We start from the raw sequence: 131,876 nt of genomic DNA, 5'->3' as shown, positions 1-131,876 counted from the left end.
TATGTTCCTACTCTGCCCCGTCCTTTCAGTGTTTTAAATTTCAGCAGATTCATACTTACTCGTGTCGACTCTCCCTGAGCCTTAGTGAACTGACCTGTGTGTGTGTGTGTGCAGGGGGGTGACGGGGCGCCGGCTGCTGCACCCCAGACCCTGGGAACAGACAGCAGGTGGACTCATCAGAAGTTAGGATGTGGGTCGCTCCATTTGTCTGTGCAGTTGGTCCCGCTATGAAATGTCCAGCCCCAAGACCACCGGCGGTATTTGACACGCATTCTGGCACTTCCTGAGACAGGTGGCTGGGGGGCAGCTCGTCCGCTCCGGCCTGGCCGTGCGCCCTGTGTGCCCTGAGGTGTCCTGGCATCTCAAGAACTTCCTGCCGTAACCCTGCATGCCCCGCCACAGCGGGCCGCTGCTTGCTGCTTGGAAGGACGGAACGCTGCCGTGCTTACCTTTTCTGTTGGATCCCGATGCAGCATTTATTCCGGGAAAACCCAAGTGGCTCATCTGTAAGCCTGCCCTTTGTATGTTGCAGGATGTGAGAGTCTTCAGTGAGGACGGGACGAGCAGAGTGGTGGAGATTGCTGCAGACACGACGGCCAGGGACCTGTGTCAGCTCCTGGTTTACAGAAGTCACTGTGTGGACGACAATAGCTGGACGCTCGTGGAGCACCACCCGCACCTGGGGCTAGGTAGGGAGCGCCCTGGGGGGCCCGATGCGCAGCCCACGGAGCCCCTGCCCCGACAGCGAGACGTCTGCGTGCCGTCCCCTCTCTGCTGCACACCTGTTTCTCCTGCCTCCCTCCCAGCGTGCCCGCCGCCAGCTGCTTCCAGAAGTTTGCTCGGGAGGGCGGCAGCGCCGTTCCCCAGGGTACACACACAGCAGAAAGGTTCTCCCTGTGATTTGGTTGGAGAACCGGCCGTGGCAGGTGCTCGGGGCCTGGTGCACAGCCACGGTCTGGAGAGGGCAGCCTGGCGGGGCTTGTGGGGTCAGGTGGGGAGCACCGTCCTGGGATCACCGCGCAAACAGCAGTTCATCCGCGTCACGGGAGTGGGGTGCTGCGCTGACGGCCTGCAGAAGTTGGAGCGTTCTGGTGTATCTCTGGGCTGGTTCACGGTGTTCTCACTGAGCGCGCACGCGTGTGTGTGTTGTGTGTAGAGGGCAAGAGGATATTTTGAAATAGGTGCCGTTTACAGAACTTACAGAGATATGGGGGTTTTGTGGGGTTTCTTGCTCAGGTGGTCTATCTCAGGTCAAGAAGCTTTTCAGACTTCTGTTGAAATTCTTAGCGGATAACATGTGGTGCTTACAAAATCACAGGCACGCACTTAAAACCAGAATTTTCTCCAAATCCACAACTGTATGTCTTCCACGTGCTGAAGGAGAAAAACTATCACAGAGTTCTTCCTGTGGTTCTGAACTTTTCTCCTGAACCTTTCTGGAAGATTAAGAGATCAAGTTTAAACTTCCAGGTCTGGAATATTCATGTAACAAAATAGTGTTCTTTCCAATGATGTTATACAGTCCAAGCCTAAACATTGCTATGTAACTTTGAGTCGGCGTTGTTTTGTTTTAAGATTTTATTTGTTTTTTTGTTAGAGAGTGAGCGTGCACAAGGTGGCTCCCCACTGAGCAGGGAGCCCGATGCGGGGCTCGATCCCAGGACCCTGGGATCATGACCTGAGCCGAAGGCAGACGCTTAACCTACTGAACCACCCAGGCGCCCCTGAGTTGGTGTTGTTTTAAGTTACTGTAGCAGCAGGTGACCCCGTTGGCAAGCTCCAGTTTGGGACACCCACGAATGGATCCTACACTGATCTGATGGGGCCACCAGCAGCATCCGCTGATGCACACATAACTTGGAAATTAAACAATAGTTGCAACCCCACAGCGTGTATGGACACATACACATGCCAAGCATGCATTTATACACATATATACATACATGCATACGTGCACACACAAAACGGACTTCAAAGACACAGCTCTGGACTTGGACCCAATATGAATATTCTGGAAGCCTGTTCAAAAGTCTGAATACTCTTAATTTGAAAGGAATTATAGAAAGGCCTTCTGCAGATACCATAATATAGGAATATGTTTGTCCACACCAAAAGCGCGTATAAAATGGGGACAGATACACTCAGAAAAATTGAACATACAAAGACTGTAGGATGAGTCACATATTTTTTGTGGTAGCTGTTGATTTCTCGAACTTCATGCCAGAGATAAAGAATTTCTATACAGCAAAACTTCAGAAATCATCACCCACATGAAAAAGAATTTATTCTGAGAAACTCGTGGAAGAAATACACGTGCACACTCAGTATTCTTTTTTTTAATTTAATTTAATTTTATTATGTTAGTCGCCATACAGTACATCATTAGTTTTTTGATGTAGTGTTCCACGATTCCTCCATGCAGAGGGCACACACAGTATTTTTAGGGATACGGTAGTTTTCTCTTTTATTCCATATTTTTCTTATTCACGGATGGACTTAACATACTCTAAAGGGGATAATTTTTTTTCTAAGATTCTATTTATTTGAGAGAGTGTCAGCCTTGAATCCCTGCAATCAGGCGTGAGTGCGCTTGCCTGGGGCAGAATTCTTTAAGGGATGATGTTCTGGGGGCGCTTCTGGGTTCTGGCACGCAGTCAGGTGACCCCCCACTCTCGGGCAGAGCCGTCCAGCCCCACGTCCCCAGTTACAGACAGGACCCTCTGGAAAGTCGCTTTCTCTGTTGTGCGTTGGGGAGGCTCTGGGGACCTGCACATACACGAGGCCTGCGGTTCGGGCGCCAGGCAGACAGCACCTCAGATCTGGAAGGCTGATACTAGGCAGACAGTCGCCCCCGATAACTGAGGCATAAGTGAGCTAATTCCAATGGCACTCTGAGCCTGCGTATAGCCTTAGAATTGAGGATTTCAAGGCACAATGACTACCCTGATCTTCGCAGGTAAAATATTAGAGCCTTAGCGATGTTAAACTTTTCCCAGCCAGGAGTGACGATTGAGAAAAGGTGGTTTTGTTTGCACTAGCAGAAGACCACACATGGGTGCGTGTGGTTGCAGCCTTCGGCAGCCCCCGTGGGCGGGGGGCATCATACTCGGGGGGGGAGCAGGGGCAGAGGTGCCGGCTGGTGCTTGGCGGGCAGTGTCTGTGGCTGGTGGGAATGTTCCCGCCCCGTCTGAACCATGCTGCTCTCATAGCCCGGTTAGTGCCTTTCTTCAGCCCCAGCGTCAGCTCCTGAAGTCACTTAGCCACTCGAGGCCCTTTGACAAGTTGGGGCAGAGCCCTTAGTGATGGACGATCTTAGGGCAGCTGGTCCGTGCCTTGTGACTCCCAGCTCTGGCTGTGGATGTGATCTCTTCTTATGTTAGTGAGACCCACACGTCGTGCCCGTGATGGGGTGCGGGTCTTGGCCTCGGTCTTTTGTGTCGAGCTCTCAGCCTTTCGAACACTGTCCCTGACCGAGTCCACTCAGCGGCCACCAGGGCCAGCCGTGGGGGCCAGGCGGCTCGGAATGGGACGCGCACGGTCCTGCTGTCCGCCCCGAGCACGTGAGCGGCGAGGCTCCGGAGGGCTCCCTTCCGCCGGGAGGCCTGCACCTGGGGGGTACGTCGGGATAGCTGACAGCCAGCCTGCAGCTGTGTCAAGTGAACAAATAATTTTTTTTTAAAGATTTTATTTATTTATTTGAGAGAGAGAGTGAGAGAGAGAGAGAGAGCACAAGAGGGAGGAGCAGGAGAGGGAGAAGCAGACTCCCTGCTGAGCAGGTAGCCCGATGCGAGACTCGATCCCCGGACTCCAGGATCATGACCTGAGCCGAAGGCAGTCGCTCAACCAACGGAGCCACCCAGGCGCCCCCACAAATAATTTTTTTAAAGGGATTTTGTAAAACTGTTAACTGGGGCATGCAGACGGCATCCTGGTGCCCCCATGGCATTGACAGTGTGACTGCAGGTGAGCTGCATCCCCGGGAGGGCGGGGGCGCCCCCACCCAGGCCCTGGGTGACCACAGGCACCAGGCCAGATGAACAGGGGAGCCCGGTCAACGTGGAGAACGGTGACGGGAGGACAGCTCCCGGGAAGTCCGGGGATTTGGGGATTCTCTTGTTGCGAGAATTAGGTTGCAGCCCTCCAGGAAGAAGCCTGAGCTCTCTGGGCCGTTGACAGCATTGTGTGTGTACCTGGCCAGGTGAGAGAGGCGCAGCAGTCACCCTCTGGAGGACCTGGCCGCAGCAGGGACGCTGCCATCCAGATGTGCCTACAGGTGTCAAAGGACAAACAGCCACCGTGCTCAGCCCTCGGTGCTCAGAAGGGCCTTCGAGGGCTGACCTTTCCCATCTCTGTCTCCCTGTCGTGCCAGCCGAAAGGCACCGGAATGCTGCTTGTTGGGCGTGCGCAGACGTCGGGGTTGTTTTCCGTGGTATCTCCCCCTCGACTTTGTTCGCAGTCCCCAGTCCCGCAGAGCCCCGAGCCGCTGTTACAAGCGTGCTGATGGCCGGCTGTGCTCCCTGCGGTGGCTGGACTGAGCGGGTGAGGCCCCAGGTGCGGGGCCGCAAGGCGGGACGCTGACGCGAGCCGGGGCGGGCAGCTCAGGCTTCTGCCAAGGACTCGCATGTCCGCGCCACATTTTAAGGCAAATATCTGCCCTTTTGAGTTGTGTGATCTGTAACCTTTTTGCATGTGGAGTAGGGTGGTGGCGTAGACACTGAATTTGGTGTCAAAACATGGAAAAAATACGAATCCCCTTTGAGGAGTGTCCGACTCTTCCGTTTGTACAAAAAAATCCTTCGGGATTTTTGATGAAGTGTTGCTTTCCATTGTGATTATAGGAAGCTGATGGATGGCAACGGGGTTGTTTAATAGACGCACCCATGGTCGTTTGAAAATACCTGTTTTTGGAATCATAGGGCAAGTGAGAACTGGAGAAAAAGACTTTGAGCTGAAGTTGGCGGAGTGGCTTTTTCACAGCTGGGAAAAGTGGTGCGTGGACATCCAGTGGCAGACGGGGGTCTCTGGGAAGGGGGTCACACACAGTCTTCCTGAGCCCCCTGCTGGCCCAGGCTCCGGGCCCCCTGCGGGCTGGAGAAGGGGAGGCACCTGTGGGTACCTGAGCCCCCACGGGTGGTGCCAGAGTGCAGGAACACACCCCTTTCAGGGCGCATGGGTTCCCCGCTCCCCTCTGCCCGGCCGCCTGGGCCCAGTCTGTGCGCATCTGTCCCGGGATCTTGCCTTGGTGGGAGGGACGTGGGGAGGCTGGAGGACAGAGGTCTGTGCACGTGTGTGCGCATGCCCCTCAGAGCTGCTCCCTCCCCACGGGTCCCCCGCGGCTTCCTCATGACGCTGTGCAGAGGGAACGCTCTGCTTTGGAACGCGGCATCGGCTCGTGCTCACTTAGGTCGCTATAACCCCGCTGGTCTATTTTTCCTTATTTTATCTGGTGAAAAATTTCAGGTTTGTGAACCAACCATCAGCCGGTTTGGGGTGCTTGGCTTTTGTCCCTATACCTACAGAAATGGTTTTTTCTGACTAAACTTCAGAACAGAAGTCACTGATTCAGTTTTGCACCAGAAAATCCATTTTAAATGAATGCCAACCTGAGCCAGTCCCCTTTTCTGAAAGTAAAGGCAGGGGTCGCGATCTCGCGCTCAAGCCGAGCGTGGCTCCTCCCTCCGTCGTGGGGACACGCAGGGCAGGGTCGTGGGTCCCTTGTTGCCGGCAGATTCCCTCGTAGCCAGAAGCAGGCGAGCCTGTTCGTGGCTCTCGGCCGGCACCAGGCGTGGCCCTGGACCTCCTCTTAGCTCGCAGCACGTGAAGAGGAACGGGTCGTCAGTGGGGGAAGCCACCTTGCAGGTTCTACCTGTGTCTTCTCACACGTACGTTTTTTCTTCTGCAGAAAGGTACCTGGAAGATCATGAGCTGGTGGTCCAGGTGGAGAGTACCATGGCAAGCGAAAGCAAGTTTTTATTTAGGAAGAATTACGCAAAATACGAGTTTTTCAAAAATCCTACGGTGAGAGTTTTTACCTCTTTCGGCTCGGGGTCTGGGACTCTTGCAGTCTTGGGGTTGATACTTGGGATCAGTAGCAGCAGAGGATAACATAACTGAGGTGGACGTAGAGGGCGGCAGAAGGGTTTGAGAATCCGGGGTTGCTGTCTCTTGGAGCTGTCCTTGCTCAGACCCAGTCTCTGATGCTTAATTAAATGCCTTTGTGTAGTGGCCAGAGGTAACGGGGGTGGTTTTCCACGGTAGCAGAGGGAAAGGGGGTTAGCCTCTGAGTCGGGAGAGATGAGGGGTGGGTTTTTCAGTTATATCAAAAGTTCATGGTTAAATTAGAACAAATCGGTTCAATATGCAGCAGAATAAAAGCTTATTGCTCTCTGCAAATAGCAAATAATACTTTGTGGTTCATGGAAGAATGAGTTTCCAGGCACGTTGGGCTAGATCCTTCTTTCCTTTTTATTTTTCTGGGGGGAGGTGGGGGGAGCACGTATCCTGTGACCTGTCAGGATCGGGAGCCTCCCGCTGCCCTACCATGCGCTCCTGTCCTGAGGCATGAGGCCGAGCCGTTGTGACGTGAGCAGAAGACCCACCGTCAACTTCTGGCTCAGTGGTTTAGCTGCTTTTTTATTTGAAAGTAAGAGATTTGATAACGGATTTTGCGTAACACCGTGTGGCGACCCTCGGCCTTGGTGCACGCTGAGAGACACGAATCCACATTAAACGTGGTAGATACTCCAACCTCGAACTCGCCATTTAAGGAAACATGGCAACTTTGGAAGTAGGCGTCTCCACCGTGGGGTAGGGGAGGACGAAGGAGCGTCATTTTAAATACAGATGGACGTCCGTGTGCCTGTTAGGAATGTTTTTAATACTGGCATCCCCGTAAGGCTGCTTTTCCCCACTTTTAAACTAACTTAATGGATTTGTTTTCCCATTTCCTTAGAATTTCTTCCCAGAGCAGATGGTTACTTGGTGCCAACAGTCAAACGGCGGTCACAACCAGCTTTTGCAGGTACTGGGCAAGAAAGTGTTTCTGGGTGGACATTCTCTCGCGCTGAGGTGGCAGCTCCCCAGAACCTTGACGGGGTTGCATTCTTCGTCACGTCCTAGCCTTGGCTCCTGACGGGGTGTAGAGTACCCAGAAATAAAGGTTGACCTGGGAAACGTGTGTGCAGCCAGGCTTCTTCGAAGCGAAACAAGCACTTATAAACAGGATAAGCTTCCTCCGAGCTAGAAGCAGCGTGAGCAGAAAGGCGGGAGAGAGAAGCCACAGGCCGGCGCGTTCTCCTCCAGGCTCCCGGCTCCTCCGGAGCTCGGGTCCGGGTCAGGCCGCCGCCCTGGGGATTTCTGCACAGAGACCAAGCCCCCTTACCGTAAAAAAGGATTGGGCTGCCATTAAACCTTTTAAAAGGGAGCAGAGTGTACATTAAAATTAGTTATCTATCTGTCTTCATTGTCCCTCTGCCTTCTGAAGTCTGTTCACGAAAACCTGGCCTTTCCCCAGCCCCTCCCCGGGGGGGGGGGGGGCCCGCTCCGGCCTCGCTCCCAGACCTGGCTCTTGAACTCGGTTTCCCAAGAAAGGTGTGCTACACGAGGGAGGGGTCAGCTGGGACAGCGGCGTCACCCACGCGTTCCTGGAGAGATCCATCAGCTCACTTCTCTGTGGAGGGCGATTCGGTGAAAGTGATGTGCTTGGTCTCCGTCCACACTGCTCCCAGCGCTTCCCGTTGCCCTAACTCTGATGATCAGGCTGCGTGTTTTATGGAAACCCGGGAGAAAGGGCAGGGCCCTTAACCCTACCGTCTTATAGGGAAATCTGTGACGTCCCGTTTTTTGTCAGCGTTAAGGAAGGTCCATTGGCTTGCGTGTGCTTGAAGACTCATGATGTTTCCTGCACACCAATTTACGTGGGGTTTTAAGATTTTTGAAAGGAAAACTTACCGTTTGAAAATGCTTGGTTTGACCAGAAAAGAGTATTTCTGTAATTCAGACGATGTCCAGATGTCTGCGATGGCAGCCAGACGTACCTGCTCTCATCCTCCCCTCCTTAGCAACATCTGACGCTGACACATCTCTTCCACAGAACTTCCTGAACTCCAGTAGTTGTCCTGAAATCCAGGGGTTTTTGCACGTGAAGGAGCTGGGGAGGAAGTCGTGGAGAAAGCTGTATGTGTGTTTGCGGAGATCGGGCCTTTATTGCTCCACGAAGGGGGCGTCAAAGGTGGGTTTAAAAGCCACCACCGTCACCCCAGGCCGGGTGCATTCAGAGTGGACGCAGCTTCCCTTGAAAATGCACATCTGGGTCCCCCGAGCTTATGATAACTGGTTAAGCTATGTCTGAGTTCCTGGTCCTCTGGCCTCCCTCGGAAACCAGGCGACAGCCCAGACCCACGGGCCTCTGTGCAGCCCCGGCCCCCTCTGTGGCTTGGGAGAAGGGCCTCCTTGGCGGCCTGAGTCCCTGAAGGATGCTGACTCAGTTCCCCTAGTTTGGAAGTTAGCATCCAAGCTGGCCGTGGGACGGCTGATAGATTGTTGCCAAGCTAGTACACGTTATCGTAGATACTCCTGGGAAGAGGTTGGAGTTGTGCGTGTATTTCCAGTGGGAAGAGCAGGTGTGAAACGGAAAATACAGCTGCAGGCCTCCAAAGAGAGCTGGGGCGTTGGGGGCTCACCTTGCTGGTTGGTGTCCTTGCACACAACTGCTTGCACACTGTTTTCGTGATGTGTGAGCACACCCTGCAGCGGGAGAGGGCCCCGCAGACCGTGGCCAGGCGTGCATCATTCCTGCCGGGACAGACGAGGGAGGGCCCGGTGGGACCCCAGGAGAGGGTGCTGAGGGCCAGGCCGCCTTCCAGCCACTCTGGGCGGTCAGCGGCTGTCCTGCATGAGCCGGGGACAAGGGGCGTGGGCAGGTGGAATAGCTTCCATCCGGGACGGGGAGGGATGGGCAGGGACGGGCAACTTGATTTCCCGACTGCCCAGCGCCCTCGTAGATGCTGACCCCAGAACAGGAAGCAGAACTGGGACGATGGAGGCTTAGGGACAAGGATGGGGCAGGCTGTCGGTGGTAGAACTGCAGGATGTCTGGACTCTGCACACCAGGGCAGCAGACTGGGTGCGGGCCGAACATTGCAGCGTGCTCTTCACTTTGAACGTTAGCCTCCAGACGTTCTCCTGGTTTTCACTTTGAATGGTTAGGGGGCTTTGATATGGCAGAGTCTCAAACACGTTGTCACAGTGCGTTTTTTTGCTTTTTTTAAGGATTTTATTTATTTATTAGAGAAAGAGAGCACAAGCAGGGGGAGGGACACAGGCAGAGGGAGAAGCAGGCTTCCCACTGAGCAGGGAGCCCTAAATGGGGCTCGACCCCAGGACCCCGGGATCATGACCTGAGCCGAAGGCAGATCCTTATCCAGCGGAGCCACCCAGGCGCCCCTGTTGTCACGGTCGTGGGAGGTGGGTTTTCTTGGCGAGGGCTGGGTGCATTTGGGCTAATTTAGCGCTGATTTCATAGGACGGTTCCATCCGTGGACCATCAGAGGGGAAGGCACGCACAGTGTGCACAGACTGCCCTCTGTTGACGAGCACGTGCAAGCGCCTGCCGTCTGCCGTGCTTGGGAAGTTCTCCCCTGTGAAGCTGAACCCCCCCTTTCCACAGGAGCCCCGACACCTGCAGCTGCTCGGGGGCTTGGAGGAGAGCAGCGTCTTCTCTCTGATCACCGGCAGGAAGCAGTACGGCGCCCCCACCGACTACGGCTTCTGCATAAAGGTACCACACCCCCGCCCTGTCTGGGGGCTGCCGCTCCTGATGGCATCCCACTGGGACTTGGGAATGAAACCGTAAACTCCTTTCTTGCTGCTGGGGTTGTTTGGGTTATTTTCTAATGGAAACACCAGTTCACGGTGGATTGATTCATTCCTGGTTGCTCAGAATGTGTTGATCCCTGAGTAGCTAGCAACTTGGGGAGAAGCAGAGGACGTGACGGGCGGTATGTGTCGATGGGCTCCGTGGCTTAGTGACCCCCAGCCTGTCACTTGGGTGGCCTCTAGGGTACTGAGAGCTGACACTTTCCGTATGGGCTTCCAGTCCCCAGGACGATGGGTGTGCCCCCGCCCTGCCTCTGTGCACACGTGTGTGAGAGCACGTGCTCACGCATATTTCCACACATGCACACACCTACACGATCACACAGATGTGCACACATACATAGGCTCATACACATACACCCACACACGTGTGCACACCTACATGAATATAAGGACATGCACACACACGTGCACACATGCACACCTCTGCACGAATAAAGGACATGCACACACATGCATACATGTTCACACACACCCTTGTGCACAGGGCCCACTCTCCCCTGGTGAGGCCGTGCTGGTGGTGGTCATGGTCACGGTGGAGGCTATTTACTGCATGCTCACTGCACACAAAGAGCTCCGCTAAGGGCTCGCTCTCCGTCCCCTTACTGCATCTTTCCAGGTGCTCACAGGAGCCGAAGCAGCCCCATTGCTCGCATCCAGGCACCAGCGAGTGTGCTTGGAGTCCCCCAGCCAGGCTGACTTCTGAGCTAGGGCTCCACGCCAACCCGAGGAGAGGTCAGGGAGCAGGGGGCATGCTGCTCCCTAAAATACCAGCTTGTACTTGACCTGGTGAAGCTTCTTGGGGTTGCAAGGAGCAGGAGCCCTAGGACCCGAGGTGCACAGGAAAGCAGTATGAGGGCGGCCTCTGGGGGCCTGGGGGCCACTGGAGCCCAGGTGGCCAGTGCCCCCCCTTCCCACCAGCCCACACCTGCAACGCTTCTCCCCCATCGCCAGGTAAACCCTGCCTCTGCATCGGGGCACCTGCCATCCCTCTACAGTGGCCTGTGTGACGGTGACCCCCGCCTGCTCCAGGCTGCTTGCCCCCCAAATTCCCCTTCTCCAGGGTGACGCCGGCCTCACTCTCTGGACCTCCCATGGGTCCGTCCTTGGGGCCACTCAGATACGCCCCAGGCCCTGATCCCCTCAAGGGCTTCTCCCCTCACTGGCCGAGCCCCGCAGGGGCCCTTCCTCAGCCGCCACCTCAGTCTTCCGGGGAGGCAACCAGACATCTTTTCTTCCATAACTCCGGGCCCGGCTCTCCGGTTGAATCCAACTTTCCCCGCACAGACCTAGGTGTCCCCTTGTCTCCGTGGCACCCACCGCCTTCCCTTGTGAGAGTTTGTCTCCCCGAGATCCCCCTGTTGGGGGCGGGCCGAGCACTCGTGCCTACACCCAACCCAGGCCGGTCCGTGCCCCGCGGAGGAGGCACCCTCTCTGGTCGCGCCCTGCCAGCCGTCTGGTGCGCGCCAGGCCCAACCCTGCCCACCACGGGCTCACTGTGTCGCACTCACTGAGTCGTCTCTGACCTCCTGTAGCCAAACAAAGTCAGGAACGAGACGAAAGAGCTGCGGTTGCTGTGTGCCGAAGACGAGCAAGGCCGAACGTGCTGGATGACGGCGTGCAGGCTCCTCAAGGTAGGCGGCGTCCTGTGTGTGCGCCATGCGCATCTCTTCTTGGAGAGCCCTCCCCATGGCCTGCCAGCCCCGTGCGCCCGCACGTCTTTCCAAATGGTCTCAGAGCTTCTCACGAGGCTTCGCGTTAGAAAGGTCAGAGCCGGCTTCCGGCCTCGGCACCTGACCTTCACAGACGTGGTGTTTCTCCCACCGAATGCCAGGAGCACCCCAGTCAGTTGAGACAACCAAAACCGTCTCCAGACGTGACCAGATGTCCCCGGGGTGGGGGCTGGTGCACGGAAGCGGGGGACTGTGCTGGCTGAGAGCCCGTGGTCTAGAGAAATAGGAAGAGAAAGCCCAGACCGGGAGACAGGGAGAGACAGCAAACAGTCCATCAGGAGGGTTAATGCTTTCCGAGACTGAGCATCGGACTCTAGCTTCCCGAAAAGCCGGGGCCCCGAGGGAAACGTGGCACGCCGTGCAGCTCGCCATGGCGCCCGATGGACATGGCATCTCCTGCCGACACATTCTTAAAGGGGCCTGTTGCACAGAACCTCACATGGGAAGGTGCCCTCGGCAGCAGCTCACAGTGACTGCCAAGGTGTTTCCTGTGGCAAAGGCTCGCGTAACAGCAGAGAACGCCTCACTTCTGCGTTCCCACAAGATGCCCCTTTGTGCACATCCGTGCGCCACGTGGTCGCAGTTTCTTATGTATATAAGGCCCGCGGGCATTGCACGGTAGTTGCGCACACTGGTTGTGCAAGATGAACGGTGAGGGGTCAGGAGGAGAAGTTGGTTTGGTCAGCTGTGGCCGAGGCATCTCTTTACGAAAACCCCAGCCTTCACCGAAGCTTTCAGCGGGGCAGAGAGTCAGGGCGGAGCCCCCTAGAGAAACGGACGCACGGAAGGAGGCGTAGCTCACGACCCTTTGGAGATGCCAGAGAGCACAAGCTCCAAGGACGGGCATCCTGTAAGCCTCTCTTTCCCAGAACCGTGCCTTGTTTGATTTTTGCTGCCGATAAAACAAAGAAGGGTTAAGCGTAAAATGTTCTGATTTTGTAATCGGGGAGTGTTGGTACAGGACGTCGGCGACTCCTTTACAAGCGCGCTTCAGAAGTAGGGGACGGCCATTCAGAGGAATACTCCTCGGTGACACAAAGAACGAGGTTCTCTCTGGAATATGTTGTGGGAAAATTTCCAGGACGTATTATTAAGAATTAAAAAGCGAAGTGCTACCTTTGTTGTAGGAGCAAGGAAAGGAGAAGCTAAAACGCATCAGTGTGTTTGCCGGTGTGCACGTGAGCCCTCGGTGAGACTGCTGGGGGGGAGGGCAGGCACGGACCCGCACACACGGGGGCGGATGTGGGACGGACGTCTTGACTGGTTTCTGTATGTGATTTTCTGGATCTGCGGATACGTAGTGTATTGGAAAAAGCAGAAAAGGAAGCGGGAGCACATCTGTGAAACCTGTGGGTTTGGTGCTTTGGGGTAGCACACAGTAAATCCAGGTAGCGAGGTCTCCCCCTCGGCTTCATGCGTGAAGAAGCAGGGCCGGCGGGACAGGACGGGATGCTCCTTGGGCGCTGGTGTAACAGGACCGGGCACAGGGAGGGAAATGCACAGAACAAGCAATGACAGTAACATCCAACTTTATTATTAGCGCCAACAGGAATGTGTCCCGTCGGTTGTTAGTGTATTGGGAACGTTCATGAGCACTTGCTGTCAGTGGGCTGCTCATCACTTCTAACCTGCGGCCCCCTCCCCGTGGTCATCCTCACTGGACCGATGGCAGATCTGAAGCCCCTTGCGTCCTGCCCAGGGGGCCAGGGCTGGGGGGTCCTGGTGTGAGGCATGGTCGGCTCCAGAGCCACCCTCTCTGACAGCCAGCAGGAAGGGGACGCCTTTCCACGTCTGCACATGGCCCCGTTGCCTCCAATCAGCCCCAGACCCCACATCCCAAAGTGCCATTCCCGAAGGAGGTGGGGGACCTGGACCCAACGGCCCCCAGTGTGGTCGTGACGGGCTCTGGGCCAGTGTAAGATGACGCAGAAGCTGAGTTGCCTTCAGTCCCAGCTGGTCAGTAACGCATGAGGTGTCTTGCCGCCACCGAGCAGGCTGATGGACCTCATCCCACGTGAGACTTCCTTACTTCGCCCTCCTCCCCTCACTGTCCCGTCTCAAACGGTCTTGGTCTCAGAGCAGGAAGCATAATCAGAAGACCATAGCCCCTTGCCTTGCACCCCGATGTTACCTTCAGAATGGGGTGTATTTTCTTCCAGGGGTCAGGGCCATTTGAAGCCACGGGGAGACCTTATAAAGTGCCTTCTGTTCTCTCAGCCCAGCTCCTGGATGTGAGCATAGACTCAGGTCCCTCATCTGTCCGTCTCCCCGACAGGGGACCTGACCGGGAGAAGGTCCATCCGTCCACCCTCCCTGCACTTGCTCCGTGCCGGGTCTCGGTCCGGACGTCATCTTGCCTGGCGCCCCCCAACATTCTCTTGGAGAGCCAGGACTGCCTGGCGCTCAGAACATAATAGATGCTCAGAAAAATTGAGCTGAATGACAGCAGGAATCACCCAAATTCATGTGTTCAGCTGTGACCCTTTCTTTTTTGATGCTCTTCCTTCCTCTCGTCCGCCGGGTGTCCTGGGCAAGGCTGGCCTTGACCCAGGGCCGGCGGGGTCAGGGGGTGGGGGCTTGGACCTCAGAGAGTCTGGGTCTCGGGCCGGAGTCCCAGGGGTCTTGCCTGCGCAGACTAAGGAGACGCTGGGCTGCACCTTTTCACGGTTGATTGGAGGTCTTGTAGGTACTAAGTGATGGCAGTTCCCCCGAGCTTGAGCCCTAGTCTGTCCTGTTCCCCAGAAGGGGGTCAGATGGACGTGTCCTCACGTTGCCTTTCTGCTGGCCCCGGTGTATCCAGGAGTCACTCCCGAGTGATGGATAATCCTGCAGTGGCAGTTTGCGTTGTCTTAAAATCCCAGGGCTTGTTGGAGAGGAACACCTTATTTTGAATTAACCAAGGACCTTTCTGTGCCTCTAAGTACCGTCACAGGTATTCCTTAGAGAGGAGCTTGAGCCTGCGTAGGAGCAGATGGGCACTGCTGTCCTCAGATACGCTCAGGGGGATAATGCCGGTGGGCGGTACCTGCTGCTGTCCCGCGGTCCTTCCTATTACGTGGTTTGTACGTAATTTCATAGCCGCGGGGGGCGCTGTGGAGGGAGCACATTAGCTCCTCCGCCCCCTTCTAGGAGTTTCTGAAACTGCAGTAGAGATCCCTCCCCAGCAGGGGGGCGTGGCTTCATGAGCGCGGGTTTCTGTCTGGGAGACTTGCTGTCGCGACGCAGCAGGTCCCATGTCCCTCAGAGACCGTCGCCCCCTGCACACTGTCCCCCGAGAACCCGCTCAGATTTCCTGTCCGTCAACAACCGAGTAACACTGCTGCTCATTTGTACGCCTCCCGCAAGACCGTAGCTCCCTCACGGTCGGAAGCACAGCCTGTACTCGCGTTGTGTTCCTGGAGCTGAGCCTGGCAACATGAACGATGACCCTAAACCCGGTGCAGTCTTGGCACGAGGAAATAAGCTTCTGTCTCGCTTAAGAATGTAAATGTTAAATGCTCAAGTCCATTCCAAGAGAAAGGGCGTGGCGGCGTGCTCTGTAAGTCACCGTGTGCACCACGCATGCCCATACGACACCACGTGGGGGGGCTGTCTCGGAACATGGGGCACGTTGAGTCTGCGTAGAGCCAAGAGGCCCGTTCTCCTTAATGTGGGACCGTCTCTGCGGTCCCTCTCCAGACAGAAGCCCAACATCAGCTGTCACTCACCTGCCTTCTTTGAGAAAGCGTCCGAGAGTGTCACATCCAAGCAGATGGCAATAGGAAATAAGAAACATTTTGCCAAAACGGGGGACAGATAATTCTGTGGCCACACGTTCTTCTATTCAAGCAACCGGAGGAAGCGTAAAGGAAAAAGATTGGTTGGACTGTAAGTATCTCTTTAAAACCCACTCACCTAAAATAAAAAGGAAAATAATATTAAGTAATGGGCACTGTAGGTTGTGTATGTGGAGGGTAAATAATCTAAAAACTGTCAAGGGCTTGTATCAATAACACTACCACCCTGAAGGCTGGAGTATTCATTTGTAAGTGGGAAAAACAAGAATTCCTAGTCGTGGAACTGCGAAAACTAAGTGTCGGAAAGAGACAATTTCTTTGGTAATTAAGGCAAAAATAATACTTAAAGACTACAGTGCAAGTAAAACACAGTTTGATACCCGCTTAAAGACAAGCTAGTTAGATAGTTCGTGGGTCAAGGACGAGTCCTTCGGCTGAATTATTGGAACGGAGAGCGGTCTCGGGGCCGTCCTGAACAGGGTGTGTGCGTGTGTATGTGCATGTGTGTGTGTGTGTTGGGGGGGTGCCTTTTCCCTTCTTTTTCTTTGGCCTTAATTTGATTTTTCTATAATGTTTTGAAAGGGATCCTGACGTCATTGGTGTTAAGCCTTACATTTTCAACTGTGTTTCAGACTAAAACGTTGCCTCCAGTTTAGTTGCTGTTGGTCGTGTTTGTATAATTATTCGATTCGGAGTATTTGTACGTACACGTGTGTGCGTGCACACCACACACACACACATCTGCTTAGATGAATACACACGTGCACACATGCACGTGTAGGTGCATGTTATTAGGTCACACAAGTTTAGGATAGTTACGTCTCCTTGACATCGATTCTTCGGTCCTTCCGAAATTGCTCTATTATCTGCATCAGCACTGCCCGCCCCGCAGTCTTATCCACCTGACGTTACTACACGTACATCAGTGTGTTCTCGAGTGGTGTTCGCACGGTTTTTCTCCTTCTCTCTGTTTTTCTGCCTTTCCGAGTCCTCGTGTTCAGGGTGCGTCTCTGACAAACATCGTGTAATCGCATCTTCCCTGATCATCCTCACGTTCTAATTGGCATATTTGTTGGGAAAGATATCCTTCAGTGGATTATTAATATTTGTGCTTAAGTCTGCCATTTGCTGTTTATTTTCAGTTTGTCCCACCAGCCTGTATTCTTCTTTTTCTCCATTTAAAAAAAATTGGTTTTGGCAGGGGAAGACTCATCAGTTAGTTTTATTTCTACTTTTCACCCCCATCCACATCATTTCTCTCTTTCCTGGTGGTCACCCTGCTGTCACCGTGCGCATCTTCCCCTCGCCAGACGCCAGCGTGCCCAGGTGGCCCCACCGCGTCTGGGCCGGTGTGAGGAGCCTTCAAAGTATCTCGTCCTAGGCTTTAGTTCTTCCCGTTTCTTAAGCCACTTGAGACCTAGAAGAGACTCTGTTGTTATTTGAATTCCCTGCACGTCTGCACTGATTCTTTCCTGGATTTGCGTTCTTCTCAGGGACCAGGGATATGCGCAGAGTTCTCCCAGCGTGGAACCGTGTTCTGTCTCACCTCCACTGTTGAGGAAACTGTCCACAGACCATGGGGTCCCTTCTGCCCACCGCCCCCAGTTCCACTGCCTTCTCTCCGCGTGTCCTTGGAACTCAGCTGTCCTCCACTTGGGGCTTCTGTGACCATGACATGCGCTCTTCCCCACTTGTGTTTGTCTCTCTGTCTCTGTTTTCCGCGGTCGAGCTGGGATGTGCCAGGATGTGGGTTTCTCCCTGGTAGCTGGCCCCTGGATTCTGTAGCCTGCTGGCTTTCCATCCATTCTGGAAAATGCTTGGGCAGTAGCTCACCGGTGTTTCTGGCGGCCCGTGCCCCATCTTCTGGGAGCATCAGCACACGCATGGTAGACCTCTTGGTGGTATTCCAACACGTCCGTTCCAGATACTAGAGGATACCCTGTAGGGTCGGGGCTGGAAATGAGTTACCTCTTGATAACTGTGTCTCCTCGCCCCACCTTCTTTCCCATGTGGGCGAGTGGGGGACCAGGGTGCAGGCGGGGCGGGTACAAGCATGCGGGGCTCTGCTTTTCGCCCAGACACAGGAAGCGTGGATCACCGGTGGGAACAGGCTGTGTACATTCGAATCCAGAGCCCTTAATTTACCATGACCTTGAGCGACTTGCTTCACTTCCCTGTTCCATCTGTTCCTTGTAAAATGGGGATAAAGGACACGTTTCCTAACGTGGAGAGTAGTAAATGAAATAAAGCGCTTGGATCAGTACTCGGCCCGTAGCAGCATTCAGTAAGGTTAACTGTGGTGTTCAATCTTTTTTATTCTTTTTAGAGACTATTCATTTAAGACAGAGCGAACAGAAGCAGGGGGAGTGGAAGGCAGAGGGAGAAGCAGGCTCCCCGCTGAGCCCGATGCGGGGCTTGATCCCAGGACCCTGAGATCATGACCTGGGCTGAAGGCAGACACTTAACCGACAGAGCCCCCCAGGCGCCCCTCGATCTTACTGTTACGTTGTCACTGCTTGTCCCCTGCCCACCCGGTGTGAGCAAGCTAGTTAGCCGCTCGTGTCCACGGGGGACAGGCATGCAGGACTGAGGCTGTGCGCTCACAGCGGCAGCTAGGGTCATCCCTCCCTGTTCTGTGCTCTGCGCGGTCCTTCCCTGCACGGGTCTGCCGCGTTCCGAGGCTTGGGGGGCTCCTGGGGCCCCGGCGGCTGACTCTGACCTTCCCCCTGCAGTACGGGATGCTACTGTACCAGAATTTCAGGATCCCGCCACCGCGGAAGGCCTTGCTCCCCTCCTTCTCCACGCCAGTGGTGAGTACAGCTGCAGCGTCCAGAAGGCGGGCTCCTTCCCAGCATCACAGCTGAGCGTGGGTTGTTTCAGGAGAGGTTGTCCCCAGAAGCCGCGGAGAGGGCTTGTGCGTGCTGCCCGGTCCCCTGCGGGGAGACGGGTTTGTCTGGTCAGCAGTGTGACTGCTGGGGACGGATCCTGCACCCTTCAGGGCGTGGCTCTGCTCAGGTGCTCAGGGACTGTCGCCAGCCACGTCCGGTTCGCCCGGGTCGCCCATGGCCCTGTGGGCATGGGAGACCGTTAGGCTGGAGCCTTCCCTGGTGGGAACTTAGAGCTGGCAGCAAGCGTCCTTGTTCTCAGGACGTACTCAACTTCCCGAAGGTGCAGGAACCCTTTGTCCTCTCAAAACACGACCCTGATGCTCCTCCATGTCTGTTCCTGGGAGAGGCCAGGTGTCCACAGGCAGGGTCCGCGTGTCGCCCTGAACGGACCTCCTGGGGACGGACTTGGTGGCTGCTGAGGGCTGAGCTCCCCCTAGTGTTTCCGCTTCTGTGATGTGATCCAGTAGAGGCTGGGGGCCTGCGACGGATCCCACTGCCAAGCCCAGCGGCACCCCACGGCCTCCAGTGGCATTTGGATGCCACCAGGGGACTGGAGCGTTTCTTATTCCCCTCAAGAGAAATCAAAGCCATCTTTAGTTCGAGGGCTCTCCTGCCACCGAATTTCCACCCGAACCTTAGAGTGGCGGTCGGGACGACCCCGTCACCCCTTCTCCTGGCCATCTTTAGGATGGGTTTGCACCAACTTTCTCGAGTGCCGCGGGGGCCTGGTTCCCTCCACTTTAAGAACTTGTGGCCTTTCCTTCCAGCGCAGCGTCTCTGAGAACTCCCTCGTGGCGATGGATTTTTCTGGGCAAACAGGAAGAGTGATCGAGAATCCGGCCGAAGCCCAGAGCGCAGCCCTGGAGGAAGGCCACGCCTGGAGGGTAAGGCCACAGCCAGTCCCGTGGACGGGTCCCCTTGTGGGGGGCATGCCCCCCCGCATTGGTCTCCCAGAAGAATGGCTCTGTGGGTGCCGTCGGGGGGCATGAGGTGCTGGGGAGGGGGGGTGGCATCTGAGTCTCAGCTCAGGGCTCCTCCACGTTCCTGGCACGCACGTCCCCTACTGGCTCCCGTGGGAGGAGCGGGGCAGGAGCAGAGCCCTCTGGCCTCGTGGCTCCCGCACAGAGCTGCTCCCGCTGGTGGGTGGTCAGTGGCCGTGTGTGGACAGCACCGAGCCCACCCTCCCTGATGAGGCCGGCAGGCGCTCACATCGTGGCTCGACCACTAACCAGCTTCGTGGCCTCGGACGGTCTCTTCCCTCGGAGGTTCCTGCTCCTGACCTCCCAGCGGGAAGAGTGTCACCCTGATTTCAAATTCTCTGAGGTTTACAGAGAACGTACAAAACCTGAGCCCGCCGCCCTGGCTCAGAGAGTTCCCCGAACCGTAGCTTCAGAGCGGGTTGGAAAAGAACGGCCACACAGCCTAGGGACTCTGTAGGCCAGTGTTTCAGTGGAGAAGCTCATGCCTCTCTCCCAGAACTTACCAGCAGTTTTCACCGTGTGTCTTCTGTGTGCTTCAGTCCTGGGATCATCCAGATTCCCCGGGATGCCTGTGTTGTCACAACTGCAGTCAGGCGGGGGGCGGGCTCCGCTAGCTGTCCCTGCACAGCCAGGGGCGCCGTCACCCCGGCCAGGCCTCCCTGCCACGTGTGTGTCCCTGGTGGCCGGTGGGCCGTGTCGGTCTGCTGTCTTAGCGCTCACACGGGCATTTCTTCCGCAGAAGCGAAGCACACGGATGAATATCCTAGGCAGCCAAAGTCCTCTCCACCCTTCTACCCTAAGTACAGGTAAGTGCAGCATGGCGGCCCGATCCTTCGAGAAGTAAGGAAGATGAAACCGCGCCCATCCCTCCCGGAGCTTCCCCAGACCGCCCGGGCCCGGCGTGCGCCAGGAGAGGTGTAGCCATGGGAACCGGGGCCCCACGCTGATCGCCGGTTCGCTGTACCTTCGGCGAAGCCAATCTAGCCTCCTTCTCTCTTCCCTCCCGCAGTGATTCATAGGACGCAACACTGGTTTCATGGCAGGATCTCCAGGGAGGAGTCCCACCGGATCATTAAGCAGCAGGGGCTGGTGGACGGGTAAGGAAGCGCCAGCCTGGAGACTGGGCATCTGCCGAGGTGATGTTGTGCTGGGCGCACGTTCTGGCTGGTTTCTCAGTGATTCTGGGGGGTGGGCAGTCGTTAGAGCCTCGGTTTAAAGAGGAGAGAATGTCGGGGCGCCTGGGCGGCTCAGTCATTAAGCGTCTGCCTTCGTCTCAGGTCATGATCCCAGGGTCCTGGGATCGAGCCCCGCGTCGGGCTCCCTGCTGCACGGGGAATCTGCTTCTCCCTCTCCCACTCCCCCTGCTTGTGTTCCCTTTCTCTCTTTCTGTCAAATAAATAAAATCTTAAAAAAACATAAAGAGGAGAGACTGGCTCAGGCTCAGCGTGGTGCAGGGCGGGCTCAGCTAGCCAGTGGCCAAAGGGGGATTGCAACCCATTCTGTCCATACTCCGTCTATTACCAACTTCCGCCTTTTTGTTGCAGTTCAGAGGGCCCGAGAGCACAAGCCGGTTATTTTCCATACTTCCCATATTTTTCAACAAGGCAGGGGCAAACGGGAGAAAAACGTTTTTGTTTACATTTTATCGGGTAGTTTTTGCTGAGAACAAACAACCCCAAACCTTCGTGGCTTTAGGCCACAGAGCTGGATCATTTCTCACAGTTGGAGTCGGTGGAGTGTGTCCTCACCTGGGCCAGCTCGGCTGGGGTGGGTGTGGCAGTTGGCTGCTGAGATGGGGCGGCTGGGTGTGTGTGCCAACCGGCTAGCCTGGGGACACTCACGCTGTGGCGGTCACGGGTCCCAGGAGTAAGAGAGATCAAACACCGATGCACAGGACCTTCTCAGGGCTGATACCCCATTGGCCGAAGCACGCCCCACAGCCTTGCTCCCAGGGCCATGGGAAGGGCTGCCCAGGGACCTGGATGTAGACCTGTGTCCTCGCTCCCCGCTCCCAGCAGGAGGCGCACTCTGGTTTTCCTGCCCTTCATCTGTTAAACATTTTGCTATAGAAATTTAAAGATTTACCCAGGAGAGAAGAGGATAGTGAGCCCCCACGTAATCCTTGTCTGGTTTTGACAGTTTGCTAATTTTAGTTTGTCTGTGTCCCTTCCCAAGTGATTGGCTCCTCCACACCCCCTTCTCCTTCTGGAAGATTTTAGGGTAAATCCCAGACATTCTAAATTTTTACTAGTAAACATAGTGTGTCTCTAAAACATAAAGACCCTTGTTTTCTGACACAACCACAAAATCACTGTTACTCTTAATGAAATAAGCAAGAATTCCTTAATATCATCTAAAATCCAGTCTGGGTTCAAACTTCCCTAATTGCTGTTAAAAGAAAAAAAGAAAATCCTTTAAATCGAGTTGGTTCAAGTCGGGACCGACAGATTGCATTTGGTTGATAGGTCTCTTGAGTGTCCTCAGATACGATGGTCTCCCTCTGCTTCCCTTCTCTTCCTCTTATTCGCCTGTTATTAGTTGAAGTAGTGGGTGAGTTCCTAGCCTCAAACGTAGCTAAACGCTTGACTTTTCCCTCAAGTAAGAAGGTCAGCTTGGAGAACAATGATTTGGTCTTCTACCACCTTCCTGTAGTGACAAATGAGCTGTTGTTTGTTTCAACTATGATTATGTACTTAGATTCTTAAGCATTGGACTTATTTCGGTCAAAACTTACTACTTTTGATGCTCAGCGTGCCCTCCCTTTGGCCAACAGGACTTGTTCAAGTTGGTCCCTGAGTTCTTTGGACCCACCACGAGCAGTGTTGGATTCCAGGTGTGACGGGAGAATGTTCGGCTCCCGTGAACGTTTCTCTTCAGAGCCTCATTCTTTCTAGTGGGAAATGGTGTCTGGACACCACAACCTATAGGCCTTCTCTAGGGACAGAGTTAGGACATAGGCTTTTTTTTTTACGGTGAAAAAGAAAAGTTTGAAACCCTTTCTTTGCAGGGTTCACACTGATAAACGGCCAGATCAGCTGGAAGAGTACATACAGGGTTTTTACTTTGATTTGACTGTATTTCTCTTCTCTTACTCAGAAAATCTTACTAAAGACATAATCATTTGTAAATACTTATTTTCCCCTGTCTTATTCATGTGGTCCTTGTAATCCTGAAGGCACGTTCCAGGCAGGTCGTGTTCAAGCACCATGGTTAAAGTCTTTCCTCTCTGGGGTTCTGACAGCAAAGCATCATGCAGTCCGTGAGGTTCATTTGTCTCCGTTTGCTTTTGATTTTTGTCAGTGGATCTGATTTGTTTTCCCTTCGGCTTAATGCTTCCCGTTGAATTCTATAAAACACTCCCCTGGTTCAAAAGTCAGAACAGTGAAACCAGGCAGATTCCCTGCGGACTCTCCTCTGCCCCCTGAAACTCCCCCACAATCGGAACCCATTTTGTGGGGTCTGTTCATCCTCCTGTTGTTTTCGGTTTGAAGGTAAGCAGAGCGTTTCTGCCTCCTGTTGGGCCCCCCCCCGAAACACAGGTACAGCGCCGAGTGTCAGGTGCACCTGCTGTGGGAGGGTCCCCGAGCCACCGGCGGGGGTCTGCCCCGTCTCGTGCTCAGCGTTGCCGGGCTGACGGTGGAACACCTGGGGCGCCATCGCTTCATATTCCGGCTGGTGTCTCTGCTGGTGGTCCCCAGACATGTGGGCGACGGCTTCCCCACAGCCCCGCAGGCTGCGAGGGGGCGTCCGTCTTTCTCATCTGCCATTGGGGAGGCCGAGCCTCTTTCCAAAAAGTAAGACCTCGGGCCTTTCTTCTTTTTTGCCATTCTGAAAACTGTCTTTATGTATTTTGCCCAATGTTCTCCATCTGTTTTTTTGCGAACATTCTTTCCTACGTTATCATGTGGCGTTTTGACTTTGCTTATGGCTTGTGTTTGTTTCCTGTTTGGTTTGGGTTGTACGGACTTTTTTTTTTTTTTGAAGGGGTTATACAGACTTCTTAATGTAAATTTTACGTGGGCACATTTATCCTTCGTGTCCCTTTTCCTTCTGGATTTTTGAGTCCTTGTCATGTTTTGGCCGCTCCGAAATCATAAAGGAGTTTCTTCCTGTTCTGTTCTAGGACTCACATTGTTTCTCTTCTTTCCCCCTGTCTTTGTTCTTCGCCTTTCCTGTCCATGTGTCTGTTTTTGTCTAGATCCCAGATACATTCAGAACGTATTTATCCTGGGATGCTGTGTAAACAACGAGTCCTATTTATTTTTTCTATGTGGCTATAACCTTGCTCCAAATTAATTATTTGAAAGGTCACCCGTATCCTGCAACAGTCCTTTGCTAAAGCATGAGAAACGAATCCGTTTGCAGCCGTGAGCCGCATCAGAAGGGAGCCCCACGGTGGCTCTGACGACGTCACCACGATGGCCACAGGGTCCGTTCCAAGGAAGCCCAGCGGTTCCCTTGCCAGGGGGCTTCATGGTGCCCACAAAAGTGAAGGTTCCAGAGCGGGTGGGATTTGGTGTCGTGGCCACTCGTGTCCCTCCCGGGGCCCAGGGCAGTGATGGTGGCACCTTCGTCCCTCTGGAGTGGACGGGACCTCGGAGGCCATGTGGGGACGTGTGTGATCGGAGGAGGCTCCCCTGTGATTCCCAGACGAGGCCCAGCCAGGCCCACTGTGCCTTAGAGGGGCGGCCCCGGTGCGTGGGGGCTGTGCAATCGTTCAGCACACTCGGGCCACTCAGTGGTGTGTCTGCACCTGCTTTGTTTTGTTTTTTAAGATTTTATTTATTTATTTGAGAGACACGGCACGAACCGGGGGTAGGGGCAGAGGGAGAGGGAGAAGCAGAAGCAGGCTCCCCGCCGAGCAGGGAGCCCGACGTGCGGCTCGATCCCAGCACCCTGGGATCCTGACCTGAGCGGAAGGCAGACGCTTAATGACTGAGCCCCCCAGGCGCCCCATGTTGGCACCTCTTTTAAAAAAAAACATGTTTGTCTTTCACCACTTCCTAGAACCCTTGTTGGCAAGGTTTCTGTCCTTTCGGGCTGGAGACGAGGGTATGCGTCACCTCTGTCACCTTTCCTTCCACGAGGCAGCCCTCCTGCTGGCATCTGCCCCATTAACAAGCAGGGGTTTCTCTCTGGCATAGTCTTCAGTCCCGATGTCAGGCTGGCGAAACGAGCATCAGGATAAGGGGACCCATTCAGGTGTCGTCCCAGTGAGAGACCAGACTTCCATTAATTCCTGGGCGCTTAGGGAGGAAATGTGTTGGGAAAACAAGGTAAATGAAATAATCAGTTCCTAATCTTGACTGATCCTGCAGAGAGATAATGAAGGGAAACCAATTTAGAGAGTCCAGCAACGCAGAGAAAATGACTGAAAGTCAGCCCTAGCCTCAAATGACATAGGGAGTCAGGAAAAGGGGCCAGAAGGAGACAACGGAGCCTGGAGTCGATCCGAGAGAGGTCTTTGAAATCCCCGGTATCCAGGTGCCCTGAAATCGCTGCCCACCTCCTTCCCCTCTTGCACCCACAGCCCATCCCACAGCCTGGAGGAGGAGGATTCTGCCAATCTAGGGCAGATCTGGTTCTGTGGTCTCCTCTGCGAAATACCCCCCGATGGCTTACGTCCTCTCCTGCAGCATTTCCGGCTCTGTCCCCCACCCTCCCCACCCTGGCCTTGCTCACACTCGGGTCCAGCCCCACCTGCCCCTCTGCGGCCCCCAGTTCCCAGCTCTGTGCTGTTGGTGAGCTCAAAGGAGCACGCCACTCCTCCGCTGGGTGGAAGGAAACTTCTTTGTCGAGATTTGAGTTCTCTGCAGCGTTTCCACCCCTCACCCACCCCCCCATGGCAGAGAGAGGGGTCCTGTCCCAGGGCTAACCCAGCGCCCCCATCAGCGCCATAACAGGGCTCGCCAGCCATGGAGGGACCGTCCGTACACACCTCCTCAGATTTTACCCGTGGCCCTATTGATCCTGGAAGCCAGGGTTCGTCCGTGATAAAGGCTGGCTGTGTGACCCTGGGGAATTTGCTTAACTTCTCTGTGCCCCGCTTCCCTCAGCTTGAAATGAGAACAATGACAGGGTCACCGTGGGGACTAACGGAGCTGACGCGTGCGCAGAGCCTCACTCGTGACCCTGAGCCGTGTTGCTCCGTGGACCACTGTCAGCCCCTGGCGCAGGCCCCTCTCTGCTTCAGGAGCCCGCCGGTGAGCACATTTGCAAGAGCTCCCCCCATATGCGGTCCTCACCGCTTTCCTTCCTGTGCTGCGTTCCAGGTTTCTTTCTTTTTTTTCTTTTTTTAAAGACTTTTATTTATTTGCCAGAGAGAGAATGAGAGTGAGAGAGAGAGGGAACACAAGCAGGGGGAGAAGCAGACTCCCTGCCGAGCAGGGAGCCCGATGCGGGGCTCGATCCCAGGACCCCGAGATCATGACCTGAGCCGAAGGCAGACGCTTCACCCACTGAGCCACCCAGGCCACCCCTGTGTTCCAGATTTCTTGATCTGGCTGCGTCACCAGGCACGTGCAGTCCTCCTGGGACCTGTCCCTGCAGAGGTCCCTTGGGCCATCAGCGGGTCTCTGCGGTTTGTGGATGGTGATCCCGTGGGTCCTGCGCTGTCATGCACGGCTCCATGTCCTCAGCAGCCAGGCTCCTCATCGGGCTGCTGGACGGGTGTTAATGTGCCGTGCAGCCCCGGGCGGAGAAGGCCAGTCATGGAGCTGATCGGTGGCAGTTGAGGGAGTCCTGCAAACTCCTGAGCCACACACTTTTCAGCCCACAGACTCCTCTGAGTTCGTAATCTTTGCAGACAGCCAGCCATTGGTCATGACCTCAAAATCCCAAGCATTTGGGGAGGCCTCAGCACTTTCCAGGGTCCTGCCCTGGAGGGAGGCTGCCGGGCAGAGCCTTCCTGCCACTCTGGCTCCTCCGGGGTCACGTTCAGCTGCTGTATGCACCTGTCTGCAGCAGGCAATGGCCGGGAGCTAACTAAGGTGACAGGAGAGACAGGGACAGACCAGCCTTTCCTGTCACACAGCCTGGTGTCCAGGGAGCTCCCGGGTTTCTGCTGGAATGGTGACTTCTTTGGAATGAAATAACCCAGAAGGCAGATCTTTGTGGAAGACAACTGTGGCGTGTGGCTCTGCCCAGGAGTGGGGGGAGACCCCACCGGCCCCTCGAGGGGCCGCGTGGCAGACGCCCCACACCTACACCCCACGTGGGGCCTGCGATTCTTAGCGCTGCCCGCCACCCCCACCCCACGAGTCGTGGGACTCTGTTTTCCCAGACGGTGTTTGCAAAAAACCTACCTCCTGGGAACACTGGAGCGAAGGGGTGTGTGGTCACGCAGGACTGGAAAACCCTGTGCTCGAGCCCCTAGGCGCCCACGGTGGATATTCCCATTTAAAGGCACTGAGAAGCCCTGTAGTAAAATAAAACCCCCATCCGCCTTTTTCATACAGGACTTTGCCATCCCGGGTAGCTGCTTTCCGTCTTAACAGTAGAGTCCAGAAGCAGAGGACGGCGCTGGTGACGGTCGTTTGGTTTGAACACGGCTCTTTGTCACGTGGATTCTGGTGTGGGGGTTTTTTCCTCTTCCTTTCCCAGGGACACCTGGCCCTACTTCGTTGTGCTATTTGGATTTTTATGTACTTTTTATCCTGAAATAAATTCACATCGTGGGAAAGTTGCTAAGTCATATAATGAACTCCTATGTGCATTTTCTCAGATAACCTAGCTGTCAACATCGGGGCTTGTTTGCTTTATCATAGGCTCCTTCCCTCCCTCCCTCCCTCCTTTTTTTGTCTGAACCCTTTGGGAGGAAAGTTACAGAGAGCATGAGGTCCCTTGTATCCTGTTTATTTCAGTAGAAAATTTGTAAGACCAAGGACTTCTCTTCCATAACCATAGTACCGTTGTTAAGAATCAGGAAGTAGGGGTGCCTGGGTGGCTTAGTCAGGTAAGCGTCTGCCTTGGGCTCAGGTCATGATCAGGGTCCTGGGATCGAGTCCCGTGTCAGGCTCCTGGCTCAGCCTGCTTCTCCCTCTGCCTCTGTGCCTGCCGCCTGCTTTCGCACGCTCTCTCTCCTCTGTCTTTAATAAATAGATTAGATAGATAAAACCTTTATTAAAAAATTGGGAATTGAACATCCATGTGGTTCTGATCCCAAATGCACACACTTATTCTGGTGCTGCCAGTGGTTCTGATTACAGCCTTCGTGGAAAAAGAAAACGTCTTAATTCTAAATACGTCTTTGGGGGCACGTCTCTTTGGGTTTTGTCCTTCGTGGACACTTGTTACGCGAAGAAGCCAGTTATTACAGGGTGCACCTCAGCTGGGGCGCGTCCGGGGGCTCGGGGCTCGGCCGGGTTATCACTTTGCAGGAGAAGACGTGGAGTCCCCACTAGCTGGGCAGGGTCGGCAGATTGTCTCGTTCCTGGCGGTGTTGCCTCTCGAACATTCGGTGGTGAGGACATCGGCGGGTTTCTCTGACAGACAGTCGCTGTGTTTCCCTTTGAAATAAATAAGTACCAGAGGGGTGATGGTTTGAGAATGAAATACTCTGTTTCTCATTCGCTCCCGTTGACGACCTTGTCCTTAATGGGGACAACCCATGGCGGTTGCTAAACAGTTGCGCACCCATCATTCCTTCCTGTTTGTTCAGCTGCCCTTCTGCTCTGAGGAAGAGCTCTTCTCCTCTCTTAATGTACTTGCTCATTTATTTATAATATTGGTGTTTACTCACAGATTCTTGTCTTTTTTTCTCTGGGTTCTAGTCTGCCCCTTTTGATAGTTACTGTGATGCTGCGTCCTGGGTCATGACGCTTTGAACTTTGAACTTGAGGACTTTGTGGCGCACGTTGTCCAGCCGCTTCGTACCCTTGCCCGGCCGTGGCCCCAGAGCTCTTTCAGTGGAGAATGACAGAAATCCGTCCCCAGGCGTCCTGAACTGTCATGACTGCGCAAGCAGGGAAATGTGCATGTGTGTGTGTGAGTGTGTGAGTGTGCGTGCAGATAGACAAACGCACATCTCAAGTCTGGATTTTTAAAATGTGCAATCAGCTGATTTTTTTCCATCCTCAGGCTTTTTCTCCTCCGAGACAGCCAGAGCAATCCAAAGGCTTTTGTGCTCACACTCTGTCACCATCAGAAAATTAAAAATTTCCAGATCTTACCTGTAAGTATTGATAACTTCTCACTGAGCCTTGTTGTTGTTTCCTGGGTTTATTCTGAATGCCATTTTCAAATCCTAAATGAACCGAACTACAGGTCGTTAAATATCAGACAGGTCCAAGCTGACCGGAGAGATGCTTCCCAGAGTCCCTTAAGAGGCTTGTTCTTTGAAATTGGGAACACGCCTCCCAGAGTGCACCATTCAGGTGGGGGGTAACATACGCAAAGTTGATGTCAGATGTTTCTCATAATTTACTGATACGGTCTGCAGGTCATAACGTTCCTGAAATGTTTCCTGTGGGGCCCAAACCCGGGCCATGTTCTGCCTAGAGAGGGTGGTGAGGTCTTCTCCCCTCAGAGAGCCTCTGTCTGGTAGCAAAGGAAAGCTCCGGAAGGCTCAGTGTAACCAAAGGCATCTGTTTCACACCGTTGCACCTGCTGTTTGTGAAGCTTGCTTGAGCCCAGGACTTTGGCGTCTCAGGAATCCCGCAGGGACAGAGCGGGAGGAGCCCAGGGCAGTCCGCTTAGCTTTTCTGGTGCCTTCCGGCTACGTCCCGATGATGCCCTCACTCTGCCCATGACCCTGGGCCAGGCTTCCCAGACTCCCACCCCCACGTAGTTATTACTGACACAGAAGTCCTCGTTCCTCTTAGCCTCAAATCAAATGAAAACCTGTTTTATGGCGGGCGGCATGGGTAATGCCCATCCTCCCAAATAACCCCAAATTATGGAAGCATCAGAGGGATAGTAATTGGAGACTTGAGAGCAACAGGACTTGAAAACGGGGTGCACTGGTGCCCCTGGCTGTATTTTGGAGTCTGGAAGCTTTTCTGAGTTTATTGATCAGGACAGGTTTCAAACCAACCTGCTCCATACTCACCCTTTCACACCGCACTGCAGTCCTTGAACTTACCATTCTCCGGGTTCGGGCCGGCCTTGGGAATGTTGCTCCTTCTGGAAGCTACCGTGGGGTCCCTCCATTTTGATGGAAATAGCTACCCAACATGGCAGGACCACCTGCCCTCACCGCTCCGTGGCAGTGACCCCATAGTCGCGCTCTTTGTCCCCAAGGGTGTGGCCCCTAACTCGGCGAGTGTTCTTGTGTCCCTCCAGTGCGAGGATGATGGGCAGATGTTCTTCAGCCTTGATGACGGGAACACCAAATTCTCCGACCTGATCCAGCTCGTTGACTTTTACCAGCTCAACAAAGGAGTCCTACCTTGCAAACTCAAGCACCACTGCATCCGAGTGGCCTTATGACCTCACATTGACTCTTGGCTGAAGACGGGAGGAAGCTGACACTGGAACGGGGACGGGGGTGGGGGGAGGGGTTTTGTGCGTCGCCAAGGACCCACGTCTGTTCTGCACCCCGGGGAGCGGGGTCCGTCAGGGCCCACCCACCAGGATGGACTCGGGGCTGGACTCGAGGAACGATTTGCTGCTGCAGAGCCAACGGGACCGCCTCCCTCCGCGCCGGCCAGGTTCGGGGAGGCGGGAGAGCGCGAGCGCATATTGGAGGAAAAAAACGGGATCGATCGTCTTGGCTGGGCCACGTAGGAACGAGAACCGGAGACACGTAATTGGAAATGAACTCTTGCCCTGGAATAATCTTGACAATTAAAACTGATATGTTTACTTTTTTGTATCGATCACTTTTTGCACTCCTTCTTTGTTTTCAATATTGCTCTCAGCCCCGGTAGGAGGGGGTGCGGCTCTCCCGTGTGCACGCGGGACACAGGGACTGTGCTCGGGGGGCAGACTCCAGAGACTGAACCCGGGCCCCCAGGGGTTTCCAGAGGGTGGCGTCCACCCCGTGCGGGGGACCGGAGGTGGATTCATTCGGCTCCCAGGTTACATGCCACCCTCAGCCCTCCCCAGGATACTTGAAGTGCTTTTTTTTTTCTTTTTTTTTTTCAATAAAAGGTGTCATCTGTGGTAGGCATTGGGCCCATGGTGTGGACTCAGTCAGGTACCCGCTGCCGTGTGCACAGATGCTCCCTACACCTGTTACAGGTGAGCCCTCCACTGTTCAGGAGGCCCGGGTGCTCTGGAAAGCTCGCTGGCCCGCGGCACGGCCGGAGTGGCCTTGCCGCTAGCTGGACGTGGGCCGCATCGCTGGGACCCCCCCGAAGCGCCCAGTGTCCACCGCCCCCTCTCAGCCTGTTCAGAGCGATTGCTGCCTTACCCCTCACCCCCGACAGTGGCTTGGGGCCTTTCCCGGCTCTTCTCCCTCCAGGGGTTAAAGGCCCTAAAAGGAAAATGGCCCCTGCTTGGCTGCCGGTGGTGGCCCGCAGGTTTCCATGGTGATAAAGACGTGAACATTGGAAAGGGCACGTCTGCAGCCCGGCATGGAAAGGTCCTCGCTCGATGACCTCCGTCCTGCTGAAAAGCCCCATGAGCCGGCCCAGGCGGAGACCCCCCCTTGGCGGGCTGGCACTCAGAAGTACCTCACGGCCCTTGTGGGCATTGAAGAGTCCTGTCAACACAACACTGCTTCCCCTCCGGGGCGGGGCGGGGGGGGCTGAGTCACACAGTGGCTGGACTGCCCCCTGCCACCCTCTCCGCCCCATCCCCTTAGCTGAGTCACCAGGTGTGACGGGCCGCGGATTTACCTGCAGTCTCTGCAAAGCAGAAAGGTCTCCCCTGACGGGCCTGGGAGATCTGGTCCCCCCAGTGCCTGACTCCGCTGCACCACCGGGCCCCCCCGGCAAGCACACGACCTGGTGGGACCCCCGGGACCCGCCTTGGTGGCGCCGCCGTGCTCTAAGCACCTCAAGGGTGTAGGAACACTGTATTTTAGTTTACAGGCCTCACTTTGCTTGTTTTCCACGAAACGTCTACTTACACAAATGCAGAATTTTTAGTAAGACGTTTTTCACCGTAAACGCGCTCAGTCACGTTTTCTTCCTCTTGTAGCCAGGTGATCTTTCAGACCGCCACCAGTCAGCTGAGTCCTGCCTGGCCGCAAGCTTCCAGGGCGCTCCCCCTCGGAGCAGTTCTTCGGTTACACTGTTAGACATTTTTCTCTTCACTGGTTGGAAGTAGAACCTGAAAGCGATTCTACGATTTCTGTGTTTCTCAGTGCGTCGACCGGTAGGATGAGACTCTCACACCCCTCTCCGCTCGACAGCTAGCATCCCCAGCATCTCGTATTTATAAACATGCATTTTATTTACAAGGAGCATGAAAGCTGGACTCTGACTCACGGTCTGTGCGTAGCTGGGTCGACGTCGTTTTCTGTACCTTCCCGGCCGCGGTGAAATGCTGGGTGGAGGGTGGGAGCCCGTGTGCCTGGTGGCTGGGAATCCCACCTGGCACCAGCCAGTCCCTCAAGGATGCGGGCGCCTGGCCCGGCCAACCAGGGGTGGAAGGATGGTCAACTTTTATTTTTGTATTTAAATGACATGAATGTAAATGGAACAGCTCAGGGTCGTTTTGGAGCCCGTTGACTTTCTCTCTCTCTCTCTCTGCCTGTGATTTTCTTTTCTAAAAGGAAAACCCCCCACATAGCAGCCTGGACTTAGTTGGGAAGGAAATACCCAACGCTTTGGGTATTTGGAGTTTAAGTAGGTGAGCTCTGTTACCTTAGGTCTTTGAGTTCCAGAACGTTGTTTTGTTCGCTAAACCTTGGAGAAATATGTGCCTCAGTCTAGCTGTTTTGTCTTCTCTTCTCTGCTCTTAATACCTGACGGTTTGACCAATTGATGCACCCGTCCGGGGCGGGACCTGCTCGCGGCGGATCGTGATGTCACCGGGCAAGCTCGTGGTGACCGTAACACGGCCTGACGTGTAGACCGTTTCAGGGAATGCAGAAGGTACCACGAGACAAAACCTTTATTCCACGTGCTTTGCCCCTTTCTGTACATAGCTCTTCGACTTGTGAACCTAAATGTAAACTTTCAGGTATTTTTGTACAAATGAGGGACTGATGTTCTGTTTCTTGTAATTAGAAATAAACATTACTACAGTGTTCTTCATTTTCCACTGCTCGTATGTCTGTTTCTGTATTTTGGAACACTCCAGCAGGCCCGCCCCTGAAAACCTTTGGAAATAACGTGGAATAGCAACAGTGCGCTTTCTTTGCCCTGGTTAGACGCTAGCTGGAGTTGACCCGTGACACGCGGGCCGGGCGGCTCCGTGTCGCTGCAGGATGACCTCAGCCGTCTCTTCTCCCCGCACCTGCACTGCAGAGTGAGTCAGAGCTAGTCCGAGCTCCGCTCAGGTTTCGCAAACACCTCAAGGAACTCCTAAAAGTTTGCATTTGAGAAATCCAACTTTGTTAGCACTGCAGTGGGACATGACGATGGGTCAGACCCGGGTTTTCTAGTCAGATAAACTGACAGCAGGATGGAGAGAATGGATGCCCCGTGTCCCTGCTTCCCCCGGACCTCACCAGCGGGACTAACTCTTCTCCCTGCCTCTGGTCACACACACCTTCCAGACAAATCGCCCAAAATGATACGTTAATTGGCGATAGAACATTTTTCCCTTGGTGGTTCTATTGCAATTTACCACAGTGTCATTTTGGGCAATTACGGGATTTTGTTCTTTGAAATAAGAGTGATGACATTGTGTCCGAAAATAAAAGCCCTGTAGTAACTATATACTCAAACGCGCATACAGGCCGAGGTGCGTACCAGGGCTGCAGCAGAGAGTGCTCGGGGGGCTCTGAGTCCGTCCGGGGGATCCGTATGTGAAGGATGAACGTGGAGGTGACCAAAGGCAGACGGACAGCACGGCCTTCTCTGGGTGCGTGCTGTCCAATACGATACCACCAGGCTCACACACCTGTTCAAATTTAAATTTCAATTAATAAAAATAAAATGAGACATTCGGTTCAGGTTGCACCAGCCGCATTTTTGAGTGCTCAACAGCCACAAGGGGCAGTGGCCACCATGATGGACGGTGCGGATCTAGAACACTTCCATGGCGGGAAGGTCCGTTGGACGGCTCCGGTCTGGGTGACAGAGCGAAAGCCTACAAAAGTGGATGACGAGATCGACAAGGGTCCGTCTCTTGTGTCTGGTTGGTGCGTCGAATCTGCAAAGCTCAGCCTCAGACCCAAGACTAAGGGTACCCCCCCCGGAAGTCTCACCTGTGCCCCCCCTCCCCGCCCCCAGGTAAGACACATGAGCTTCCCTTTGCCAACAGAGAAGGACTGTCCATTGCCTTCACCTTCCTCTGAACGACCCTGCTTCCCAGTTATAATGGATTGACAGTGGCTCAACGTCGAAGGCGTGAATTGTGTATAAAACTGAACTGTGTCTGCGCAGCCCGCCCTCCACCCACCCCGACGCTCCCCAATCTGATAGCAGCCTGCTCCGTGAGCAGATTTCCCGGCCTAAGCCAGAGGTGGGAAGCGTCTGTTTCCTATTGCCCTGGTGAGTCCCAATAGTGATCATCTCCCCAGACTCGAGGGTAGCTTTAGTGTGGAAATATAAAGTGTGTGTTTGCACACAAGGCCCCCGAGTGTAAGCAGACACCGCATTGGTGTCTTCCCTCTTTCCCTGCAGGAGTAAGAATGGGCCGTGCAGGGCTTCTTGAGAGACAGTCTTGGACGAGCAATCACACGGGAAGCAGGGATCATTCTTGATGCCTTTCTGTAATTCAAACCCAATCCTGACAGGATGCTGTTCGGGAGCTAAGTCAGGCATCGTGAGGAGAGCGCCGTGGGCCTCTCCCAGACAACCAGTTGCAGAAGTATGCACTTCTTGGCCTCTTCTTAATTAAAAGGAGAGGACTTGCGTTATTTTTTATTTCGTGCAAAAAATGAAGTGGCCTTAAGGTGTGTTACTGCGCTATTTCCGATTTTACATACAATCAGACTGTGCTGTATTTCTGAGCTGGTTGAGATTTTTCCCTAGGGTGATTTGGACATCGACGATCTACCTCAGTGCCGTCTGAGTCCTGCTGTGAGATTAGGTTCCACGACCTGTATCAAACTTGCTTTCTGACCCTTCTCTCCCAAACAGGTACCTTCAGGATAACTCGGTACGGATGCATTCCTGGCCTCACTCCCAGGGTGTCTGGTTGAGTGAGGACAGAAGGTGCCATGGGACCAGGCCCCGCGTGACTCGGGGTGGCTCCCACCAGGAAGGGGAATTCTAGAGGCTGTCAGGAGAACAGTCCTGTGCCCTCTGCCACGTTCCAGCAGCATAACTTGGGGAACCATATAACACACCTGTAAAGGGACGCTTTGGAATTCAACCCACCCATTCGTCAGACTCACCTCTGGAGCTTTGAGGCTACGCACATCTCCAGGCCCCTCGGAAGCTTCTGGAATTAAAGTCTTTGGCGTGGCAATACAGTGCTTGCTCCCAGGCCACCACAGGTAGGCGAGATCATGTCCAGCTCACTGTGGCTCGGGGGATTTGTGGTGCATGCATCTGCTCTGTTGTTATCCTTCCCCGACCCACTGGGGACTTGCTGAGCTTCTAAATGGAGAGCTCTTGGTGACGCTGTTGGGAAAGGCTGGAGCTTAAATTAGAAGTCCTTGAAGCTGCCCCTGGGAGCGCCCCTGGGAGCACCCCTGGGAGCACCCCAGGAGCCCTGGGCTGGCACAACTGGAAAGGCTGTTGAGGGGGGGCCCTGGCCCTGGCAGGACGCAGGCAGCCTGCAGCCCATGCTGCCCCTGATGGGCCCTGTTCGGCCCGTAGGTGCGGCGCCGGAGGCCTTTGGCCCCCGCGCTATCCCCCCCAAGCTGGGCACGCCAGGTCGCTCACTCTCGCCGCTGGCTGGGGCTGGTTCAGGTGTGCACAGCCAGGTCGTATGCAGCCAGGCCTGGACCCCTCTCCCGGTTTCTCTAACGGGGCTCAGTCCACTCTGCGAGGTTGTCATCTACACTGTCACCCACAGAGCCCAGCAGGGGCCTAACTTGGCAAAGACAGGGCTTCCCTCCAAGGCTGTGGGTGGCCACCTGCCCCCTCGCCAACCTGAGCACCCCGCAGGGCACCTGCACCCCACCCCCCGTCCTGCCCTCTGCTAGCCTCAGCTATCCCTCCCTCCTCTGGAAGATGGGCCACCCACACCGACTCTGTCCACCTCCCAGGGGAGGCTTCAGTTCCAACAGAAAGTGCCACCTGTAACACAGTAGCTTGACCGTCCTCCGTTTGCAAGGCGAGGAGCAGATCCCTCAGGCTGATCGGCTGTCAGAGCCTCTGACCTCAGGACCCGCTGGCGTGCCAGGCCCCTCTCCCAAGCTGGAAATCATACTGCAAATGGAAGCAAGAAACTCATGGAAGAAGAACCACAAATAGCTAGGGAACATGGGACTCTCATTTCTTTAATTCGATAAAAAATAAACCTAGGACTGGCTGGTGGCCCACCAGAGTTGTCTTCTCGAGCTTTTTTTGCCCATTGTTTCATCCTCAGTTTTAGATTTTACAAATCCTGACCAATTTTATTTCGCTGAAAAGAAAGTATCCATAGTGGCTTTGGAAGCTTTGGTGACAACCTACGGTAAGAAACGCATTTCTCCTGTGACACCGTGCGCATTATACACACGCATAATGGAAACAAGAGCTTCAGAAAATAATATTTCCCTTACCAGGTGCAATTACCCTCTTACCTCTTTCATGCTACTTCATTTTTTAAAATGCTGGTCACGACACCTTCGAAACCAATTTCATGATCCAACAGTGCTTTGAGAAACTGAGTTGCAGAAGCCCAAAGTTGGAGGATTCACAGCACCCAACTCCAAGGCCTACTCTAAAGCTACAGTGAATCAAGACTGTGTATTTTTTTAAAGATTTTACTTATTGATTCAAGAGAGAACTGGTGGGGAGGGCAGAGGGAGAAGCAGCCTCCCCGCTGAGCAGGGAGCCTGACCTGGGGCTCGATCCCAGGACCCTGAGATCATGACCTGAGCCGAAAGCAGACGCTTAGCCAACTGAGCCACCCAGGCGTCCCAACACCGGGTATTAATGCGGTGCCTGGGTGACTCAGTCAGTTAAGCGTCCGACTCTTGATTTCAGCTCAGGTCATGATCTCAGGGTCCTGAGATTGAGCCCTGCATCAGGCTCCACGCTCAGCGAGGGGTTTGCTTAAGGTTCTCTCTCTCCCTCTGCCCCTCGCCCTGCTCATGTACTCTCGCTCTCGATCGCTCTCTCTCTCTCTCAAAAAAAAAAAAGACTGTGTATTATTGGTGAAAGAACAGATCCATGGAACACCACAGAGAGCCAGAAGTAGACCCCTATCAGTATGATCAGCTGATCTTTGACAAAGGGGCAAAGGTAACATGGTAGAGCAAAGGTGTCTCTTCAGCTCTTCATGGCGGAACCACCGAAGGAATACCATAGAGTTGTCCACATGGACGTTCATGCCTGCTTCCATCTGGAAGCAGGAGTTAGAAAAACACCTCGTGGGCCGCATGGCTGGTGTGAAGAAATATGGATGAACTTAACTGAGTACTAGGAGGTTCTTGTTGGGGTGGAATCAGCCCTTGCTGTTGGCTGGGCAATCTCGGGGGCCGAGGTCCCCGCTCTATGCAGCTCTTGATGATGATGGTGCCCCATCAGGCCACCGGACCGGGCCCTCCTGGTAGGCGTGTCCTCCGGCTGGTTAGTTTATGTCCCCTTGCCAGGCGACCCTTCCTTTGACAGACACCCTTCTGGGGATGCATGTTTGCTTTTAACAAGTCAGGGAAACATTCTGTGCTTCTGCTCCACAATCTCAAAGCACACACGTTCTGTGAACCTTCGTGGACGCAGAACAGCTTAGAAGGTAGAACCAGTACAGCCTCTCCTCAGGAGTTCTTACTGGGGCCTCAGCTGGGACTACGACAAGGGTCAAGTCGCGACCAAGCAGAGATACGGAAGTCCAGACACTCGACTCCAGAGCAGATGCTGTGGCTTTGAAACTCAGGGAACTGCGCAGTGTGGATGCAACTTGCAACTCACCTGGAGGGGGCTGCCTCCCCGAGTCGGCTTACGGCATACGCACGGACCCCACTCCACCAGTGAGGTCTGGGTGTCTACAGAGCACAACACCCGAACAAGTTCTTCAGCTCCAAGCTGCGTCAGCTTGAAACTGTATTGAGGTCATGTGCTATAATGGAGAGCACCGAACATTTACAGTCTTATACCAACAGGCCTCCAAAGCTGACGTACAAACACAGTGCTTTGCTGAGACAGATAAAGGCTGTCCATCATTTCTCATTTCTTGAACATACAGCTGCCATCTCCCGTGACTCTGCCTTGGGCTGTCCCTGGTCACCTGTGCTGGCTCTGCCTAAGTTCATTCAGGGGAATGAACACCCCCCACCAGGGGAACGTCCTGTCCCAGCTCCTGGAGACTGAAGCCCTGTTCCTCCAGGTGCCCTCAGTGCAGACTGGCATAAAAATGTGCCCTGTGCTGGCTTCCTCCCATCTCCGTCCTGATTTCCCCATCCCTTCCGAGTGTTCTGTGGTCACGAACAAAATAAACTACTTGTGTTTGAATCTTTGTCTCAGGACTAGCTCTGGAGGGAACCCAGACAAAAACGGGCACAGGACTCGAGTTAGGCAGCAACATTCTGGACGGGAAGACTTCCTTTAACATTATGCGTTAATATTCTTCCAGCCCAAATCTCACCATGGTTTTTTAATGTACCAGCAAATGATTTGAATGTTCCTCTTGAAACAGAAATATGTGAAAATAGCAAGGATTTCTTCTTCTCCTTTTTTTTTTTTAAGAGAAAACTTCTACAGGAACTCTTGCCCTTCCAAGAATCCTAGCTCCTTATAAGTGATAATGTGGGACACCTGGGTGGCTCAGTCGGTTAAGCATCTGACTTTGGCTCAGGTCATGATGCCAGGGTCCTGGGATTGAGCCCCGCATCAGGCTCCCTGTTTCGCAGGAAGCCTGCTTCTCCCTCTCCCACTCCCCCTGCTTGTGTTCCCTTTCGCTGTGTCTCTCTCTGTCAAATAAATAAAATCTTAAAAAAAAATAAAGTGATAACATTTACATAATGAAGCACTGCCATAGAAATGGATGGACGATTCAGTAGAACAACCACAGGCTCAAGAAACAGCAAGATGAGAAGAGGTCTTTTGTTCCAAAATAATGTTGGGAGAACTGGTTTACCAGTTGGGGGGATACGTTAGAACCCTATTCTCTGCGTCATTCTGATATAAATTCCAGGGGGAGTGAACATCTAAGAGTCAAAGATCTAAATGTATAAAAATACTACAGAGAAATAGGGGCCCATGTGTCTACAGTCCTGAGTGGAGGAGACACCAAACCCAACACAGAAGAGCCCAGAGGAGGGAAGTTGGGATCGCCAGATTTGAACACCCCCAGGGGGGAGACTCTGAACATCAAGAAACAGAAATCACAGTCAAGCTGGGAGAAGAATATTGGTTGTGATGAAGCATGATTATGGTGTGTTGTCAAGTGGGGCAAGGCAGATGGCAAATAGGATATACGGTTTTACTGCCAGATGGTTAACACATTTGCAGGCACTGGCAACATCTCGAAGGTCCATTTTGACAGCCAGTGTTGACAGCAATCTCTCCCAGATAGAATTACAGAGAAACGTTTTGCTCTTCAGAAGCTTTATCATGTTTCCTAAAGGAAGATGTGTCAATTTGGGGAGCACTCTTAGATGGGTTCTTCACTGAGAGCTAATGTGCCTTGTGCATCCAGAGACGGACATGTGCGTGCATGCACGGAGATCAGTAGAACATCCTTAGAACATAGAATGTTCTGCTGACTGGTTCAACTAAAACATACATCTGAAGAAAGGTATTGATCAAGGGAAGGAACGGTGTTTCATGAAAGGGAAGTATAGGCAAGACGACCTCCAAAAGCCGAAGGAGCCATGAGACCGAAGGAAAACCAGTCCAGTCTGACAAGGGATGGTCTAAGAAGGAGACTTCCAGACAGAAGCGTGTCTTGGGCAGCCGGCTGCAAGGCGAGTGGATCTCCGCAGCCCACCTCCTATAAGACCGGCTTTTATAGTCCTAGAGGCTGGGGTTCTGCTGGGGGACCCCCTGGGAGGAGATGTTGGAGGATAGGTGTGAGTCGTAGTCACATCTCCAGAGCAGATCACAGATGTTATGTCCCAAGGGTGTCCTCAAGTGTTATTACTTGTGTGGTTAAATAAAAGGAAGAATAAGGAGGGGTCTATGCCCAAGAAGACTTCAGGCAACAGAGCGGTGGCCGTGGCATTTCTGTCCAAGATGGTGTCAGGTCGGCTAGCCCAGTCGGCCAGCAGGAAGGCACAAAATAAACCCTCCAGGGGTGTGTGTTGGCCGGCACACACCTGCAGGGAAGGGGGTGCCCTGATGTCATCCAGCTAAGACCCTGGGCTGACCCCATCTCAACAAGAATTTTCCACGAGTCACTTAAATTCCTTTGTACCTTTGTCTACTGGCAGAGAAATTGTTGGTCAAAATGGCATTAACAGGTCTCTTTGTTTTTTGTAAATTGGCCACTCGTGCACTCCGTTCTCTCGAACACTCTCTCTGGGTGATTTTATCCAGTCTTATTGCTTCACACACCATCTAAACACTTGACACTCGTAACTTCATTTCCTGTCCAGACCTCTTTTGTGAGCCACAGACTCCTATATGGGAAAGTCTACTGGACATCTCTACCGAATGATATGTGTGTGTGATACCTACAATTTAATTCCCCAGCTCTTAGTCTCCTTCATCCCCTGACCCAAAGTAGCTCTTCTTCTCAATCCATGATGATCACCAGCCCCCCAGTGGCCTCATGTCCCTTAGGTCATCATGATTCCCTGCTCATCCTCTTCCAGCAACCTCCTGACACCCACGCACACACATGCACACGCACACACACACACAAACACATATGCATGCATACACGCACGCGCGCACACACAACTCCCTTCCCTCCCCCAGCCCATCCCAAACTCTTACCATGTTCCTTGGATTTCTGCTCTTCCTGCAAATCAGGAGAGTAGAGACAAGTTTACTCTTGTCATCCGCTGATCCATTTTCCAAGGGCCAGAGTGATCTTAATGAAGACACACGAAGCTCAGGTCGGGCTTTCTAAAATCATTTCAGTGCCTTCCACTGCAGTTGGAGCAAATAAAAATTAGGAGCCATGGCTCAAAAGACCCCCTGCTTTGTACAGTCCTTACGGAGGGTAGACTTCTTTCAGGGCTTGCAGTGATCTTTCTAGCCTCGTTGCCTTCACAGATGCCATTCCCCATAGAGTGCCCTTTCCTTGCCCCTCCCCTATGAGGATAATTACTTCTTTGGGGTCAGCTGATGTCAGGCAGCACATGGAACATTAGTATGTGGCCCTGACTTGCTCTTCCTTCTCCTTTCTTTCCTCTAATGGCTCTTGTAGAGGTTTAGAGTCTCCTCACTGTCACTCTGCTTCCATCCAGGGTCCCAGTCTTAGCCATGAACCCTGGGTCCCCAACCCACCTCCAGCCTCTCTAGGCACCCCCGGGGTGGGGAGGGGGCAGAACACAGAGAGCTCTTCTCTCCTCCAGCCTGGGACAAGTGCCTCAGGCCAAGGCCATTCTGTCCTCCCTGTCTGTGCCCTGTCCTTCCATGAATGGCTTGAACACGGCCTCACGCCCCCTCGGCCCTTTGTACCTGCCGGGCCCCAAGCTCAGAGCAGCTGTAGGTACGCTAAGGAGGCCAGCCCCCGCCCCCCACTCCCAGCAAACCTCTCTAGCATGTTCTTGGTGACCCCTCTCAGCTGTGCTTTATGTCCCAATAAAATTCTCTCAACTGTGTTTTTTCTGTAAATCTGTCAAAATCTCGTCCACAGTATTGTTCCCTTAACCATCATTTCAGGAGTTGAGGAAGGAAGAGCTAGGGCGTGCAGGCTCAGTTCGGGGGCTGCAGAGAAGGCTTCCCATGGTGCGAGGTGGGAATTTATGGGATGACCTAATGAGGCTGAAAAAATGAAACTGGGGCTATTTGGGGGAAATGTGAGAATCTGGTGTCTGGCCAGTGGTAAGAAGGATCCACGCTGCTGGGACTGTAGATGAAACGAACTGGCTTTGAAGAATGAGCTTTCCATGTAGATTTCTCCAGATTTCCTTGACCTTTATCACCAGCAGAAATTAATGTTTAACCAGCCCAGGAGGCTGGAAAAGCAAGGACAGGGAGCCATCTGGATCTCAAGCTACAAGAGTGACCTGTCTGAACACTGCTTGGCCACGTTTTCCTCAACCCCCAGAGCCAGCGAGTCTCCTGAGGGAAAATAGACTCAGAAGGAAGTAGGATTCCCAGCAAGTAAGTCCCTGGCTTCATACTTAATCAGACGGTTATTGTTGGAAACTGCAACCTTGACTCTCGGTCCCAAGGTACTGAATGTTTGCTTAATGTTAGATCACCTGAGGACTGGACATCACTATTGGTCAAGTGCTGTTAGGGCTGTTGGGGCCAGGGGGACTGACCCTAGGTGCTCACACGCACACAGTCCCATGTGCAGCTCGTGTGTGGCCAGGTAGGAGGTGCTGGGGAGGATTTCCTGCCTGTCACTCGAAAGCAAAAACAGGACAGACATGGGCACGTCTTATCCTTACCACTCGCTTCCACTGTGGTCTTGGGTCCTTTGTTCCTCTGGGTCTCTGTTTCTTTCTCTCTCCAATGGGGATTTTTCTAGCAGCCACCCTGTCAGGTAATTGTGAGGATTCAATCTCATAATGTCTGGAAAATATGTGGCACTTGAGAGGTGATAGAGAAATGGTGACTCTTCCCTTACCTGTAACATCCGGAGCATCAGATGTAAATTCAGAGTCTACCTGTGCAGTGTGATTTGAGGAGAACTGAAGGGTCTTCCCTGCCAACTTGCCGCGCTGATCACAGTCCCATCAGAAGATACCATTCTTGAGAAGATCATTGCTTCTCCATCAGGCTGGAGTTAAAACAATGCTTCTGAGTGTTTAGTGTGTGCTGGGATTCACCTTCTTCATCTTTAATATATCCACAGTGGACACACGAGAAACTGAGTCAGGAGAGGTGAGGAGGAGAGTCGTGGAAGGGCTCCTGGCTTGTGACCATGACCTTGGCACTTGGATGTTGTTATGGCACAGCCTGGCTCCTGCCCTTCTCGGAAAGCATTGCACTTTTAAGGCACTTACCATGTCCTAGGCACGAGAGTAATCACATGAGCCCCTCAGAGGGCAGGGAGTGGGGTCTGGAGGGACAGCACCAGAGATGCAGGACTATTGGCAGGAGGGGGATGGGAAGTGTGGAGGTGAGGAGTGTCAAGGCACAACGGGAAGGTGGCAAGTGCAGGACTGGACACAGGGTCGAAGGCTCTGGGCTTCCACGGTGGCCTGAGGGCACAGTAGGCATTATCTAGACATGTTTCCCCATGGACAGCCTTGGGGCCCCAGTGCTCCCATTTCTGAGGGTCCCTTACCAGAGCATGCTGAACCGCTGAAGGCAGTCTGCCCTGCTCTCAGTCAGCCTAGAGAGCCAGAGTGTTGGGTCCAGGAGGTGACAAGTGGCACTCCTACTGCTGGGGTAAGTCATTCCAGGGTTCAGCCTTGCAATTGTTCTTAGGGCTCAGCTGCATGGAAATGTGGGATAGAGGGGCACCCTAGAACTCTCACTCTGGACATCCTCACAGAGTGGATAGAGACATTTTGGAACCAGGAACGTGCTGGTTGAAATTGGTGCTGCTTGAAATTTAAATTATGACTTCCAGACTTTTAAAAGTGACTAAATAGCATGTGAAGAAATACAGCCATCTGCGTGGGGTACCGTCCCTGAGCTTCACCGCAGCCCAGCCTCCAGCGGCAGGAGAGAGGCTCAAGGATGCCAATCGTAGCTAAGATTGAGGAGGAACAACAGTGTGTTCACATTTAACAAGGTCATTAACAAGTAATCTATTAAAGTAGTTTATGGCTACATAAAATGATAAAAGGTTCAGTCCACCAAGAAGATGATACAGCTCTAGACTTGGATAAACCTAGTGGAAGAATATAAATATACCTTAAATATATTAAGCAAATCTTGGCACAGCTGTGGGGAGAGATCGACAAACTCACCATCATAATGGAAATTTTCAACACATCATTAGCGGTGATAGTAAACTGGATGATTGATCAAGGGAACAAAAATATGAGATTTGGGAAATTTCAGTAAGTAACCACCTTGGAGTATTGGACATAAATAGAACCCCTCACCAGATAGCTAGAAAATATGCTTTCTTCTCAAGTGCACGTGAAATGTGACAAAAATTGAGGATGTAACAGGCCATCGCCTAAATCTCAACACCTGTCAGAGAATCACTATCATACCAGCGAGTTCTCTCATTCCGATTCAGGTCAATTCAATTCCATTCAGTTCAATTCAATTCTGTTCAGTTCAGTTCAATTCAGTTCAGTTCAGTTCAGATTTTTTTAAAAAGTAAAAATTGCTATATATGCCTGGAGTTTTTGTTTGTTTGTTTGTTTTTGTTTTTTTTGAAGAGCTACCACGTAACTGACACATCAAGGAAAAAATATAATGGAAATGAAATAATACTCAGAAATAAATGCTTATTTTAAGCTTGAGATACGTATTGGAAGCAGTACATAGAAGAAAGCATGTAGGTTTAAAGACTCATATTAGAAATTGAAAAAGGACAGAAATTGAGACCACCACTCAACTAAAGGTGCTAGAAAAATAACAGAATGAGGATAATTGAACACAGGCAATCATAAAGATTAAGAGGAAAAATTAATGAAAAAGAAAATAAAGGTAGATGAAGGCAGATCAACAAAGCCGAAAGGTTTTCTTTTTTAAAAGTAATAAAAGAGAAATAGTTCTGCGGCATCTGGGTGGCTCAGTTGGTTGAGCATCCCACTCTTGATCTCAGCTCAGGTCTTGATTTCAATACTAACTAAAGACGAGAAGAGAGGAAAATAAATAAATAATATCGTAAGAAAAGGGGACGTCATTAGAGGGGCGCCTGGGTGACTCAGTCAGTTCAGTGTCCAAACTCTTGGTTTCAGCTCAGGTCATGATCTCAGGGTTGTGAGATCCAGCCCCACATCAGGCTCCACACTCAGTGGGGAGTCTGCTTGGGATTCTCTCTCTCCCTCTCCCTCTGCCCCTCCCCCTACTCATGTGCTCTCTTTCTCTAAAATAAAACTAAAAAATAAATCTTAAAAAGAAAAGGGGACATCATTATAGATTCAACCAAGCAAAATGATAATGAGTATATTATTAAAACAGACAAACCCTTGTCATTAAATGTAAAAATTGTAAATTACATTTACATTTGAAATAACAGCAAGGAGAAATAGAAATCCTACTGAATAATCCTGAAAAATAAATTGATTTGTTAAAAAATATTTCCTCAAACATGGGAGGAGGGGCAAATGATTTTTATGTATGATTTGCCACACTATCTCAGTGGCTGGGTAATTCCAAATTTCCAAATTATACAAACTGTTTCAGAGAATTAAAAAAGAAGGGATTATCCCCAGTCTATGAGATCATAGAATCTGACTCTAAAACTAGAGAAAAGCCATATTAGCAAGAAGAATTACAGTTTTATTCATGGGAAGGAAGTAAAAATTCTATGCAAATGTTTAACACACCATAGTTTTAACCCAAGAATAAAAGGGTATTTGAAAATTAGAAAATGTATTAATGACATTTATCATATTAACAATTTAGAGGAGGAAAACTATCTGATTTTCTTCTCTTTTGGTGCAGAAAATACTTTGATAAGATTAAACACCAATTTATTATAGAAGTGGGAATAGAAGAAAGCTCCTAATAAAGATTTTCCAACAAAACCCTGTTATTAAGAGTGAAATGTTAGAAGCATTCTTTTCGAAGTCAACAAGATGAGGATGTTTACAACTGCTTCTGTTCAATGCCACGGAGGCCCTAGAACAATGCCAAGCACATATGGAATCTTTTTTTTTTTTTTTTGTAAATATTTATTTGAGAGAGAGATGTCAGGGTGGGGGCGCGGGCGGTAGGGCGAGGAAGAAGAGAATCCCAAACAGAATCTGTGCTGAGCATGGAACAGACATGGGGCTCGATCTCACGACCCATGAGATGAAACCAAGAGCCGGACACTCAACCAACTAAACCACCCAGGCGCCTGAGAACAAATATTTTTAATAGTAATGTAGTGACATTTGTCAATCTTTTATGGTTAACTGATTGAGTGAATCATTTAAGAAATCCTTCCTGCTCAACGTCATAAAAATGCAATTCTGTTGTCCTAAAAAGTTTGCCTTTCACAGTGAAGGATTTAATCTATCAGAAATTTATTTTTGTATTTGGATTGAGGAACAGGGTTAACTTCATTTTTTTTCCCAAGTAGGTGACCAGTTGCCCAGAACCGCTTAATAATCTATTCTTTCTCTATTGATCTGCAAGTCCACATTTGTCAATTGTCCATATATTTGCGGGATTTTTTTCCAGGCTCTCTATTCTGTTTAACTGGTCAGGTGTCTATCCTTGCATCAGAATCATGACATTTGTGTACAGCTTCATCTGTCTTGATAAGTGTAGAACAGGTAATACCCTTCTTTCTTGAGAGTATGCTGCTCTTGTTAGACTTCTGCCTTGGCATTTATATTTTAGAGTCAAATATCTGTGTTGGGATTCAGATGAGAATGGTATTGAATCCGCTAATCACTGAGGAAAATGGAAATATTTACAATATTGAGCAGGAATTTATGCCCATTTATTTAGGTCTACTTTAATGGCTCCCATAAGCTTTTATAAATTTCTTCATCCAGGTCCTGCAAGTCTTTTGTTAGGTTTTGTTAGAGTCACTCCTATTGTCTTGTTCCTAATGTAAGTCCTGTCTTGCCATGATCGCTGTGGGGGGGCAAACCAGCTGGCCACCGTTACCCCTCGCGGGCGGTGGAGGCTGATGCAAGCCCAGCCCCTGGAGCCTGAGGTCTTAACCCTGTGCTGTGTCTTCTTTTTGTTTTTTATTTTTATTTTTAAATAATTTATTTATTTTAGAGAGAGAAAGCGGCAGGGGTGGGGGAGGGGCAGAGGGAGAAAGAGAATCTCAAGCAGACTCCCCACTGAGTGCAGAGCCCCAAAGGGGCTCGATCTCACAACCCTGAGATTATGACCTAAGCCGAAACCAAGAGTCAGACATTTAACTGACTGCACCACCCAGGCACCTGCTGTGTCTTCTTTTAAACACTTACGTTAGGCGGGGCAGTTCGTTGCCTCAGACCTTTCAATGACTTTGCTTTCTCTCCAAACACAGCCTTAGTCCCCGGCTTCAGGCCTCCTGCCTGGCCTGTGTCCTCTTAACCAGCTTTGCAGCACTGGGCACAGTGGACAGCTGTGGATTTCTCTCTGTGCTCGTTCTTTCATGGTCTGCGTCCCCTCCTGGAATGCCACCCAGCAAGCCGATTTGCTGTGTCCAGCATGAGGGCAGCCTGGCCTGCTGGCGACGAATGCTTGCTGTGTGACCTTACCATATTTCCTAACCTCTCTGGGCCTCAGCTTCCTCATCTGTACAATGGGGATGAGAATATCTACTTTGTGAAGTAGTTAGGAGGGACTGGATGATTTTATGTGGAAATGCCTGCAATGAAACCTTTATAAGTGTATTTTTTTTAAGATTTTATTTATTTGAGAGAGAGAAAGAGGCGAGAAAGAGCATGAGCTGGGGGGAGGGGCAGAGGGAGAAGCAGACTCCCCTGCTGAGCTCCATTCCAGGACCCCGAAATCATGACCTGAGCTGGAGGCAGATGCTTAACCGACTGAACCACCCAGGTGCCCCAAATGCTAGATATTATTACAGTGACTCTTTATGGAATGGAGGATTTCACTTGATTCTCACACCCCGTTGTCCAGAGGTCTGTGCTGGGGTCAGCCCCTCACCATACCTCTGTCCTTCTCTGCATAGCCTCCCTGTCTTCATCCAGGGTTTACCAAGCAGTGTGCTGGGGTGGGGGGGCTTGTCAGACCCCAGAGCCCTTGCCAGGGCCCTGCGCTGCAGCCACCTGCTGCAGACCCGGCTAGGTTCGTCTGTCTTCCCGCAGAGTGCCTGGTCCTGCCTGCCTCTTGTCTGCAGTAGCCCTTCTCAGGGCTGGGGGATGAGCAGCATCCCAGCCTCCTGCCCTCACCCAGCCACTGAGGGAGGGAGGGAGCCGCGCACCAGGCGCTGGGCTCCTCACCAGCTCCCCATCAGCCCCACTGCCCCCCTGCTGCAGGCCCAGCCCCTCCCCTCCAAGGGGACATTTGTGTACAGGTTGCGGTAAAGGACACAATTGCTGGCCTGCAGCGTACTGCACACTGCGTGTGTGTGTGTGTGTGTGTGTGCATGCGTGTGGTGAGAGCAGAGGAAACTGCATGCCCCTCCTGACCTGGGTGGGCTCTGCCAGGCCCCCTTTCCAAGGCCCCGGGGCTGTGTGCACACCTTAAGAGAAATGAACCCTGCCCTGCGTCCTGCACTGATCAGCCTGCCTGAGGGAGTGAAGGAGAAAGGAAGCCCAAGAAATTTTGCCATTTACAATGGGCCTTGAGGCATTATGCTAAGTGAAATAAGTCAGAGAAAGACAAATACCATGTGACCTCACTCATATGTGGAATCTCAACACAGATCAAATAAAACAAAACCCAGACTCCTAGATACAGAGAACAGATTGGCAGTTGCCGGAGGGTATGGGGGCCGGGGATGGACGAAGGGGGTCAAGAAGTCCCAACTTCTAGCTATAAAAGAAGGAAGTCATGGGGCCGTAATGGGCAGCGTGGGGGTACAGTTGATCATATGCTATCAACTTGGAGCCGTGACACGGGGTGCGTAGACTCAGGCTGATGATCATTTCACCACACTTACAAATGTCCGATCGCTATACCGTGTGCCTAAAAGTAACATAATATCGTATGTCAATTATACCTCAATTAAAAAAAAAAAGTGCATTACGGCACACCGGTTATAAACCATTGGAAAATCTATCTTCAATAGGTGTTTTTAAAAATGTTCTCCTCTAAAAACAAAACAAAACAAAAAGAAAAAAACAAAGAAATTTGTGTCTTGAATGCTGGTAGGCTTCGGGGTTAAAAGAACAGGATTTTGAATCACATGAATTGGGTCAAATTCTCACCTGCCTCTGCTGCTGTCTGATCTGGACTGATGGGCTTGGCCCCTGCGGTCTCCGCTGTCTCCGTGGTCCTGCTCTGCCCCCACCCGGCCCTCGAGTCCGGGGTGGGGAGACGGAGGGCGGGAGGTGGGAGATGCTGCGGGGGAAATAAGCAGAGCAAGCTGCTCTGATTGGCTTTGGGGAGGCGGACACTCTGTCTATATAAATGACAATCACATCCTCTGTGCCTTCTAACTGTCACGGAGGAGAAGAGAGAGAAGAGAGAGAGAGAGGGAGCAAGCACCTCGGGGCTGCCTGTGAGTACCGCTCTTTGTCCTTGTAGCCTGGGGGACCAGCCCCACTGGAGAGTCCAGCTCCTGGATGGCTGTGACCCTGGGGTCTGGGGACCAGAGGTTTGCCTGTTGCTTTCAGCCGGGTGGATTTCCTCTGGCCGGCTTGGGATGGCTCGGCATCCAACTGTGGGCTGATGGGGCACACTATAGGAACTTTTTACAGACATAGGTGCCAACCGAAGTCACCTGCCTTTGTGTGTGTCTCTCAGCAACAGGTCAGGTAAAGAAGCAGAAACTTCGGATGGTTTTTTTTAGCCCGTGTTCTCTGAGCCACGATAACAACAAAGCGAGTGGAAATGAGCTTCCGGGCTGGTTCCTGGTGCATGTGGAGCCCACGGAGGCCAGGAGATGGGGTGGGAAAGGAGGTGGCAGGGAACCAGGTGGACCCAGGCTGCATGGAGGACACAGAACATCCCCTGCCTGGGCTCCTGTCCTCAGCGTGCAGGAGAGCTGACAGTCCTCCCGAAAGATGGTTGGAAACACCTGCTCTGATGTTTGTAAGGGGCGGGGCACACAGTAGGTGGTCAATAATGGGAGCTGTAGGATTAGCAAGCCAGTCACCTGCAGGTGGGGATGTGGGAGGGGGTTGAAATGCTGCTCAGTGCTTCCCCTGCCCCGGGGAATATTGTTCTCTCCAGTTTCCAAAGGGAAGTTCAAGCAGGTGATCTGGGCTCCCCCCGCCCCCCAATCTTATTTCTCTCTTAAAGGCTCCAAGACCTGGGTGCTCCCACTTGGTTTCTCCTTAAACGGGCAGCATTTTCCCCTCTGAAACAGAACCGAAAGCAAAGGTGCCCCTTGCAGCATCAAAGCTGGCCTCTTTGGGTTTCCCAGGCTGCCGGAGAGAAACAGACCCTCTCTGCCGGCGGGGGGGGGGGGGGGGGGGGGGGGGGGGGCAGCCTGTGCAGTCCCCGGGCAAAGACAGAGGACATCCTGGAGTGGCTGAGACATAAGCAACACAAGGAGTATCTGGATGGTTCTGAAAGGGAGAAAATTGTGTCCTTTACCGCAACCTCTTTCTCTTCTGGACACGTGGTGGGGGCGCTTCTGCGCACGGCCAATTTGACGAAAACCCTTAAAAACAACAACAACCCTGCCAAACCCTTACAAATCCAGATAAGTAGCTGGGGGATTTATTTACATCTGTTTTCCCCTCTCGAGGATGCGGATCATTCTGAAGGTTTTACCCTGTAACCTTGGAAACTCAGTCTGGTGGCAAGCTTGGGGAAAGACCCCAGGAAAATTAGACTTTGTGCATAAGAGAGGTCCTGAAGTGTCTCAAGGTGCTCATCAGCATTTCTGGAGGAGGATGCTCAGGGCATAACCGGTCTGGTCTTCCAAGTGCACAAACCCACCGGGGAAACTGCCTGTAGCCGAGTGGGCTGAGACCAGCCCCCTGCTTCCCTGAGCCCATTTCCTCACTTCTAGAGCGGGGATAGTATTGCTACCCTGCAAGGCTGACGTGAAGATTGGGAGGACACCGCTACCCTGTGCAGAGTGACTATTTCAGCATTTGCTTGGGTTTGGAGGAGGTAGGGGAGGCACTTCTCTAGGCCACGGAGGACAGCGGAGTTGGTCTAGCCTCTGCCCATTTCTGCCCAGGTGGGGGCTCAGGTCAGAACTTTCACCTATGCACCTGCTTTGCCATGCGGTGAACCAGCAGCACCCAGACCACACTCTGGGTTGCAGGTGCTGCCCCCCCCAGCCCAGATCAGAGCCTCCTCTGGGTGGGCAGAGGCGGCAGGTGGCTCAGGAGTGCATGGGCCCCCGGCCTGTCAGGGGAGGAGGGTGACTTCAGCGTCCGAAACTCCAGCCCCCACTGCTCCCCATTACTGGTTGTATAACCTTGGTCGGGGCACCAGCCCCTCCGAACCTTGGTCAAACGGTGACAGTAATACTCACGGGCAGGATTCCTGAGATACGGCATACAACAAGCCTAGAAGTTAGGCATCTGGTTTTTCGAACAATAGGGCATGGCAGTCCTGGGTCAACGTGTTCTTGAGCTTTGACTTGGGGAAGCCTCAAACACAGATTTCTTAGCAACACCGGGAACAGGCCAGCAACCACCTCCAAGGAGTAAGAGAGAGTCCACAGTCAATATTTACCACTGGCTTGATTTATGAAAAAAACGGAGACTCCCCACAGAGTGTGCCAAAGCCAACTAAACAGACTCACAATGGCAGGTGTTGTGTATTTGAAATAGATGATAATTCAATACGTGAGTTAACCAGAGGATGTGACTGCTATTATGAAAAAAGCAACCAACTAGAACATAATTTAATAGTCTTGAGTCTATGGAAAAGGCAGAGATGATGGTGGCCTTTTGTGACCTATTAATATGACTTCAAGAGAGCAAGAGAAAGGGGGTGAGAGTTTTAAAGGGGAGGAGAGGTGCTTTCCAAGCAAGGAAAGCGTCTTCTGGAAGAACATGAAATAAAAGGAAAACAGATGGGGGGACATTAAAAATCAGAATTACTGGATGGTTCTTGTATAAACTTGTCAGAATAGCAATTACCACGAATGAAAGTGATAAAAATTTTAAAAATTTTAAATTTCAATTTAAAATAAGTTTAAATTTAAAATGTGAGCAAATGATAAAAGCCAGCAGAGATGGGGTGTTCGTGCTTGCCAGGCCGAGTGGCGGATGACGTGTTCGTATCATTCCGGTTCCTCTGGAAAGGAATGGACAGCGTGCAAAAGACCGGAAACCTTACACCTCTTAATTCCATTCGGGAACTGACATCTTTGAGGGACAAATTCAACAGGAAAACACAGCGACGTGCCTCATGACAGCAGCAGCAGACGAGGGACAAGCACACTGAGACGTCTGCCCAGCAGGCGTTAATAAGGTACACGTGTGCACTCTATGAACATAATGTTGCTTACTATACTTGGGCAAATGGGAAACATAAGTGAAAAAAGAGGTACCAAATAAGACACATACCTTGGTGACCACTGGCCAAATTGTCCAAGATCAGGCGTAAATCGGAATAATATCAACAAGTTGGTTGCCGCCATATTTTTCTTCTGAAATTGCTTAAAGTGTCAATTTCCCGGGCAGCTTCACGTCTCAGGATACGTTTGCAGGGATGCAGGTAGAAGCAGCCATCTGTTCCCATGGGAGTAAAAGAGAAATCATGACACAGATTTCTCTATGGGTCCTGCCCATGAGAATTGTCATCCAGGAAAACACTGAGGCTCGGTCTTTGTCCCGGGCGGGGATTTCCTCCTGTTTGCCCTGCACTACCCTGGGGTTCTGTCACCGCCAGATGACCCAGCTGGGTCAGGACTGTGTTCTAACGTGATGATTTCCTAACATCAGTAGCAAAACAAATGTCAGACGCAGACAGCCTTAGAGTCCGGGGAGCCTTCTTACCTGCAACATCTCGCTGCCTGGTCTACAGGGGAGGAAGCAGACAGCCTCTCGGAGCAGAGCCGGGACTCAAGCCCTTCTGTCTACTCTGATCCCAGAGGCACGTTCTTCCTCCTCCTCGAGGCTGCTAGGAGGAAGAGCATAGTCCTGTGCAACGGCAGGCTTGGATCCGGTTCTGTTCAGTGTATCAGGGAGCCTCTCTAATGCCAGCCAAGCTGGTCAGACAGGAGGAGGCTTCCTGGGTGTCCAGCACAGACCGGGTAGAACCCCCCTGCCCATCAGCTCATGCCTTTGCAGGTTAATGATTATGCACCCTGTTTTAGAATTCTTGGTATAATGGCCATCTTCCAGGCTGGAGGTGGGGACGTGGAGAGGTCAGGTGGCTTGGCCACAGGCACGTCCAGCAAAGAGCTGGAACCAGCCCATTGTGTTCCCCTTGGTTGTGACCCCCAGCGAAGCAAGAGAGGCCTTGTGAGCTGCCTGGACCCGTAGGGCCCCTTGGGGGCGTTTGGGAACTCACCACTGGAGGCTCAGGGAGAGACCGGTTTCCTGAATTTAGTCCTGTCTTTCTCAGGGTTTGTCAGCCCATACCCTGGCCAGGGTTGTTGGGGATGTGCCAAACCTGTGCTTGAGTCCAGTACATTCAAGAGGGGCCAGGCCCAGGGTGCAGGGTCCAGCTGTGTCCCTAGCCTCTCGGTGCCAAGGGCCTTTCCGTTTGTTCGAGGGGATGGTAATGGTCCTAACAAGGTTATTACGAAGATTAATAAGAATGGAAGCCACGAGCTTCACCTGTGAGCTAATAAAAATGCTGACCGATGAGAGTCCCTATTTCAACAAGGACACCCCAATGTACATGAAAGTAACTGGTAACTGAGTGGAAGACAGTGGTCCATGTGTCATATGAGGTACCTGCCTCGATTATCGGAGTTAGAGGGAAGGGCGCTTTGGCATGAAGGCCAGAGTGCTAGGAAAGCTTTGCCCTCACTTGCTTCACATCTGGGAAGGGTCGTGACATCTCCAGGCCCTAATATTTCAGATCTCCCACCTGTAAAATTAGGGTGGCGATCGCTCAGGCATAACAAAGCTTTAAATGAGTTGGGAAGCCCATCTTGGGCTTGGGTCTCTAGTCCTGCCCCTTCCCTCCCGACCCCGGCTCCCAGGCACCTGGATCCTGTAAGTTTTGCCAGTGGGAGGCACTGGTGGGAGATTGGAGGGCAGAGGTGTCCGCTTTCGTTGTGACACTGGCCCAGGCTATTCCCGGTGTCAGCTCTGCCTGGGCAAGCCTGACCAGGTCTCCACTTTGCATAATGACCTGGGTCCCACCTCGGGGAGCACAATCTGCTCCCCACATCCCTCCGGTCTGGGTGGGAATGGGGCATGGGGGCTCCAAGGGGAAACTGGCCTTCCTCCGTTACCAGATATCACCAAGTTAATAAGCAGTGAAGATAAGGTGCAAACCCAGGACTCTGAATTCAGAGTCCACACTCTCTCCTGCGTGTGCCGCACCTCCCGGGAACACCTTCTACTGTGGTTGCTTCTCCTCCCACCTGAGTGAGTCTATGGAGTTTCTTGGTAGCTTTTAGACCTTGTGTGCAGAGGGCCTTACTACCATAAGGTCTTAATGCAAGACTGACTTGTTAAGACATCTTTCTGGAGGAGTGTGGGGCTAAGCGTGTAGAGCAAAGGCTCCAAATCGCGGGCTCCAAGAGGAGCAGTTGTAGGAAAGTAGGTCTGAGCCCTAAGCCCTGCTCCAGTCCCGTGCCCACCTCTCATTGTGCAATCTGACGCGTCCGTGAGCACAACCCAGAGTCCCAAGGGTTGAAAAGAAGCTGTGAGATTTTTGATTACTGCTTCAATTTCTTTGCTGGTTATGGGTCTGTTCGGGTTTTCTATTTCTTCCTGTTTTAGTTGTGGTAGTTTATATGTTTCTAGGAATGCATCCATTTCTTCCAGATTGCCTAATTCATTGGCATATAGTTGCTCATAATATGTTCTTATAATTGTAATTGTATTTCTTTGGTGTTGGTTGTGATCTCTCCTCTTTCATTTGTGCTTTTATTTGGGTCCTTTCTCTCTCTCTCTCTCTTTTTTTTTTGATAAGTCTGGCCCAAGGTATATCTATCTTATTAATTTTTTCAAAGAACCAACTCCTAGTTTCATTGATATGTCCTACTGTTCTTTTGGTTTCTATTTCATTGATTTCTGCTCTGATCTTTATTATTTCTCTTCTCCTGCTGGATTTGGGCTTTATTTGCTGTTCTTTCTCTGCTCCTTTAGGTATAGGGTTAGGTTGTATATTGGAGACCTTTCTTGTTTCTTAAGAAAGGCCTGTGTTGCTATATACCTCCCTCTTAGGACCGCCTTTGCTGCATCCCAAAGAATCTGAACTGTTGCGTTTTCGTTTTCATTTGTTTCCATGAAATTCTTTTTAAATTCTTCTTTAATTTCCTCATTGACCCATTCATTCTTTAGTAGGATGCTCTTTAACCTCTGCGTATTTGGGTTCCTTCCAAATTTCCTCTTGTGGGCATTAAGGAGGGCACTTGATGGAATGAGCGCTAGGTGTTATACGCAACTGATGAATCACTGATCTCTACCTCTGAAGCTAACAATACACTACATGTTAATTAATTGAATTTTTTAAAAAAGAAAAGAAGCTGCGTTTGCAGTATAGTGGGATTTCCATTTTGTAAACAGATGAGCTTGAGAACCATATATGGAGAAAAAGGTGAAATCATGTTTCACCAAAGGAGAGGGAGGAACTGTTGCTGCTGGTTCTTTCTACCCCACAAAATGAGGTACTTTTGCTCAGTTAATACATTTATTTTTATTAAAAAAAAATAGACTGTTTTTTAGAACAATTTTAGGGTTGCAGGAAAATTGAGGAGGGAGTTCTCATATATCTTCTCTGCCCTCCCCCTGCTGCCCCCATCCCACCACCATTTCCCCTAGTTTTTTAAAAATTTTTTAGAAGATTTTATTTATTTATTTGGCAGAGAGAGACACAGTGAGAGAGGGAACAGAAGCAAGGGAGAGGGAGAAACAGGCTTCCCGCTGAGCAGGGAGCCCGATGTGGGGCTGCATCCCAGGACCCTAGAGATCATGACCTGAGCTGACGACAGATGCTTAATGACTGAGCCACCCAGGTGCTCCCTCCCCAAGTTTTAATAAAAAGTTTTACCTGAATGCCAACTCTGAGGGGCACTTAACTCATTATCCCATGTAATCTCCCAAGAGTCCTTAGAGGTAAGCTTTTTCACCAGGAGCCTTTGTGCGGGGCTGGGAGAGGGTCAGAAAGGGCGAGGATGTGCCTGACTCTGGAGATGGCCATGCCCCTGGCTGTGGCCTTTTGGGAGCTTGTTGAGATTCTTCACACACTATACAGTCACTGAACAAAATGCTAATTTAAATGACGCACAGCTCCTGAATGACTTGTTAACTAGAGTCTTACGCATTACAGAAGAGCGTAGGGGATTTCTCTCAAGGCAAGCTGAGACCTGGCCATCCTTATTGTTAGAAGGCTCTCATTGCCAGAAGCTTCCTCATGGTCTGTGTTAGAAGCATTTCTTGGGCTGGGGTTATTTATGCTTCTGCACCCACAGAGAAAATGCTCATCAAGAAACCAGGTGATTCAGGGGAAAATTGGTCCAATTACTTTTGTGCCTAGATTGAGACTGATGTGCTGGAGGGAAAAAGACAAGGCCTCAGTCCCTGGTGGGGAGAAGCGTGTTTTGAATCCTAATTATGGTTCATTTTACCTGGAATAGTGTATGAAAAAATGTAAGCACTTTTCTTTTTATCAAGTTAGAAGAGGAAGGCCAGGAAAGGCTGCAGTGTCCAGTGTCCCAGAGTTTGAACAAGACCATGGCTGCCGAGCCCTGGCAGTCAGAACCGTAGATAGGGACAGAGCATCGCCTTGCAGTGGGTCCCTCGCCCTCCCGGAGGGACTGACTCCCCACCCCCGCCCCCCGACGCCCAAACTGTGGACTTGGTTCATCCAGCCAGTTCAGCTGTGTCATTACTGAGGTCCCACGGGCGCTCAGCTGCATGACGCCCATGACCTGTGAGACACCATCTGAGGCCTGGCTTGGGTTCTGGCCAACCACTGTGGCCAAGTTTGGTCCAGACTCTGGGGGTACTGCTGGAGCCAGAGGACAGGGAAGCTCAAGTCCAAGGTGAACACTGAGGGCTAGGCTGGGCAAACCGAGTTGTTAGTGAGGCTGGAGGGCCAGAGGCTCAGCATGAACTGGACATGAGGGGCCCCGGCGAGGGTGGGTCAGGGTTCCACAGGGACCATTATCTCTTTTTTTAAAAATATTTTTCTTTATTTGAGAGACAGAGAGACAGAGAGCGAGCATGAGCAGGGTGGGAGGGGCAGAGGGAGAGGGAGAAGCAGGCTCCCCGCTGAGCAGGGAGCCCAATGTTGGGCTCGATCCCAGGACCTTGAGATCATGACCTGAGCTGAAGGCAGATGCTTCACTGACTGAGCCACCCAGGCATCCTGGGACCATTGTCTCTTGTGGCTTTTCCTGTGGCAGATATGTGATGGGCTCGTGGTTATGGCTGTCTTAAAGGTAAAGAGTAGGGTATAACAGGGCATATTTCAGAAATGAAATGTTTACAGGACCAGATGTTCCGTTCGTCCATTCACATATTCACTCATTCATCCCTCTCAGTCAGCAAGCATTCGAGGTGCTCAGTGTGGCCCCGGGTCAGTGCTTGGTCCTAAGAAAGCAAAAATCAACAGTTGAGGACTCAGCTCGGGGAAGCCCCAGTTGGCAGAGAATATCAGTGGAATGAAAAATCACAAAACCAAATAAGCCCTGGGCCAGGCAGGAGGCACAAGGGGGTGCAGGGCAATTCAGACCTGCCTCAGCTTGTGGGGCCAAGGCTGTGCCCTGCCCTGCACTGACTGGGAAGCTGGGGGATGCGCGGGGTGCAGAAGTCCAGGGACGAGCTGGGGTCCCTGCACCCACACAACATGACAAGGGTTGCACATAGATCACTGGGACTGGGCCACCTGGTGATCAGATTATGTCCACAGAAGCTCTTCGGAGGGCCTGGGGAGGCATCAGTCACCCACTTTATCACTGTCTACATCTTCCAGCCAATATTTGCCCAGCTTAGGGGCATGAGATATCAAACAGCTACAAAATGAAGCATGAGATTCTCTGAGGCTTCGGCCTTAAGAGCCTTCTGGAAAGGCCTTTGTGGGAAATAATAGGCAAATTAATGGCAGAACAGCTACAACATAATGAGCCAGTCTCATCTTACGATTTGGGAATATTTCTTCAGAGGGTGAGTTGGTGTGCGTGTGTCTGGCCATTTTTCCTGAGGCTATCCTGTTGGCTATCCGTGCTATGTTGTTCCTGCTAGAAAGGAGCAGCTGATTCTCTGGGAACCAAAGCATGTTTCTTAATTGTGCCCAGCTCCTCATGCTGGATCTTCTGCGAGTTCCTGTGCTAATCCACAGCAGGGCACATAGAGATCGCCCGAATATTTACTCCACAGGGCATTTTTTTGAAGATTTATTTATTTATTTTAGAAAGAGAATGCAGGGGGGTGGGGCAGAGGGAAAGGGAGACAGAAACACAGCAGACTCTGTGCTGAACATGGAGCCCCACGTGGGGCTCGATCTCAGAACCCCAAGATCATGACCTGAGCCGAAAGCAAGAAGCAGACGCTCAACTGACTGCCAGCCCAGCGTCCCATCCACAGGGCATTTTTAATAGTCATTCCTCTGGTACAAATCATAAAGGAAAAGATTATGAGACTCGATTACATAAAAATTGAGATTCTTATAGGTCAGAAGAAAATTATCAGCAAAATTAGGTCAAGTAAAAAATGAAGAAAATGTCTGCAAAATATATCACAGACATAAGGGCGAACCTGTTACAGTAGAGTTTTTACAATTAAATAAGCAGTGGACAAGCACTTCATAAAAGAAATCCACATGGCAAAGAAGCAAGAGACACCTGTCGAACCTCATTAAACCAAGTAAAACAGGATCATCAATACCTGTGAGGCCAGTAAAGCTTAAAATGAGATTGTTCAAACCCAGTGTTGGTGACAGCATGGCAAACGGAGCATTGTTACACACTCCCTCTGGGAGAGCACTTCGGAATGTTCAACGATTGAAGCGTACTGTGAATACAGCACGTGTAAGCTGTGAAATACGAACAACTGTGAGAAAGAACATGCTGGAAAAGTATTTATTAATGTGGGACATGCACGTAAAATTGCTTAGTGAAAAGCAAGCTAGCAAAAAAAGACCTGCAAATCCATACAGTTTTAGTTGCATTTGAATCACGTCAACTTGAAATACTTTGATTTGGGGGTTGTAATAAGCAAGGTTTACTCTCTGTGCAAAATTTGAAATAATCAGTCACTCTGAATGAAAAATCAGTTTCAAATGGAAATATTCCCAAATCAGTTATAATTCCCCAGGGAATTACAAACCAGAAGTTATGCCGATAAAGCTTTGGGGCTTTGCGCTAAGAGCCTTTGGAAAGTCTGGCTGTGATATCCTGGATGAGAAGCAGAGCACTCCTTGGCCCTGAGCTTATAAGCACAAATGGGGACTCCAGCGATCACAGGTTTTTTGCATTCACTGTTGCTACAACTTAGAGTACTTTATGTCCCAGTTGCTGTGACTCATGCATTCACTAGATGCAAAATGTATCCCCAGACAATAACACAGAGTTGAGGGTTTGCTCTACCAATCGATCTTGAAGCAACCTGGAAACATCTAACTCATGTACCAGGGAGCGGTCTGAGGAAAGCATCCTGGAGACTGGAGAGAGCACCGAGACCTGGAAAGGCATCCTCAGACTGGCTCACCTCTGCCAAGACGCCCTCCTTGGGCAAACTTCAGTCCTGCTTCTGTGAGCCATCTTCATTCACACTCAATTTGGCATGCTGAGCCCGGGTTTGGCGAAGAATCCTGCCAGCCAGCTCATCAGGAAAGGCTCTACCCTTGATATCCAGTCGAGCTCTTCTTTCCCTACCCTGGACCCCCAACCAAGTTGCTCTGAGTCATGTTCCATCTACTCTCTACCCTACCTGTTGGCTATGAATCCCCACCTTCCCCTGTTGCATTGGGAGCTAAAGTCAGTCTCCCTCCCCTGTTGCAATAGTCTTGAATAAAATCTTCTTGTTGTGTTTAACAAGTGTCTGGTGAACCGTTTCTCTTTAATACCTTTTACCTCATAAATATGGTTGAAAAAACTCCACAGAAACCCAGCAGGGACAATGGGAATCGATGGAAGATGTGCTGGCATTCCAACACCAAATTCATCACCTGTGTTACGTACAGAAGGTGTAGAATCACCCCCCACCCAGCACGTATCCCCATGGAAAAGTCAATCGCGAATTATGAAGCTTTGAACTGTGGGAAGAATTCAAAAATGCACCCCTTGCTTAGCACCCAGTGGTCCCTTACAAATACAGGAAGCATTCTGGAAGGACATGCATCAGAATTCTGAGTGGTGGGATTCCAGGTGAATACCTTTCTTTGCATTGTCCCAGTTCCCTCTTTCAAAAATACAGCCAGTTCTTCTTATTCACAGATCTCCTACGTGCAAATTCACCTACCTGCTAAAATTCGTTTGTGATCCCGAAATCCATACTTGTGGCGCTTTCCTGACCATAAATAAAATAAAATCTGAAGCACACTGTATGATGTGCCTTAGGGAGAAAACACAGGTGTTGGAGAAGCTTCCTGGCATGAGTTATCGTGCAGTTGGCCATGAGTCCAAACTTAATTATGAATATCAAATAAAGCGTCTTTAAAAAATTACAACAATATTGTGTACTGATTGGTTGACCTATCTGTGACCAGAGATTCTGGATCCTCACCCTGCATTTCCCCCGGGGAATGCTGTGGTGTCCAAGGAGCCTTTATGGACCCTAACTGCCCCAAGTAACCAGAATCACCTGCATCTTCCTGATGTCATGAGGAAGGAAAGCGCTGGGTCTGGGACGCAGGTTGCACGCAGGGGTGTGGTCCCAGCTGGGATGGAATCGAAAGGAAGCAGACACAAGCTGGCGGGAGGTTATGCACTCCGGGCTCTGGACTGACTGAGCGCTTGACACTCACCATGTGAGTTCACCTCCACACTTTCCTGAGGAATCGGCTTTGTCACCTTCAGCTCTCCTGTGGGCACAGAGGCTCAGAGGGTTATGCTTGCCTGTCTCTGTCCAGCAGCTAGTGAGGGGCAAGGCAGGACTTGGTCAGTGTTTGTCATGAGGGTTGGGATGGACCAGGACAAGAAGTGTGTGCTTCTAGCCCCATTCACTGATGCAGATGGTAAGATGAGAGTAGTTGGCCAATGGTATGTTGAGCGTGGGACTTATGTGTCCAAAATCAGTGGTGCTTCCATCCACCCAGACATGGAGGGAGGTGCTCCCGACCTGGGATCTGGGTATTTCCATCACCGCCCGGGTGGCCCCAGCAGTCAGTTCGCTGGTAACTGCCCCAGTCCAGTTTAGAGGTTGTCATATTTGCTAACTGATTTATTTTCTCTCACTGTGAAGGTTCTGCCACCATGAACTCCAGTGAATTCCGAATGAGAGGGAAAGAGATGGTGGATTTTGTGGCTGACTACTTGGAAGGCATCGAGGGGCGCCAGGTCTACCCCGATGTGGAGCCCGGCTACCTGCGGCCCCTGATCCCCACCACTGCCCCCGAGGAGCCAGACACATTTGAGGACATCCTCAACGATGTTGAGAAGATAATCATGCCAGGGGTAAGTCTGGACCCAAGGCTGCGAGACAGAAGGGTTAGCATTAAGGTGGCACCTACTGGGAATTGGGCAGGTCACACGTGTTATGCTAGGTGGAGTCCTATGCTAGGCATAGGTCCTCACGGCCACCTTGCTGGTGAGCCAACGGAGGCCCAGAGAGGTTAGGTGTTCAGCCTGAGGTCACACAGCTAGTAAGTGATGGGGCCAGGACTGCACCCCGGATTGTGTGGACTCCCAGGGCAATGAGTATGCTTTCCTCCATAGATCCCCAGGTCAGGCCCCACCCTGAGCCCCTGGTACATGCGTGAGCCCTCATAGGACCTTTGGGGGACATAGACCCCTGGTGATTTGTTTCAAGTAAGTTCCTTGCTCAAAATAAAGCAAGCACATTTCTAACATTCTTGTGTTTAGCAAGGCAAATTGCATGCCTGGAGGAAATTATTTATTTTACTTGAGAATGGGGGGGGGGTGTGTGACCCTGCTTCTGTGCAGATTCTGTCCATGGAGGCAGACCTCTTTATCTGAAGCCACTGAGTCATGGGGCCACCGAGCTGGGGCAGGGCTGTGCCTCCAGACCAGAATGCCTCTTTCAGACCTGCTGCTCACTTTCCATCTCCCAGGGGTTTCCCTTGACATTTGGGCTTGGAGCGAAGTGGTGGATTCTCGTTCTCGCCTTTGAGGTTGTGCAAACACACTGAGTCACTCCGCACTACGGCACTAAGCCCTTCCAGGCGAGGTGTGGTTAAATGTCAGGCAGAGGGGGTGGTAAAACACTCTGGGCCTGGGTGGCTCAGACCACAGACATTTATTTGCTTCTCATAGTCCCGAGATTGGGAGTGTGAGATCAAGGTGCCAGCAGATTTGGTTCCTGGTAAGGATTCTCAGCCTGGCTTGTGGACGGCCGCCTCTGGGCATCCCTCACACCCCACTCCTAATGTCATTACAGTGTGGGCTAGGGCTTCAACATAGGAATTTGGGGAGCAGAAACATGCCCTCCATAACGGGGGGATGTGGGAGACAATAGAATTTGGAGTTTTCTGGCGGTGTGAGAAGGGGGCATTCAGTGTGCAGAGCTGCGCTGGGATGTGCACGGTCCTGGGTCCCTGGGTCCCTGGGTGGGTTGCAAGGGACAGTAGATGAGCTCTCGGGGCTCCTGTCTGCAGGTATGTGGAGTGAGCGCAGGAATATCCATCTCGAGTGTGGTGTGAGCATCAGTTGAGCGTGAAAGCAAAGGTGCAGGGATCCCCAGTGGAGAATCACTCCTGTCCTTCGCCAGGTGTCAGGGCAAGCAGGGAGGGGACACAGTGAGGGGCCTTTAGGGGCCCACTCGCACTCCCATGGGCCCCTTCCTCCTTAGAAATATGGGAATTTATAATTTGCGAAGGCACTGACATGGACATGAATGTATTAGCATTAGATTACTTTTTTTCCCTGGACCTGAATGTTTACTTCTTCCTTCTGATTCTTCAAAGAAATTAAAATATTTTCTGGGCCCCTAAAAGTATCTTGTAGGCCCTAGACACTGGACCTGCCATTCCCTATACCCCTTTCAGCTCCACCAGCAGCCTCTCTTGCCTGAGCGCCCCAGGCTGGGACTGTGCTGAGCTTCTAGCTCTCTCCAGACCATTGCCCCCTCCTTCTTGGTCCCCACAAGCTCCTGGCCACCCCTGCCCCCACCCCAGACCGAATCTCCTGGTCCTCCCTGGGTTTCTGTAGTATGTGTCCATCCCTCCCCTGCTCAGTGCTCCAGGAGCATCCATGCTGGCTCCCCGCCCTCAACCTGGGGTGGGGGGTGACTGTGGCGGGAGCAGGACTGGTCTTAAGTCCCCAGGACCGCTCCCAGTTCTCAGAGACTCCCAGTCGGCTACCTTCACAACCAGGGTGGTCTTTTGTGCCACATGGGGCCCAATGGACAGTTTGTAACTAGTTTATTAAAGATGTATTCGCATTTTTCTCCAGACCATGAAAATGAGGCGTGTTGGCAAGAATACCTCCACTGCCCAGGGGCGGAGGGTGTCTTTTTTTTTCTTTTTTTAAGATTTTATTTATTTATTTGACAGAGAGAGACACAAGGAGAGAGGGAACACAAGCAGGGGGAGCGGGAGAGGGAGAAGCAGGCTCCCTGCTGAGCAGGGAGCCCGATACGGGGCTCGATCCCGGGACCCTGGGATCATGACCTGAGCCGAAGGCAGACGCTTAATGACTGAGCCACCCAGGCGCCCCGAGGAGGGTGTCTTAAATGCTTTATTTATTCTGTTCCCTCCTGACAGTCTGGTCAACAGCCACTCCTCCCCCCATTTTCTCCCCTCCCCCATCTTCTTCCCAGACTCTGAGATGTTCCCAGCCAGTCCTGCTTTCCCATTCCCAGCGGGCTTGCCGGGCCCCTGCCTCCCTAACCGGGCATGTCCTTGCACATCTGCTCCCTGCCCCCTGACACCCCGGTGTGGCCCCACTGCTGCCCCAGCCTGGGCCCCCCCCACAGCAAGGCTGGGGACAGAAGAGAGGAGGGATGTGGGGGGTGATGGAGCTAGGGTTGCTGGAGGGGTGACTTGCATAAGAGATTGAGTTGGTGGCAGGAAGACCAGCTGAAGAATCTGTGAAATCGGGTTTGGTTTTTCTTTTCTAATATGGATTTTACTTTTTTAGAGCAGTTTTAGGAAAACGAGGCTTCTAACCAGGGAGATGGGCCTCTGTTGTTGCTCTTTCTCTGCCAAGTGCACCTAACCAGGATATAAGATACAGTGTTGCTTTTTCAAGACCTCACCTGCCGTGTCGGCAAGCAGAGGGGACCTGGGTCCTCCCCACGCGGGGCTGGGCTCCCTCACACCCCAGTGTCTCCACACAGGTGACCCATTGGCACAACCCCTACTTCTTCGCCTACTTCCCCACGGCCAACTCGTACCCAGCCCTGCTTGCAGACATACTGTGTGGGGCCATCGGCTGCATCGGCTTCTCCTGGGTGAGCTCGGGGCGACCCTGGGGGATCCTGGCAATGGTGGGAGATGCTGCCGTGGGGACAGGGCTCCTGTGCCCACAGAACCTGAGCAGGTGGTGGTGGCATCTGTGGGAAGGGAGAAGGACTCAGCCTTGGAGAGAGTGCCTCGTAAGGGAACTTGGAATTCCTGGAGATAGAATGAGAGAAGGTTTCCTTTCTGGAAAAGAGCCCAGTTCTGCATAGCAGCACTTCTTCTTTTAGAGGTACTCGGTATGAATTAAAATCACAGCCAAGGCCCTGGAGTTTCTGCAGCCCACGCCTGGGCGTCTGCATTCCTCCCGAGCATTCCAGAGGATTTCTACATACTCTGCAGCTGCCCGGGGCTCATTCCACCTGTCCGCAGCCTGGAGAGGCCCCCGCCCATCACCCACATGGAGTGATGCGGGGCAGGCGGCTCTGGAAATGGGGCCAACTCCTGCCCCCCCGCCAGACGTCCTGGCGCCACCTCATCTGGGGATAAAATACCAGAGGAGCGGCCAGGCTTGGCTCCTCTGTGTGGCTCCCTGCTCCCAGGCCCAGTGCTACTGGAGGGATTCCCTCCTCCCTCAATGCAGAGCCCTCAGAAGTAGAGCGATGGCCTGCCAACAGCATCGGGGATCCCAGGGCCTCCTGGGTCCAAAGTGCTGACTCGTGCTGCCCCAGGACCCAAGGCAGGTGAAGGAGGTGTCGGTTTATGAATGCTTAGTGCCGAGCAGCGGGACCCAGCATCTCCCAGCTCCCCCCAACCTGCCTCGCTTGCTCTTTAGACCGAGACTTCCATCTGTCCGTCTGTCTGTCCGGAGTTGCTGGGGGACAGAGTCAGCCTCCCAGGAAGGGTTGGGGGGGGGGTCATTCCAGGCTCCCTGCCATGGCTCTCTGAACTGCTCTCTGCCAGGTGCCGAGAGCAGCATGAACACGGACAGGGTGGCCTCGGTCACCTCCTCCCTTTGTCTTTGCTGAGCACCCCTTTCTGAAGGACACTTTCTTTCATGAGCTAGCTCGGCTAGTCCAGAGCCATCCTGTCCCTTCGGGGTGACTCGGCATCTATCCCATGATGTCTGTTCTTTCTGCAGACACTCTGATTTCTCTGGAGCCTGGGAGGGCTGCCTCCCTGCCCCTCGGCTGTGCTGGCCAAGACATGGGTTCCTAATAGTGAGTGCAGTTCCCACGCCTGGAGCTGGTCTTGGCTAGGATGGGGTAGGACCCTCCCCCAGGGCAGACTAGCAGGGAGAACATTCTGCTCGTTCTTACCAGCCATGCATCATGGGCTGGTGTGCATCCTTGGGTGGGGACCAAGCCAACCTGTCCTCGCCCCTGTGCGATGACAGAGGAGCGTCCAAGATTGCAGAGCACCATCTCGAGCCCATAAAAGGCGAGGTCAGCGACCTGCCCCGGGGGCTCCCAGGGGATTCGGGCCACCTGGAACCCACCTCCCGGACTGCGTCCAGTCTCACTGCTGCTCTCACTTGTGACTATATAGGAGAATCCACCAGTGTGTCTTTCTAGATCCTTCTGTATATACACGGATGTGGCTAGATGGGGCTGCATGTGGTGCTGGTGGAGCGCAGCCCAGTGCACTGGGGTCATTCTGGGCTGTGCCTTCCATCCCGGCCATTCTCCCACGAGTCCTGCTCAAAGGGCACAGGTCTGAAACTCCTTTCAGCTCATTTCAGGCGTTTGAACAGCCTCTGGGGCTGGGAGATTTTAATCTGAGGTTCAGTGGAAGAGTAAACCCTCCTGCTGCTGCCCAAGTCCTGCAAGACCCGGCCCTTGTTTTGACACCAGCCTCTAGAGATGGGGATGGGGAGGTCACCGTCCCTCCTGGGGCAGATCTGGGATCTGGGGACTGTGGTTCCCTCAGTTCTTCGAGGGCGAGAAAGAAGAGGGATGGCATGTGTGCTAAGCACGCCGCACAGCACGTGCCCAGAGTGGCCCCCCCTATTGCTTCAGAGCTTCCAGAGCGAGGGGTCCTGTGGCTGTGCCCACTCGGTGGGTAAGAGGGGAGTGGGGGGAGGACAAGTCTCAGCCGATGCTGCTCCCTGGGACCCCCGGGTGGGAGAGCATGCCATCACATTAACCCTACCCAGGGATGGGCCTTTTGCAAATGTTTAAGCCTTTGTATGAAATTGATGCTGAGATCCTAAGTGACAGAGCGTACCCGTCCATGACACGCCAGCAGGTGGCTGATTCCGGGCTTCCCTCCCCGCTAGGCCGCGAGTCCGGCGTGCACAGAGCTGGAGACCGTGATGATGGACTGGCTGGGGAAGATGCTGAAGCTGCCAGAGGCATTTTTGGCGGGGCAAGTGGGAGAAGGGGGCGGAGTGATCCAGGTAAGCAGCAGGGGAGGGGTGTTCAGCTTCCCGGGATGCTGAGGGTGACGTCCCAGGGCCATAGTGGCAGGTGGAAAAAAAAGAGGTGCTTGAGCTTCCTGTGTGTCCTTCTGGGGAACAAGCAGTCAGGAAGCCTCTGGATCTGGATTTGGGTCCTGGCGCTCTCTGTCCCTCCCTCCCCCACGCTCCATAGATCAAAGTGGCGCCTGAGCACTTTGCACATTAATTCGTTTAATTCTACAAAAGACTAGGAATTAGGGGCCATTTTAACATCATTTGACAGGCAAGGGCACTGAGGTGCAGAGCCGTGGGGTGACTGGCTCACCAGCCCCCCCAGCCCCCTGCTGGTAAGTTCTAGAGCTGGGCTCTGAGCCTACATCTGTCTGACTGCAGAGCCGTGACTGCCACCACCCTGATCACTGTCCTTCGAGCAGGGAGCGCAACTGTGACAGAGTCCTTCCACAGCTTCTAGAAAGTTCTATGTCAATGAGAACCAAGGTCACTTGACGTTGCTGCCTTTTCTACGCACCGTGTCATTCATTCTCTTCTTTGGACGTGTGTTGTTGACAGCAATGATGTCCCAGGCATTGTCAGGGACAAGTCAGGCACCAGGGACAGTCACTTCCCACCGGGAGCCTCCGGACAAATGCACCAAGGAAATGTGGGCTTTGTGCTCTTTCTATTTCCCAGCATGCACGATGGGCTCTGTTGAACCCACCACCCTCCTTGACATCATTTTTCTGGTGTCAAGTATATGACACTGAAATTGGGAAAGCACCGTTGAATTTAAAGGCTCCGGGACTCAGTTAAAGCAACTGTTAATCTGCCCATGGGCCAGTGAAAGTGCTGAGGCCCGGATTGTGTGCCATCACCTGGCTGGTGTGGCCAAAGTCAAGTAGGAAGCAAGCCCCCACTGCCCGGTGCTGGCCTGCTGCTCACCCAGACCAGGGCTTCTGACTTCCGTGTGTCCGTTTTCTGTTGCTGTTGCTGCAGATTTTGGTGGCTTAAAACAGCACAAACCTGGGGCGCCTGGGTGGCTCAGTCATTAAGCCTCTGCCTTCAGCTCAGGTCATGATCTCAGGGTCCTGGGATCGAGCCCCGCATCAGGCTCCCTGCTCAGCTGGGAGCCTGCTTCTCCCTCTGCCTCTGCCCCTCCCCCTTGCTTGTGCTCTCTCTCTCTTTCTCTGACAAATAAATAAATAAAATCAGAAAAACAAACAAACAGCACAAACCTATCATCTTACAATTCTGTAGCTCAGGTGTCTGACACCCGGGAAGCTCCAGGCGAGCATCTTGCCTTGCCTTTTCTAGTTTCTGGAAGCTTCCCACAGTGCTGGGCCATGGCCCCTTCTCCATCTCCAAAGCCCACAGCGTTCCATCTCTCTGACCCCTCTTTCTCAGTCACGTCTCCCTCTGACTACAGATGAGGAAGGTTCTCCACTTTCAGGGGCCCCCTCAAATAATCCAAGATAATCCTGTGTCACGGCTCTTAGTCACATCGGCAAGATCCCTGTCTCCACGTAAACACTCACAGCTTTGGGATTAAGACCTGGACATCTTTGGGAGGCCTTATTTGGCCAACTGCACGCACTTTGCGTCAGAGTCACGGAGGGAGTCCTAGACCCGACCCCTCGAGCTTGGACTCGACAGGTCTTCGCTCAGGAAGGGGCATTCCTGGGCCCAGCTCAGGTCACTCCGAAGAGCCACGTGCTGGGACTGCTGGCTGACTTCTTGGTGGCCAACAGGCCACCATGGCCAGGCTCGGAGCCCTTCCCTCTGTCCTCTCCTGCCTTCCCGTCTCTGGTTCTCGAAACTTCCATCCTCCGACACTGATTCTGAGCAGGTTTCAGTTTGAGGCCGTGAGCCAGCCTTAAACGTGAACACAGTAGAACAAGGATTTCCTCACAAGGGCAAACTATTTCAGCTCCCTGGACCCAGGGCGAGGCTGTCATGTACCTGCTGGCCTCAGGGAGGGAGGTTGCGCCCCTCCCCTGCTCCTCACCTTGGAAGAAGAGGTTGGCGGCTCTGCAAACTCCAGAACAGCCGACCTGGTTCTCCAGAGGCCACCACAGCGGTCCCTCCTCTAAGGAAGGGCAGAGTCCGGGTACTGACAGAAGAGCAGGCGGCCGCAGGGGGGCAGAAGGAGAGCAGAGTTTCGGGGAGGGGACTTTGGCTTTGAATCCTACTTGACTCAGTTCCAGGTCTGGGGAGAGCTCACACTCCCGGCCACCTGGATGCTGGCGGCAGACTTTACTTTTCCTTTGTAATTCCACACAGTGTGCCCAGATCCACTTTTCTCATCTGTCCCATTCACTCTGAGTGCCCCCCACCCCTTTCCGCCCCCTGTTGGGTGAGCCCTATTAACCCAGACTCAGCTCCTTCTTCCCCCCCACCGCCCCGGGGAAGTCTTGCTTCTGCTGCACCTGTCACTGTGGGCCGCCCTCCCAAAAGCCCTTTGTGGGTTTTCCAGGACCTTCCATTTTCCACAAGGCGGCCACCTCTCCTGTCATTTCCAGCTTTCTTAGGTTATTTTCCTTTTTTGGTCATTTTCTCCTCTCTGTTTTGGAGGGAATTGCTCATCGTTGTCTCCACACCAGTTTCCATTTTCCACATTGCCCGTTTATCCCTTCAAGATCCACTTTGGTTCTGCTATTCCTCTTTACAAAAGTGTCGTCCCCTTTTCACTCATGAAAACCAGACCCATGGGGCTCCTGGGGGCATCAGTCGGTTAAGTGTCTGCCTTCGGCTCTGGTCATGATCCCAGGGTCCTGGGATAGAGCCCCGAAATGGGCTCCCTGCTCAACAGGGAGTCTGCTTCTCCCTCTCCTGTTCCCCCTGCTTGTGCTCTCGCTCTCTCTGACCAAAAAAAAAAAAAAAAAAAAAAAAAAAGATAGAGAAAAGCAGAACTTGACAGTAAAAATGGAAAAGATACAGGACCGTTTTGGGGCAGACTTCTGGTATTATTTCAGTCCTTGCATGTGTGTGTGTGTGTGTGTATGTATATACAAGATTGGGATAATACAATATTTTCTGGATGGTATTTTACCCACTATTTTGTTGGGAGCATTTCCCATCCTTTGAGGATATTATTGCATTATCTTCTACGATGCGTCACAGTTTATGTAAATAATACATGACATACATTGTATCAGATTTTCCCCTTTATAAATAACATCTCAGAGGATACCATTTAGGGCAAGTGCAACGATCTTCTAAGGAAATTATCGCCTTCCTGCTGAGGCTCTCTGAATTAAGACCATATCCACTGTTCATGCTCCACAAAAAGTCAAAAAAAAAAAAACCCACAAAAATAAAAAGAGTGTTTCTGGGTCATTGGATCTTACGACTAAAACAATTTCGCATTCGGCTCTTTTCAGCCGGCCGAGATGATTCTTCTAATTTGATGCTTCTCAAAAATCTTACAAATACCCCATAATCTCAGGCATGCCCTTTATATCAACAGTGACTTTTTACTGAATGCCCTCTCTGGGCTAGGCTTATTCCTAGTGCTTCATGCGATCTTCTTTCAACCTGCAAATAGTTATGAGGGTTGACTGCATTATCAATGACTTCTCATCGCTGAGGAACCTGGAGCCAAGAAAGGGAGTGTATCGTGCCCAAGAGCGCAAGCTAACTAGAGGCAAGGCAAGGACAAATTCCACCAGCTCATCTGTGACTCTTGGTTTGGGTTAGAGTATCCAGAGGTTCATCTTGCAATTATCCTTACTTTAAAGACAATCCCATTTTGCAGAGGCACCGGCCGCCCCAGCATCAGTCGGGAATCATCCTGGCATCTCTTGGCCCCTGGGGTCAAATCCTTCTTCGAGCCCAGGTCCCTCCGTGTTGCTGTATGAGCACATACAACCGTGTCTGTCTGCAGCAGGAAGCCCACCCTGCCCAGCTGACGAGGCTGATTGTCTGCAATCTGTGAGACCCAGACAGCACCACGGCCTGGTGACCGCCGCGGGGCCAGAGCTGTGGAGGGACGCTGCACCCCTCCAGGCCATAGTCCCAGCTTCTAGACGTCAGCACGGTGACGGGCAACAGAGTCAAATGGCAAGTCATCCTCTGAGCTGGACAAACCGGGCCGGAAAATGGTCTCTTAATTGGGTTTGAAAGCTCTTGTGGAAGAAAAGCCAATTGCTCGCCGTGTGTGTGGTAACCCTTGAAACACCCAGAGGAGGAAAGGGCGGTTCTGGCCCCTGAGTCACTTGTCACCAGCATTTCCTTCTGCTTCGTAGCCGGCTTGCCATGGCAACCTTTGTCCCTGCTGCAGTAAAGCTAAGATGTCATTACACAGCCTCAGTTCCAGAACAGACCCCCTGCTCCTCTCTCCCGGGCAAAGCTCAGCTCAGCTTTCCACAAAGGGCCGGAAATCTGCCTGAATCTGACTTCAGGGCCGGAGCCTGTGGGCTGCCTGGAAGCCCCTGAGCTCTGGAGACTCCACTGAGGATTTCATTCTTTCGTTGGGCATTGTATGGGTTCAATCACTTTTGGCTGGGTGAAGGATGGGAGCTTTGTCTCAGCACATGGACAGAGCGGAGAGGCAAACCCCATAATGAATTAGCATGGCGATTCAAAGCCTTTCCTTAGCAAGTGGTTCAGGGGAGAACAGATCTTTGGGGGTCAAGGCCACAGGCAGAGGGTGGGAGGTAGGGAGGGGGCTGCAATCCCACGTGGGTGTTGGGGACCGAACAAGGCAGATGATCCCAGCACTCAGAAGCTGTGTCTTTTGGGAAGCTTCTCCTGGTTCACTTCTGATGAGAAGGAATGAGCCAGCGGATCCAGGACACACACACTGTAGGGCACAGGAGGAAGCCCAGGCCACTGGAGTGGGAGGTCCAGTGCCTGCCCTCAGGGAGCTTGGATTCCCTGTGATGGCCCATTTAGCCTTGCCAGCCCTGTTTCTTCACTTTGCTGTATGAGCGCAGGCAACGGTGTCTATTCACAGCAGGAAGCCCACCCTTCCCAGCGGACAAGGCTGATCGCAACAATCTGTGAGGCCCCAGACAGCCCCGCACGGTCACGAAGCCCACGTCCAGAACCTTTGTTCTAATACCACTTCTACAGTGATTACTCAAGACAAGATGGCCTGAAGAAGTGCAAAACCCACCTCACAGGCCAAATTAAGAAGATCGTATCGTGTATACTTGAGTCCATGCATTTGAGCTACAAAACTGCCGAGTCAATGTATTTATGTTCAAACTTCACCCTCCTCCCTGTAGGATATGTGTTGGCTTAGAAGAATGAGTAAAAGCATCGAAATGGTAAAATAGAAGAGGAAATCAGGATCGCTGAAGGGAAAGGAAGATGAAATGTTAACGGGGGAGGTTGATCTAATGATTTTCTTGTATATTTCTCTGCAAAAACCCTAAAATCTTACAAATCTCTCATACTCGACCAAAATCTACCTTCTTTTATTTTTTTCCTTTCTAATGTTAATACTGTCCCGCTCCTGGGTTTCTTCTAGGATTTACTTAAGATGCAGTGATCGTGAGCAGTGGTGATCATGAGCAGTGGGAAGGGGGGACATGGCCATACATGTGGGGACCCCCCCCGCCTGGAAGGCAGCTGGGACTCCCTGCTATCCCTGCCACTTGCTAGCTGCTCACCTGGACCAAGTTAGTTCCTCTCTTGCTGGGCATCCATTTCCCACCTGATGATGACAGAATTAAAAAACACAGTTATTTCGCAAATTATAGGGGCAGGCATAGTGAGGCGGAATCCGCTTCCTACGTGCAGGGCAATCAGCTTTGCAGCTTCAGATTCCCCTTTTAAGAAAAATAGGGATGCTAATGCCTCCCAACAGTTTCAACACGGATTCCTTTGCTGCCCCTCGAAGCTCATCGCGACCTTTTCTTCGATCCAGGGAAGTGCCAGCGAGGCCACTCTGGTGGCTTTGCTGGCCGCTCGGACCAAGGTGGTGCGCCGCCTCCAGGCCGCCTCCCCGGGGTTGACGCAGGGCGCCATCATGGAAAAGCTAGTGGCCTACTCATCGGATCAGGTGAGTGCAAAGCCCCACTGAGCCTCTACCATCTGAATCCTTGTTTTGTGTCCAATCCAATCCAAACAAAACCATGCGGCGTTTCAGACATTTCCACAGCCGTGCTTGGACATGGGTGTTTGGTATTCTGTCAGTGTGCATGTGAGTTCATGCAGGTCCAGGGGGGTAACCGGCCAGGGTCACAGGGGGGAGCGCCTGGGGAGCTTGGAATCCTGCACCTCCTGTCGGCCATTGGGAGCCACAGCGGGATCCAGACCCCAGGACAGAGTCGAAGAGGAGACAGTGATGGTGGGAGCCACAGGGCAGAAGCTCTTACCTTCAGTAAGAGCTGGCCTTCCTGGGAGGCCCCGAGCCACAATGGATCCACCATCCCACAATGGTGCCGTGTCCTTGGCTCCTTTTCTCCAGAAACCATGTGCTGAGCGTGGCCCCCAAGCGGCCCAAGGCCCCAATGGTGAGAGGAGCCCCCAGATAAGAACCTGGGTGTGCTCACTCTGCTCACTGCTTGCTCACTAATCTGAAAAGCGAGATTCCACAGAACCCGAGACAACACCGGGAAGGAGGTACAAGGGGGGACACAGAGGGCCTGCAGCACAGGGAGCTCTCTGCAGAGCCGGGGGCTCACGGCCACTGCACACGGCACGCACATGCAGGCAAGAATCTAACTCCGATGCCTTCCTTCCAGGCGCACTCCTCGGTGGAAAGAGCCGGATTAATCGGAGGAGTGAAAATAAAAGCCATCCCTTCGGATGGCAAGTTTGCCATGCGTGCTTCTGCCCTGCAGGAGGCCCTGGAGAGAGACAAAGCGGAGGGCCTGATTCCTTTCTTCGTAAGTCAACCAGGCATGTTGGGTATGGGCCCCTGGGAGTCTCCGAGCCCTGCCTGGGCCTGGGGCAGGGCCCTGCTTGCCGTGCTGGTCACAGGCTATGCGGTCCTTGTGTGGTCATGTGGCCACTCCTTGAGGGAGGCTGGAGCAACACTCCGTTTAATTTTCCATCTGCCTGCCTAATCCCAGAAAGAAGGAAGCAGGGCACCCGGCCCGGAGGATCCTGATAAGCCAAGAAGTCTTATTTCTGCTCCTGTTAAAAGGGACACCAGGTGATCATCCCTTGACTGCCCTCTGTGCCAATGTAGATGCTCTGTCATGAGGAATGGATGATGGACCAGTGAACCAAATTAAAAATAAAACCCAGAAGGCCTCACCGCCTAGATCAGTATTCTTAGCAGATACCAAGATGCGTCATTTGCAAGAGATGTGTTGCAAGCAATTATCGGTAAAATATCTAACTAGACAAATAGCACCAGGTTTCTGCCCATCTTGTGCACAAATGGGCATTTTCCAGTGGGGAGGAAATACTTGGTGTTGCAACTAGAGCAGTTAGACATGGGAGTTGTCACACCCCATGAGGCCACTGTAGGATGCAATGTCATGTGTCATGACAATTAACAGTGATCTTGGCACTAGCCTCATGGTGTTCAACCTGGCTGCACACCAGACATACTTGGGGAGTGTTGAAAATATATTGATGCCCAGGCCCTGCCCCAGTTACTTTTACCAGAATTTCTGGAGAGGGAGCCAGGCCTTAGAAGCTCTTCATAGCCGGGGCGCCTGGGTGGTTCCGTGGGTTAAGCATCCGACTCTTGATTTTGGCTCAAGTCATGATCTCAGGGTCCTAGGATCCCGGAATTGGGCTCCGCACTGGGCGTGGAGTCTGCTTGAGATTCCCTCTCCTTCTGCCCTGCCCTCCCCCAAATAAAAAAATAAATAAATCTTAAAAAGAAACGGAAGCTTTACATAACAATTTCAAGATGCTCATGTGCCTCCTGAACAGTCCTCGGTGTCTGAGCGTTTCCTAGCTGTTAGAGCAATCTAGGTTTGGTAGACTTTTATGGGCCGCGTGTTACTCATGCCCACTATTTTTTTAATTTAAGGTTTAATCTTCGAGACAAGCTTTTTTTTTCTCCAAAAAAATTATTCCTATCAATGCAAATGAACTACCCCTCACTGAAAATCTAACTTGTGACTGGGGAAGGCATGGAGGGTATGGTTTGATACAAAATTTGATCCTGATTTATGGAGTTCCCAGGGGGAATCCAGATCATCTATACCAATAATTACACTGTAGAAGGATGAAGAAGATTCAGATGTAGCTCGTGGGAGGAGCTGATGGCCAAGGCAGGTGTCTGCCTGCGATCAAGGCTGACCCAGAGGTCATCTGAGTCACCCTGTCCTGCTTCATTTCCGTGTGCTGCATGACACCCATATTTATTTGTGTATTTGTTTGCTGCCTCCTTCTTCCCACCGTACTGCAAACTATGTGAAGGGAGGGTCCGTGTAATCAATGCGTTATCCCAGCTCCTGGAACCTGCCCCTGATACTTAGCAGACGCTCAATAAATATTTGTCAAAGATTTGGAAGGGAGATCATTCTTGTTAGAAAGACTACCTTTAAAATTCCCACATACAATTTCAGGATAGTTTGAAAGGACTCTATTTAAACGAGGTAAATATTTTTGAAGCTGTACCAGCAATCTTCTAAGACTCATTAGAATATCCCGCCTAAGGAAAAATAAATATATTAAGACCCACTCTTGCAGATTTGAAGAACGAAAGCAATGGAATAGACCACATAAAATGATGAGAAGATTTCATTTCATAAAACCTACAAAACTCATGGGACACCTGGGTGGCTCAGTAGGTTACGTGTCTGCCTTTGGCTCAGGTCATAATCCTAGGGTCGTGGGATCAAGTCCTGACTTGGTCTCCTTGCTCAGCAGAGAGTCTCCTTCTCCCTCTCCCTCTGCCTGCCGCTCCCCCTGCTTGTGCGTGCTCGCTCTCTGACAAATAAATAAAATCTTTAAAAAAAAAACCCACAAAACTCATAAACAAAATAAAAAGACAAATGTTGGCAGGAAATAGAATGTATATTATAAAGTAAATCTTAGAGGAGGCTCACATCTCAATAAGCAAATAGGCAACATTCCGTGGGAAAACAGACAAAATACAAAAACAGTTGGTTCCCCATTCAATCACAGCAAAGCAAGAACACAAATCAGTTTCCATCTTCTAATAACCAAGGCCGTGCAAATCGGCTCTTGAGAGAGGCATGCGAGCATCCCAGCTGTGGGGGTAGACATACCCATGACTTCTTTTGTGGCCGGCTAGGTTTCTCTTACATAGTTTAAGGTTTTAGTAGTCAGCCACACTCACATCTAGAATTGTCCAAACTTCCTGCAGAATGACCCATGTATCCTTGAGAGATGCTCCCTTAGTCTTCTGCTTGAACTGAGGTCCCTGCAATGACGTCTGGTTTCCATTGGTTAGTCAGTGGTCCCGGGATACATTGTTTCCTTTCCTGTGTACCTTTCTGTTCTCATACTTGTATCTCTTGTAGGCAGTAGGCCCTTGTTGCTGGGTTATTGTTTTTTGTCTTTTCTTTTTTTTTTTTTAAAGATTTTATTTATTTATTTGAGAGAGAGAGAATGAGAGAGAGAGAACACATGAGAGGGGATAGGGTCAGAGGACGAAGCAGACTCCCTGCCAAGCAGGGAGCCTGATGTGGGACTCGATCCAGGGACTCCAGGATCATGACCTGAGCCGAAGGCAGTCGCTTAACCAACTGAGCCACCCAGGCGCCCTGTTTTTTGTCTTTTCATCTGTTTATAAATCCAACATGACAGTTTTTCTTAATTTTCTCCATTTACCTAAGGAAATTATTGATACATTTAAATGCATTTCTACAATCTTACTATTTGTTTTCCATCTGGTCCGCCTCTCATATGATGGTTTTTCTAGGCTTTCTTGTCTTAGACTATCAAATGTTTTATGTTATTCCATTTTCTTCATTTTTAGCTTACGAGCTTTATCTTATTTTATTATTACGCCTCCCCTCCCCTTTTGTGCTATTATTGTTATATATTTTAATTCTACGTATATTTAAAATCCCATGAGACATCGTTATTTTATATAGCCGATATTTATTTATATAAATCTCATATTTCTCTTTCCGCTGATCTTTCTTTCCTGCATTTTCTTACTTTCATCTGGGATCATTTTTTTTTTCTGTCTGAAAAACTGTCTTGAGAATTTTGCACTTTGATACAATTGCCTCCATTCTTGTTTTGCTGAAAATGTCTTTACTTTGCCTTCGCTTTCCAATGATATTTTTGCTGGGTCTGGAGTTCCAGGGTGGACGGTCTTTTCTTTTGGCAGATTAAATACATGAGCCCATTGGACGTCGGTTGTCAGTCTCAGAGTGGCTTTTAGGCATGTAGTGTGGAAACGTGACTTTTTCCCTCTGGCGGCTTGTAGCATTTGCTTTTTGTCTTTGTGTCTAGGCGGTTTTGGTAGGATGCAAACCAATTGTTTCTTTGTGCTGATTCTCCTTGGGTTTCACAGAACTTCCAGAATCTGTGATTTGTCATTTCTTTGGGGAAATCGTCAGTTGGGGAAGTTCTTTTTTTTTTTTTAAGATTTATTTATTTATTTGAGAGACAGAGAGAGAGAATGAGTGGAGGGAGGGGCAGAGGGAGAGGGAGAGAGAGAAACTCAAGCAGACTTCCCGCTGAGTGTGGAGCCAGACGAGGGGCTCAGTCTCACGACCCTGAGATCATGACCTGAGCCAAAACCAAGAGTCAGACGCTCAACCAAGCTACCCAGGTGTCCCTATAGCTCTCTTAAAAAAAAAAAAAAATCACTGAATAGTATTCCATTGTCTGGATGTACCTATCAAAGGACATTAAGATGCACCCATTTCTGAGTCAGGGGTTTTCCAGCACCACCAAGCAATTAACTCAGTTCTGATACTATTTACCAGGAGACAGCATTAGACCCCACAGGCGAAGGGCTCAGTCCTACAAGACTGCCCCACTTCAGTTGCCACTTATAACTCCAGGTTGTCACGTGATCAACAGCTATAGATCAGAAATTCCAGGGAGCCCCATCCTTGGGTTTGATTACTGTGTTAGAGCAGCTCACGGAACTCAGATACACATTGACTTGCTAAATCACTGGTTTGTTATAAAAGGATATAACCCAGAAACAACCAGATGAAAGAGATGCCTGAGGCAAGGTCTAGGGAAGGGGTATGGAGCTTCTATGCCCTCTCCTGCTGCCATTCTCTCCAAATCTCCACTTGTTCACCAGCCTTGAAGCTCTCCAAACCCCCTTTGGGGTTTTTATGGAGGCTTCACTACACAAGCACAATTGATTGAATCATTGGTCACTGGTGATTGAACTCAATCATCAGCCCCCTCCCCTCCCTGGAGGTCAGGGGTAGGGCTTAATAGTTCCAATACCCTAATAACAGGATTAGTTCTCTTGGCAGCTAGCCAGCATCCATGGGCAACGGAGCAGCTTTTCAAAAGTCACCTCATTAACATGACAGAAGATACCTTTGTGGCCTTCAGTGCTTAGGAAATTCCAAGGGTTTTAGGAGCTCTGTGTCAGAAATGGGGGCAAAGACCAAATATGTATTTCTCCTTATAAATCACAGTATCGCAGACATCTTGGTTGTTTCTAAGTTTTGGCAATTATTTAAAAAGTGCTATAAACACTCATGTGCAGATTTTTGTGTGGACATAACTTTTCACTTTGTTTGGGTAAATAAACAGGAACATATGTAATTGCTAGATCATATGGCAAGAGAGAGTTTAGTGTTATGAGAAACTGCCAGGTTCTCTTTCAAAGCAGCGGTACCATTTTGCATTTCTAAGAGCTATGAATCACAGAGTTCCTGTTTTCCCACATCTTCACCAGCATTTGGTGTTGTCAGTGTTTTTGATTTTAGCCTTTCAAATGGATGTATGGTGGTATCTAAATGTTGCTTTCATTTGAGATCCCCTAATGATGTATGCTGTTGAAGGCGTTGTCATAGGCTTATTTGACATTTGGATATCTTCTTTGGTGAGCTTCAGACCTTTTGCCCATGTTTTAGTTGGATTGTGTATTCTATTACTGTTGGGTTTGGGGACTTCTTTTTATAATTTTGGATATCAGTCCTTTATCAAGAGTCGCATTTTGCAAATATATTCTCTCAGCGGGTAACTTTTCATTCTCTGAAATGTCTTTCACAGAGCAGGAGTTTTTAATTTTACTCAAGTCCATCTTATCAATTTTGTTCATTCATGGATCATGCCTTTGGTGTTATAGCTACAAACTCATCCCCGCACCCAAGAGGATATAGATTTTCTCTTGTGTTATCTTTTAGGAGTTTTATAGTTTTACATTTTACATTTAGGTCTGTGATCCACTTTGAGCTAATTGTTGTGAAGGGTATAAGGTCTGTGTCCAGATTCAGTTTTTTGTTTTTTGTTGTTTTTTTTCGTATGTGAATGTCCAGTTGATCCAACACCATTTGCTAATGGTAGTAATACTGGTAAGAGGGAGAAGGATGTATTATTTATTATTTACTATTATTTATTATCCCTTTTGCCCATTTATGTGCTCCTTCATTAGAATGGAAGACGTCATTTACATTAGAATTTATATTTTAATTAAAGTTAAATATGTATGCAGCTTCATAATCAATTAGTTCTGTGTGTCTTATAACCGCAATACTGAAAAACAAGGGTCTACTGAAAGATCTGATCGTCCTCACCAAGATGTGTCCTTACCAAAGTCAAAGCTCTAATGTCTCTTAGTGTTTTTCTCCCTTCATCTTTGAGATGGAAATCCAAATGTATGTATTAAGTAATACAATGATGTAGAGAGTTTTAGGGATGGGGGGAGATCGAATTTCATCTCTTCTTTCCGTATTATTTTACAAAGGTAAACTTTTGTGGTCTTCCCTCAGGAATCCTTAGAAAATAAATTTTATGGTCTTTAAGTATTTTTATAGAATGTCGTGTTGAAAACACATACATATTCATCACATATTCACACTTCTACACAAAGGAGGGACGATCAAAGCATGCGTTCATGATTTGGTGGTGGGATTTCAGAAGGCAGCAAAGCATTTCACGATGGCTCTGTGCCCGCCAGTTAGCGAGAACTTTGAAATGAAGCAGCATTGGCGGGCATTTCAGAGTGGCCAAAGGCTTTGTCGGGACATTTTATAAATGTTATTGGGAGGCATCTACCCTGACTACATTTTATAATCCTTGTTAGTGGGCTCTCATGCAAATGGTGGACAAATTCGTGGGCTTAGCAGCAGGTGCCAGATACCTCCACTTGTTGTATTTCCAAACTTATCAGGATGGACTATGCAACAGTTGCAGGTTCATTCGCTTAGTCATTCATTCACTTGGCAAACATTTATTGAGCACCTGCTGCATGCAGGGCCAGCGGGCCCTCCAGGGTCTTATTGGTTAGATAGAGACACGAAGCGAACAGTCGTGTACAGCAGGTGCAGCGTGATCTATGATACAAGCAACCCAGCAGTTCCCACGACCGGAACGCGGGCATCAGGGAAGAGTTGCTGCAGGATCCACAATCTGGAAAGAGTAAGGGATGCAGGCCGAGGGAGGGGGTAGCAGGGCTGTTTGGGCAAAGCACTCCAGGGGGAAGGAAATAGCAATGAAAATGGATGGTATCCCAGGAACCTGAAGTGCTAAGAGGCTCAGAACTTGCTAGGGCCATGAAGCTGGCAGGTGCACCATGATGGGATCCCAAAGCTTCTGCTGCACATGCCATGTTGCACTGCTGTCCACGGAAGGGCAGGGAGAGAGCAAATGGGAAGTCTTAGAAGCTTCGAGAGTGCCCGGAGCGTGAGTGAATGGAGCGATGTCGGAGGTGGAGGTCGTGGTGAGGAGATCATGCAGGGACCAGTATGAGGAAGATGCGCTTCTTCCTCAGGGCAATTTGCAGTCAGTAAGGGAGTTTTAAATGAAAGAGAGACATGATCTGATTTGTATTTTCAAACACCCCTCTGGCGGCCGAGGGGCACAGGGTGGGGCTGTGAAGCCCGGGGCACAGAGCCCGGTGGCAAAGCATGCCTCTGGTGGTCTGTCCATTATAATACAGGCCTAAAACTGGGTGACTGTCTTCATTGTGCATCAATTCAAAGGTACCCTATAAAAATAACAGGGCGCACTCGAGTGGCTTCACTGGGGCGGGGTGGTGGAGCTGCTGTCCTTCTCACGTCCTGTCTTACTAATCCTTCAACCATGGCAAGTGATCATTAGCAAGTAACCACCCACACGGGCAGCGATCATGACTTACTGTAGAATATTCCTTATCTGAAAAATGGAGTTCCATCAAAATCTGGCTTGGCCCACAGGAGTGTATTTGGGATGTAAAAATTATCCATCACATGTGTCGGGGCAGAAAAACGTGATTAATGTTAATAGTAACTGGCAGGTGGTTAGTGTGGCCGACAGGTAATTGGGAGGCAAGACAAGAAGCAGGAAATGAAATATTCTGGCGATTGGTGGAGGATGATGATGGCAATGGGTATGGAAAGAAGGGACTGGATTTAAGAGGCATTCACTAAGGAACTGGGGGCCAACAAAGCAGCAAGTGAGGGACGAGCACAGGAGGACTTCCCAAACTCGGATGGTCCGCAGTCCACCCCCAAGCTCGGAGAGCCAGAGAGCCCAGAAACGGGAGCAGCATGGCGTGGGGGAGACGGTGCTGAGCTCATTTTTGCAGGAGTTGAAGGTTTACGCGTCTAAATAGGGATGCCCCCCAAGACAGCTGAGTTCACCTGGGAGGGGAGGTCTGAACCAGACACAGGTGTGGGTCCCATCTGAGTTTGGGTGGTCCCAACGTTGCTAGGAATACACATGTAGCCCCTACGGTCTGCTTGGGGGGAAAGAGGCCCCAGGAGAGAGCACCAACAGATAAAGCTGTGTGGAGAGAGAGGAAGGCGATGGGGGGGGGGTTGCAGGGGAGCCACACCAGAAAGCTGGGGGCCACACAGCCAGGAGGGACACGACCTGAAGGCCAGACATGCCCCATGATCTCAGGATCCGGAGAGGCCTTGTGTGTTTTGCCAAGGGGGCGCAATTTGGGACTTCGGTAGGAGTCGATTTCCTGGAGTGGCCAGTGGTGGAATCCGGATTCCCCCGGGCTCCTGTGGGAATGAGGAATGTGGGAATGGATTCATGTGTAGGGGGGAAAGGGAAGCAAGGGCTAGTAGCTGTAATGCTGGGTGTGCAGATATGAGCCCGAAGTGTGTTCACATGCTCAGTAAAAAGGACAGTTGCAAGTATTGATGAGAAGACCACTCACCACCAGGAGGAACAAACCACTTTTTTTATTTTGGAAGATTGGGCACCCAATGGATATGCCGCTATGGGAATGTCGTCCTAAAGACCAAGATTGCAGCAAATGTTTGAGGGCATGTATGACATTCTGATAGAAGCCACGGGCATGGGCTAATCCCCTGTATCAGAGCACGAGGAAGGCCCCTGGGGACCTGTGAGGGCTCGGTCCCTTTCCTCACGGGATGGTTCCTGGTGGGACGACACGTGTTTCCAGGTCTTCGCACTATTTGGTGAGCACTATGCCCGTGCAGGGCAGAGGGTGTGATTAACACGCTGCAGGGGATCAGTGAAGGCTTTGGCTAAGAGGTAACACTGAGCTGTGTCCCAGAGGACACACGGGCAGCGCTCATGGGCTCAGCGCCTTTCTGGTTGAAGAACAGAGTGTGACAAAGGTACAGAGATGTGAGAGGTCACAGGAGGTTCGAGGACATGCGATAGGTTTGTTATCTTACACGAGTCCCTCAGCCAGGGGCCTCTCAAGCCCGAGAGGGAGGCCGGGCTCAGACCTAGAAGGGCAGCAGCTTGAACTTGGAAGTACTGCCCACTCGTTCCCCTAAAACTATGTATCTAGTGGTTATAGTTCTGCATAATACCCGCATGCATAATTCCGAGATGTGGACCCATAGCCTTTATTATACTCATAAAGGGGTTACAGACATCTCAAAATCCAAGGCCCTCTGCAGAGAGCGAGGGGCCCATTTTGGCAAGTTTGAACCGGGAAAGGTGAATCTTGGCCCCTCGCCGGACTTCCGTGGGGCTTCTGATAGTTCCTCTTTCTTCCCCGTGGTGGCTTGCCGCCCCGAGAGCCAACCTGATAAGGTCAGGCCACAGGCAGAGGGAAGTGCCCGCGAGGTGTTCATCAGAGCCGTGGCAAGGAAAGCGGGGGTGGGGGGGCAGCTCTGCTTCCAGAAGGGCAAAGGGGATGTGTGCCTGGGCTGCAGATGCCCTGCAGGCTCTCAGGGACGGGGCACCGGCACCGTTCCTGCCCTCCCTCCCCCTGCACAAATGTGATTAGGGCCCTGCGGCACAGCCCAAATCAGGTTAGCGTCAATGAGCTGAGCCGGGGTAATCAGACCCCGGAGTAGAGCAGGTGCTGGGCTTGAAAGAGGCTTCTGAGAATTAGAACAAGCTGACTGCCGCTGTCTAGAACACAGCACGCAGGGCCAGTCGGGCATGTCCTCCCTGCCAGGCAGAGCGGCCACTGGCCTGGCCCAGGGCCCTGGGTTCTTTCCTCAACTAGCAAGACAAGAGTTCATCACACCGGGGTTCACATGATGGTCTGCTCCCCGCCCCTGTCCCCGTGTGTCCTTGACCCACCTGCAGGGTCTCACTCAAGTCAACTGCAAAGTCCGGATCATAAGAATATCCAGCTCTTCGGGCTGTTGTGGCAGCCGAACAGAGTCTGCAAAGCCCCAGGCCTGGGGAATGGTCCGTGCTCAGAACACATCACCTGCTCTGCTCTCCACTGAGCCTGCGCCCAGGACGACGAGGCAGGATTTTAGTTTTTACAGAAATGCTCCGTGCTCAATATGAAAACATTGAGAATGGAGGTTTATATAATGAGATCCAAAAATCTCATCTTAAGAGATGAGCCGTATTAATATTTGGTGAACATCACCCTAGATACTCTCCTGTGCACACAGTCATAGGTACAAAATAATTTCAATAAGAGGATATTTAATATATGTGTCATCTTTAAAACACATTATTGCCTTTATTTCAATTAGAACTGGAGGAAAATCAGAGGAAATTGAAGGAATTGCTGAATAATACATAGGTCATTCCTAAGAGATTCTTAAATTGAGAAAATAAACTATAAGCCAATATTAAGATGGTTGAGGCATTCTGTAGTTTTTTTATATCCTTTTTTGCTATTCTTTTAATGACTTAGGAAAAGCTTTCTAAGAGTCTCAGGCTCTACCTACCAAGCCAAGTGCCTTAGATGAAGCATGTTACTTACTATTCAGTTATAAATCAGGAAGAAATTGCAAGTACCAAAGAAAAATCGCATACTCACTTGGAGTCCTACTAAGTGAGTCATCTTGTCAGAATGAACCAATGCGGAGCGTGTGTGAGGCTGGCGAGGGGGAGGCATGCACAGCGGGGTGGGGGGGGGCAGGGGGCTAAGAGCATCGAGGACGCTGAGGTATGGAGCATCTAGACCCGGTGGGACCTAGTAGGCTGGGCATTTGTGCCGTAAGTGGGAAAACAGAAGCCCGGCTAGCTGCTAACCTCCAACCCAGGGGTTTATGCCCCAAGTGCTATGTGACTTTCGTGTGGTTGTATTCATCATGTGTTTGTGTTTCTGTATCTCTGTTTTCTGTATGTTTGACATCTTGGCAACCTCGCTGACCCTGGAGGGACCGCTCCTCCCAGGAGCAGCTGATTCAAGAGTCGGTAAAGGATTATCTTTCCCCAAACCAGCCAATCCAGAGCCTACACCCCAAACCACCTCCTCTATGGGGCTCCTGCACCCCAGGCCAAAAGCCCCTGCCCTCATCACCTCACAGCCAGGGACACTAGGGACAGCCCCCTGTGCCCCAAAGCCCATTGAAATTATTCAAACCAGCCAACCCTCAGCCTGCTCGCCCTGCGGTACCTGCTGTTTCCCGTGGAAACCACCATAAAGGCTCTGGCCTTTGCTGGCTGCCTCCCTCGGCCTCCTGACTGGTCCCAGTGCTTCCTCGTGTGGCCCCCCCATGGCACAGCATGCCCCCTCCTCTTGGGAACAGCCAGTAAGACAAGCTGTCTTTCCAATGGCAGTAAGCTCCCAATCTGGTGTCTTCGCTGTACCTGAATAATAGTAAAAAAAATAGTAAAAAAAAAAAAAGAAAAATAGTAAAAATAATAATAAAAAAAGTACTTGAATAAAAACTAAGAAATAGGGGCGCCTGGGTGGCTCAGTTGTTAAGCAACTGCCTTCGGCTCAGGTCATGATCCTGGAGTCCCGGGATCGAGTCCCGCATCGGGCTCCCTGCTCGGCAGGGAGTCTGCTGCTCCCTCTGACCCTCCTCCCTCTTATGCTCTCTGTCTCTCATTCTCTCTCTCGCCAATAAATAAATAAAATCTTTAAAAAAAAAAAAAGTAAGAAATAGTACAAAAAATAGTAAAGTAGTAGAAAAATAGTAAAAGAATAGTAAAAAAAGCACTTAGAAAATAGTTTAAAAAATAGAGAAAAGTAAAAATCATAAAAAATAGGAAAAAAATAGGAAAAAGAAAATAGTAAAAAAAGAGAAATAGTAAAAAAACAGAAAAATAGTAAAAATAATAGTAAAAAATAGTACAAAAATAGTACTTGAATAAAAAGTAAAAAATATTAAAAAATAATAAAATAGAAAAATAGTAAAAAATAGTAAAAATAGTTTAAAAGTGGTAAAAAAGTACTTAGAAAATAGTTTTAGAAATAGTAAAAAAGTAAAAAAATAGTAAAATAGTAGAAAAATAGTAAAAATAGTAAAAAATAGTAAAAAATGTACTTAGAAAATAGTTTTTAAAAATAGAGAAAAGTAAAAATCATAAAAAATAGGAAAAAAATAGAGAAATAGTAAAAAATAGAAAAATAGTAAAAATAATAATAAAAAGTAGTAAAAATAGTATTTGAATAAAAAGTAAAAATATTAAAAAATAGTAGTACAATAGTAGAAAAATAGTAAAAAAATAGTAAAAATAGTTAGAAATAGTAAAAAAATAGTTTAAAAAGTACTTAGAAAATAGTTTAAAAATATGAAGAAGTAAAAATAGTAAAAAAAAAAATAGAAAAAAAAAGAAAATAGTAAAAAAAGAATGGTAATTTCAGACACTCTGCTCCTGCCCCCTCGGGGGCCCACCTCCCCTGGGCACACCCCATTGCTACTTTGGAATCACTCCCTGCCCCTGGGCACGGGACAACGCCGGTCCCCGGGGAAGCTGCTGTCTCGCCCAGGTGACTGTGTGCGCAGAGAGCCAGGGCTTGTCAGCTGAGCCCTCCACGGGGCAGGCACGATGCCGCCCTGGCAGGAGCGCTTTGACTTTGTCTGAGAGGTGCACTGGGGTCTCCGGTCAGACGCAGGTGTCCTTCCACCAGGTTTTCGAGTTCACTAGACTGCGTGGGTCCCTGACCTTTTCTTCTTCATCTCTGTTCTCAGGGCACGTAGCGCTGCCGGGGCCTTCGTGGGGGCTCCGTAAAGAACTGAATCGAATTTTCCACCCAGACGGAATGAAAATTCACACTCTTGTCACATTGAGGGAGAAATGTCATTATCCAGAGGGTGCTGGCATCGTAAATCAATTAGGCTCTCTGGTTTTGTAAACATAATCCACTTTTTGATCACTTGGAGGGAGTCTGAATTTAGCAAATGGGTCTCAGCACCCATTCCATGTGGGGCAAAGTGCACATTCCCAGCAACACGAAGAAATACGATGCGGAGCCTGGTTTCAAGAGCTTCAGGGGTCCAGGGGGAGAGACAGCCCCGTGTGTGGGGATGACACCAGTCAGATGGTACCCATGCTGTCACCATCTTAAGTGCCCCGGGAGCAGGAGGGGCCCAGAAACCCGGGCCACGTTTCCCACTTGTGTGACCAAGCGTGCTCAATGCTGTCTGGAAACGCACCTCTAAAAATCGTTTCCAGTGTCCGTAGGGCTTTCTCATGAATCTCCTTGGAGCAAATCTTCATCTCTCGAGGACTGAAGTTCCCTTGGGAGCTGTGCCGCTCGGAGGAAAGGGCAGCAGATGAGAGCAAGGCATCCTCCCTGCCCCTCGGCACATGGGGAGTCAGTCTTGTGCAAGTGCTGTTTCCAACCTCACTGCCTGGTTTTCTGTGGGCGGATGTTTCTCTCGAAGCTTCCATGCAAAGACTGCATCTGCATCCACAGACTCAGGTCTCCGGCTAGCAGACGCTGATCGAGCACCACCTCTGAGGCTCTGGGCTCGACCGGGGGCAGCCGTTGTGCGTGCGGAGGTTACAGTAGTGACCAAAACATGGGGGCCTAAAAGAGGTCTGCTTTTTGCTCCCCAGGTGGTGGCTACGCTGGGGACCACGTCCTGCTGCTCATTTGACAATCTCCTAGAAGTGGGTCCTATCTGTGAGTATCTGATCGGATTTTCTTCTGGAAAATGCTCTCGGTATATGAAGACTTTAGTGGACCTTCTTCTTTGGGCTCTCCTTCTTCATAATATTAATAATATAGGTCAAGTTTATATTATAATATCATAACATATTTAGATAGCATAAAACATAATATAATGGGATGTTCACATAATAATAACTTCATATTTCGATGGTTTGCTAGACTCTTCTTCTATTTGCAATAGCATAAACCTCATTAGCTTGAAATCCACAAACCGAGAAATGTGGCCTAATTGGACCAGAGCTGAGCTTGGCTGAACCAACGTGCCATCGGTAAGAAAAACCTCTTGTGTGCCGTGCAGCGGGGCCACAAGACTGCGGGGCTCCGTCAACCCACCTGAGAGAACAAAGTCAAACTCTTCGAGCAAGCCCCACGAGGCTCGTGCATCTGCAGGACGTGACAGTTACCCATCTTTGAATGAGGCCTGACCTGTCTTCTTCAGCGTTTCTGGAATGACTGAACGCAAATTACCTAATGCGATTAAGCAGATCCAAACCCTGGATTTCTCCGGAGAAAAACCTGCTTGCTGTGCTTTTCGGGGCCGCTCTCCCCCTCCGGCCTCCCTCATGGCACACGAGTGGTCTCCCGGGGGAATGAGGAGTCAGAGAATCCCAAAGATGGAACGCGAGTAAGGACTGTGTTTCTGAAGTTACCGCTTCAACACGCGGCTCTGGACACCCAGCAGGTCCGGGAGGGGTTTCTGTGACAGAGACCTTCTCTTGGGCAGGGGCACGGCTTCCTGACCCCCTTCCCCTGTCCTCGGGGCATACCCGCTGCGCCAGGAGCGCGGGGCTGCTCACTGGGGCGGTCTGGGGTCCCATGGAGGCTGTTCAGGCCCTCAGATCACATCTCTGTGGCTTGTGCTGGACAGCACGCCACCTGTGGGTGCCGCTCCCCTCCCCGGCCCGTGTGCGTTACCCCCGCCTCTCCTAACGGGGACCCACCTGTGTGCACACCCGGGCAGCGTGGCTGGGCCCAACCTGGTCACAGCCCACCCGTGCAGCGGCCAAGCCTCGCCACTTCGGGCTGTGGGCCCTCCCGTCCCAAGCTTCGCGTCCCCATCTGTCAGGTGCAGTGGTCGAATGTCAGTCCTTCCCTCACAAGGCTCTTTAGAGGGTGAGTTCCTGCACAGAAATCGTGGAGACCCAGGGTGGAGGCAGGCGTGCCCGGGACCGGCCGTGCCCAGGGGCTTTGGGCGTGGATGTGCCCGTTTCCCTGCGCAACGTGTGTCCGGCGACAGACGTTTCTGTGAGCAGTGGGCTGAGGTCAGTGGTACAGAGCCCGGGGCTGGGACAAGGGACGCAACCGACTGGCTCAGGCCCGCGGCCATGGCGTTGGCCCCGTGAGCTGCGGACCCTGGTGTGCCAGGCTGAGCCCGCTGGGTGCCCCTCTGGCTCAGATGTCAGGCTGGGAACTGGATGTCCCTGGCGGGGGCTGGCAAAGCTCATGCCCAGGACTCTCAGATTTACGGGGCCGGAGCTCCTCGGCAGGGCAGAGCCCATGCGGCCCAGGCAGCTGACGGCCCAGGGGAGGCAGCTGGTGCTCACAGCACCCTGGGGAATTGGGGGCCCAGCTCAGGCTGTCCGGCGGTCCTGGAGCATCCTCTGCTCCCCGGATCGGGGGGTCGTGCCAGGGCCAGACCCTGCTGCTCACTGCCACAGCGCATACGTGAGGGTAATTTTGACAATTTACCACCGATGACGCTGTTACTGAGTGTCAGTAATACCAGCACCTTTCTGTTTCCTCCCCCTCCTCTGACACCATCCCCCTGACCGTCACCAGATACTTAGCAATCACCCAGGGCTGCTCTGGGATCCCGGGCTAGCCTCGTTCTGTGGTATGATTGGAATAAACCACTAAAACAATTCAGTCGGTTATTCACCCACCGTGATTTGACAAAGATGGTATGTGTCAGAAGATCGTTTTCCCCAAACCTCTGCTTTAGGAAAGATGTTTTCTTCTTGGTTCCTTTTAAAATGACTCTCCAGAGAGAGACTTGGTTTCACGTGGTCCCCTTGGCTGGATCAGTGGAGGTGTCCAGCAGGTTTTTTACTGGGGAGAGGAGGAGATGCCGAAAGCAGGGAGTTGAAGGTGACAGGTGGGAGGTGACAGTGGGGAGCGGGGGTGGGGTCCCGGGGAGTGCAGAAGGGGAACAGGGTTCACAGGGCAGCCAAAGCCCTGCCCAGCAGCACCGGGATGGTGAGGGGGTATACCCCTGATGACACAGGAAGGACAGAGGGATCCCAGTCCCTCAAAGACTGCCCTCACTTCCAACACCTTTCGAAACCACCCTCAGGTTCAATAATCCGTCAGAAAGACTTAGAGAACTCCCTGAAAGCCTCTCATGGGTATGGTTTGTTGCAGGGAGGAGAGGTGCGGGCCGAATGTGGGAAGGGACCAAACTCTTGTCTCCTCCCTCGAATCGTGTGGATGGCTAGCTCCCCCCAAATTATGATGACAACACACACAGAGTGGGACACCCCTGCCACTTAAGCTCACTGAGCCTGTAGCACCAGAGTTTGGGGCTCAGTCACACGCGCCCACCTGGCTCTCCTACGGTCTCTAGTTCCTCTGGGAGGGTCCAGGTAACCCCTTCCGTCCCTAGTTCCTGCAGAAGGCAGAACGAATATGGCCCAAAGCTGCCATCATAAATCATACCGATGCACCATCTGGGGGTCAAAGACCCAGGCAAGAAAGGACTCCTATCAGGCAGGGCACTCCAGGGGCTAGAGGTCACCTCCCTGGAGCTGAGGGCAAAGGTCAGTGCTCTTCTGGAGTAAAGTTAAGTCCCCACTGCACACCTTCCCCTGGTGCATCTCCTTCCCTTCCCTCCCGGGTACCCCCTCCCTGTCTTTCCTCCCCACTGCCCTCTCCGGGTTTCCCATACATTCCGGGATGGGTTGTAGCAAACATTCCTCTCACAAGGATGATGGCTGAGTGAGGAAAAGAGAGCCCTGTCTGCTGCTTCTGGAACCTGCTCCCCTTGCTCCTGCCTTCATGGCTTGCGTCCTTCCTGACTCGTCTGCCTGTGCAGGCCCCCCAGGGTTGCTCTGCCTCACCCCTTCCCTCGACAGTTCTGAACCGGACAGAGACATTGGAGCCCCAGACTCCTCCAATGTGTCTCTAACAGAAAACGAAGTTTCCTGACCGGCGGCCCCGTGGAGAGGACAGCCTGGATCTGCGGTTTGCTGTCTGTCCTCGAAGTGCACCTGAGGTTTCTACCTGCTGCACAGCATCTGGAGCTTGAGCAGGAGAGCTCTACAGGGATAGGACCACGGGCAGGGACACGCGTGGGTGAGCTGTGGTCTCGAAGCAGAAATCCCACGTCTTCCATAGGCCCTGTGCTCTCGCCAGCTCCCAGCTGCATCGTGTGGGGCCCTGCGGTGCCCACACACCGTCTGCCCATGAAACACGCTTCCGGGTGCTCAGACCCCAACCACACCCTGACCCTCCGGGGCCGTATTGCATGTGCTCAGAAGACATTTGGTCTGGATCCAACTGAGGGCTCTGATCCCTCCAATCCTGAAGTTCAAACAGAATCAAGGCTTTAAAAAGCCTCTTAGAGCTTTTATCAGCAGAGCTCAGAATGACTCGTCACTCCTCATGGCATCCTGTGTGATTAGCGAGCATCACACGTGGAAAGGTGAAGCTTGCATCTGTCAGTTGTCACAAATGCACGTGCCAGGGGCTGACTGAGCCCTCCAGGTGCTTCCCTGACCCAGTTCGGGTAGGATAGGACATCTGCTCCCCATCAAGATGCCCCAGCCTTTCATGGTTATGGATTGGATGATGGGCTAAGTGCCCAGAACACAGGGAGGGACTCATCACGATGCTCACACATATTTCTCACAAACCTTGGACCTGGTCTTGTCTCCCTTAGATTCCAGGTGCTCTTTTTATGTCCATTTGCCTGTGAGGAAGAATGAGCTTGAAGGGACATAAGGCCATACAGCTGCTAGGTGCTTGGAGGCAAGGGATGAACCCAGATAGTCTCAATTGAGGGAGCGCATTTAATCAGTACTCTCTTCCACCTGACGAGGAAGACGTGGTCCCTTCCTGCCAGGCGATTCTGGCAAGGTTGGAAAACAGAAATCATATTCACCAAGGAGCTTAGGATGATTGCAGGTAGCATGAAACAAACAAGTATGCTTTGTGTGCAGATGGTGTGGGGCGTGGGGGATAGAGGTCCCTGGGGCTGCGTACCCCACCGTTCCCCAAGGAGTTTGTGGGGAAGGACATTAGGATTGGTTAGCCAGGAGAATCGGGAGCAAATTCCCAGTGGGTGAGATGGAGGAAGGGCGAGAAAGGTGGTATAACTGGAATGAGGTGTGTGTGCAAGGAGCCCCGAGGGACAGTGCACGATGGCCCCTTAGAGCATGAGCATCGACCTTCAAGAATCAAGCAGGGCAGCTGATCCCATTTTCCTCATCTTCTACACAATCCCTGAGCACCTGGTCTGTGTTAGCTCCGTCTGCGGCCAGCTCATGACCTCTGCCCTCAGCTTCATTGCCTTCAGACCCGAGGAGCCTGTTAGGGTCCGGGACGGGGCCAAGAAATGCTATTGATGGTCAGTATGCAGTAGGAGCACTGGATGGGATAAGGCGGTTGTCAGGCCGCCATGAACAGGGCATCCACTGGGGAGCTTACCAGTCACCTCTGGATTTCAGGTACCAAGGAGGACATGTGGCTGCACATTGATGCTGCTTATGCGGGTAGCTCCTTCATCTGCCCCGAGTTCCGGCATCTTCTGAATGGAGTAGAGGTGGGTGTGCTCTTTATCTTTAATAAGATCCTTTTTTTTTATATAGATGTATTATTTATTTATTTTGGCGGGGGTGGGGCAGAGGCAGAGGGAGAGAGAATCCACAAGCAGACTCCTCGCTGAGTGTGGAGCCTGATGGGGCTCCCTCTCACGGTCCTGAGATCATGATCTAAGCCGACACCCAGAGTCGGCCACTTAACCCACTGAACCACCAAGGCACCCCTCTCTTTAATAAGATCACTGTTTAAAAAGTGTTATGTTATCAGTGACTTCTCCTTACAAGGCTGTGGCATTCCATTTGTCACTGCTGTGGTTTGTTTCAGCAACTTCTTTTCAAACAAAGTCTGTGATTATCAGAAATCAGATTTCCTTATAAGGGGGGTTGAGAATCTGCCCAGTCATATGACCTGTCTTCTGGAAGTACACCTGACGTTTGCAGCTCTTTTTCTGTCTGCACGAATCCTGGGTAGAGTTCTCATGGTAGGATAAATTTTAGCTTCTGAAACTGTGGGGAAATCTTTAGGAAGAATATAAAATCTTAATGCCTTTCAGATCAAGAGGCATGGATAAACGCAACCTGCAATTTTATTTGATATGGTTCAGTGTGATAGCATGGTCTGACCATGCACCTGAGCAGGGTATTACTTTAACAGATATTGAATGAGCAGCCATGGGTGCATTTAAATGTCTATACCGCTTTTGGAATTTGGAAACCGTGGCCTGTAATGCCCATGGAAACACCTGCTGCTTCTGAGAAATAGTCATCAAAACTATCGATCAAACACCCTGCTTCTCCACAGGGCCACAGAGGGTAATGTGGTGCAGACTTAATCCAGAGAGAGGACACTATGGGGGTGCCCTGATGTGTCATTTCAGGCTCAAGTAGGATGTTCCTCCAGCCAGGAACTTAGCTGCAGACACAATAAAGGGTCCAGAGAGACAGACTTTGCAGCGAGTCCAAGGGAAGGAGATAGTGAGTCAGAAGAGCCTCAGTCCTGACTTTATGCCCAGAGGCAAGGGTTTCATGAGATCCCGGGCCACACGAGGTGCAGGGATTAAGGGCATGGTCACTGGCATTTAGTGACTGTTTGAATGCTCTACCCAGGGACTAGCTGTGTCCCTGGGGGTAGGTTAGTGGCATCTCCAAACCTCACAAAGTGGATTTAGTAACGGTATCTCCTTCGAGGGGTTGCTCTAAGTATCCGGAGTTAATCATGTTTAAAGCACTTAAAAACAGCATCAGGCACACAGTGAGTCCCGTGAATGAGTGGGATCCTTTTATTATCTTTCACCACGGCAGCAGAGCCTGTCCCTGAGAACCTCTCTCCGCTCTCCTGTCATGCTGCCAATTAATTTGCTAATTGCTAATTTGGATCCTCATAATGCCGTAATACCAGAAAAGTGGGTGTCGGGTGTAGAATACAAATATTCCCATCTTCGGAAAGAATACCGCCTGGTTGCTGATGAATGAAGTAGCATTCTGGTTCATATCTCCATCATGTCTGTGCATTCATTTACTCACTCACTCCATAATCACTTATGGATCCCCGAATATACTCCAGACCTCAGCTCAGTGCTGGGGAGGGGCTGATATGTGGGGCCTCCAAAGGCCCCCGTAAATATGAGGGAAGGGGTTGTGGTGGTGTGTGAGAAGTTCTGCTAAGCATGCTAGAACCCCACGTTGTGAAGTTCACTGCCAGAAGCCGGGTTTGTGGGTGTTATGAAAAAATAAACCTCTCTACCATATAAATGACTCCTGTCATAATACATTATACATTGTACGTTATACAGAGATGATGCATATGACTGGGAAGGTCTCCCCCTGCACCTCAGGGATGGAGGGCAAAGTGTTCATCGGGGATTTGTGTGCCTGTCCCCAGGATCTGGTCTTTCTAAGTATCAGGTTAAGGATTGCACAATCTTTTGCCGCTACTACTCTCCTCCTCCCCGTGATCCCAGGACCCCGGGGTTTCGGCTTTCATAGGGGGTGACTATCAGGCCACCGCAGCGCTGGGCACTGGAGCATGATGGTATCTGCAGCAGACAGGATTTTCATGCCTGACACTGAGTCATTTCCATGTCTCCCGCATTGTTCCTTGCGGGGCGAGGGCCTTGCTGCTCAGCTGGTCTGATAAGGGGGCTGCAATATCCTGCTCCGTCCCTAGCCCAGAGATAAGAACTCTTTGCCAGCAGGAAAGAGCACAGCAGTTGGGTAATGAAAGATGATTAAACACACCAGCCACCACCCCCTCCCCCCGGGAAGGGAGCTAATAAAATTCTCGGCAAACAAAACTCTTCTTTCACCTTTTGTCTCCTTTTATCAACAAATGAAACGTGTTGTCGTTTCCCGTCTCTTTCTCAAAATTGCTTTTATTGAAACGTGGAAGGAAATGAATCTGCTCCCCCCAGAGCGAGTTAACACTTGAGGTTGCCGTCAGTCCAGCAGATGTCTCCCTGGTGGCTGGTGGTGGGGCGCCCATCCATGGCTGCACCCCTGGGCCCCCAGCGGGATGCAGCTCCTGTTCAGCATCCAGAGGATAAACCTGGACATGCATTTTGAAGAATGCAAGAATGCACCACTTAGAATAGCGCAGTGAAAATGCCCAGGGCCCTCCTCGGCCGGTCTCAAGTCATTGAAATCTTATTTTCTGCTTGGAAATATGGCGGCCCCTCAAATTGATGAGCTAACGCCTGTTTTTGGCAGTTGCTTCCCATTGTCTTCCAGGAAGGGAGCCCGTTACTGATAGGCGTGCAATGAACTTGGATATGATCTTTAAAAATAAAGAAGAAAACGCTTAGGTAATGTGGGAAGAGTTGTTGATTATTGCACTAGCGTTAGTAAAAGAGCCAACCCATTAAATAAAAATTAGGGTGATCCCAATTACCGTAGGTTAGATATGACGTTTTCACCCTCCCACTGCTTAGGATGATACGTGTATTCTGAGAACTTTGCTAGTTCGTGAGTTTTGAGGAAGGTGCCGGCAGAAAGTATTTCATAGGCCAGATCAGTACAATTTTCTACACAGTACACGTGAATTCAAATTTGGATTATTCCAAAGAATCTAATAGTTTGAAAGGTAGATACATGTTACATGACTCCAGACTATGCAAATTTGAAAGTGTATGACCTAAAATATTGATGACATCTCGTTTTACAAGGAAAGGTAGAACTGTGAATTTTCCCAATTAAAAATGAGTAGGGGTGGGTTCTACAGGGGAGGGGGGTGGGAGGGTAGGTTAGCCTGGTGATGGGTATTAAAGAGGGCACGTTCTGCATGGAGCACTGGGTGTTACATGCAAACAATGAATCATGGAACACTACATCAAAAGCTAATGATGTAATGTATGGGGATTATCATAACATAATAAAAAAAATAAAGTAATAAAAAAATGAGTAGGGGCTCACGTGGCTTCAGAGCAGGAGAGCCCCCAGAACTGTGAGCTGTGTCCCTGTTGCTGCTGGGAGCAGGCATCTCCTCACAGGGGGACAACAACTCTCTTTGTCTTCTCTTGGGGTCGCCCTTGAATTGCATGTTGGGGTTCCGCATGTTTTGAATTATCCAAGGTCCTCAAAATGTATCCCCTTGCTTTGAATGTGATAGCCCTACACCAAAATCAGGATTAACCCAGAAATAAAAGGGAGTGTTAAGAGGAAGGTTCTAGATTAGCTCATTCCAGTCCCTCATTTATAAATTCATAGAATCATCCCACTGAGGGCCCTCAGCCAGGCAGTGGGAGCCCTAAGGCCAAAATCTGGGGCTCTTTGTCCAAAGCCTATGCCTCTTTCCATTGTAAAAAAAAACGAGATTCTTCATTCCACTCTTCAGACGAACTTTCTGGATGTCTCCTAGGGGCCTGGCATTGCATCCCAAGGACTGCCAGGGGGTCAGGGGGCCTGCACGCTCAATTTCTGCGGGGTGCCCCTCTGCAGGCACCTCCAGCCCGACCCAGAGAGTCAACCTCCTCCTCTGAGCAGCGACCCAGTGCTCGTTTTCACATTGCATCCTGAGGACTGCTCTCTGGTCAGATCTTCCCGCCTCAGCAGGAGCTCCTGGGAGTCAGTAGCCATCACTGTGGTCCCTGGAACCACCCCACCACCCCCGGCTGGCTTACCACCCACAAATCTTAACCACCTCACATCAGCAATAGTCACAGCACAGCCTTCCACCTGGAGAGTGTACTCCGTGTCAGGAGCTGGGCTGAGGGGTTCCTGGCTGTGATACCAGGATTTCTCCATAAAGCAGCCATTCCCATTCTGGTCCACACTGAGTAAGCTGTTGAGCTGGGATCAAACCCTTGCTTTGTGCTTCAGCCCAGAATCAGCTGTTATCGGCTCCATGTGTTCATGAACTACGACGCGTTCTTCTCCCTTGAAAATGAGTACAAAGAGGTACAGAGGTCAGGTGGCTGCCCAAGGGAGTTTCAGAGCCCAGACCTTCCCAACTGCCCTTGCGCCCCAAGCCCCACGGCCTCAGTGACATCCCCCCCACGTGGTCTTGCACTTGAGAAAACAAGTTGTTAACTATTGTGTGTGGAGTCTCGTTTTATGACTAGACACTCGTAACTGAAATGTCTTCTTCTTGTCATTACTGTTCCTTGGCAGTTTGCAGATTCATTTAACTTCAATCCCCACAAATGGCTGTTGGTGAATTTTGACTGCTCTGCCATGTGGTGAGTTTCCCCGATGGCTGGATGTCCATGCCCCCACTGCACTTGAAAAGAGTGGCTTTCTAGAGAAGAAGCCTGGCAGGGGAGGATGCCATCGCTGGAGGACGCGGACGTCCCCCGCGTACTGCTCGCCTCCCTTCTGAGCCATGGGTGGGATTCTTGCTAGATCTTACCCTGGTAGTACCCTGTTGACCAGAACATGGTACGGCAACGTGGCTGCACAAGAAGCCAAGGGTAATACAGAAAGCTCGCTAGCATTAGCAAAAACAATGCAAGGAAATTGCAGGCATCTTTCTAATTCGGTGGTTTCTGTGTTTCCATTCTTAGGTGTTTAACGCATCTAACCATCAGGGCTTAAAAGCATTTGCTAAGGAAAAATAAGAGTAATCCTATTTCCCACGAAATTCCTGAAAATTCTTAATAGCAGAGCCATAATTACATTGGTTTATATTTAGGGCAAGAAAAAGAATTCAGAAATTTAAGTGGATAATATTCCATCGCGCGGATGCTGGGAGTGGTGTGGGAAGAGTGGAAATTGGTTCTGCTACATTCATTACAGGAAGAAAGAGGTTAACCAACCTTAAGACTGGGGCGCTTTGCATGAATTTTGTGCAAAATCGTTCGGTGTGTAATTGAATGAATGGTTTTTCACCTTGGAGGGGTGAAGAAAGCAGTTCTCACCCACCCCACCCAAAGTCTGTTCTCCCGGTTTACTGAGTCATCCGGGCTCTCTTTAACTATTTTGTCCAAAGATAAAATCACATTTTCAGTGCTTTACTAAAAAATGAGTTCAAATCAGTTCTTTTTTTGTCAGCCTTTGACCCAAACTTTGGTATGTGATTTTCAAGCCCCTGTGGATATGAGCATTCCAGGCTTAGCTCTGTCCGAAATACTAGTAAGGATCTTACAAGCTATAGCTTTTATCAACGTCAGTGTTCTTTTGTATTCTCGTGGCTACGTTTGTCTATTTTATTTAAAGTGGAACGCTTGAAGAATAACTCAAGCAGGGTGTCAGAAAGTCCCTTTTTTTGAGCTTTAACTGAGACTGAAATATAATTCTGTTCTGCTGGTGTATTTAGCCAGATTGTGGGTCCTGGGCACGGAGCTGGTGCAGAGCCTAGAAGGGGCTCTGCCGCCTCTGTTTGGGGAGGGGTAGTGGCCTCAGTGTGAGCTGATGGGGGAGCCCACAGGGTCCTTAGTGGCCAGTAAGGTGTCCGGCCAAGAAAGCCACCCAAACAGCCTGGAGGGTTGTCGGGGGTGAAGCGATGGGGACCAGGAGGGCTGCTGGGTGGTGGTGGCCAGAGGGGCTCATGGTGCGCCCAGACATTTCACTCCTTACCTGGGCAAAATAATCCCATCACACATAGATGTTTAGGGGCACCTGGGGGGCTCACTCAGTTAAGCGTCTTGACTCTTGATCTCAGCTCAGGTCTTGGTCTCAGGGTCAAGCATTTGGGGCCACGATCTGTGATCATTGAGATATGGTAAGGATGAATACAAAAACGTGGCCTCCTGTCCTTGGGTCCAAAAAGCCAGTGCATCGGTTAAGGACGAGAGAGGACGGCTACATCCGTGGCGTGGGGGGGAAGGGTCCGAGCCCATCACAGGGTGTGGTGTGACCGGGGCTGCCGTGGAGGCGACCTGTGGGAGAGACGCAGGGAGACAGGGGTGGTGCCATGTCATGGGAGAAGGACAGAGGTGAGGCTTATTCCGTGCTGAATAAAATTCCATGTTAAATGTCAGGGCAAACCCCGGTGTTTGCAATTTTGCCCCTAGAGAAGGGCAATCAGTATGGGGGACCATGGGGAAGATGGGGAGTCAGTGCGACCGGGGGGAAGATGGGGAGTCAGTGCTTGAGGGGCTGCCTGCCCACCTGCGGATTCGAAAGGCCGAAGGCATGAGTCAAAGTTTGAATTGGGAGAGAGGATATGCTTTCTGGGTCCTGAGCTGCTGGGGTCCTGGACAGAATAGCTGTCCAAGATTTCGAGGTGATTTCACGCATGTGGGGAAATCCATCCTCCCCCAAACCCCAGGGTTCATCCCGTGATTTCATAAACACAGAATATTGGTTGACGGCATCTGGTGTTGAAGGGTTTGCATTTCAACATGAAAACGGCTGCTGTCAGCTTCTTCAGGCGCTGGGCTAGGGCCTCTGGGACAAAGACAGAGACTTATTTCCTCATGATTCTGGAGGCTGGACGCCAGAGACCAAGATGTGGGCAGTGCTGGTTTCCGCGGACGCCTCTGCGTCGGGTGCAGACGGCTGCGTCCCTTCTGGGTCCTCTTCTTGTAAGGACACTGGTCACACGCCGGTCACATTGGATTAGGGCCCAGGCATTAACCTCCTTTTAAATCATTTTGCCTCTTTAAAGACCCCGTGTCCACATGCAGTCACATTCTGAGGTCCTGGGGGTTAGGTCTCCAGCCTATGAATTTTGGGAAGAGGACACAATTCAGTGCATAATGGTGCTCCCAAGAAATTACGAGATAAAACCACAAGGCTGACATTTAGGGGATTTAAACCGGGTCAGCTTATTTTAAACCCTACATACAACCTTGATTATGCCAGTACTTCCTGATTAGCTTATTTGATTCTTATCAAACTTAGGTTTTATTTTGATCTCACTATACCCAAGCCCCCTCCCTGTTGTTTTTTATTGTTTTTTGTGTCTTCGTTGTTGTTATTGCTTCCTACAAAGAAGTTGCTCTCTCCTTTTGGCAGGGATGATGTTTAACATCATCTTGCTTGCAGAGGGCCCTTCCCCACAGCCATCTGCCCCCACCAGGGACGGCACAGTGGAGGTGTGGGCAGGACAGCATCCAAGTTGGGGGCAGCCCCGTCCAAACCAAGAACACCAAGGAAGAGGAAAGGTCATGATTTCATTGGAAAGCATTTAATTTTGAGCACCATGGAGCTGAGACCAGAGTGTTATTGTCCCTGGGCTCTAGGGGTCCCAGCCTTGGGACAGAGTTTCCAGTAAATGACATAGAGCCAAAGTAAAACACAAAACTAAATAAAATCAAATATAGACCAATGTAGATTGAGATCCAGCAGGGGAAGGGCTTGGGAAGAGAGAGGGCAGAGGTTCATGTGAGAAGCTTGGTGGGTGGGGGGTGGCCAGGAGCTGGAAGGTAGGGGGACTATGTCGGGGAGACGCCTCCATGGTCCCCTTCATTCACTGCCTGGTGGCTGTAGACGGAGAGGTCACAGAAAGCCTATTTGGTGACAGGGCATTTGACAAAAGGCCATGTGAGGTGGTAGACCAAGCAGTCCATGTACCCGGGCTGGGGTTGGTGTGTGTGTTGCGGGGGGGGGGGGGGCATCCATGCAAAGGCCCTGAGACAGATGTGTGCGCAACGGTGAACGCGGGTGGAAGCTGCTGAAAATCGTTCAGGTGGTCCACATGGAATTAATTTGTTTTAAATCAGCTCTCCACATTTAAAATGGGCGTTTTTACAGATACATGCAGCTCTTTAATGTCTCACTAAGTAATGCGAGCCCTTACAGCACCGTTTCTGTAGGTCAGCGGTGTGGGACTGAGCAGGCCTGGGTGGGACATGTGTCTTCCCGCCCGGCACAGCCCCTCTGGCCTCCGCACTCAGTACTGGGGCCAGCCTGGGCTTGGGCACAGGTGAGCGCCAGGCTCCTGGGGCACACAAACTTTAAGGATTATACCTGCATGGCAGCTGAACTGGTGCAGGAATGGTCATCCCTAGTTTATGGATGAAGCAACGGGTTCTGCTTATGGGCACACAGCTCTCCAGGCCAGAGCCACAAATGTTTAATGGCAATGCGGTGAAGTTTTAAAAGCTAATGCTGAGTAGGGGCGCCTGAGTGGCTCAGTCAGTGGGCATCCGACTCTTGATTTTGGCTCAGGTCATGACCTCAGGGTTATGGGATCGAGCCCCGCTTTGGGCTCCGTGCTAGGCGTGGAGCCTGCTTAGGATTCTCCTTCTCCCCCTCCCTCTGCCCCTCCCCCTGAATCGTGCTCTCACTCTCTCTCTCTCTAAAAAAACAACACACACACACAAAAAACCCTTAATACTGAGTAAAAAGAATCAGATAGAGAATTATGAATCTCGCAGGATGCAAATTAAGAATACATGCATGAGGGTGCCTGGGTGGCTCAGTCGGTGAAGCGTCTGCCTTCAGCCTGGGGTCCTGGGATCCGGCCCCACATCAGGCTCCTTGCTCATTGGGGAGTCTGCTTCTCCCTCAGCCTGCCGCTCCCCCTGGCTCTCTCTCTCTCAAATAAGTAAACAGAATCTTAAAAAAAAAAAAAAAAGAATACATGCACGAAAATCGATACACAATTTATAAACACATACACAAGAAAAAGCATGGAGCCCATTAGAATTGTTCCGGATGGATGCAGAAGAAATTGGAGAACGGGAGCTGTTTTTTGGTGGGAATGAGGCAAAATCAGGCCCCATTGTGTTTTCACTTTTGTTCAAGCTGTCAATTGGTTTCACTTTCTGACTACTGAAAATCCTGGATTTGAGCCCAGGCATGGACAGCAATAGGCTAGAGAGGAAGGGAGGGATTGCAGCCTCCCTCCTCTGTTTGCCCGCCTGAGCTGTGGGTCCCCCGGGCATGCTCACTCCAGCTCCCGGGGTAGGGGGGCTTGGGGGGGCCCTGCGTGTTTGTGGGCAACATAAGAGAAGGCGATACCTTGAAACATGGTGCCAGGCAGTGAGCAGAGAATGAGGGTTGAGAATTTACTCAGAGGCTTCTTTGCACTGTCCCAAATATCTGTGGACTCAAATACTTAGGTTTTGCTATTCTAGGAGGTTATTGCGGTGAAATGGGGTGTCAACACATTAGGAAAAAGGTAAGAAGACACTTGTAAAAACCAGATTTCAGAAAGAATAGGCATCCCTTTAGACCCCTAAGAGTTGAAAATAAGCAAATAATCCTAAATTCCGAGTTTTTTATAGATATATTTAAATTTTTGCTAATACAACAAGATATAAATGTTTTGTTTTGTTTTTTTTATTGCTCTCACTGGCTGTTTTGTATTCCTTAAAATCAGAAGGGTCTCTCGTTTGTGTAATGAAATTTTACCAATGGTTAGTCTGTAATTTAAAGTAAACATATTGGTTATTTTCTCTAAATATTGAAATGGACAAGATAATTGGAGTTTCAAAAACTTGCAATCATTATAAGCATAGTAACTACATTTCATAATGATTTCATTATTCTGTTCATAAGTTTTTTATTATTCATTTGAATCTTGTAAATATGAGCCATTCTGCTCAGACCTCAGCATCTGTTTAACATCAGATTTTCTCCAAAGAAAGCCTCAGATTCCACACAACGCCAAGGGCGTGTTTTACTCTACCTTTAAAAAGAGGCTCGGTGCCTTTTTCCAAATAAAATTTAAATTTTATCCCAAGTAGTTTTATAGCTTTTGCACTTTTCTGTTACACTGGATTTCTTTTGAAGTTCAGTTTCTTGGGAAGATGGTTGATCACTCTATTATGGCAAGACTGGATGCTAGAACTTGTGTTATAAGCATTAATGAACAGTTTTCTGTGTATCTTTTTGGTTTCTTTGCACTTCGGTCCCAGGGCTCTTTCCCATCCTGAATGCTTTCCTCTGTTGCCGGCACCAGGACGTAACACGAGCCCTCATTCTGTGAGCCTCACACAGTATTGTAGGCTTAGAGAAAGACAATGTAGATTTCCCCAAACGCAGGAGTCCCCTCCCCTCAGCCCGCAGGACCGTCCCTCAGGAGTGTGTCTGGAGTCAGGGAGACACTGTCCTCACCACGAGGCCCATTCTGCATGAGGTAAATCACGGCTGTGCAGGCCGTTTCTGAGTGTGCCCGCACACACATGTGTGCAGGTGGGTGGGTGTGCCCATGCTCATCTGTCTGTTTAAGTAGCCTTCCTTCTACAACCCTGTCAAACATCATGCCCAACACTGTCCACATGCAACAAAACTAACTCCAGAATAAACAGACTAAATAAATTGAAAAAATCTTACAGCTATTAAAGGTGATTATATGCAGCTCTTTTGAATATAGCTATATTCAATATACTTATAACGAAATTATTATTGGCCAAAAGTTAAAGTTTTCCCTCAATGGGAGGTTCCAAATTCTCCCAACAGCAAACTCTACCAAGTTGTCAAGGCATTTATCAGTCTGAGCATGAGTGTACTTCACAAAGAACAGCAAGGACACACACCGGCCCTCATGTCATGAAGTTCCGGTACCTTGGATTCCAAAACCGGATGAGAAGCTGAGGGAAAAAAGCTACGGAGAAAGAAAAGAAAAGCAAGAAAGAAAAACAAAGTTTGTTTTGCTCACAAATTTAAATATGGAATCTCTAAGTCAAATATTAGCATATGAAATTCCATGATGTTTAAGGGAAAAAAAGACTGTATATCATGCCCCAGATGGGTTTATTCCAGGTATGCGGGGTGTTTTAAAAATATTAGAAGGTTTTTAAATGTCATTTGCTGTGTGAAGAGTCAAGGGGAAGAGAATCATCATCATAGTAGATGCAGAAAAAGCATCGGGTAAAATTCTACACCCACGCCAAACAAAAAATTTAGTAAAATAGGAACAGAGAGAACTTTCTTATTCTGATGAAAGATATCTACCAAAAAACTACAGTAAGCCTATTCTTAATGGTGACAGAAGCACTCCCTTTAAGGTCAGGGAAGAATAAGGACTCTTATAATTCACGTTCTGTTCAGTTCTTGCTCTCCTGGCCTCTGGAGTAAGAGACGTAAGGAAGTAAAAGTATAAGGATTACAATGGAAACCATAAAACTCTTATTCTCAGATGATGTGACTGTCTGCAATAAAAAGAAAATTTAATGAAAGTGTTAAAAGAACACAACAAAACCTCTAGATACGCGTTTTTAAGGTTTTACATATACAATAAATGGTACATGTAATTTTTTTAGAGGGGGGAGGGGCAGAAGGAGAGGGAACGAGAATCCCCAAGCGAACTCCATGCTCAGGGTGGAACCCGATTCGAGATCATGACCTGAGCCAACATCAAGAGGGATGCTTAACTGAGTGAGCCACCTAGGCATGTCAGCACATGTAATTTTTAAACTTTATGCAGTATTGTAAATACTGTATTTTTTTACAGTATTGTAATTTTATTTTATTTTATTTTTTTAAAGATCTTGTTTATTTATTTGACAGAGAGAGTCACATCGAGAGTGGGAACACAAGCAGGGGGAGTGGGAGATGGAGAAACAGGCTTCCCGCAGAGCAGGGAGCCCGATGCAGGGCTTGATCCCAGGAGCCTGGGATCACGACCTGAGCCGAAGGCAGACGCTTAATGAATGAGCCACCCAGGTGCCCCAGTATTGTAATTTTATACAGTTTGTAATATTTGTACGATTTTATAGTATTGTAAATTATAAAGAAATACCCTTTACAATAGCAGAATAAGACATAAGGTTATGACAAATAAAGGTATCAAAAGTTGTGCAGAAGGGCGCCTGGGTGGCTCAGTCGTTAAGCGTCTGCCTTCGGCTCAGGTCATGATCCCAGGCTCCTGGGATCGAGCCCCGCATCGGGCTCCCTGCTTGGCGGGAAGCCTGCTTCTCCCTCTCCCGCTCCCCCTGCTTGTGTTCCCTCTCTCGCTGTGTGTCTCTCTCTGTCAAATAAATAAATAAAATCTTAAAAAAAAAAAAGTTGTGCAGATTCTTGAGGGGAAAACAGACAATGTTTTGGAAGCCATTCCAGCAGTCCTCGCTGAATGGAGGGGTATGCTGTGTTCGTGGAGAGGGAGACTGAGCATCAGAGCCCAGTATCACCCTAAATATCCCGGCTGGGTATTTTTGTGGCACTTGGTGAAGCTGAGCCTAATATTTACATGGGCCCAGAATAGCCAAGGAAAGAATCGAAGAACAAGGCGGTGGGATATTGCCCCATCCAACGTCGATGTGCAGGTGAAGTCAGTATGGCTCAAGCAGGAGGCAGTGGAGCGGAGATCCGGAGGGGACAGCCTAGAATCAGCCCGCATTTACCTGGATTCCCGTCACTGCTGGTTATGTAACTTCTACCATCCAGGGCAGGATACCAGAGCTCATACAAAATGAACAAAAGTTTTTTCACCGAAGGAAACAGCAGGGGGCGCTGGACAAATGCAATGTTACTCCACATCATTAGAAATCAGAAATGCGCATTAAAGTCCCTCTGGGAACATTGTCAGTTGCGTCAGATGAAGTCCCTCTGCGCTGATTGCTGACCAGGACGGGCAACCATAGGAGCTCGAGGGCCACACCCCCTCCAACGCTGCCTTGGCCCTGCCTGCCCCGTCCCCATTCCGTAACTGCACGTGTGTCCGAGGGGCTGTCCTCCAGTGCACCGCGGGGCTCCGGGGCAGCTTGGCCTGTCTCACAATGAGCGACAAGCAAGAGGAGAGCGGACAGACTTGGGTCTGCTGGTGGGGCCATCCAGCGAGGTGGCAAAGTGAACAAGATCTACACGGAAGATCGGGTCGGAAGCTCAGGAGTGTAGTTTGGAGACGAAAAGCAGGTCAGGGGAAAATACACAAAAAGACGCCATTTATCTTTAAACAGCTTCTGTTTGTGTTATGTTTAGAAACGTTCAGGGGGCACCTGGGTGGCTCCGTCCGTGAAGCATCCGACTCTTGATTTCGGCTCAGGTCATGATCTCAGGGTCGTGAGATCGAGCCCCGTCTTGGGCTTCACGCTGAGCCTGGAGTCTGCTTGAGGATTCTCTCTCTCCCTCGGCCCCTTCCCATGCTCTCTCTCTCTCTCTCCCTCTCGGTGCTCTCTCTCTCTGTGTCTCTAAAATAAATAAATAAATCTGAAAGAAAGAAAGAAAGAAAGAAAGAAAGAAAGAAAGAAAGAAAGAAACCTGCAAAACAATACCATAGATTATGTAGGAATTTGTTGGGAAGATTCTGTAGAACTCCGTGGGAGTGAGAGAGCCAAATGTGGCCACATGGCCTCCTCTGGGGCGTGGTGAGGGGATGGACACACAGATTTAACTGTGTGCGGGCTCTGTTTCCTCAACAGTGAGGTGGGTATATTATAATATGTACCCTCTTGCGGGACTTTAGCACTGCACAAATGTTTGGATCACAAAGACACGCGCTTTGGGAAGGGGAATATGATCTTCATTTATGAAGGACGGAGTTCTACTGCGAGCCAGAAGTATTTCTACCCTGTTCCGTCTTTCTGTCCCTCTCTAAGGCTAAGTGCAGAGCCCTCCCCAGTTCAGGGAGACCAAGGAGTCTCCTACAGGGCCTCCTCATATGCTACCCGGGATGCACCAGAATTCCTGCGTTCACATGCATAATGTCAGGTGTGATCCAAGTTCTTGCCCGAGGTCAAAGGCACAGCATGGACCAGACCCCTCACTACGGCTTACTGACAGAGTCTGTCTTTTAACCCTTTGTATAAATAGCACTTGAATTACTTTTCCTGAATAAATCTGGCCTTTCTCCTGCCCCCTCGCTGGTGAGCCACATCCTGCCATGCTATTTCGTTCCCCCTGGTTTTATCTTGCAGAGACTCATTCACGTAGTATTTGCTTTCAAGCCTAAGCTACTGTCAGACTGACGTTTCTTCTCCAGTTTGCCCTTAGGATAGTCTGTTGGCCATCAAATTGCTTTGAGATGTTGTCCGTGCTCGCCAAATGAGGCGGAGAGGCAATTATCCTAAAGCTCAGACCTCAAATCCCAGCCCAAATGCGAGTTTTGACGTGAGCTATCCCGGACCATCACTGCATACGGAGTCTGAGGGCGGCTCGCAGTAGGACCACCTTCTCCCCTTTAGCTTCTGTTCATCCTACGCACACCAGTGATGCCTGTCAGTGGCCAGGTGCTAGGCCTGGGCCGACAGAGGGGATATATGCTCACCTGCTGGGTTTCCTCTTCCTACATCCGTTCACTAGCTCTGCAGATACCAACTGGGCATCCCATAATGGGATTCCATTCTGACGCCAAGTATCGGAGTTAGCGCAAACCCCACAGGTAGACGGGCTCCGTCCCACGAGTCGTGGGTCCAAGGGTGTCCGTGCTTCTGTCCAACTTCCTGTAAAGTGGGGGGTTCCCATGAACCCCCTGCTCCTTTGGATTTGGTAATTTGCTAGAATAGCTCATAGCACTCAGGAAAGCAACTGTCTTACATTTACTGATTTATTTTTTTATTTTTTTAAAAGATTTATTTATTTGAGAGAGAGAGAGAGAAAGAGAGAGAGAGCATGAGTGGGAGGAAGAGACGGAGAAGGACAAGAAGACACGTTGCTGAGTGTGGAGCCTGGTGGGGGACTCGATCTCATGACCCTGAGATCATGACCTGAGTTGAAACCAAAAGCTAGACGCTTAACTAACTGCACCACCCAGGCGCCCCATTTACTGATTTATTATAAGGGAAACAAGTGAACAGCCAGAGGGAGGAGGACACAGAACCTTGCGGTCCTCCCCGGGACATGGCTCCGTCCCAGCACATTGATGTGCTCAGCAAACACCATCCTTCACCACATAGGTATGATGGATTAAATCATTGGCCGTTGGTCATTAGCTCAGTCTCAGTCCTTCCCTCTCCCCCGGATTCCCCAGAGACTGGGGGTAGGGCTCAGAGTCCCACCCTCAAATCGACTTGGTTTTCCTGGCAAGCAGCCCCCATCGTGCAGCTCCCCAGGGGCCCCCAGTCACAGTGGCCCTACAAGAGCAATTCTTACCCCTCCAGGGATTCCAAGGATTTTAGCTGCTGTATGCCTGGAACCAGGGATGAAAAGCAAATATTTGTTTTTTTATTAGACGGCCCCCTTGAGTGCTTGGAGTCCTGGAGATTAATGCTGTGCTGAAGTGGGGCCAGGGGGAGGGGTGGTGGGCACACAGATGAGGGACATGCTGACGGAGCAGGGTCCAGGGAAGGGTCTCAGAGCAGGTGGGTCTGATCTGAGCCAGCTGGAAGAGGGACGGGAGGGAAGGGCCACGGGGGCCCATCCGAGGGGCTTCCTCATTAAACCCCATCATTTGTTCTCTCAAACCAGGGTGAAGAAGAGGACAGACCTGATAGGAGCCTTTAAACTGGACCCTCTCTACCTGAAGCACGGCCATCAGGACTCAGGTACGCCGGGGTCCTTGCTTTCTGCAATGTTCTGGTTTTGATTTCATCAGAGCTGCATTTCTGCTGGGAGCCAGAGAGGAAGGTTCACGTCCACAGGGACCAGCTCCTGGGAGCCACTTCCCTGGGGGGAAGGGTGCTGATGGGGCTTTGGGGACTGCCTCAGTGCAGGAGCCGGGGAGGGGCCAACAGGGCTGGGGGGGTCACGGCACAGCTTTCAGGGCGGGTGTGGACATGTCCTGTGTAGGACCTTTAAAAGCTTGACTGCCCTACTGTCTCTCTGAGTGTGCATCCGCTCACACCAATACCACCAGGGGGACACGGAGTGGGGCTGGGGGCCTGGGGAGCGAAGCGAAAACCCAATGACACCCGGGCAGGATCGGCATGTCCATGCGCATCTCACCTGTTGGGTCCATAGACCTGCCCTCTGTGCCCGTCCCTGCTGGCGGGACCGGAGCCACCCCAGGCCTGCGTTCTGGCTGTGTGCTTCTCGATGACCGGGGCCAAGAGAGGACACGGCCAGGTGCTCAAGTCCCGTGGTGAGGAGCAGAAAGTTCCCTGGCACAGAGAGATGCTGGAGCAGTTCCTAGAAAACACAGAATAGCTCATTTCGTATGGCTACTGTCCTAGGCCACAGCCAAACGCCAAATCCTGTTAGTACAGGCCAGGCTCCAAGCGGGTGGCGAGGGGGCGCAAATGTAGATTCTTCTGAGATTCTTTTTTTTTTTTTTTTAAAGATTTTATTTATTTGTTTGAGAGAGAGAGCAAACACAAGCACAGAGGAGGGGCAGTGGGAGAGGGAGAAACAGGCTCCCCACTGAGCAAGGTGCCCGACGTGGGGCTCGATCCCAGGACCCTGAGATCACGACCTGAGCTAAAGCCAGATGCTTAACCAACTGAGCCACCCAGGCGCCCCTCTGAGATTCTTACCAAAGAAATAGGAATCAGATATTTAGAAGAATGATCCCAGCAATCCAATTTTTTTTTTCTTTTGAAAAGCATGCAATGAAAATTTTCCAAATGTGAATAGTCCTTACAGCTGGATGGTGCAATTATTTGTGAATTTTCTTAATTTGCTCTATATTTTTACAGTTTTAAAAACATACTTAGAACTATGTAAGTGTTGTTGTTCTCAGGTATGGTGCAGACACGCGTCCCTGTTGATGTTTGCAGACCCCACACACCGGCTCAGATTTGCTCAGGACCTAAAACTGCCCTAAAAAAATAAAGTCTACTTTGGAAAAAAGGAATTGGCATGAAACACTGTGAAATTCTGAAGCGACTGCCAAGCTCTCCTATTACAAAAAAAAATGTATTTCATGTTCAGATAATAAAAATCTTTGCAATCACAACAGTTAGAACGCAAAATATTGCCCTTAAACAATGAAGGGATTCTTGGAATGAGTGTAAGCGAAGGGCACCTGAGGGCTTATCGCTCGAGGCATACAAAAATTTATTTTATGTTGCTTTTATAGGAAGGCAGTTTCTTATTGAAATATTTGCTATGGCTTTTAGAGATGAAAAATATTAGTTATTTGTTTTTTCCCCTACAAAAAAAAAAAAAACACACAAAACAAAACCCGCAAACCTCTATAAGTCAACAAAGACGGTGACCCATTTTGTGCTTCACAAGTAGATCAGCAGAAATCAACTTCAAGTTCTTATGGCCAGTGGATGTAAGGGCATTTTTTTATCCGCACGGATTCAGCCCTAGTGCTGCTAAGCCTTCTGCTCCTTGAAATGAAACCGTGTTTAGAGTGTTCTACAGGGTTTTTTTAAAGATCCTTTCTATGTAATAAAGAAGACTCCTCAACGACTGCCCCGTGGCCCCTCATGTCGTGGCACTCGGCTTGCTAGGCTGTTGCAGCCCCCTGTCCCGCCTGGGGGTCATTAGGACGCCCCCTGCTCATCACTGGGTCCGGGGCAAAAGCCTCCCACTCAGTGAAGTCTTCCCAGATCTCTCCACTGAAGCCAATGCCTGCCCCCATCCTGAGTCTGGCCACGAAGCCCTCTCACTCACTGGCTTCTTGTCTGTTGTCCCTCTGTCCCCCTGGAGGCTCAGACCCATCGTCCTGCTGCTGGAACACCACTGGACCCAGGGGATGGTGGCCAGCAGCTGCAGTGGGGGCAGCAATGTGGGAGAGGTCGCTGTCCCAATACATCCCTGTGTTTGCCTTGCACTTTTATGTGTTCGTCTCCTTGGACACCTATCAGCTGGGGGGAGACAAAGAACCGGGACCCAAATAAGCGGGATTTGTGTTTTTTATATATAACAGAAAATTCTGTCTCAATGCTGGTGATAGGGAAAAGTGGCCACACCTGTTGCACAGACTTTTCCAGATAAACTCTTCCATTATAAAAACTGTACCTTTGGAAACAAGAAGCAGGAAGGGTGAGTCAGGAAGTCCCCATGAGCCCACCTCCCGAGTGCAGGTGCTTCTGCCCCATGGTGGTGTTTCTTGCCAGTCCTGTCTGATGTGTTGTTTGTTTCTATTGTGTTTACTGCATGCTGTTTGCATGGAGGAGCTGCTCACCCCACATACCTCGTATGTAGTTGTAAAGACCGCCTAGGCACATAACACTTATTAAGAAGTCTGCACCGTAAGTTCAACTGTGGTCGTAGCAAGCTGTTGGCAGGAGGGCTTGGGCATTCCTTGTGTTCACAGCAGACCCGTGTCTGCGAAGTTCCTAACTGGACCGGGCCTTCAGCTGGTCCTTGAGGACGTAGGGTCACCGAGAAGCAGGCTCCACCTTTCACTAACCGTGATGTTTAGCCACAGAAGCTTCTACATCTGAAACCTACTTCAAGCTTTAGTCATGCATCCGGTAAAACTTGCACAATGAAGGAAAGGTTCTCTAATTCTGCGCTCTCTGTGTGGTAGCCCACTAGCTCCACGTGGCTCCTGAGCACTGGAAATGTGGCTAGTCTGACCGAAGAGCTCCGTGTTTAAGTTGATTTCATCTTAACCTAATGTAAATGGCCACACATGGCTCATGGCTACGGGCATGGCACAGGGATGTGAACTAAACAGGAGGGTCATTTTTTCATCTTCACTCACGATGTCATCTGCGTTTTTAACAGACTCTTGCTGAGTGCTCATTACATGCCACATAAGCATTTGGCATCTATGCATCCCCTCTATGCATCCCCGTCGGGTCATTTCTGGTGACCCTGCTGTTGCTGTTTGTTTAATAACTTTAGATTTCCTTGTATGTGTAAGTTAGACCCCTCTGCAGAGTGGGTGAGGAGCAGTCTGTGAGGGTGGGGGTGGATTGCATTAGGTGGTCGCCTAGTCCCAGCTGCCCACGGGGCGGGCCTGCTATGGCCAGGCCACCGTTGCTCTTACTTGGGAAATGGGGGACACTGATGAGCCCCGGCGTGCCTCGTCTGGACCTACACTAGAGGACCAGATGTCCGAAACACAGGACTGCAGCTCAGGTTCATAATTCCCAGCTGATTGCTTGCCTAAGATCACCATGGAGCAACTTCCATCGGTGAGACTCTGTCCAGCGTTCTGTCCTCCATAAGATCCTTCGCTCTGTTGCTTTAGGCACAAGGGGAGACTGAAGGCAAACCAGACATGTTTTGTATCCACTATGAAGCAATTTGAATCCAGGATGGTGATATCGATCCAACGGTTCCTCACCGGTATCTGCTCCATGCCAGACTCTGGACTAAGATCCGAGAATGCAGACATGAACATCCATCAAAAGTCTGATTCTTGTCTCATGATCTAATCCCTCTGTTTATCAGAAATCCACCTTCCCATGCACGAATCAGTGCACAATGAAGGCTTTACATGATCTGAATGCCAAGTTACTACTGGGCAATAGAAGAAAGCTTAGATTTTTGTGCTTACGGAAGCATAGAAAGTGAAGTAAATGGGAATCCACTCGTAATCCAGCATTTCCAATTTGTTCTGGGCACCCTGCCCTCTGGAAAGCCCCTTGGGTCTGTTACCATGAGAAGTGCCACAGAGAACACCCATCCCGGCCCTCCGTGGTCTCACGTCCAGTGCAGGAGATGACAGATGGGACACAAGCAATTTAATCTTGAAAATGAGAAAGCTGAGGCATGTAATCAACCAATGTGTCTAATGGCTTCTTTTTGTTATTTCTTTCTCTTTTCCAGGGCTTATCACTGACTATAGGGTAAGTGGGAGAATTCTCTGGCCGAGTCCAGGTCTCAGGTAATGGAAAATGTGAATGCAGTGCTGGGTGCTGTCATGGGCCGTCACTCCTGCTGTCCCCCTACCCCGACCCCCATTCTGCTCAGGCTCAGAGTCACGCTAGAGGACATGATCTCACTGGGTCCTAACTAGCAAAGCAAGCCAGGCAGCGGACAGCTCGGCTCAGCCGAGGAAATGATCTTGCCTGCCCCCTCGGAAGGAGGCAGGAACTTCTGTGCTCAGCTTCCTCCGTGAGGACGGGCACTATCCTTAGACACACGGCCCCTCGGTTCTGTGCTGTTGCTGGGCTCCCGGGGCCGGCCTCCTGAGGGCAGCGGGGAGAACAGGGTCAGAGACCACAGTGGTGGTCTGATGGCCAGCCTCCTTTCTCAGCCGGGAACCGTATGCTGCGCTGAGCTTCTCACAGATGAGCGAGGCCCCCTTCCTCCCTCCCGGACCCCCAGGCTACCGAGGGAGACAGGGCACAGATGGTCCCACACGCCAGGATCAGCCTTCTGCACACCGCTGGGAGCTGCCGTTCTGAGACAGATCCCAAGCATGCCGCTCCTTTCCGATGGCTCTTTCTGGCCTGAGGGAAAATGTTCTAAGTCCTCAGCTAGTCCTCTGGTAGTTCAGCTTCTCCCTACGCCATTTCGAATACCTTGTGGTAATGAAGTCCCAGGCATTAAGTGGCGGCAGCTTATGGATTGTATGTCACGTGTGGACAGTTTTCAGTGGGTCCACCTGCTGATTTTGAACACCCTAACGGACGTCCACCTGGCTCAGGAGGTCCTCCTGGATAATTGTGCGTTCTGTGCTGCTGAGCCCCCGAACAAAGCCAGGGGAAGGCACATAGAGCGTTCTCAGCAGATATTTCAGTTAATGAATAAACAGATGAAATTTATGGAGGATCAAATTAGAGGGATGAGGGAAATTATTTTGGAGCCGAGAGTCTTCTAAAAACTGATGCACATAAGTTAGCCCTTAGGGTACCAAGAAGTAGGAGAGGTTACACGGGGCAAACACAAGGCAGTCCCACCAGGAAAGAACAAGCAGGTCAGTGGGAGCCTGTGTCTGGGCTCCCAGCCGTGCAAAGGGCCTGGGGCACCAGTCTGGCACTATGAGTGTTGCTCCTTCCATCTCCTCATCACAAGCGCAAGCGCCACCTGCCTCCCACCTGACCCTCTCCCTGTGCCATAGCCCTATAGGGCCCCTGACCAATTTTACTGCTATCCTAGCTGGGATGTCTTCCCTTTGCAATGTACTTATAGACACCTTTAGAGCTCTTTTATGGTTTCTTCCTTTAGAGTGAATTCTGGGCGAATGCCCTGGGGCCCAGGCTCTTCCTTGATGAGGGAGGGCTGGGCTCAGCAGACAAAGAAAAAGAATATCATAGACATCATCATCATTTTGTTCAAAGACATTGGAAGCCCCAGCCTGAGGTGGTCACAGCCTCCAGGCTGCGGAGGAGACCCCGGGATTCTGGGCCGTCTACCAGGCTCGTTCGGGAAGTGTGGGATGAAAGGGGTGAGCAGCCCCCTTGTCAGGACTGTCAGCCCTCAAGGGATGGGGATGAGGGCAGTCTCAGCACCAAGGGGAGGGGGCTGGGAACACCTTGGCCAGGGGATTTTACACTGTGTCTGCTCATGAGCGGCATGAGCCGAAGATGGAAAGGTAGCGTCATTTGCCTACAATGTACCTGGTCTTGGGCAAAGTGGGCATCATTATACCCATTTCACAGACATGGAGACAGAGGTTCAGAGAAGTCAAAGAATTTGCTGAACCTAGCTAAAAGAGAACCAAGAACTTAGGTCAAAAGCTCCCCGTCTGAGCCTCACAATCCCCATGCCACTTGGGTGGGGAAAGTACATTTTCTGGTCCCTTTTAGTGGCTTATCAAGAGTGGGACAACTGAAGATAGGGTTTTAAAAATTTCAGTTGTGGAGGGAAAAGTACCTAGAAATAGCTCCTTTGGTGTCCAAGAAACCTCGAATTGGTTTCTACCTGTAGAATCATTTTAGGTGACCCGTGTACAAGGCTGGAATGGATTTTCCTCCCAACTATATAAGCACAGTGGTCAGCAATAGTCCCTAAAACAGTATAGGATGGCCTCTCTGAGCTGGGCATGGAGCTGGGAATAAAATGGCAAACAACAGAGTCCTGTCCCCTCTGAACTTCCAGGCTGAGTGCACAGGGAATTTCTGCTCTGGGGGCATCTACCCCAGTCCTGCCCCAGGCTCAGAACAGGTCATGACAGCATTTTAGGGCCATATTCAAATGAGCACACCATTAAACTGTATGCATTTTTACTCCTGGACCGTAGAAATGCAGTTTACCCTGCTTATTCGTCCCAGTGTTAGATAAAAATCACATTTTGATGTCCCGGACATTGGCTTGGCGAGGAATGATGTTAGAATGCAGCCTCCGTGCGCAACAATGACAGGAAACCATCGCTTTACTGTTCACTAGTTAGTTAGTGGGGATGGTAAAGAATTCTCTTTTTGATTTTCCAAAAGGCAAGTTAGTTCCATTTTTACTGAAGACCCCCCAACAGCTTGCGGATGCACTGCTAAATAAGACGGCGTGTGTCAGCAGGTGATTCTGAGGCACTGTACTTTTCTCCCCAGCCTCTGCACACCTGCTCTCCTCCCATAAGACCCTGGCTTCACGGTGCTAAGAAGATAAAGTGATAGGATGTGTGAGCCCACTGAACACCGTGCCTGGTGCGCACACAGGGGCACTATGTTGGATGGCTTTGAGTGTAAATATCTGGGCCCCCTTTTCTCTTTCCAATTTGAGAGCCTTCCGCGAAACCCTTGCCAGGAGCCCTAGGTTCAGAAGCAGCATGCCATGTTTAAACCGTTTAAACACGGTTTAAAACCCGAGCTGCCCGCCAGGCTACGGAGCAGCGCTGCCCCGAGAGCCCCCCTGTGCCCATCACAGATGCCCTGGGGGAGGGTCCAGGCTGTGTCCCCCTCCCCCTGCAGCCCTGCATTCCCCAGGCCCATCTGGAAGCGCTGCCCTGCAGGGAAGGTCCAGGGAACAGAGAGGGAGACTGAGTTGCCCTCAGCATCTTCTTTGTAAGAGCCAGAATGTGACTTTTTGGGAAGCTACAATGAAGTGCTCCTGCTTTATCGTCCCAGATGGCCCCCTTGCCCTTCCTCCCCTCTGGGTCCCTTCTTACTTACGTGTCCAACCACTGGAGATGGTAGAGTGCTGGCCAGCTGCAAACTGAGGACAAGCTAAGGGGAGATTATTTGAGGACCAACCTGCTGGGGCTGCATTTTCTAGTGACCGTCCTGCAGGTCATTCTGTGGTGGCTGGTGGACAGGAAGAGAATCGCTCTTGCTCTGGAAAAGGGTGCCAGGACATCACAGGGAATACGCTGAGCAGGAAGTGTGGGTTTTGGCTTCCTCCTTCCTAACATCCTACAGATGGAGCGACCAGCGAGCGAGGGCTGCCCCCCCCGCCCCGTGCCCCTGCTGGATGGTGAGCTCCATGTGCTCAGTGCACACAGTGCCTCCCCAGTAGCAGCCTGTTGCATCCTCATCTGTCTCGGAGCTTTGCAAAGAGAGCCTCTGGCTGCAGGCTCTGCTCACCCCATGTCGGCTTTGCGGTCCACAGTGGGCCATGGCACCAGCCAGGGGACGTCCAGGGAATTAGCTGCCTCCAAGAGAAGCAGGTGCCCCGGGAGCCAGAGGAAAGCAGCTCTCAGTATTTTGCGTCCTGATGCAGAGTTTTCTGTTCTGTTTCAGCACTGGCAGTTGCCACTGGGCCGGAGATTTCGCTCTTTGAAGATGTGGTTTGTTTTTAGGATGTACGGAGTCAAGGGACTGCAGGCCTACATCCGCAAGGTGACGGTGCTTTCATTATGTATCTGGGTAATTAATATCAGGAGGTCTGTAGGAGTTTAGAAATGAAGGAAGATGTCTGAAGCATGAAGCAGCAAATATCTGATGCAGGTTGGTTTGGGTACTGAGGTTAGGCTTTTTATTATTATTATTATCTTTTTTAAGGATTTTATTTATTTGTCAGAGAGAGAGGGAACACAAGCAGGGGGAGTGGCAGGCAGAGGGAGAAGCAGGCTTCCCACGGAGCAGGGAGCCCGATGCGGGACTCGATCTCAGGACCCCGGGATCATGACCCGAGCCGAAGGCGGACACTTAACCGACTGAGCCCCCAGGCGTCCCGAGGTTAGGCTTTTTAGAGGACAGTCAGTGCAGAATTACGGACCTTCTGGACACTTCCATGATGACTACAGCCGTCAGGTCCAGGAGACTGCAAAGTGCATGCTCCCCACGGCCGGTCCTGTAGAGACATCTCACCTACAGCCGGTCCGGACAGCAGTGGTGGAGAAGTGCTGAGAACACAGGATGTTTGGCTCCAAGGACTGTCATCATGGGAGAGTCTCGGAGCTGCTGGGGATGGATAGCCTCTGTGCGCCCCCGAGTAGCAGCCCACGCATGGCCTTGGACCCTCGGGGTGGGTCCCAGCAACCTCTGCCTGAATGAGTGAATCAGGCAGCCGTGATGAGCGCTACGAAGTGAGAACCACCGGTCGACTTCAAGCCCCATCACCCTGCCTTTTTTTTTTTACAGTCGAGGAAACTGAGGCCAGAGTATGTGCTGGGACCACCCCCACCGCCGCCAACCCCAGAGCCCACCCATTTAGCTGGCTGCAGAAGGCTGCTGATTTCCAGCTGGTTCCTCCCATGCTGGTGTCCCTTCCTCAGCCATGGCCCCATCTTGATGGACAGAGGTCCTTGGGCTTCATGAGTGGGCTCCGGTCTGGCCTCACAGGGAGGGAGGGGATGGTCAAAGCCTGTCCCTAGGCCCCTGTAGCTCTTTGGGACCCCGTGGGGGAGGCGGGCCGCACCTGCCAGCACAAAGTCTTTGGTGCCCTCTAGTGGCCCCAGATTTATTCTGAGCCTGGGAGCCCCACGGACGAAGGAGGCTTCCGTCCCAAGGACACTCAGCCGCTGTGCTTCTGCTGAGTCCTTGAGCACTGTTGTGAGAGCACCGAGCTGCGCGCCTGAGGGGGAATGAGCAACAGGTGCACAGACCGTGGTGGGCTTGTTCTCAGTTCATATACTATTTGAACCCCCTTTGGGGCTCCATGAACACCTGGGCGTCAAATAAGGGTGAATTCGGCAAGAGGAAGGCATTTGTTGAACATGGCCGGGACTGTCATTCTCATGTCTTGGTGACAAGTGCTGCAGGGTGACAGCTAGCCAGAGCACCGCAGAAACTGGAGCTTCGGTGGGCCGCTGCGTTAGAATCACCCCCTCAGTTTCCCTATCTGCAGAGTGGGCACAACCGTGGTGTCTCCTGCGCCGCGGGCGGCGCAGGGGACAGAGTGGTGGTGGGGCACCTGGGCCTCAGCACAAGGGGCTGCTCAGCAGGGGCTGGCCCCTCTCTCTTCACTCGAATGTTTAAATACCTCCTCACGGTGTTCCTTCTGAAATTCTAACGGATTGTTTTGGTGGAATTAAGAGTCCCCTGAACAGAAGAAAATGTTAGTTGGTGTTTTTCTTTCTTTTTTTTTTTAAGATTATTTATTTGTTTATTTGAGAGAGAGAGAGAGAGAGAGATTGAGAGAACGAATGGGGGGGGGCAGAGGGAGAAACAGATTCCAGCTGAGCAGGGAGCCCGATGTGGGGCTTGATCCCAGGACCCCAGGATCATGACCTGAGCCGAAGGCAGACGCATCACTGACCGAGCCACCCAGGCCCCCAGTTGGTATTTTTCTGAAGACACTAATCCTTCTGTCATGGTAGTGAGCTTCTTCCTAGCCTGTGTGGGAACAGCTAGCGTGTGGGTGGCATCCATGCTTGAGGAAAATGGCTAAGAGCATGTACATGAATCATAGACATGCCATCTGGGAAGGTTTTCTGGGTGGCTGAGTCCAGAGCTGGGCGGTGTTGAGAAATTCAGACAGATGTTTTTCCCTTTCCAGCATGTCCGGCTGGCTCACGAGTTTGAGCATTTGGTGCTCCAGGATCCCCGCTTTGAAATCTGTGCAGAAGTCACTCTGGGGCTGGTCTGTTTTCGGCTAAAGGTATGTGTATCTACTTTAGTCTTCATTCTCTTTGACAGTGACAGAGGAGAGAGGATCATTCATCACCTCCATCTCCAAACCGGCATGCTAGCTCCCTGGAGAGCACAGAAGTCAGCATGCATTTTCCCATCTGGAGTTCACGCCTCCTGGCCCTGACCCAGCCTGACTGCCCACGGGGCCCTGGGCACCCTCCTCCAGGAGCCGTCTGCCCCCCTCAATCAGACGGAGACTTCTCGCTAGTGTAGACACTTCGCCCCAGAATCCTCTCCACTTCCTCCATCCACACATCTCTGCCGCTGGAATGCTCTGAGCACTAAGCTGGGTACAGGCTCTTCCCTGGACCAGCTCCGGACCCCAGCCCAGACCTGCGGACCCTGGCATCTTAAGGAGCCCCTCCAGGTTGCTGGGTGTGCATGGGGCTTTGAGAAATGCTGGTCTGCAGCGCTCTGTTGTTCTGCTGCCTGATGGTGAGTGTGTTCACTGTGTGAGGGGAAGCTGGCCCAGAGGGCGGAGGGCACAAGCCAGCTCTGCTGGGAATCATGACCACGTTTCTGAGAAGTCTCTGAAAGGTGCTGCACCCACAGGCGCCTTATTATTCTATCTTGTGTGAGTGAGACCGGGTGGCAGCCTGCCACTGAGCACTCTCGAGCTGGCTATGCATTTTGCAATCTACCTTTTCATTGGCTTCCTTGTTTGCATGCCCGGAGGCCATCAGGAGGAGGAGGGCTGAGCCCCGCTGCATTGTCAAGGTGCTGTCATCAAAATGTGGCCCTCAGCTCACCATATCCTCCCCCTCCCTGATTCATGGAGCTCCGAGGTGGTAATGAGAACCAGTCGCGAGAAAGCCTGGACTCTACAGAGATAGTTGGGTGCTGGTGGGCCCGTGCTGGGCTCGGGGAGGGGTGCTGTGAGCTCTGTGCAGAGCGCACAGTGGTGGGACCCGACCGTGTGCAAGGGACGGGGGGCCCTTCATCCTGATAGGGCGTGGGGGAAGCCTCAGAGCGCTGGTGTCCCAGCTGGGTCCCCAGAGGGGCCACGGGCTGCAGTTCGGTTGACATCGGTGTTGACAGCAAGCTTTGATGCGTTTACCACGGAACAGACCTTATGTTTTGTTTTGACTGCCAGTGTTCTGATAGGACCTTTATTTATTTTAATTTTCAGTTTTATTGGGATGTAATCCATACACCACACACTTTGTCCATTTAAAGTACAGTTAGGGGGTGAGCGGCGCTGACCCCCCTGCCCCCCAAAGCTGAAAATCTGCATACAACGTTTGACTCCCCCCAGACTGAACTTCTAACAGCCTACTGTTGACCAGAAGCCTTACCCATAACACAGGGGAGGGAGGATCACATATTTTGTATGTTCTGTGGATTATACGCTGCGTTCTTACCATAAAGCGAGCCAGAGAAGAGAAAATGGTAGGAAGGAAACCACAAGGAAGAGAAAATACATTTGCTGTGTCGCGTGGGATTTCTTGAAAAAAGTCCACGTGTCAGCGTGGGGTCTGCAAGGGTCCGATGCACATGTGTTGATTTTAGCATAAGCGCTGGGTCAGGCAGCTGTCACCTCCCCAGAGCGGGGCCCCCAACACCATCCTTCGGTGCCCCCGATCCGCTGTCCGGCTCCATGGCCCCCAAACCCACCTGTGTGTGGTCCTGGCCCCTTTTCTCCTGTGCAGCACGGCAAGTCCCACCCCCCGCCCCACAATTCCAGAAGCCCAGGGCGCTTCGCAGCCAACAGAAGTGGCCTTCTGTGCATCTGCCTGTCCCTTCCGTTCCACGGATCCCATTTCTTCATCAGGAAGTGTATTGTTCAGGCACGTGGTTCATGTTTCTGTCTCCACGTCTACGGGCTCATCCTTATCTCCCTGTGCCATTCTGCTCCAGTGTGGATTTTAAGTCCTCTACATCATCCGAGGCTTCAAATACACAGTGTGATGCCGCCCCTCCTCCCCCTGCTCCCCTGTTCTCTTTCTTCCTGTCCTCCCTGCTCCTCCCCCCTTCCCCTCTCCCTTCTTCCCCTGCTCCTGGTTCTCTTTCTTCCAGTCCTCCCCCTTCCCCTCCTCTTCCCCTCCTCCCCTTCCTCCTCTTCTTTCTTTCCCTTCCCCCTTCCCTCTCCCCTGCTCCTCTTCTCTCCTTCTTCCTGTCCTCCCCCCTCCACTGCCCCCTTCCTTCCCCTCCCCCTCCTCTTCTTTCTCTCCCTCTCTCCCTCCTCTTCCCCCTTCCTCCTCCTCCCCCTCCTCTCCTTCTTCTGGTCCTGCCCCCCCTTCTCCCTCATTGTCCTCTCCCTCCCCTTCTTTTTCTCCCCCTCCCCCTCCTGCCCCTCCCGCCCCTCCCCCCCTTCTTCTCTTAGACTGTTCTGCTTGGTTTCTTCCTCTATTTAATAGAAGACCTACCTTGCCTAATCCATTTGAAAATCACATTTTCCTAAATAATATGTTTTTAATTTCTGTTAAATTTTTTCTGTTAATTTCTGTTTTCATTTCTTCAAACAACCTTTCAGATGTTTGCCCTTGTGCTGAGTCTTTCTGGTAAAACTCCACTGCTTTGTCTCATACATTCTTCCTTCTCTAACCTCATCCTCGAATAGGACAGGCTTTGTCTAGACCTGGCACGCCAGCGGTTTCTGAACTGCCATTGGCCCAGTCCCTGTCCACTGGGTGCCAGCCCGAGCCCCACGAGGCCCGCAGCCTGCGACTGGAGGGTCTGCATGGGTCCATAGGCCAGTCCCCAGCATCCGGCAGGTGTCTGAGCAGAACTGGACTGTTCTCCTCCCACTGTTCTCCCTAATTCTCGACTCTCAAGACAGAGTGAGAAGGCAAACCAGAGAGCCCTGTGAGGGTCACAGACCAGGGATGTGAGGCCCCACTTCCATCCCCCTTTTACCTTTGATGATGGGGCTTAGGGAACTGGGGGCGCTGCCTGGAAGCAGAAGGAAGGTGACAGGAGCCGGGGAGAAGGATGCACAAATGGAAGATGGGCTCCAGGAGCAGGGGCACCCAGCAGGTGAAGAGATGCCCCCACCCCCGATGGCTTCAGTGTCTGGCTGCCTGCCCCAGGAGGGAGGGGCTGCTCCTTTCCAGAGGGGGAGTCCAGCAATGGCCCCTTGGTCCTCTAATTCACCTGCAGTTTTCCCAGATTCTGAGTTGACTGTGTTCTGTGTTCTATGTTGCTGAGATTTCTCCTATATGTTTTGGTGGGACCCCCTCACTGGTGCCATTTGAAGCCTCAGTTCTACCATTTAAGCTAGTCAGTGTGTAGATCGCGTACCTATGAAACTCCATTTTTCTTAAAAAGGCTGGCCTGTGGAAGGGTCACCTTTTGATAGTAGTTCGACCCTGAAGAACCTGTCTTGTAGGAGAGGCTAGAGGCTTGCACCAACACGGAGGTCTCACTGAGGTGAATTTCTTACCCTGATAAACAAAAGGCTAGTGGGAAGGCGGCCTCTCTTGCAGATGTATGGTGGTATTGCCAGATGCCAGCCTTCCTTGGTGACCAGTTGAAGTTTGAGTCCTTGGGGACCTGAGCAAGGCCCCTCTCTCCATCTCTGCAGGGTTCCAACAAACTGAACGAAGATCTTCTGGAAAGAATCAACAGTGCCAAGAAAATCCACCTGGTCCCCTGTCACCTCCGAGACAAGTTCGTGCTGCGATTGGCCATCTGCGCCCGCACTGTGGAGTCTGCCCATGTGCAGCGGTCCTGGGAACACATCCGACAGCTGGCCACCGACGTGCTGAGAGCCGAGAAGGACTAGGAGGCCCAGCCGCAGGGAAGCTGCTGCAGGTAGGCTGTCCCCCCAGCTCCGCCGCTCCACGCTGCTGGGCTGCCGGAAGAGGAAGGACCCCCACACTGCAATGATCCTTTAGGAACAGAGATACATTTCTACTTTATATTCTTTTTTTTTTTTTAAGACTTTATTTATTTATTTGAGAGAGAGAGCACAAGCAGGGGCAGAGGGAGAGGGAGAAGCAGATTCCCTGCTGAGCAGGGAGCCCGATGCAGGACTCGATCCCAGGACCCCCCCCCAATTATGACCTGAGCCAACTGCGCCACCCAGGTGCCCCATTTTGTATTCTTTTATATGAGACTATCAATCCTGCATCTCTCTGATTTCCCCTCAGATTTCTTCCGTGTTTACAGACGCCACTTACTAGTATCACAAGCATTTATATTAAACTGGACAACAGCAGATAAATGAAAATTAAACATTACAACAGGAGTTTGACGTGACTGATGATTTATGTTTCTCTGTCTCTCTCTCAATATTCACTGCCCCATTACCCACTTACTAAAACCCATGGGGGGTGTGGAACCTAAGTGTATTATATAATTTATTTTATAGATTGCAGACAATTTTATCTTGTTCGCTCTTAATTTTCACTGTGAATACGTGAAGCCATGCTCAAAAAATCAAAAGTTCAAAATCACATTTCATATATGGCTCCCAGCTTTGAGGTCCAAGATGCAACTTCTCAGTCAAAGCCCGTCCAGAAATACCAGATCCGTTTCCTGGTATGGCAAGAACCTCTCTTAAAGGAGCCCAGCCTGCCCAGAGCAACACCAGACGTCTAGCTTGAGCATCTCTGGGAGGTACTGGAGAGAGATCACGGTTTCAAATATTTCCATTGCTTTCAGATAAGAATGTGTACATCTGTGTGTGGGGGGTGCGTAAGTGCTGTAAGATATATACAAAACGAAACCATCTCAGGCAAACACTCCTGGTTAACATTTCCACAGCCCTATGTTTGCACAAATCTCATCAGGATCGATCATATCAGGATCTGATTCCTGTGTGCCCATAACAACAGAGAGTCTATAGCTCTGAAATGTGAGCAGAAACAAAGTCTCATTTCTGAAAAAAGTCAAGATGACTGGGGCGCCTGGGTGGCTCAGTTGTTTAAGCATCTGCCTTCAGCTCAGGTCATGATCTCAGGGTCCTGGGATCAAGTCCTGTGTCAGGCTCCCTGCTCAGCTGGGAGTCTGCTTCTTCCTCTCCCTCTGCCCCTCCCCCTGCTCGTGTTCTCTCTCTCACTCTCAAATAAATAAATAAAATCTTTACAAAAAAAAGTCATGATGACTGTGAAATCATACACGTTATCAATTCAAAAGGTTACAAATGGGGGGTGCCTCGGTGGCTCAATTGGTTAAGCATCTGACTCTTGATTTGGGGTTCGGTCGTGATCTCAGGGTCGTGAGGTTGAGCCCCGTGTCGGGCTCTGTGCTGGGCATGGAGCCTGCTTAAGATTCTCTCTCTCCCTCTCCCTCTGCCCCGCCCCTCCTGGTTGTGCTTCCTCTCTCTCTAAAAAAAAAAAAGGTACAAATGGGATTAAATTTTTTAAAAATATAGGATATAATAGTGAATCATAACACATGTACTTTTGGGGGCCAGGTTAATTCAAGCAATGAAAATCTGAATACCCGGGCTTTACTTGCACTCACCTGAGATTATCATATCAAATTCACGTGGTTGTAATTCTGACGGAGAGAAGGAACTATCCCCATTTCACGGAGGGTAGAAACTGGCACAGATGATGACTGACATTGGTAAAATGTGTCCGAGAGAGGCCAGATCAGCCGCTTGATCTCGTGGTTCACAGTTCCTATTCGTCTATGATGCACGGTTCCCTCCAGCTCACTGGAGAACTAGCATATTCTTTCTCTGTATTCTAACGAGAAGTGTACAAAATACCGATTCTTTAATTTTTTTTGAATGTAGCCATACGTTCATGCATATGTTTTCCCCTGTAGAGATCAAAAGTTGAAAAGGAGTACATCTGAGAGCTGTGGAACGAGAAGACAATAAACATTATTCTGGTCCCAAGGACCCAAGCCTGCATGAGGCCTCACGCTTCTTTCTGTGAAGTTCTCCAGAAGCTTAGTGATTATGTCTGCTCACTCTCTTACCAATGAAGAAACTACTTACTGCAATCCCGGTGCATGTAGCTTTTACTCATTATTCAACTGTGACTTTTGTTGATTAAGAAATCATAGGTTGTCATGCTCTTGAAGTCATCAGTGGTGGGAGAGGCTTACTGAAATATTTTCCAGGATATTCTAGGATCGAGGGACTTGAGATTATACCCGTGGTCTTTAAATTGTTCTGTCATGTGGCTCAATGCTTAATAAACAATGTGAAGTGCAGTGGTGAATGTGTCTGGTAAGCATCCTTTGGTTCCGCGTTGTACCCAACTGATTGTTGTAATGCACACTTAACCTTTCAAAACAGCCAAAGATAGGGCATCCTTGAATATTTTTTTAAAGATTTTTATTTATTTATTTGAGAGAGAGAGCGAGAGAAGGAGCACAAGTAGGGGGAGCAGCAGAGGGAAAATCAGGCGCCCCACTGAGCAGGGAGCCCGATGCGGGGCTCGATCCCAGGACCCTGAGATCATGATCTGAGCCAAAGGCAGACGCTTAACGACTGAGCCACCCAGGCACCCCCATCCTTGGATATTTTTCAATGGTGTCATTGCTCCAACAAATGTTTATGGACTACCTTGTGCATATCAGGCAGTGTTCTAGATGCATTAGCAACACACAAGTTTTACTTAGAAGTGACTCTAACTCTTGAAGAAATAAACCCAGAGCCAGGACACAATCACAGACCAAGTTCTACTGGCATGATGGGAAAGATTACCTTCTAGGACCTTGGTTTCCTGGTCCAAGGACCAGTGATGAGTCCATCTGCCCTATGGTCTCATGACTGATAAACAACCGGAGTGCTCTTGTAAACGTAAATACCAGTAAGCCGCAGTATTTACTCTAATAGCCTATCTTTGTTTGAAACCATTTTTACTGGCAGAAACACTTGAATTTTAATCTCAAGATGAGTTCTTGTCCTTTAGAGACGATTTAACTATTGAAAGCAAAACGTTCTCGGAAAAGGTCCTCGGACTATTAATAAGTCTATTTGAATTTCAAAGACCTCTGATAGGTAAATGTAATTAAATGGTCTGTTTTTCAGGAATCTGGAAATACATCAGAGGCTATGTAGTTCCCCATCTTACACATAAAATCATTGGTTCTCTGCCCATCAGTGAACCAGACCTGCCTTCCATCAAGGTGTGAGGACATGGGATGGGCCTCTGGGGCCACTGGGACCACACGTTAAGAGCTGTAGGGTGTTGAGCACTCAGATCATTGAGTTGAGGTAAAGGTGACTGTGTTCTACAATGAGATGGTTTGCACCTGAGTGTGCTCTTGAACTACGTTTGCTACAAGATCTCCAAAATGAGCCACCAAAGTCACCGAGGCCAGCTCTCAGCTTTTGAGCATTTGTGGAGCTGCCTCCCCAGCCCCATCTATAAGCCTACTTTGGGAAGATGGCGGAGGCTGGAGTCCCAGGCAAGAGTTTGGGCGGCAGGTGACAACAGGGATGCTGCTGAGAACCATGCACAGACAGGAGGCCCGAAGCCAGCTGAGTGACTGAGGGGCTCCTCTCTCTGAGCTTGGCTGGGTCTTTCTGGTGGAGATTCCCAGACATCTGCTTAGATGTAGACCCAGCAGAGATGAAAGCTTGTCTGACTTCTGGCTCATTTCTCCGTAAATCATCGCAGTTCACCCCACCTCCTGATCTCTCCAGGCATCTCGGGGACAGAGCCATCAGGCCCCAAACCACCCAGCCTAGACCCAGCAAGAAGCACTGCTTCCCTGTGTATTAAACACACACACACACACACTCATAGCATGTGATCCATGCCAGGCACCGTTAACAATATTTTTAAAATATTAACTTTATACTTATTTTTAAATTTTCAGTTATTACTCCCAATTTACAGATGAGAAAATGGGGTTTGTCAAGAGGGTTTTTCAAGAGGTTTAGTGATTTGTCCCAGGTCATGCTGCCAATTGGTGACTGAGCTGGGACTAGAACTCAGGCAGCCTGGGACTAGAATGCACACCCTTTGCCCACTCAACTGGTGGCCAAACATGCCGTCTGCTCTTCAGGGTGAACCATTTTTCAGAATAAGTGGCAGTGAAACCATTCATTCCCTTCTGGGAAAAACCCATTTTCACCTCCCAGGTCAAGTCTTGGCTCCTGATCCCAGCCTGACGATCCCCAAATAGTCCCATAGTTTATGAAGGTCTGGACTACTCAGCCTAACCTTCGATCCACCGCAAAGCATCTTTACGTAAATATACATTCCGTTTGGTGTCACGACATGTCGTAGACCCCTGCTGGCACCAGAAGTCGATGCAAAGCCTATTGCCTCCTGGCCTTTGATAATGGCACCTCCTGCTTGGTGTTGGAAAAATCCCCAACGGATGTGGACACAACCGGATCCGGATACCCAAACCGTATTTAGTTATACATAACACTTCTGACACCAAATGAGATTTTTCCTTCCTGGCACCAAATAGCAGCACCTCTTCTAATGCTACCTCTCCAACTCTCTGCCACTATCTAACGGGAGTTAGATATGAGCCCCTAGTTAGGGCTCCGAACCATAAGTTGCCCTGCACCTGATGCCCGTCACAATCCCGGGGCCTCCCATACTTCTGACAGACGGGCTATAAAGCAGGGGTTCCCTTGACCCCCTCCTAGGTTCAGTGCCTTGCTAGAACAGCTCACAGACTCAAGACGCTGTTTTACTTGTGCTTACCACTTTATTATAAAGGGTAAGACTCAGGAACAGCCGATCAGAAGAGCTGCGCAGGGCAAGGTATGGGGAAGGCGGATGGAGCTTCCGCACCCTCTGAGTGCACTCTCCTAGTACCTACGTGTGTTCCCCAGCTTGAAAACTCTCCCAACCCTGTCATTTAGGGGTTTTTATGGTGGATCCATGAGATGGGCATGGTTGATTAAATCACTGGCCATGGGTGATGAGCTCAATCTCTGGCCCCCCTCCACTCCCCAGAAGTCAGGAGGCTGGCCTGAAAGTTACAACCCTCTAATCACACTTTGGTCTTCTTGGTGTCCAGCCCCCATCTTGGTTCTATCTAGGGGGCAACCAAGAGTCACCCTGTTTTGAGCAAAAGAGGCTCCTGTCACCCACACATTCCCAGGGATTTCGGAGCTCTGCTGTCAGGTATCAAGGACAAAACCCAAGAATATATTGTTCTTATTGTATTACACTAAGGAAATCTCCTGGAATCATATGCCTCTTCTCCAAAATGTGACAAACAACAAAACTTTGTGGGACCAAAGACGCTCACTCAGGCTGACTACGTGCCAGTGTTGAAAGGAACCTGTGGAAATGCCGAAGACAGACGGGAGAAGTGGGATGTCACTGGGCATTCCCTTGCTCATCATAAGGGGAGAAGACCCAGAGGGAAGGCAGGTTTAAAGTATTCACTAACTTCATCCCTGTGCCCCTAACTCGCGAGTCCCTTGGACTCAGTACATTAGAAACTGCTGATATTTTATTCAGAAAGCCTGTGTTTGAGACCAGGAATGGAGATTGCCTGGCAGCCTTTTGCTCTAACGGTTGTTTTATTGCTTTTCCGAATCGTGTAAATCCCCAAGGATCAAATATTAGAAACTGTTTTGCTTTTTCTTTTTTACTGCACTCGATACCAAAATCTTTTTCCTCAGCACCTCTGTGCTGCCTCCTATCACCTCTACCTGGCATAAATAATAGAAACAAATTATTAAGAAAGCACTGTGAGAATAGGTCGCTTGCATAAACTGGGTCAATCTGGAGCTACAATTTTCGAGAAACTTGTGTGTTTCTGCTCTAAGCAGAGATGTGACACAGATGGTCGAGGGAAGAGAGAAGAGGAAGAAACAGGGTGGGCTCACTTATATGAGACCACGTGGGTCCAAGAAATCTAAAATGCAGACCCCCAGACCTCACCATTTATGGTGATAGCCCCTGGTGCCATCAGGGGGAAACTGAGTCACGTGAGGAGGTTTATAAACAGAAGGCTATCCAGGGGGAAAGACTCAGAGAGAGGACTTGGTTCCTGTCTTTAAATGTACACTCCAAAGCAAAGGAAACAGTCAACAAAACAAAGAGGCAACCCACAGAATGGGAGAAGATATTTGCAAATGACACTACAGATTTGGACGGAATGCATGCACAGTCCCAGAAAAAGCTTTCATTGGCCGCACTGAAGGAATCAAGGGCTGGTATCCAAGATCTATAAAGAACTTCTCAAACTCAACACCCAAAAACCAAATAATCAAGTCAAAAAATGGGCAGAAGACATGAAAAGACACTTCTCTGAAGAAGACATACAAATGGCTAACAGACACATGAAAAAATGTTCATCATCATCATTAGCCATCAGGGAAATCCAAATCAAAACCACACTGAGATACCACCTTACACCAGTTAGAATGGCAAAAGTGGACAGGGAAAGAAACAACAAATGTTGGAGAGGTTGTGGAGAAAGGGGAACCCTCTTACACTGTTGGTGGGAATGCGAGTTGGCACAGCCACATTGGAAAACAGTTTGGAGGTTCCTCAAAAATTTAAAAATAGAGCTACCCTATGACCCAGCAATAGCACTACTGGGTATTTACCCCAAAGACACAGATGTAGTGAAAAGAAGGGCCATATGCACCCCAATGTTCATAGCAGCAATGTCCGCAATAGTCAAACTGTGGAAAGAGCCTAGATGCCCTTCAACAGATGAATGGATAAAGAAGATGTGGCCCATATATACAATGGAATATTACTCAGCCATCAGAAAGGATGAATACCCAACTTTTACATCAACATGGATGGGACTGGAGGAGATTATGCTAAGTGAAATAAGTCAAGCAGAGAAAGTCAATTTTCATATGGTTTCACTTATATGTGGAACATAAGGAATAGCATGGAGGACATTAGGAGAAGGAAGGGAAAAATGGGGGGGGGGGAATTGGAGGGAGAGATGAACCGTGAGAGACTATGGACTCTGAGAAACAAACAGGATTTTAGAGGGGAGGGGGGAGGGGGGATTGGTTAGCCCGGTGATGGGTATTAAGGAGGGCACGTACTGCATGGAGCACTGGGTGTTATATGAAAACAATGGATCGTGGATCACTACATCAAAAACTAATGGTGTATTGTATGGTGACTAACATAACGTAATAAAATTTTTTTAAAAAAGAAAAGATTTTAAATTATGGGTTCAAATTTAAAAAAGCAAACAAAAACAAAACAAAACAAAACAAAAAAATAAATGTACACTCCCTTTTGCACGAAGAGTCTTTGTGCCTCCAAAGAATGACATGGAGGGAGGCAGGTTTTGTTTCAACGTGGAGAACTCAAAAGACAGGCTGTGAGCACACAGGACCTGCTTTCTCACCGGGCAGTAAGTTTGACTCCCCTGCAGGCGTTCAAGTGGTAAAGGAAACTCGAGGGGACAGAAAACCTGACCACCTTTGAGCCCTCTCCTACATCTGAGATTCAAGGGTCTATGAAGACCAGAGAAGCTGGGCTGATTGATCAAACAGCAGGGTTAGGGAGCACAGAAATTGGAAGCACCACCCCAGGATGGGTTCTTCTTGAGTAAAAAGCGCTAGCCAGCCACCCGCCCCCCCACCACACACACACCCTTGCTGAGCTAAAGGCTTACCTGACCATAATAGTCCTGCACTTGGGTGGTGCTTACTGGGGTCATTCTCATCCAAATGTTCTTCAGCGATCAACTGGGTTTACCCCCCCTCCAGGACCCCCGATGTAGCTCGTGTGTAGTGGGGCTAGGATTTGAACCCTGAAAAGCTGGGTCCATGGGCCATGCTCTTAATTACTGCACCAGCCTACCCCTAGACCATCAGAATACAGTCTATTACTTTCCTAGGGTTGTTGGAACAAAGCACCAAAAACTAGGAGACTTAAAATAACAGAAATTTATTCTGGAGGCCAGAATCCCGAAATGAACGTGTCCGCAGGGCCACATTGCCTCCACAGCCTCTGGGGGAGGGTCCCTCCTTGCAACTCCAGCTCTGGTGGCCCCAGATGCTCCCTGGCTTATGAGTGCATATTACTCCAGTCTCTGCCTCCCCTCTGTACCTCTCTTCTTTATAAATCATCAGTCGCATTGGACTAAGGCCCACCCTGGTCCAGTATGACCTCATCTTAACTCGATTGCATCTGCAAAGACTCTGTATCCAAACACCATCTCATTCCCGGATACCAGAGGTTAGGATTTCAGTATATCTTTTGGGAACACAATTCAACCCACAGCCTGTATAGAGCAGACAAGAAGCAGCCAGAAGTGCTGACTCAGGTTGGCGGTGATGTTCTAGGAAAAATGACCAAAGCAGATTGTCCTTACTGCTCTGCCTGCCCCATTTCTGTTTACTCTGTGATGCCACAGGATCCTCCCCACGGCCCCTGTGATTCCTTCAGTGCGGCCAATGAAAGCTTTTTCTGGGACTGTGCATGCATTCCGTCCAGATGCACACAGGTCTTGCTTCTCCAACGGAGGGCAGGAATACTGCCTTATCACGGAGCTAGGGGGTTGCCAGCTTCAAAGTCAGTGAGAATCCAGCCACACACAGGAGTCTGGCCATGAAGGAACGGAGCTTAGGTTTGGCTGTTTCACCTGACTCCTGTCCTGTCTGCTTATGTCCTCAAACCATCCACCCCCCTACACACTGACTAAACACATCTCTTTTAAACTTATAGAAAGTAACTTTCCTGGCACCCAGGGATGCACAATATTTGGGGCTATAGTCTCTCTCTGCTCAAAAACAAATGAGATCCCTGAAGTGTACTGCGGGCATTTTTTTGAGACCATGCTTATAATATTCATGAATATGGAAATGAGCAGCCATCTCCCAGAATCCCTCACGCAAAGAACTGGCACTCTCTTTGCTGTAGGTGGAAACCGTTTCTCTTGCAGTTTCGAAGAAATTAAAAAAAAAAAAAAATCCTACCCAGAAGAAAGAACATAGTCTATGGTCTCAGAAGGAAAGTTTATCTGCATAGCTCAAGTACTAAACTCTTCCATACTAGGCTAAAGTGTTAGATAGTATTCTAAAATATCCCATTTGTAAAAGAGCGAACGTCTCGATACGGTGTAAGGGTTTGAATCCCAGTGATAGTGTTCATATAGTAGTAAAGTACAGGACAACCTCACAGCTTCTGTTGAATGTCTGCATTGTGCCAGCCAGTGTTCTGAGGATTTAGGGTATGGCGTATTAACCGCAATCCTTAGAAGAGCTTCTGAGTTAGAGGAGTTTACTCCTTTACATAGGTTAGGAGGAGGCTCCGTTAGGGGAGAGTACGGAAGTGACTTATACTTCCGCCAGCAACGCAGGAAGATGGAAACTGCTGGATTGGGAAATGCTTTTGTATCAAAGGCACAAAAGTGAAATGGCAATGCTCATGTCACTTGTTGAAAACCAGCTCTGGACTCTTAGGATGGTAAGACAGCAGTTTGTGTGAATTCTCCAAATGCTATCATTAAAACAGTGATGAAAGTCACCAAAAATTGCTAATTACCCTAATAATATTTATTTAAATTTACTAAATTTACTGCCAATTACCCTAACAGCATATGGTGATTTCTAAATATACAAGTGGAAAAATAGCTAGTAAACGCACAACTGAGTCAGCCTGGAGATAACAGTTTCCATTGACATTTTCTTTTATTTTTATTCTCTATATTTTGAGTAATTATGATAATTAGAAAATTAGCTAATAAATTATGAACCTTTAGAATAAAGAGTGTTATTCCTACTTAAGCCAAGAAATGAATTGTGAGCGGTTTCCCTTGTGATTGCCTATTTACAAAAATATATTGTCCAATCCCTTTTATTTTGTGCCCATTTAAAAAGCTGCTAGAAGAACGGTCTTTGACATTTTTTTTGCCTCCCATTTCTTCAGACCGTGCATTTAAATGTCACGTGCTCTTATTTTCCGCTCTCAGGATGGGATAACCCAAGATCAGTGAGCCAAGGAGAGGAAGAGGAAGGCTACTGGGGCTTCCTGGAAAAAACAAAAACAAAAACAAAACGCTTCTTCCTTTTGCCGGAAGAGAAGTATTCAGGGGTGAAAGGCCTTTCCTAGTTCGGCCCCTTCTTCCCGCTTTAAATGGGGCAGTGTGAGGCTGCGTTCCTTGGATCGTCGGGGCCTTCTCGGAATAGCGAGGTGACAAGCCTGGAGGGAAAAGTCACGGGAGATGGGGGCGGGGGGGAGATGGCAGAATGGAAATGTGTACCCTCAGGACATCCTTAGGGCGCGTGATCAGAGCCGGAATCGTCTCCAGTTATGTGACGCGATGACATTAAGGACAGCAGAGGTCGTTGCCGGTGGCTATTCTGTTTCTTGGTCTGAAAACGCAATTCACTAATCTGAGCATACGACTGTCCTCAAAGTCCAAGGCAATAACGGAGTGTTTTCCAAAGGCTTCCTTCCACGAAAGTGTCCCGAAAGAGCGCAGGGCGGGGGCGGGGTGTTCCGGCTGAGGGACAGATCTGAGCTGCCAGACTCAGGCAGAGCAGGCGTTCGGATTCCCTTCGTCTGTCTTAAAAATGCGTGTCGATTTGCACGCTCCTCTACTCAGTCCTCTTGGCCAATGGGTAAGCTTTGCCCAGCACCCGCCTGCTGACGTGGAGAACAGACGGCGAACAGGAGGCACAGGTGCAATGAAACGATGTTCAGCCTCCGTCAGCCAGCCCGGACTGAGACCTGCCGCGCGCCCCCGCCGTCCCGCGCGCCCCCGCCGTCCCGCGCGCCCCCGCCGTCCCGCGCGCCCCCGCCGTCCCGCGCGCCCC

The 131,876-nt window shown here is 50.7% G+C and overlaps 2 protein-coding genes across 2 annotated transcripts in view; both read left to right on the top strand.

Moving 5' to 3' along the window:
* GRB10 (growth factor receptor bound protein 10) overlaps positions 1 to 30,043 on the top strand; it is a 160,367-nt gene extending 130,324 nt beyond the window's left edge. Inside the window, exons 7-18 of the mRNA XM_044920255.1 lie at positions 533 to 689; positions 5,903 to 6,018; positions 6,953 to 7,021; positions 8,093 to 8,230; positions 9,668 to 9,778; positions 11,412 to 11,510; positions 18,118 to 18,195; positions 19,041 to 19,157; positions 19,993 to 20,059; positions 20,263 to 20,350; positions 28,332 to 28,425; positions 29,535 to 30,043. Of these exons, the coding sequence (XP_044776190.1) occupies positions 533 to 689; positions 5,903 to 6,018; positions 6,953 to 7,021; positions 8,093 to 8,230; positions 9,668 to 9,778; positions 11,412 to 11,510; positions 18,118 to 18,195; positions 19,041 to 19,157; positions 19,993 to 20,059; positions 20,263 to 20,350; positions 28,332 to 28,425; positions 29,535 to 29,681 (1,281 nt within the window). The 3' untranslated portion in view covers positions 29,682 to 30,043. The remainder of the gene's footprint in view (positions 1 to 532; positions 690 to 5,902; positions 6,019 to 6,952; positions 7,022 to 8,092; positions 8,231 to 9,667; positions 9,779 to 11,411; positions 11,511 to 18,117; positions 18,196 to 19,040; positions 19,158 to 19,992; positions 20,060 to 20,262; positions 20,351 to 28,331; positions 28,426 to 29,534) is intronic.
* Positions 30,044 to 60,671: 30,628 nt separating this feature from the next.
* On the top strand, positions 60,672 to 123,361 carry DDC (dopa decarboxylase). The gene is made up of 14 exons (XM_021703696.1): positions 60,672 to 60,872; positions 63,715 to 63,828; positions 66,054 to 66,173; positions 72,043 to 72,177; positions 72,863 to 73,006; positions 86,379 to 86,445; positions 91,158 to 91,252; positions 95,856 to 95,923; positions 106,920 to 106,996; positions 111,126 to 111,145; positions 114,917 to 115,015; positions 117,117 to 117,218; positions 120,774 to 121,003; positions 122,969 to 123,361. Exons 1-13 carry the CDS (start codon positions 60,672 to 60,674, stop codon positions 120,972 to 120,974), a joined length of 1,443 nt encoding a protein of 480 aa, XP_021559371.1. The 3' UTR covers positions 120,975 to 121,003; positions 122,969 to 123,361.
* Positions 123,362 to 131,876: the final 8,515 nt, after the last annotated feature.

The sequence above is a fragment of the Neomonachus schauinslandi genome, chromosome 12 (genome assembly GCF_002201575.2).
Source record: "Neomonachus schauinslandi chromosome 12, ASM220157v2, whole genome shotgun sequence".
Classification (NCBI taxonomy): Eukaryota; Metazoa; Chordata; class Mammalia; order Carnivora; family Phocidae; genus Neomonachus; species Neomonachus schauinslandi.
Note: the sequence above shows the minus strand (reverse complement) of the source record. Positions and strands in the feature narration are given on the sequence as shown.

Bases quoted from the DNA above. Each gene is read 5' to 3' on its own strand.
- DDC (XM_021703696.1), top strand. From the start codon at position 60,672: ATGAACTCCAGTGAATTCCGAATGAGAGGGAAAGAGATGGTGGATTTT. The intron at 60,873-63,714 runs GTAAGTCTGGAC...GTCTCCACACAG, and splicing joins AGAAGATAATCATGCCAGGG to GTGACCCATTGGCACAACCC. The intron at 95,924-106,919 runs GTGAGTTTCCCC...CTCTCAAACCAG, and splicing joins TTTGACTGCTCTGCCATGTG to GGTGAAGAAGAGGACAGACC.